We start from the raw sequence: 144179 nt of genomic DNA on the forward strand, positions 1-144179 counted from the left end.
GGTTACTATTTTTTACGTAGTGATCATATCACCTCTTTTTCTTCTGTCTTCTAGTTTTGGCATATTTAATGCCTCTAACCTCTCCTCATAGCTCTTGCCCTTCAGTTCTGGGAGCCACTTAGTAGCATGTCTTTGCACCTTTTCCAGTTTGTTGATGTGCTTCTTAAGATATGGGCACCACACAACCGCTCCATATTCTAGCTTTGGCCTAACAAAAGTCGTGAACAATTTCTTTAGTATATCGCCATCCATGCATTTAAAAGCAATTCTGAAGTTAGAAAGCATGGCATAGGCTCCTCGCACAATGTTCTTTATATGGTCCTCAGGTGATAGTTTTCTATCTAGAACCACCCCTAGATCTCGTTCTTTATCAGAATGCTTTAAAGATTTCTCACATAATATATAGGTTGCGTGGGGTCTATGGTCTCATATTCCACATTCCATAACATGGCATTTATTAACATTAAATTCCATTTGCCAAGTGGTGCTCCATATACTTATTTTGTCCAGGTCGTCTTGAAGGGCATGACAATCATCTAAGTTTCTTATCCTTCCTATTATCTTAGCTGGTCATTTTTGTGATGTTTATTGTCTACATAAATGATCTACCAGTTGGTATACAAAATTATTTGAACATGTTTGCTGATGATGATCAGCAAACATGATCAGATCATGATCAGAACATGATCAGCAAACATGTTCAAATAATTTTGTATACCAACTGGTAGATCATTTATGTAGACAATAAACATCACTGGTGCAAGAACTGAACCCTGTGGTACTCCACTTGTGACATTTCTCCAGTCTGATACATTGCCTCTGATTACTGCCCTCATTTTTCTATCAGTTAGGAAATTTTTCATCCATGTTAGAAGCTTACCTGTCACCCCTCCAATATTTTCCAGTTTCCAGAACAACCTCTTATGTGGAACTCTGATGAAAGCCTTTTTTAGGTTCAGATAGATGCAGTCAACCCAACCATCTCTTTCCTGTAAAATCTCTGTGGCTTGATCATAGAAACTGAGTAAATTCGATACACAGGATCTTCCAGATCGAAATCCATACTGTCTGTCTGATATTATATCATTTCTCTCCAGGTGTTCTACCCATTTAGTTTTTATTAGTTTTTCCAATACTTTCACTATTGCACTAGTCAATAATACAGGTCTATAATTGAGGGGGTCATCCCTGCTGCCACTTCTGTAGATTGGAACTATGTTAGCCTTTTTCCACACGTCTGCTACGACTCCTGTAGACAGGGATGCCTGAAAAATCAGGTTGAAGTGGAATGCTGAGCTCAGATGCACATTCTCTCAGAACCCATGGTGAAACTCCATCTGGGCCAACTGCTTTATTCTTACTTAGCTCCTTTAGCATATTTTCCACTTTATCTCTAGACACCTCTATACGCTCTGTTCTGTGGAATTCTTATTGTGTCTGGTTCTCTGAAGATCTCATTTTGTACAAACACACTTTGGAAATTTTCGTTTAATGTTTCACACATTTCCTTTTCATTTCCTGTGTATCTGTCCCCCATTTTTAACCTCTGAATATTATCCTTTACGTGCAGCTTACTTTTAATGAATTTATAGAAAAGGCCTGGATCTAATTTACATTTGTCTGCTATACCTTTCTCAAAGTTCCTCTCTGCCTTTTTCCTTACTGACTTGTAGTTGTTTCTTGCATCTTTGTATCGCTGGTATTTTGGGGGTTTGGCCTCTTTCTATAATGATTCCATGCTTTTGTCTTTTGATCTCTGGCCCTCTCACAATTTCTGTCGAACCAACCCTGTTTCCCAGGTCTGCATGTCTGTTTTGGTATGAATGTTTGTGAATCTTCATCATATATTGTGCAAAATTTGGCATACATCTCATTTACTTCCTTGCCTAGCAGCAAGTCTGTCCAATTATTCCCAAGAAAAAAATTTCTAAGTTTCCCATAGCGTCCTCTCTTGAAATCGATTTTAACAACTGTTTCACTGTCCCCATTCCCTACTAGATTATATCGCATGGCGTATTTAATGTCCAAGAGGACATGATCACTCTTTCCCAAGGGAGGAAGGTACTGGATGTCAAATACCTCCTCTTCTTTCCTGGTGAATACTAGATCCAGTACTGACGGAACATCCCCTTCCCTCATTCTTGTGGCCTGCTTGACGTGTTGATACATGAATGTCTCCAAGATAAGGTTTACAAATCTGCCTGTCCAAATGTCCTCTGTTCTTGCTTCGTAGGCCTCCCAGTCTATTGCCTTAAAGTTAAAGTCCCCCAGTACCAACTATCGGGATTTATCTTTGTCAGCTCTTACCATAATCTCTCTCATGACCATTATGAGACCCTCTCGTTTGTCATCCAGTTCTTCCTTTGTCCAGGTGTTGCTTGCTGGTGGGCTGTAGGCAGTATTCTTGCTAGTGCTGGGTGCTGGTCCTGTAGGCCTACTGTGAAACCGTACCAAAAACTTTTGAATCATAATTTGTCTCTTTGTTGTGAGCTTCATTATAATATCTTTCATGTCCTTTAGGTGCCGGTAATAATCTGTCAGCTCTTCATTATCAGTTACAACAACCAAATCAAGCAGATCATTAACCTTTTGCAATGATGCAGCATATGGAATAGGTAACATACTATCATCTTCCTCTTCCACATCTTCATCATTATTACCAGTAACAGACTAGATAATCTCATCATCAGTTAATTCACAATAACCTGGATCATCAGCATCATTATCTAACAACGCATTTACATCAGAAAGTTGCAAATCTTCCTCACCTGCATCTCTGAATGTCTCAAAAATCGCATTATCAAAGCCCTCAAAATCATAGTAATCTTTGTCTTCATTCTAACCAGGTACTGGACTGAGAATTTTATTCCATACATTCTTTAACCCTTAAACTGCGCATGGCGTATATATACGCTCTGAGTAACATGTCCCACCGTGCGCATGGCGTATATATACGCCCAAGGGTGCCAGGTCCGATTCAAATGGCCAGCGGCTACACGGGGTTCACATTAGCTTCCTCTGGGCTCTTGTAAACAGACGCCATTTTTTTTTTAAATCGTGGGCAATATTCTCAGGTGTGAGAGGCACAGTACTGTTTGAGCAACCAAGGCTGGCGCATGCAGCATGAGTGAACAGCATTGCTGTTCAGCTTGTGACCACAGCATCGCCGAAAAATGTCAAAATAAATATATAATTGTTATTATTTAGCGATGACAATATTACAGATGACCCCTGACTATGATATAAATAACCAGGGTTGTGATAATAGCAGGATGTTGTAATAATTAGTGCTGTGGGAGGAGTGATGCTGAGAGACAGAGGGAGATAGCATCGTTTCTGACTGTGTAATTACCTAAGTGTAGTTACAGGATGAGAGCTACGCTCGTGGTGTCCCGTCTTCCCAGCACTCTTTGTCATATAACGCTTTGAAACTACTGACGGTCTTGGCCTCCACCACCTTCTCACTTAACTTGTTCCAACCGTCTACCACTCTATTTGCGAAGGTGAATTTTCTTATATTTCTTCGGCATCTGTGTTTAGCTAGTTTAAATCTATGACCTCTTGTTCTTGAAATTCCACGTCTCAGGAAGTCTTCCCTGTCGATTTTATCAATTCCTGTTACTATTTTGTATGTAGTGATCATATCACCTCTTTTTCTTCTGTCTTCTAGTTTTGGCATATTTAATGCTTCTAACCTCTCCTCGTAGCTCTTGCCCTTCAGTTCTGGGAGCCACTTAGTAGCATGTCTTTGCACCTTTTCCAGTTTGTTGATGTGCTTCTTAAGATATGGGCACCACACAACAGCTGCATATTCTAGCTTTGGCCTAACAAAAGTCATGAACAATTTCTTTAGTATATCGCCATCCATGTATTTAAATGCAATTCTGAAGTTAGAAAGCATAGCATAGGCTCCTTGCACAATATTCTTTATGTGGTCCTCAGGTGATAGTTTTCTATCTAGAACCACTCCTAGATCTCTTTCTTTATCAGAATTCTTTAAAGATTTCTCACATAATATATAGGTTGTGTGGGGTCTATGTTCTCCTATTCCACATTCCATAACATGACATTTATTAACATTAAATTCCATTTGCCAAGTGGTGCTCCATATACTTATTTTGTCCAGGTCTTCTTGAAGGGCATGACAGTCATCTAAATTTCTTATCCTTCCTATTATCTTAGCATCATCAGCAAACATGTTCATATAATTCTGTATACCAACTGGTAGATCATTTATGTACACAATAAACATCACTGGTGCAAGAACTGAACCCTGTGGTACTCCACTTGTGACATTTCTCCATTCCGATACATTGCCTCTGATTACTGCCCTCATTTTTCTATCAGTCAGAAAATTTTTCATCCATGATAGAAGCTTACCTGTCACCCCTCCAATATTTTCCAGTTTCCAGAACAACCTCTTATGTGGAACTCTGTCGAAAGCCTTTTTTAGGTCCAGATAGATGCAGTCAACCCAACCATCTTTTTCCTGTAATATCTCTGTGGCTCGATCATAGAAACTGAGTAAATTCGATACACAGGATCTTCCAGATCGAAAACCATACTGTCTGTCTGATATTATATCATTTCTCTCTAGGTGTTCTACCCATTTAGTTTTGATTAGTTTTTCCAATACTTTCACTATTACACTTGTCAATGATACAGGTCTATAATTGAGGGGGTCTTCCCTGCTGCCACTTTTGTAGATTGGAACTATGTTAGCCTGTTTCCACCCGTCTGCTACGATTCCTGTACACAGGGATGCCTGAAAGATCAGGTGAAGTGGAATGCTGAGCTCAGATGCACATTCTCTCAGAACCCATGGTGAAACGCCATCTGGGCCAGCTGCTTTGTTCTTACCGAGCTCCTTGAGCATTTTTTCCACTTCGTCTCTAGACACCTCTATGTGTTCTATGTTCTTCTCTGGAATTCTTATTGTATCTGGTTCCCTAAAGATTTCATTTTGTACAAACACACTTTGGAACTTTTCGTTTAGTGTTTCACACATTTCCTTTTCATCTTCCGTGAATCTATTTCCCATTTTCAACCTCTGAATATTATCCTTTACCTGCAGTTTGTTGTTTATGAATTTATAGAATAGACCTGGTTCTGTTTTACATTTGTCCGCAATCCCTTTTTCAAAATTTCTTTCTGCCTCTCTCCTCACTGCTGTGTAATTGTTTCTCGCATCTTTGTATCGCTGGTATGTTTGGGGGTTCGGCCTCTTCCTGTATTGATTCCATTTTTGTGTCTTTCGGTCTCTAGCCCTCTCGCAATTTCTATTGAACCAATCCTCTTTCCTAGTTCTGCATCTCTGTTTTGATATAAATTTTTTTGTGCCTTTATCATATATTTCACAAAACTTGCCATACATCTCATTCACTTCCTTGCCTAGCATCAAGTCTGTCCAATTATACTCACTAAAAAAATTTCTAAGGTCACCATAATGTCTTCTCCTGAAGTCTGGTTTTTCAACTGCTTCAACCTCCTTATTTTCTTCCAGCTTATAACACATTGCATACTTTATTCCCAAAAAGACATGGTCACTTTTACCCAAGGGAGGAAGGTACTGAATGTCAAATATCTCTTCCTCCTTCCTGGTAAATATCAAATCTAGCATGGAGGGAACGTCCCCTTCCCTCATCCTCGTAGCTTGTTTAACATGTTGATACAAGAATGTTTCCAGGATGAGGTCTACAAATTTACAGGTCCAAAAATCTTCTGTTTTAGCTTCATATGCTTCCCAGTCTATGGATTTCAAGTTGAAGTCACCGACTATCAACAGTCGTGATCTATCGTTATCCGCTCTCGCTATAATCTCTCTCATTATTGTTATAAGACCTTCACGTTTACTATCTAGCTCCTCCTTTGACCATGTGCTGCTTGGCGGTGGACTATATGCATTTATCATCATTAGTTTATCATCCTCATAGCAGATCTCTAGTGCTATTATGTCAACTTCTTGTGGATTGGCAGTCATTATTTCCTTCACCTTTAGGTGTTCTTTTACCAGCACAGCAACGCCACCGCCTTTCCTAATTTTTCTGTCCCGTCTCCAAATTGAGTAGCCCCTTGGGAATATGACCTCATTTAAAATTACATCTTCAAGTTTTGTCTCCGTGAGTGCAACAATGTCTGGTGTCTGCAGCTGTATTACATCACTTAACTCCAGTATCTTCGATCTCACTCTATCTATGTTGGTGTATGCAATCTTCAGGAACTTGTTCCCCCTCTCCTTATTCTTCACTCCCCCTCTCTCTATTGATTTTGTTGGTTTGCCTTTATGTACCACTTTACTGGTTTGCCTACCCCTATCACTTTGTAGAAAAAAGAATTTATTTCTTCTTCATTCCTGCTCTCATTTAAATGTTTTGCCTCGGCGAGGTTCAGTTTCAGCTTCTCTCTACCTTTTGGCCACTTGTGCATAAGTGAGTTGCATATCTTTCTTGCACTGTTCTATTCCCTGTGTAACTTCCTCCATCTGTGCTGACAAAAGCTGTTTCTCCTGTTGAATTTCCTTGCCTAACCTATTATAGTCATTTATGTTTAAATTTACTTTAACTTCTTCCAAAGCTATTTTTAAGAGTTTATTTTCTTCTTCCATGGCTTTGCAATTTGTTTCCAATTGATTCTTATCCTTGCGCAAGTCTTTCACTAAACCCTCAAGACATAAAACTTTGCTATTCAAATGGTCATTACTTTCTTTCAATTTACTAATTATTTCTACATGAGAGTTCACTATAGTATCTAAATTTACCAACTTGTTATGTAGACTACTAATATCAATGCTTTCTTCATTGAATCCCTCAAAATCAAGCTCTGTTTTGTTTTTCCCCTTGCCAGTGGCCATCTTGAATGTTCTTCTCTGCACTGTAAACACTAGGGCAACTCTTTCTCATCCGATTTTTCACTTCCCTTAGCACTTTCCTGTTATCTCACCTATTTTTCAAGAGCACTATACCTTTATGTTCTCTGGGACACCACTCACTACCATCAACCTGTACTACAATACTTAGGAGTGTTGAAATATGCTGGAGCTCCTCTGCTGCAAGTGTTGACCCTAGGGGTGTCACCTTTTTTTAACAGGTGTGGTCACCTGTTATTGTTTGCAGTCACCATACCAGCTCAGTGGTTCTCTATGGTGAACACAAATGTAGATACTTATATATAATGTGTGTATTAGTGTAATAACAGCAAAAGGATTATGCTGGGAGGAGCCATTTGGGTGACGGAGGTGACGTCGTCTCCATGATTTGTCTAGCTGTTTAGAGGGTGGCCACTATGCTCTTTGGGCGCACTACAAGCTTAGGTGTACAGTTACGGTGCATACAACATGTAGATACTTATATATAATATGTGTATATAGGGTAATAACACTGCAAACAGTATTGTTGAGGGAGAAAGTTTAGTGAGTGTGACCTTGAATGAGTGAGGGAGCCGCCAGCTGACTGTGTGTATAGCGACGACTCTTAGTGCCTGAACTAACTATATCAGCTTAGCTGTACAGTTGTGGTGAACAAAATATATACATACTTATATATAGCGTCTGTATATAGTATAATAACACCACAAATGGTATTGTTGGGGGAGAAAGTTTAGTGCGTGTGTTGACGGAGTGGCAGCGAGTGGCTGGCTGGTGTGTGGCGGTAACTCTTCATTGCTTTTCGACTCTCAATACCAACTTAGTGGTTCGTTATGGTGAATAAAATATGCAGATACTTATATATAACCTGTGTATAGAGTGTAATAGCAGCAAAACTATTTGTTTATTGTTTTATGAACATAATTGAATCACTAATATGCACACCATACTTTTGAGTATAGCAATTATTCACCACTTTTATTATATAAAATATTACAATACACACTTGAATAATATTACTGTAAAAAAAATAAGAAAAAATCAGAGACATAGAAATAATTAAGTGATAATATCTTTGTGGCAACTCCCACCTGTCAGCGCGGGTGACGCTGGCTGGCTCTGGCGACCGCTCTGTCAACGCCCACTTTTTGCCAGACTTCCTCGGTCAATTGCGCCCAAAATATGTCACCTACGATTTTTTTTTCCCATGCGCAGGGGACACAAATTAACATCTTTAGAAGATGAGAAAATTTTTTCTTTTTTTTCTTGTGCACAGGGGTGTAAATGTCCTCAGGACCCCTGAGCAGTGGAAGGGTTAATGTGGTGACCTTCAACTCACTCCATTCTTTGGTCTAGTTGTAAATTGCGTCTTTATTTGAATATATCTTGAAGTTTTCTAGTGTTCTACTAACCTTTGTATCCTTATTAGTCACTGTGCTGCTCGGGCTCAAAATATGGCACCTTCTTCCCCCCCCCCCCTTCCCTGTGTGCAGGAAATCAAATCTTGGCCAAAAAATTTTTTCTTCTAATACAGTACAGTACAACCTCGATTTAATGTACCCTAATTCAACGAATCTCTGCCTAGTTCGCACACTTTTCAGGCCGGATTTACTCACCCGGTTCGAAGAACAATGGTTCGCCGAAGTGGGGGATGTTCGGATTTGCTTACGACGTCGAGACAGAGTTCACAAACTGGTGGAAAACTTTCCCATTCTATCACAGATTACAATTATTAATTCCTTCATATGACAAGTTCGATCACACAAGTGGACCACACATGTAGACCGCACAAGCTTACGATGTTGGGACAGAGTTCACAGAGTGGTGGAAAACTTTACCATACCCTCACAGATTACAGTTAATAATTCTTTTATGTGACAAGTTGGATCACACAAGTGGACCACAAGTGGACCACAAGTGGACCACAAACGGTCCACAAGCTTACGATGTTGGGACAGAGTTCACAGAGTGGTGGAAAACTGTCTCATTCTGCCACAGATTACTATTAATAATTCCTTCATAAGACAAGTTGGATCACACAAGTGGACCACACAACAAGTGAACCATATGAACCAAACACCAGCCAAAATGGTCCATACAAGAAGTGACGCATATTAACCAAACACCAGCCAGGGTGGTCCACACAAGTGAACGACTGAGTTTCAATGATTTTCGTTCACCGATTTGTGGCACACGTATCTTTGTAAATTAATTTAAAGGCTGAAGCGCGAATAGCTAGCTAATGTGTTGAAATCTTCTTATATACATTTTCTGTGATGAAACAAGACGAGTGAGGGTGGACAGATAAGGGAATACTGTACAGTAAACCTCACTTTACAGTGAGGTTTCACTCACTTTCGTCTGTGTTGTCTTAGTTCAGTGACTCATGACTTTGAACGTTTCACATTAATAAATCATTTCTAAAACTGGTGTTTTAATAACTCTTTATTATCCTAATTAAACTAAACTAAATAAAACCAAAAATATACTGTAATATGATAGATATCTGCTATTTGAGAAATTATTCAAGTATTGGCGGCACAACTCCAGCACGAGTGGACGGGTCTAATCCCTGTCCATACAACACCATGCTTGTTTTGTTCGATTTCGTCGCAACAGTTCCGTGATCTACGGCTTCGAAATAATAAAATAAATAAATCAGTTCCAAAGTAAGTGTTGTTTTATAACTCTTATTACCGTAATAATGTTGCTAAACTAAACATGTAACCCAAAAATATATAATTTGATGTAAATCGAATATTTGAGAGAAATTTATGTTATGTGGTCGAGTCGAGGTCGAGGGAGGGGGAAGACGTACTGTGCGCCCTCCGTTAAAATCGTGACATTAACCGGGATTCTTAGGACTACTGCCATGGTTTACTGATTACGGACATAACAAAGTGCATAGTGACCCGCTGGAAAATTGAAAATAGTCATTAACAATAGAACTTTGTGTTAAATAGAGAATAAACGGGAGTCACGTGTGAGCCAGTGAACGAGGCTTTGTGTACATGCGTGTATTAGGAAAACAAAATAGTGAACGGTGATTCGTGGAACAGTGATGTGGAACGGGTATCACAACAACGTATAAGTTGGAAGTGAAGGAAAATCGTGCATAGAATATTATAAATATAGAATACTAGAAATATAGAATAGTGGCAAGAGGCGGCATCAGTGGTTATAAATCGAGTAACTGGAAACTGGTGACATCAACCTGGGACAACAAGAGGTCACCTGTATTCACCGGGGACCAGCTTCGCTACCCTACGCTAAGTACCGGCCATAAAGTTTGAACAAAATAACATACATAACATTACTAATATACGGTATACATATAATATTATAAATATTAAACATATAAATATATATACATATAATTTTATAAAGAGTTAAAAGGACTGACATCAACAAGTGATCCATACAGTGACTCTCAAATACAACACAATGCACCAGACAATGGAGAGGTGTGTCGAGTGTTCGGGAGTACAGTACTGGGAAAACGAAATGCAGGCGTAACGTGCTACATCTGTAACATAAGATTTCACCTGGGCTGTACAGAATTAGCTCCAGGATGCATAAAAAGGCAAGGAATTTACTGGGTTTGCAAAGATGACAGATTAATGTTAGAGAACATAACTAAACTGATGAAAAACATTCCCGAGTCACAGAGACTATCATTCACAGACAGGCTACCAGAGATATATGCGGACTGGGAATAGTCAACATTGGATAACGACCAAAACTCAGGAACAGATAGTTTAGAGAACCGCAGCAGTAGTGTGGAGGAGGAGACTATTGTGGTACAAAATAACAGCAATATTGCAGAGCCAGATAATACAAACGATGAGAGCAACAGTGAGACAGAGTGCATAGATGAAGGAATTGGGACGAAAAACGGAGATGGCTCCAATAAAGAGGTAGACAAGACAGTCACAGATATAAATACCTTGAAAAACGCAAAACCGGAACACATTTGCAAATTCTACGCTAAAGGAATATGCAAATATGGAAAATTAGGAGCAAAATGCCATTTTCTGCATCCTCGAAAATGCAGGAACATGTTGGAGAGGAGTACATGCCGTTTTGGAACAGGGTGTAGATACTTCCACCCTAAATTATGTCAATTTTCAATTAGGGACAAAAAATGCTACAATCTTCAGTGTCCGGAATTCCATGTGAGAGGTACAGAGCGTTATAGACGGGAAGATCAATATGACACTACTGGAAATTTTTTAGAGGAAGGCAGAAAGAGAGTAGTAAATATAAGAGAGAGGAACAGTCAGATGGAACCACTACAGGATTACAGAGGGGAACAGAGATACCCACAAGACTGGAATTCAAATTATCAACAAGCACACAGGTACTACACCAGACAACACCCGTCTTACTACCAAAACTGGACGAATCACTTCCAAAACGACACACCCTGGACGCAAACACAGTGGCCTCCTTACCAGAGCCTCAGATATTAACACCAAGTAAGGCTTCCAGCACTTCCACTAACACGATAACATCATTTATATTTGCCAACATCCAGGGTATAAAAACACGCAAAACCAACAAAGTTCAATTTATTGATGGTCTCCTTCATGAGGTAAATGCAGTGTTTGCAGCCCTAACAGAAACCCACACAAAGGACTACCATGATGGTGAAATATGGATCTCAGAGTACAATCTTTTCAGATGTGAAAGGAAACACCGGCTTCAGGGTGGGGTCAGCCTCTACATCAAAGACACACTCATCTGTACTGAGCTGCTAAACACCTCAAATGATATGGTGGAAGTGTTGATAATCAAAATAGAGATTTTAAATGTAGTTATTGTCCTTGTATATAAGTCACCGGAGGCAAACCCTCAGCAGTTTAAAGACCAACTAATGAAAATAGAACACTGCTTGGAAAACCTCACAAATCCAGCTCCGAACATCATCCTGCTTGGGGACTTCAACCTACGGCACCTGAAATGGAAGCACCTGGCTAATACAGTAATATCAGAAAGAATACCAGGAAGTAGCCTAAATGAACAGGCACATGCAAATGACCTGCTACGGATGTGCGATAGGTTTGCCTTAAACCAGCAAATAGTAGAACCAACTAGGAAGGAGAACACGCTGGACCTCATTTTCACTAATAATGATGAATTGATCAGGAACATAATGATTACAAATACCTGTTACTCAGATCACAACTTAATTGAAGTTATGATAACCATGGGGAGTAGACCTTCAAAACCAGTCCAGATTCCCGGTGGAGGAGATTTCAGCAAATTCAACTTCAATAATAAACAGATAAACTGGGAGCAAATAAACCAGGACTTCACAGAAATAAACTGGGAAGAACAGCTAGAAAATGCAAACCTGAACCAGTGCCTGGAAAAAATAAGCTCAGTAGCACTAGAAATATGTTCAAACCGCATACCTCTAAGAAAAAAGAGGAAGAGATGCAGATTGGAACGGGAACGTCGTTCCCTATATAGGCGAAGAAAACGAATCGCGGAACAACTTGAGAGTCGCACCCTATCTCAAGAACGGCGAAGAAGGTTAGGTAGAGAAATAGAAACAATTGAACGGAAGCTACAAGAATCATACAAAACCCAGGAGAGGCAAAGAGAGCAAAAGGCCATCAGTGAAATAGAAAGAAATCCGAAATATTTTTTCTCCTATGCAAAATCAAGATAAAAAACCACATCTAGTATCGGGCCCCTGCGAAAGGGAGATGGAACTTTCACCGATGACAACAAAGAAATGAGTGAGCTACTGAGGACGCAGTACGACTCTGTTTTCAGCGAGCCATTAAACACACTAAAGATTGATAACCCAAATGAATTTTTCATGGATACGATACCAACATCAAATCATATATCAGACGTCACCCTATCCCCACTGGATTTTGAAGAAGCCATAAACAGTTTGCCTATGCACTCTGCACCAGGCCCGGATTCTTGGAACTCCATATTCATAAAGAACTGTAAAAAACCACTATCGCAGGCCCTCCACATTCTGTGGAGACAAAGCCTAGATACTGGCGTTATTCCTGATATTCTAAAAACAGCAGAGATAGCACCACTTCATAAAGGAGGAAATAAGGCAGAGGCAAAAAATTACAGACCGATAGCACTAACATCGCACATCATAAAAATTTTTGAGAGAGTGCTAAGAAGTAAAATCACAAAATACATGGAATCACTGCAACTCCATAACCCCGGACAACATGGTTTCAGAACAGGGTGCTCTTGCCTGTCGCAGTTGCTGGACCACTATGATATGGCATTAGATGCTATGGAAGACAAACATAATGCGGATGCAATTTACACAGATTTCGCAAAAGCTTTTGATAAATGTGACCATGGTGTTATTGCACATAAAATGCGTTCAAAAGGAATTACCGGAAAAATAGGCAGATGGATCTACAATTTCCTGACCAACAGAACCCAATGTGTAATAGTCAACAAAATAAAATCCAGCCTATCAACCGTGAAGAGCTCAGTCCCCCAGGGTACTGTGCTTGCTCCAGTACTTTTTCTCATCCTCATTTCGGACATAGACAAGAACACAACCTATAGCACTGTATCAACCTTTGCAGATGACACTAGGATTTTCATGAGAGTTGGCAACATAGAGGACACGGCAAACCTCCAATCAGATGTAGATCAGGTCTTTCTATGGGCTACAGAAAATAATATGGTGTTTAACGAGGATAAGTTCCAGCTCATGCGCTATGGAAAAATTGAAAATATAAAAACGGAAACCACGTACAAAACTCAGGCAAATCATAACATAGAACGATAAGGCAATGTAAAGGATCTGGGTGTACTCATGTCGGAAGACCTTACCTTTAAAGAACACAATAAAGTAGCCGTCACAACTGCAAGAAAAATGACAGGTTGGATAACAAGAACTTTTCACACTAGAGATGCTATACCGATGATGATACTTTTCAAAACGCTTGTGCTCTTTAGAGTAGAGTACTGCTGCACAATGACAGCACCTTTCAAAGCTGGAGAAATTGCTGACCTGGAGAGTGTGCAGAGATCCTTTACTGCTAGAATCCACTCAGTAAAACATCTAAACTATTGGGACCGACTAAAGAGCCTAAAACTGTACTCCCTTGAGCGCAGGCGGGAGAGGTACATAATAATTTACACGTGGAAAATATTAGAGGGGCTGGTCCCAAACCTGCACACAGAAATAACATCACATGAGACCAGAAGACATGGCAGGATGTGCAGAATACCCCCGTTGAAAAACAGAGGTGCAACTGGCACTCTGAGAGAGAACTCTATCAACATCAGAGGTCCGAGACTGTTCAACACGCTTCCACAACACATAAGGGGCATAACTGGCCGACCCCTCACAGTGTTTAAGAGAGAACTGGATAAGCACCTCCAAAGGATACCTGATCAACCAGGCTGTGACTCATACGTCAGGCTGCGAGCAGCCGCGTCCAACAGCCTGGTTGATCAGTCCGGCAACCAGGAGGCCTGGTCGACGACCGGGCCGCGGGGACGCTAAGCCCCGGAAGCACCTCAAGGTAACCTCAAGGTAGGTAAGGTACTGGAAATCGAACACAACACCAGGCGTGTTTTGTTTGATTTCGTCTCCACAGTTCAGTGACCTATGGCTTCGAAATAATAAAATTAATAAATCAGTTCTAAAATAAGTATTTTTTATAGCTCTTATTACCATAATAATGTTGCTAAACTAAATATATAACCCCAAAATATATTGTGACGGTAAAGTGTTGGAGTGTTGATGTTCGGCAGTCTTCAATGGCAGGGGGCAATGCCTTGTCACATTTACAGAAAAAAAAAGAAACTGCTTGCCTGTTTGTCTGTGGTAAGGTAATGGGAAGACACACAAAACACAAAGTATAAACAATGAAATTTTAATTACTCTAGAAAACAAGATATGAACAAAGACAATCCCTTGGCTTACGTAAAATTCAAAACGAGTCAACAAACAAAACAACATGAATAATTAATGGCTGTAAAATTTACTCTAAAACAAAATAAAGTGCAAGAATAATAATAATATTAATCAGGTGCTGAGAATACTGGCTTAAGCTGCCACCTCCCTTAGTACACGACAGCCAGAGCTTTGTCTACCAGAGAGAGATGTCAACTCCAAAGAGCACAAAGATATTCTGAGGAGTACGGCGTGTGCTGGCCCAGACGTCGACTCAGGTAGTGGGCGTGAGTGCAGGTGCGGCGACACACCAGCCAATCAGGAGCAGGCAGGCGGAGAATGGGTAGTTTGCTCGTTGAAGGCGAGCGGAGGCCGGTGTGTCTGGTGGTGCAAGGTACGCTTTGCTTCCTGGGCAAAAAGTTTGGCGATACTGGTGGACGTATCTTCAATATAGTATCTTGTACTTGAATGACGTGAATTATGTAGGGAAGAGCAGGCTCAATCTCTCTTGAAAGAGATTATCGTCACAACTCTCCCCCGAAGCCTGCGGTTCTGGAAGAAGTTACGTCTTCATGTGGTAGAGTGATAGTTGGAGTTGCCTCTACTTCATAGACTCTGGAGAGGGCGTCGGCTATGATGTTGTCAGAACCCTTGATATAGCAGATCTCCAGGTTGAAATCTTGCAGATATAAAGCCCATCGTAGAAGATGTTGGTTATTGAATTGGGCTTGATGTAAGAAGCGGAGAGGATTGTGGTCTGAGTAGAGGGTGGTAGACCTAGCACCTTGTAGGTATGGAGCAAAGTGCTGTAGATTCAGGACAATGGAGAGTAGCTCCTTCTCGATAGTGCTGTAGTTCCTCTGGTGGGGTTTCAACTTGTAGCTGTAGTAGCTGACAGGTAGAACCTCCTCGCCTTGTTGCTGCATCAGGACACCCCCGATGCCGGTACCACTGGCGTCGACATGGAGGATGAAAGGCTTGGTGATATCTGGCGAGGCGAGAATAGGATTAGAACAGAGCAGGAATTTGAGTTGTTCGAAAGCAACGGTTTGCTGAATGGTCCAATTATACCGTTGCTTGGGACTGGTTAAAGTGATTAATGGGGTTGCTACCGTACTAAAATTCTTCATAAACCTACGGTAGTAGGAGGCAAGACCAAGGAAGCGCAGGAGCTGCTTCCTGGTGGTAGGCTGTGGATAATGCTTGATGGCTTGAGTGTGTATGTTTAACGAAGCTAGGCTGCCACTCCCTATTACATGATCCAGATAACGCACTTTACCTTTGGTAAAGGTGGACTTGCCCAGGTTGATGGTGAGGCCGGCAGTCAGGAGCTTGGCGAACAGTCGTTGCAGCTGGAGCAGATGTTCGCTCCAGGTGTTGGATGCTACAACGATATCATCCAAATAGGCGTAGGTGTTATCCAAGCCCTGGATGACGCAGTTGACAGCTCTCTGAAAGGTGGCCGGGGCATTATATAGTCCAAAGGGAATGCGTTCATTCCTGAAAAGTCCAAAGGGAGTGATAAAGGCAGATATTTCTTTGGCTCGCTCTGTTAAACACACTTGGTAATACCCTTTGAGCAAGTCCACTTGGGACAAGTACCGGGCATTACCAATGGCGTCAAGGATGTCATCTATCCTTGGCAAGGGGTATGCATCCTTGACAGTCACATTATTTAATTTCCGGTAGTCCGTGCACAATCTAACCTTACCTTGGGGTTTTGGCACCAAGATACAGGGTGAGGCCCAGGGGGACTCACAAGGTGTAGCCAGTCCATGATTCAAGAGGTACTGTACCTCAGCATGCATGACTTCCTTCTTGCTAGGGCTGATTCGGTAGAAGGGTTGACGAATCGGCCGGGTGTCAGGGAGCAGTTGGATGTCGTGCTGAGTTACATTACACTCTTGTGGATCATCTCGGAACAACTCCTGATGTGCTTTGAAGATTTTGATGAGAGGTGCACTATTATTGTCCTGAAAATAATTATGAAGATCAGTTAGGATTTCCGAATTGAAAAGCGCCGACTCAGTGTCAGTGCTTTCGGGAGGAGAAGCAGGGAAGGTCTCACTGTGGATGTATGGACCTTTAAAGGAAGAATATGTTAACAATACAGTGGGAGGAGTACCGTTATATAGCTTCAGGAGGTTGACGTGGCACAGCTGGGTCTTCCGCCGCCTATCTGGAGTCTCTAGAACGTAGTTGTGGTTGTTTCTGCACTCCTTGATGCGGTAGGGTCCTGAAAACCTGTTTTGCAAAGGAGAACCTGGGATAGGGAAATAGGCAAGCACGAAGTCTCCCGGTTTAAATTTCCTTACTTTGCTGTTCTGGTTGTAATGAGTCTTCATCCTCTCCTGTGCTTTCAATAGATTATCCTTGGCAAAGTTATGCACCCTCTCTAGAATGTGTTGTAGGTTTTGAAGAAACTGAGGCACATTCTGATGCTCACTGAAGGTGGCATCACGTAGAGAGTCTTTAAAAGCTTTGAGAGGAGTACGGCACTTACGTCCGTAGAGCATCTCATAAGGAGATACTCCTAGAGATTCATTGGGAAGACTTCTAAAGATGCACATTATCAAATCAATTTGCTTATCCCAATCCTTAGAGGTTTCATTGCAAAACTTCTTCAGGAGTGCTTTAATAGTCTGATGACTACACTCAAGAGAACCCTGTGAAGCAGGATGATAGGGGCTGGACAATACCTGTGTGATGTTGAACTCTACCAGTGTCCTCTTGAAGAGATCACTGGTGAAGTTGGTGCCACAGTCGCTCTGAACCTCCCTTGGAAATCCATACAGGGTGAAGATCTTCAATAAGTGTTTCACGACCGTAGCAGCCGTAATGTTCTTTACTGGAACTGCTATGGGGAATCTGGTGGTAGGACACAGGATGGTTAGTATATAGGCATTACCAGAACTGGTCCGAGGTAAAGCACCAACACAGTCTATAATAAGTCTGTGGAAAGGTTCTGCAGGCACCTGTATGGGAGTCAGTGGTGCTCTGGGGATAGAGATGTTCGGTTTACCTGCCATCTGACATGTATGACACTGTTTGACACTATTTACCATACCTGGCCAGTAGTAGTCTTGACGGATTCCATGGTAGGTCTTGTTAAATCCGTAGTGTGAGAGTGCTCCGTGGGCCAGGTGTAGAATAGTGGGCCGCAGGCTGGCAGGACTCACTAGTTGTTCGACGTTGGCCCAATCGTCCTCCTTCAGTTTACTGGGTCTGTATCTGCGGTAGAGCAACTCGCTCTCTAGGAAGAACCCAGGAATACTGTCAGGTTGAGTCTCAGCCTGGAAGAATAATATTGTCAAGGTAAGATCTTCCCTCTGTAACTTACGGAACTCCAACGTGGTCAGATTCGGGGGTAGTTTCTGAGGGTCTTGAGGGACAGCGGTAGCAGTAGAGTCAGCTGGCTGTGGTCGTGCAGCTTGTGCACGGGTGGTCACTAAAACCGGAGGAGAAACTTCATCACTCTCTTGAACCTTTGCTGGAACATACTCAAAGATGGCATTATCCATTACAGAGGTACACACCTGGGGTTTGTCCATGACGATCAGGTTGGTCGGTTGCAGGTCTTCTGCCAAGTCGTTGCCCAGGAGAAGTTGCACTCCAGGCACGGGAAAAGGCTTTTCCCTGATGGCGACTTGGACTTCACTGGTCACGAAGGGACAATCCAGGTGGACTCTGGCGAGAGGATAAAGAGTGGTAGCAGTGAGGTCAGTGATGAAGACCGTTTCTCCGGTGTAGGCGATATTGGGCACAGCTGATTTCAAAATAATTGATTGAAGAGCCGCTGTGTCCCTCAAGATCTTCAGTTTGAAACGTCACTCCGGATCTGAACCGTTGGTAGAGACAGTTCCAGTATACAGGTGTTTACTGAAAAGAGAAAGATCATTAACATGAACACCAACATTCATCACAGGCTTACCGGACTTAGGAGGAGTCTGTTTGGGTTTAGTGGATTCAGTATTACCTTTGTATTGAGACTTACCACATTTATCTATGGTATGTCCATAGAGTCTACAATACTTACAGTACAATTGCGAGCCAGCTTGATCGGTACTCACTTTCTCGTAACTGTACCAAGACTTCTTACTGGAAGGTGGTTCTGGTGTCAGCCGGTGGATGAGGCTGTAAGTGTCAGCTGACTTAGCACACTTTAGGTAGTCGGTTTCTTCTTTATCTGCTAAATATAAACGGACAGGAGGAGGCACACGCCTCAAGAATTCTTCAACTAGCATGAGGTTGACGAGTTCTGCATAGGTAGAGACATGTGCTGCTTCCAGCCATTTCATAAAATATCTCCTTTTGGTATTAGCAAATTCTAGAAAGGTAGTGGTACTTGCCTTTAGGTGGTCACGGAATTTTCTTCGATAGCTTTCGGTGGAGAGAAGGTAGGCGTCCAACACTGCTTGTTTCAGAGTCTGGTAGTCATTCTCAGACGCCAAAGTACTGAGTGTAACTGCAGCTCTACCTGTGAGATGTACTCTGAGAAGGGTTGCCCATTGGTCGGCAGGCCAACTAAGTTGATTAGCAAGGGTCTCAAAGGTGGTGAAAAATACGTCAACTTCTGTCTACGAATGGTGGCATTAACGTACTTGCATGTGAGATATTGAAACTGACAGGAAGACTGGCGGTAGCTTGCTGGCGTTGAGTGAGGTGTGTAGTTTCCAACGCGAGTTCTTGTTGACGACATTCCATAGCCATAGCAGCTTGTTGTTTGTCATGCTCGCGTTGCATCTCCAAGTGGCGTTGTTTTGCTTCAAGCTGTATTCGCTCACGTTCATGGAGTATTGCAATCTCATGTTCTTGTTCTTCTTTCCGTATGGCAGCCGCTTCCCTTTGTTGCTCGAGGGCTTCTTTTTGCTGTTCTCGTTCGATCTTGGCAAGCTCTAGTTTGAGTTTCATCGTTGCCAAATCAGGTTTATCTGCAATAGAGTAAGTTTCGTGAGTTTCAGAGTCAATCTTACCTTCCTCTAAGAGATGATCCAGTAACAGGTTATGCAGTTCATTTTTGTTGGCTCCATGGGGAACATCTAGTTGATACTCATGTACAAGAGTTTGTAATTCGATCCTCTTGGCATGGCTTAAGTTCCCTATTTCACCTGCTGGATCTGCACGGAAAGCTTGGAGACGAAACATGGTGAAATTAGCAAATAAATGTACAACGAATATACTGTTGTGATATGGTGAATGTCAGAAACGGGACAATGTGGCAACTGGTACCTATCCTGTGGAATCGTTAACAATTAATGTTAATTTCAAGATGGTAAATGATTAATAAATCAAGATCGCAGGAAATCTTGTACTCGGTACTCAATGTAAGAGGATAAGGGCAAGAAAATCCTACTAAATAAGCGAAACTGAGTTTCTAAAACAAATGAAACATTTAATTGCCTCAAAAGTGAATTACGTAGTCCAAGAATGTAGGCATACCTTGCCGAGTCTCTGTAGGACATAAGCAAGTTTTTCCCACTGAAATTAAATATGATACTTACAGAATTAGCAAACTTTTGTGCTCTGAAAAAAGAAGGCTAATTCCCTACCTAGGTAAATATCATCATCTCTGACCGACGTGTAGGGGTGCGAGGTGTCAACTGGTGACGAGAACTGCTGCTGAGGTACCAATTCAGCAACTAAAGTTCGTGCGAGAGGAACTATGGCCCTCTTTATCCTCCTACCGTCGGATTGCAGAAGATTAGGTGCTCTTGACCCGGGGACAGACCACAGTACCAGGGTACCAATATGATAATCTGCCGAAAATATGAGAAATATCCTAGGGACAAAAGATGGTAAACACGAGTAATAACACGGAGGGAGAGATGACCAATTAAGAGAATGACTGAGGCCTACAGTCACCACGTAATCCAAAGTTGTCTCACCTTCACCATATACTACTCTCGGAATGCACAATACACACAGCACCATATGAAAATAAATTTGAATACTGTCTCCACTCGATCATCCGGACTATATGGGAACGACCCCCAGCCGGATTATCACATTTTTCGGATAATGGTACTTTTTCACCTACGAGTCCAAAAGTGACAATTTCCAACTACTGTACTTTTATACTACAAACAACATAATTTGAATTGTCTTGCCACATATAATTATTAAATATTGAACTAGAAAGCTCAACTTACCTTATTGGTGTTCGTCTTCTTGATTGATGCCACACATCTTGAAGTTAAGAATTCTTAACAATTTACGTAACCTATACTAACACAACACTAAAATTAACACTTAAAATTACTGTACAGTTCATTAAGCAAAGTTAGTTTTGACTGCCAGCTGCTGAAGCCTCACTGGTTGAAGGCATTTGGGTTGCCTGTGAGGCCTCGCTTGTTGAAGGCGCTTGCATGCGCCTCACTTGTTGAAGCGCTTGCATGTCCTCACTTGTTGAAGGTGCTTGGCTTGCCTGTGACGCCTCACTTGTTAAAGGCGCTTGCTTGCGCCTCACTTGTTGAAGACGCTTGGCTTGCCTGTGAAGCCTCACTTGTTGAAGGCATTTGGCTGCCTGTGATGCCTCACTGGTTGAACAACACATAACTTGTCTTTAATTGCTAGGACAACCTTCTTCCTCTTAACACCTCCAGAACGATTGATGCTGCTACCAGACATAGTCTTGGCCAAAAATGTTCAAAGTTACTATAAAATAAAAAAGTTTTTTAAAAAAATATTTCACTAATGGCGCAGCACTGTGTATAACACGAGGGACGGACGCACATGGGTTGACCAGTGTTGGACGGGTCCACTTGGGGTGGGGCAGCTATAGTGCGTTACGTAGGCCGCCAGGAGGAAAAAAATTCACAATATTTTTGAAGGAAACTTCAGCCTGTGCACATTACTTTTAGGAAACTTATTTATTTGTTATTACATAATTACTAGTACTTATTTCATTTATTTTTGGCTATAATTAAGTGTTCTAAAATTAATGGTAATTCCTGTACCTAGGTGGTCCCTTCCGACGCACCCCTCCCACCCTCCCAACACCAAACACCCCCTCCTCCACCATGCGTCTAGAGCCACAGACAGGATTAATACGGTATGGCCGAATATTCATCCGGCCAAACCAGCTTTTATCCGGTTCCTGTGGCCATTTTGACCAGATATTGTGATAACTTTATCCGATCACAATTTTGGCCGTATAAGGGCGTTTTCCGGATGTTTGATTCCCGGATAATCACGGGGTTACAGTATTGAAAATAGTGCAAAGTTACTGTACCAAAGCCAAGTACGCTTACCACAAATTTACGATCTGGTACTAGTACCTGAGTGAAGCATCCCGGACAGGCCCCCATGAAATGTGACGGTAAAGTGTTGGAGTGTTGATGTTCGGCAGTCTTCAAGGGCAGGGGGACAATGCCTTGTCACATGTACAGGAAAAAAAAAGAAACTGCTTGCCTGTTTGTCTGTGGTAAGGTAATGGGAAGACACACAAAACACAAAGTATAGACAATGAAATTTTAATTACTCTAGAAAACAAGATATGAACAAAGACAATCCCTTGGCTTACGTAAAATTCAAAACAAGTCAACAAACAAAACAACATGAATAATTAATGGCTGTAAAATTTACTCTAAAACAAAATAAAGTGCAAGAATAAGAATAATATTAATCAGGTGCTGAGAATACTGGCTTAAGCTGCCACCTCCCTTAGTACACGACAGCCAGAGCTTTGTCTACCAGAGAGAGATGTCAACTCCAAAGAGCACAAAGATATTCTGAGGAGTACGGCGTGTGCTGGCCCAGACGTCGACTCAGGTAGTGGGCGTGAGTGCAGGTGCGGCGACACACCAGCCAATCAGGAGCAGGCAGGCGGAGAATGGGTAGTTTGCTCGTTGAAGGCGAGCGGAGGCCGGCGTGTCTGATGGTGCAAGGTACGCTTTGCTTCCTGGGCAAAAAGTTTGGCGATACTGGTGGACGTATCTTCAATATAGTATCTTGTACTTGAATGACGTGAATTATGTAGGGAAGAGCAGGCTCAATCTCTCTTGAAAGTGATTATCGTCACAATATAATTTGATGTAAATCGAATATTTAAGAGAGATTTATGTTACTGGATCTGGCTTAAACACCAGCCTACTGAAGGGTGTACGTATAGACTTAGTCTGCGTTCGTACAGTATGTACCCAGTGCCCTTAGCTTTGTCTGCAATTGACGTACAGTATTTATCCGCCGGTGGAAGAATAATTGTGGAATTGACCATTTTTTTACTACAGCTCTTCGGTTATAAAACAAAATGTCTCAGGGGCTTACTAATAGTGCCTTATTAATGCCAAAAACGAAGCAATGTTTTGCAAGAACTAGTAGCAGAAAATCAACCAGCAGGAGTACAGCCGTACCCAGCATGAGAACAGCTGTACCCAACACAAGAACAGCCGTACCAAGCACCAGAACAGCCTTACCCATCACGAGAACAGCCGTACTTAGCAAGAGAACAGCCATACCAAGTACGAGAACAGCCGTACCAAGCACAAGAACAGCTGAACCCAGCAAGAGAACAGCCGTTCCCAGCACGAGAACAGCCGTTCCCAGCACGAGAACAGCCGAACCCAGCACAAGAACAGTCGTACCCAGCACGAGAACAGCCGTACCCAGCACGAGCACAGTTGTGTCCAGCACTGGTACAACAGCAGCCAGCACCAGCTCAGAAGCAGCTGAACCCACAGCAGCAGCGAACACCAGCAAAGCTGATGCAAACATCTAAAAACATCGTGTGCGGCGTGAACAGTTAGAACAAGTGTTAAATTTAAGTGTGTACACAGTGTTAAAATTAATGTTGCAGTAATTTTAGTGTACAATAGTTTTCATAAACTGCATTGTAGTACTCAACATACAGCAGAACTACATTTTATCAACACAGTGCTAACGGCATAATGCACTACAACACGTATTTACTGTAGAGCATTCACAACTTCACGAAACTTCAACATGGACATAACTCCAATAACAAGGTAAATTTATGAATTACAGTATTTTTTAGTAGAGAAGTAATATATAGGTACAGTATGTAATATGATAATGCATTTTTATTGTGTACAAGAAAAAAAAGGCACTGACACAAACGCCTCTTGAAGGTCACCTCTTGCAACGAATCCAACGAACTGGGGTTGGTCCCATATAGTACGTTGAATCGAGGTTGTACTGTATTGTTAAAATAAAGTCTGGTCATGGGCAACTAAAAAATAAATATTGTATATGACATACTTTAGCTGTGATGGAGCAATTTGTGCAAGTGCCCGTAATTTGAGAAAATTATGGGCACTAGGCAATGGAGCGCTCGGGGTTCATCGCTCTGCTCAAAATTATGGGGCTTATATATGTGACATATATATTATATGCTACGATCAATCAAACAGTGTTTTTGCTGTTATTACACAATATTCACACATTGTATATTCCCATCTACATATGTGTTCACCATAACGAACCACTAAGTTGGTATGGTGAGCCCAAAAAAAACAAGATTGAGCTGCCACACCCAGCCAGCCCTCCCTCACTCCTCCAACACCTTACTCGCCAACATTCCTCCTCCCACCATACTGTTATTGTTTTTATTATACTATTTACCCACATTATGTATAAATATCAACATGTTTTATTCACCATAACTATACAACTAAGCTGGTATTGTGTCCAAACAGTACAGTGGCCACCATACACTGCATGACAAGTCACACAGCAGACTGCAATGCTACGAGTACGACGCCACCTCCCTCACCAAAATGGCTCCTCCCAACATACTCCTGTTGCTGTTATTATACTATATACACACACACATTATACAGTGGTACCTCGTATTATGAGCATCCTTGTTTATGAGTTTTTTGGATTACGAGCAGGATTTGTTCGGAAAATTTACATCAGAATACGAGCATTGCTTCAGAATACGAGGGTGTTGATATTTGTACAGGCTGACCTAGCGCGTGGTGGCACTGCGATCGCCCCTCAGTTTACAATGCCTCGTGCCCAGTGACTATCCCGCCTGAATTCTTCACCAGGATTTACAGTGTTCTGTCGGATATTTGGCCATTTGAGCATAAAAGTTGTTATTATATATCTTGCAATGGGTCCCAAGAAAGCCAGTGGTAAGGTTCAACTTAAGAAAATAGTTGTGAGTAGAGGCAGTAGAGGATGTCCCTTCCTCATTAAGAAAATGTGTGAAGTATGGGAAGAACTGCAAAGTTTTGTTGAAAAAACTCAACTAGATAAAGCTGTAGCAGGCTGTTGCATTGACCTTTTAAATGACAATGTGATGTCTTACTACAGACAAGTGTTAAAATGTAGGTTAAAAAAAGTGTCTTTAGACAGATTCTTAGTAAGACAAGCAAGCAGTGAGCCACAAGCAGAGGTCCTAGTGGTATGCAGGCAAAATGGGCCAGAGAGTGCACACCAGAGAAGTCCTCACTGCCTGATGTTATAATGGAAGGGGACTCCTGTTCCAAACAGTAACTCCTCACCTCCTCCCCCCTCCTCACCATCTTCCATACACCAATAGCAGTCATCAGCAAGGGTAAGTAATAACTTGAACATAGTTTTGTAGTGTAGATTTCGATGAATTAGGAATAAAATTTAGTTTGAAGTGAGGTTTTTGGGTAGTCAGGAACGGATTAATTCATTTCCTATTATTTTTTATGGGGAAATTAGCTTTAGTTTATGAGTTTTTGGATTACAAGCTGTCTCCAGGAACGGATTAAACTCTTAAACCGAGGTACCCCTGTATATAAGTATCTACATTTGTTTTCATCATAGTGAACCACTAAGCTAGTATGGTGAGCAAAACAAGAGTGGCTGCCACACACTCACGCTACTTCGATTCCCTCCCTCCCTCACCAAAATTCCACCTCCCACAATACTACGCACAGTGCTAATTATCACCACAATCCTGGTCACTAAATCCTGTAAATGAATAATTGACCACACGTTTATTTTGTAAAGGAACATATGAAGTCGTTTGAAGATTCCTAGATGGACAAAATAATGTTGTGGTGCTGCATCCTGCCTTTACCTCAGCAGGATGAATTCTACACTCTGAATTCTACTTCTGCTGCTTTTTTACTTCTTTACAAAAGTGATTCTGGACCAATCCTCAAAAATAATCTGTGCGAACCAGGCATTTTTTGTGTTGTAGATGACAGGTAGTCTGTTAATGCAGTTTTTCAATGCTTTTGGGTTGGCAGATTTCCCAACAATTGCGTACTTTGTTCGGTGACTGCCATCTGCGTTACAGCACAATAATGCTGAAATTCTTTCCTTCTTTACCTTGCAACCAGGAATACTCTACTCAAGCCTGAAGGCCAAAGTGTTTCTTTGAAGGCAATTTCCAGTTAAAGCCTGTTTCATCTGCATTGTACACTTAAAACTAGCTTAGATTATTAGATATCATGTGCTGAGAAAGTTTATGCTTATATGCATTAGCACTTCCAACATCTTCACTTAATGCCTCGCCACAAATTTTCTTGTTAATGAGTCATACCTCTCTTTAAATCGACATACCCATTCAATGCTAGCCTTGAAATTGTCTATGTTTAACTTTACAGCAAGTCTTTCAGCTGCATTTCTAATAGAATCAACTGAAACAGCAATTCCTTTCGCACCATGCTGTGTAAACCATTTATATAAAGACGAGTCCAAATCCGTATACTGTACTTAGCAGGCTTCAGTGTTTTCCTGTTGCCTATTGCATCAGTTTGAGCAAAGAATTTCTTAATATTATCCTTCTGTTTTTTTATATCACAAACTGTAGCTTTACCGATTTTGAATTCTTGGGCGAGTCGAGTGAGAGAGTATCCACGCTCTGGTTTCTCTTATCAAGTCAACTTTCTGATAAATTGACAAATGTTTTCTCTTGCTTTATACCTTCAATACCATGAATGCTGCTCTGAGACATCTTGTCAGATTAAATGAGTTCAAACAGTAAAAATTGTTCAAATTTATCACGAAAATCCTTCGCGTGCGAGCCCGACATTTTTACCCCAGGAAGAGGAGAAGCACATGGTGCCAGTCATCTCATCCAGGCCCCACGTGTTGATATGACCTGTGCTTATTTTATAGGCATACTCAAAATTTGATGTACATATTGACTGTTATAAATTGTTTTATTTAAAATATTATTATTATAATTAGTGAAATATTGTTAGTTTGAAGTTGTATGCATTTTATACAGTATAGTTCTGTATTAACCCTTAAGCTGTGCATGGCATACATACACAACAGGATCTGATGGCAAAGTTCAATTTCTCAAAATTGCTCTAACGCTTTTCAATTTTTTGTGCATACTAGCAAATCCTGCAACTTTGTCTAAATGATCACAAACGTAACTTGAAAAATAAGAAAATAAAAAATAATTACTGTATAAAATTGAATATTGAATACTTCAGATTTTGAGATCAGCTGCAAAAATATAAACTATCACCAATTGTTCATATGGTGTTGTTATCCTCGGGCCGGGCTTGGGGAGTAGAAGAACTCCCAGAACCCCTTCAACCAGGTATCAGTCAGAAACTGAATTTTTTGAAGCTGACTCAAAGTTTGAGATAATTGAAGTTGAAGTTATCAACAATGAATAAGGTAGTTCTAATTCATTAATTTACTTACATGTATATGTTTTAATAAACATTGTTTGGCATTCGTACTCAAATATGTGAAAGTTGTAGGTCAATATGTATTGAAATGATGTTAAGAAAAAATAACCTCAAAAAACTAAATACAGTCTCCACTCGATCATCCGGACTATATGGGAAAAACCCCTAGCCGGATTATCACGTGTTCCGGATAATGGTACTTTTTTACCTACGAGTCCAAAAGTGACCATTTTCCAACTATTTTTATACCACAAACAACACAATTTGAATTGCCTTGTCACATATAATTATTAAATATTCAACTAGAAACCTCAACCTACCTTGTTGATGTTCGTCTTCTTGATTGATGCCACACATCTTGAAGTTAAGAATTCTTAACAATTTATGTAACCTATACTAACACAACACTTAAATTAACACTTAAAATTACTGTACAGTTCATTAAGCAAAGTTAGTTTTGACTGCCAGCTGCTGAAGCCTCACTGGTTGAAGGCATTTGGGTTGCCTGTGAGGCCTCACTTGTTGAAGGCGCTTGCTTGCGCCTCACTTGTTGAAGGCGCTTGCTTGCGCCTCACTTGTTAAAGGCGCTTGCTTGCGCCTCACTTGTTGAAGGCGCTTGCTTGCGCCTCCCTTGTTGAAGGCGCTTGCTTGCGCCTCACTTGTTGAAGGCGCTTGCTTGCGCCTCACTTGTTGAAGGCGCTTGCTTGCGCCTCACTTGTTGAAGGCGCTTGCTTGCGCCTCACTTGTTGAAGGCGCTTGCTTGCGCCTCACTTGTTGAAGGCGCTTGCTTGCGCCTCACTTGTTGAAGGCGCTTGCTTGCGCCTCACTTGTTGAAGGCATTTGGCTTGCCTGTGACCCCTCACTGGTTGAACAACACGTAACTTGTCTTTAATTGCTAGGACAACTTTCTTCCTCTTAACACCTCCAGAATGATTGATGCTGCTACCAGACATAGTCTTGGCCAAAAAAGTTCAAAGTTACTATGAAAATAAAAAAGTTATTTAAAAAAACATTTCACTAATGGCACAGCACTGTGGTATAACACAAGGGAAGGGAGCACATGGGTTGACCAGTGTTGGACGGGTCCACTTGGGGCAGCTATAGCACGTTACGTAGGCCGCCAGGAGGAAAAAAAACCTCAGAATATTTTTGAAGGAAACTTCAGCCTGTGCACATTGCTTTTAGGAAACTTATATATTTGTTATTACATAATTACTAGTACTTATTTCATTTGTTTTTGGCTATGATTAATTGTTCTAAAATTAATGGTAATTCCTGTACCCAGGTGGTTCCTCCCGACGCTCCCCTCCCACCCTCCTGACACCACCCATTCACCCACCCACTCCTCCACCATGCGTCTAGAGTCACAGGCAGACGGGATTAATACGGTTCGACCAAATTTTTATCCGGCTAAACCAGCTTTTATCCGGCTCCCATGGCCATTTTGGCTGGATATTGAGAACTTTATCCGTTCACGATTTTGGCCGTATAAGGGCATTTTCCGGATGTTCGAATCCTGGATAATCGCATGGTTACAGTATAGGGAAAATTAAAATGATTTAGGGGATAAAAATGTATACTTTATAAAAGTGATAAAGCCCTAATCTGGTCCCTAATCATCAAAACCGCCTAAAGAGACAAAGAAAATAGAATTTGAAATCTGTGAAAAACTTGGTAAAAAAAAATTCAAAGTCCCAAGTTCTGCCAGTTGTGACTGATTTATTTGGTGACCAATTTCATTCTATCTTGACATAGTTAGGGATGGGTATGCACTCTCCAGGATGTAGAGGTTACAACAAAAGGAGATAATAAACAAAGGAGACAAAAAAAAAAAATGGACATTGCAGAAAGTAACATATTAACATTAGTCAATGCATTTTTATGATATATAACAAAATAGAGCATGATAACATACTCATTATTATTGGTATTATTATGTATTACTCAGAAATGCTATACAGACACTAACTGCATATCTACTTTGTGGACACTTCTTGCTACTATTCTTCTTTGTACATCGGACAAGTGCTTGCATCTCTTTATTACTGCATTATCCCTCATTTCCAGTTAACAGGAGCTGTTCTCCTTATCAACAAAATGTTCTCCTTTTTAAAAAAAATTGTCTAAAATACATTTCTGAAATTATTGGAATGAAACTTTCATGATGCTTAAGCCAATAAGTTGGAGATTTGTTTAACATTTAATATTAATTTTCACATAATTCAAATATTTTTTGCCCAGCCCCAGCTTTTACAGCCCAGGCTGTAGCAGCTTTAGGGTTAATGTATGTGGTTTGTATTACGTAGGCTGTTAGAGAGAGGGGGGGAGGCAGCCGAGAACCTGCCCATACCCACTTCCACTTTCCTGCCCACCCTCCTTACTCCTGCCCACCCTCCTTACTCCTGCCCACCCTCCTTACTCCTGCCCACCCTCCTTACTCCTGCCCACCCTCCTTACTCCTGCCCACCCTCCATACTCCTGATCATCCTCCTTACTCCTGCCCACCCTCCTTACTCCTGCCCACCCTCCTTACTCCTGCCCACCCTCCTTACTCCTGCCCACCCTCCTTACTCCTGCCCACCCTCCTTACTCCTGCCCACCCTCCTTACTCCTGCCCACCCTCCTTACTCCTGCCCACCCTCCTTACTCCTGCCCATCCTCCTTACTCCTGCCCACCCTCCTTACTCCTGCCCACCCTCCTTACTCCTGCCCACCCTCCTTACTCCTGGCCACCCTCCTTACTCCTGCCCACCCTCCTTACTCCTGCCCATCCTCCTTACTCCTGCCCACCCTCCTTACTCCTGCCCACCCTCCTTACTCCTGCCCACCCTCCTTACTCCGGCCCACCCTCCTTACTCCGGCCCACCCTCCTTACTCCTGCCCACCCTCCTTACTTTTGCTCAAAGCACAATACCTTAAAAAAATTATTAAATTTTTCAAAAAATTTACTATGTTTTGGTGGGAAAAATTTAGTCATAGAAACCTTAAATTTGTTTTTTTTTTGCCTTAATAGGTAATACTGCTTCCAGTCTCTGCTCGGCTACCCAGGACGATAGCAAACACAACTTCTGCCCATCAATGATGGTAAGGACAATTTTATTCTTACTGTACTACCAGTGTGTGTGTGTGTATCATGATATTGTCATTAACTAGTGATGGTAAGTATATTTATTATGTTGTCATTAACTAGTGATGCTGAGTGTATTAACCCTTTAAGTGCACTATGATGGGTTGAGTGACTTGCAGTAACTTGTGTTCCACATCTTATGATGCATTGGAGTACAACGCAAGATTTGAAAGGCCCGCGGGGTAGTGGGGGCTCCCATACGCTGCTTAGGGGCTATAGTAAACAGACGCCATTTTGTAAAAAAAATCCAGCTGACGCTACCATCGCGTGGGAGGCATCAGTTACCCAGCAGCCACCATGTCGAGCGCACGGCCGAACGCTTCCCGGGCACGCACCACGTAATCACTCGCCCAAGAGCAAATAACCAGTGAATTATTTTCTGATGGTGAGGAAAGTGATTTTGATGACTGACATTGATAAAGACTAAACACACAATTGACCGATGATAGTAGCACGGACAGTGAAAATGAGATACAGCCTCCTCCCATGGCGAGGCCTATACGCTCACCCATACCACCTCACCCAGTGTCTACTTCTAAGGTGTTACTGGGCGAGAATTTGTCGCGTCTGCAGCGTCTCGCCCAGCCAAGCGCCACCGCATGGAACAACATGAGGCACCAAGAGTAGTGTAGTGATGGGGATGTTCTCGGGTAGTGTACTCACCTAGTTGTACTCACCTAGTTGTGCTTGCGGGGGTTGAGCTCTGGCTCTTTGGTCCCGCCTCTCAACTGTCAATCAACAGGTGCACAGGTTCCTGAGCCTATTGGGCTCTATCATATCTACACTTGAAACTGTGTATGGAGTCAACCTCCACCACATCACTTCCTAATGCATTCCATTTGTCAACCACTCTGACACTAAAAATGTTCTTTCTAATATATCTGTGGCTCATTTGGGCACTCAGTGTCCACCTGTGTCCCCTAGTGTGTGTTCCCCTTGTGTTAAATAGCCTGTCTTTATCAACCCTGTCGATTCCCTTGAGAATCTTGAATGTGGTGACCATGTCCCCCCTAACTCTTCTGTCTTCCAACGAAGTGAGGTTTAATTCCCGTAGTCTCTCCTTGTAGCTCATACCTCTCAGCTCGGGTACTAGTCTGGTGGCAAACCTTTAAACCTTTTCCATTTTAGTCTTATGCTTGACTAGATATGGACTCCATGCTGGAGCCGCATACTCCAGGATTGGTCTGACATAAGTGGTATATAATGTAATGAAAGATTCCTTACACAAGTTTCTAAAGGCCATTCTTATGTTAGCCAACCTGGCATATGCTGCTGATGTTATCCTCTTGATATGAGCTTCAGGGGGACAGGTCTGGTGTGATATCAACCCCCAGGTCTTTCTCTCTGACTCTTGAAGTATTTCATCTCCCAAATGGTACCTTGTATCTGGTCTCCTGCTTCCTACCCCTATCTTCATTACATTACATTTGCTTGGGTTAAACTCTAACAGCCATTTGTTTGACCATTCCTGCAGCTTGTCCAGGTCTTCTTGAAGCCTCAAGCTGTCCTCCTCTGTCTTAATTCTTCTCATAATTTTGGCGTCGTCAGCAAACATTGAGAGGAATGAGTCTATACCCTCTGGGAGATCATTTACGTATATCAGAAACAGGATAGGTCCAAGTACAGAGCCCTGTGGGACTCCACTGGTGACTTCACGCCAGTCTGAGGTCTCACCCCTCACTGTAACTCTCTGCTTCCTATTGTTTAGGTACTCCCTTATGCACTGGAGCGCCCTATCAGTTACTCCTGCCTGTTTCTCCAGCTTATGCATCAACCTTTTATGGGGTACTGTGTAGTGTGGTGATGTTCACGTGCTTCCACCTTATGTGCACGTAGCGGCCGTACTGTGCGTAGACGGGCTTCAGCTCCTGGTCCACTGTGTACATCACTTCCTCGCCGTCGTGCCCCTGTTGCGTCATGCAGGACACCAGGTGTACTAGTGTGGAGTGAGGGTGCTGGTTTTATTCCTCGAATTCCTGCCTTTGACAATAAAGATGGGATTACCGAGTTTTTCCCTGATAATGGAGAGGATATGAGTGAATTTTACACTCATATCCTATTTTATTTTACAGCATTCTATGATGAGCCGCTCATGGAATATATTGTACACCAAACGAACCTTCATGCGGCTCATCTCATTAGAAGAGAGATAACAGAATTTTCACGATTGCAACATTGGAAAACCACCAATGTAGGTGAAATGTATGTGTTTTTAGCAATATGTATGTTGATGAAGCACTGTGTCAAACACGCTATCACAGATTACTGGAGCAAAGATCTGACTATTTCAACACCTTTCTTAGGGAAATATATATCCCGAGATAGGTTTCAGATACTCCTCAGGTGTCTGCATTTTGCAAGTAATGAGGACCGGACAGAGGATGATAGACTTTGGCGAGTGATGCACTATATGAATGAAGTGATTGATAAGTTCAGAGATTTTTACGTACCAGCACAGAAGCTGGTGATTGACGAATCCTTTGTGCTTTTCAAAGGATATGTTTCATTCAAGCAGTATATTCCCTCCAAACAAAACAGATTTGGATTGAAATTCTTTGTACTGTGTGACTGTGAAACAGGATACGTGTTACACATGATTCTGTATTCAGCTAGCGATGTAGACATTCCCGGTAACGACGCACATGGTTTCTCCGGTAGTGTGAAGTCACTGATGGCACCATGGATGAACAAGGGCCACATCTTATACACAGATAATTACTATACACGTCCATTGCTAACTAAGTTTTTGGTTGAAAATAGAACTGTATTGGTTGGCACAGTAAAGGCACGAAGGAGAGAAATGCCAGTGTTTGATGGTAGACTTGCAGTTGGTGAGTGCCAGCTACAGAAATGTGATCAAATACTCTCAGTTCGGTGGAAAGACAAGAGAGAAGTGAACATGCTGACAACCGTTCATGAGGGTACAATGGTGAACAGTGGCAAGGTGAACTGTGTAAAAAAGAACTAATATATAAGCCAGATTGTGTTCTTGACTATAATATCAACATGCGTTTGATTGATAAGGCTGACATGATGATTGGCACTATCGAGTGTGTGCGGAAAACATTGAAATGGACGAAAAAAGTGTTTTTCCATCATGTTGACATGAGCATGTTGACCTGCTATAATATGTATCTGGTGAAAACTGGACGTAAACCTAGTTTCCGTGCGTTTACTTTTACACTTGCAACACAGTTATTAGCAAAGTTTGGTAAAGATGTCCCTGGCATGCAAAGACCAATCATGAACTCAGTGTTGCAGCATGCTGCAACACCCAGGCTCGCTCACATGGAGGCCTTTCAGCAACACAGACTAAAACATTTGTCACCAGCTGGAAAGCATGCAATAGGCCAACGTGAATGCCTAGTATGTAAAACAACAAAAAGGAAAGTACAGAAACGTAAAGTGGTGCAAACATGGTGTGAAGCGTGTGCAGTCCCATTGTGTGCTGTCGACTGCTTCAACGACTACCACTCTCTCCAAGAATTCTAAATGTGCAATAATAGTGCAAAAACCTGTACATAGTGTGTGCTTGTGTGTACATATAATAATGAACATTGTGATTACATAATATAATGGCGTAATGGAAAACATTTGTGTGCACATGTGTATACTCGATGTATGTAACATTTATTGACAATGACTGTGATGTAACATTATGTGCAACACAATTAGTGACTAATATTGCTAATAAAATAGGCCTAAACACTGTAAATAATGCAGCGAAAATAAATTCGTGGCAACTCTGGCTGCTTGAAGACCGCGCGCGACGCCTCTGGGACGCACCGTGTATGAGCGATCTTGCAGGGTGTGATGTCATCGCCCATCTTGTCGGCTCAATTACGTTGTCGGTAAGTTCAATTGAATTTTTTTTTCTCGTGGTCAGGGAACACGACTTAACAGGTTAGGAAGAAAAAATAATATATTTTTTTTTTTTTGGTATGCGCCTGTGGGTGACAAATGCTAAATAGCCCGGAGCCACACAAGGGTTAATCTTGGTGTTTTCATTACCCAGTGATTGTGAGTGTATTCATCATATTGGCATTACCCAGTGATGTTGATTGTATTAGTCATGGTATTATTAACCAGTTTTGTTGAGTGTATTAACCCTCTGAAATGCATTAGCGCCTAATTTCGCTCGATCAAGGGGTGCGCATAACACCTTAACCACTGCACTGTGCCAAACGACAAATGCTTTTCGCCAATAACTGTTCCCACCGACAAAAGTTTTTTTTATTCGTACACGGTCAAAACACGCTCGCGGTAGGTTGGATACAAAATGAACTCTTGGGACCTCCAGTGAGAGGCAGCTTTCTTTGAAAATAATTCCCAGAATGTCCTAGGGCTGCTGGCTGGGTTAGTATTGAGTGAGTAACCATGGAGTGGTGCACGTGCCTCTGGCTCCCAAACACCTGTCCGACGCAGTGTTGAAAGATCACTCTCTGTCGGTGAAATTCAGACCTTATAGCTTGAAGAACATAAGGGTCATGATATTGATGAAGCTAGGCGCAATAAGGACCTAACACAAAGGTTGGATGCAAGTGATACCGCACCTATTAGGACGACACAGCGAGCGTATCCAGTTGTAGCTGTGAACGCCACCCATGCCCACCTATGCCATCTCCAATTTATATAGGTGATACATAGATGAATCATTTTCTGCGTTCAGTGATGATGCATCTGATACAAGTAGCATAGATGAACAGTGTTAGCGGTTTCCATGGTGGTGTTTTCCATAGATATTTTCAAGATTAGCTGAATCTCTTCCAGATTGACTGACACTTGCCATAAATGACTGAATCTTCCAGTCAGGGACCTTACAAAGCAGTATTTTCAAGACTACCTTACACATTACAAGCTTGGCTACATACCACTTACAAGTACTAATGCCAAGGGTGTACATGAGTGCGTTATTTGCAAGCACACAGAACAAAGAAACAGCGAAAATCTATCTGTACCTGGTGCAATGAGAGCAAAGTCGCGCTTTGTACCATGGACTACTTCATTGATTATTACTCACTTCCGAAGTACTGTGTAATACAGTGTGTTACTGTGTAGTGTGTGAAACTATACATATTGTAATCTTAGTGAATTTTTAGCAAGTAATATTGCAACAATAAACATTGTGGATACATTACTGACACACAGTATCACAGTTCCATGGAACATTATGAACGTTCTGTTGTATACATATTGTAAATAACAAAAATATGTATCATATACAATAAAAAAAACTAATAAAACCGCATTGGAAATACATAGAACAAATAATTGAAAATATATTTGTGGCAACTCACAATGCTTGAATGGCCTGCACGCTTGTTTCTGGAAGTTTCTGGTACGGGCGACCAGCCATGATGACGTCACAGCGCACCTTGTCCACGTCCCCACAGCCAAAGTAAGTGGAATTTTGTATTTATTTTTACATAGACATGTTCAGGGTTAAAAAAACATTTTTTTGGGAACACTTGATTTCATGCGCACGGGGAATGTCACAATAAACTCGGCGCATCACAGTTGTTAAGGCACTCGTAGGTATATTGTAGGATTCAAAACTTGGGTACAAGATGGATTCCTGAGGTGTTTGTCAGCTTGAAAAAAATTCCCAGCATTCCCCACGGTTGTGGGCAGGCTCATATTCAAGGTAGCAACCATTTTGTATGTATTCATATTGAGCTCCCAGTCTCTAGTTGGCCATGTTTTTGAGAAAACACTCTCTGATGTTTAAATAGAGGCCATATTCCTTGAAGATGAGCATGCCAGTGATTTTGATAACTCAAATCTGGAAAAAGACCTAAGACAGGTGTCTGATACTAGTGATACGGATATTGAAGTGAATGATGTGGAGAGTGTGTACAGTACACAGCTCTCACAGCCCTGCCATACCGGCCTAGGTCATCACCATCAGTGGAACAACACAAATGAATTTTTGTATGTTCTACTGAACATTTAGTGCCAAATGCAATTTGTTCGGATTATCCGGGAATGCTTTAGAGTAGGGTTCGTTAGAGTGAGGATGCACTGTAATTGAATCACTAATATGCTCACAATACTTTTTGAGTATAGCGATGGATCACATTTTATTATATAAATATATCACACTACACACTATTGAATAATATTACTCGAAAAAAACAGAAAAATAATCAAAGACATTGAAATAATTAAGTAATAATATTTTTGTGGCAACTCCCGCCTGACAGCTTGGGTGGAGCTGACTGCCTCCAATGATTACTCTGTCAACGCCTCACCTTTGCCAGACTTCCTCGCCCTATTGTGGTCAAAATATGTCACAAATTATTTTCTATTTTTCCCATGATCAGGAAACACACATGAACACTTTTATAAGACGTGTTGCAAGCTAAAATCGCAAGAGAGCAGCCCAAGGGTTAACAAAAACCAACTAATAATATCAGGGGTTTCGCGGCCTGATGAGGGTATCGACATAATAAAACCAAAACACGCTGAGTCCCTGATGAAGGTAATGCCATCATCAATTAATGCATTTTTATAAATCCCATTTATTGTCCGAATATTATGGGACTGGTTTTAAATGTGCCCCTTTATATTGTGAACAGTTTGATAGCAAAATGAATGACGTAGCATGAAAATTGAGGTTAGAAAGCTGAAAAGAGTACAGTTCCTCACTAACGAACCCCGTTCTAGCGAATTCCCAGAAGATCCTAACAAATTGAATTAGGTACTAAATGTTCAGTGGAACATACAAATGTTTGATTAAGCGAGGATTGTTCATGCAAGCAGTCACCGAGACCGAGCGTCGGAGGTGGCTGTCATCATCTATGATTCGCCAAAGTGTAAACAGTTATACAGTGTTTTATTATGCTTACCCATTGTTTTTTAGGGATAAATGGTTGAAGGATGATAAAATGGTATCAAGGGTCATTGGTGAGAGTTGTTGTCAGGGGGAGCAAGTGGTGTCAGTAGTTAGGGTTTATTGTTAGGGGGGGCAGGTGGTGTAAGTTATTCTCATGGAAGGCAGGTTGTCAGTGGTGTAAGTTGTCAGGGAAGCTGGAGTAATAGTGGTGTCAGGGGAGGCTGGTTGTGTCAGTGGTGGAAGTTGTCAGGGAAGATGGAGTAACAGTGGTGTCAGGGGAGGCAGGTTGTGTCAGTGGAGAGCTCTGGCTCTGTTACGGACCAAGCCCAGCGTTGTAACACGGAGCTGTGACGACCACGCCATCTGTGAGTCGGCTCCCGAAACCCCCTCCAAATGGACGGCGCCATCTAGTGAGGACAGGATATACCGGCCACAGGGGCTGGTTTCCCGTCTTGATCAGCTCATAACATAGCCGCTGCTGACCTCTGGTGAGGTGGCGCTTAGACAGCAACGCCATCTATGGAGTGGATAGGTGGGCGTTTGTGTCTAAGCCTGTAAGTGAGGTGCCCTAGGGTGTCCCTAGTACTGATGACGTGTCTGATTACAGAGTCGACCTGGGACTGCTGGATTGGACGATGGGCAGTCTACCCAAGGCAGCCATAGACTCTCCACGTGTTTGCTGTAGAAGCTGTGAGTCACCCCCCGGACGAACACTGTTGAGTGTTAGCCTGCCTGTAACGTGGCAGTATTAGGAATCGTCGTACCCGGGGCTGGCTGGTGGAGAAGACTCGCCACTGGGGTGTTGAGAGAGGAGAGTGATCAGCGGAATCACACGAGGCTCCTGTCTAGGGTTCGCAACCCTAGTATCGGTCGGGGAGTGGCCTACGCAGCGGAGCTGATTGGAACCTGCCAGCTACAGGCTGGATTTGTGGTTGAAGGCCTCCACAACGGTGCACCCAGTGGGACTGTGATTTGGCTGGCCTGTGGGCAGGGTAGATTCGCCTAAAGAATCGAAGGGTTCATCGTGAGGCCACAAGAAGAGAACCAGGGCTAAGCATCGTTGAGCACCGTGGAGCATCCTGTGTCTTCAGAGGAAGACCATTCTGTACATTATAGTGTTTATACCCCCCGTGTGACAGTTTATATATTTATTTATTGGTACTGGTAATATATATATTTAAATTAGTGCATTTTTATCCCTTCCCCTTTAATTTACTTGCGTTACGGAACACACCCCTTGAAAGCCACTACTAACTTGGGGCCGGATACCCAAACTCTAATAACATCAGAGAAGAACCCCAGTTGCGACCCAATAGGGCCGTAACGGGCTCGAGTTATCATGTAAATGGCAACACGTGGCAGGCGCCTCCATGCTCCACCTCGATAGTTCACTCACTGTCTGCTTTTCACCAAATTAGCTGAGAAAATGTTACCATTTCAGTTGTTTGCAACACAAAGCTCTATCATATTCCATAGTCAAAATGAACAATTTATAATAAATGGTGGTGTCAGTGGTGAGAGGATGTATTAGGGGGGTGGAAAGGCGTCAGAGAAGGAGGGTGAGTAGAGACACCAGCTGACTGCTACAGCACGTGCCTGCCTCGATACTAAGCTCACTTGCTGCTTTTGACAAAATTAGGAGAGAAAATTTTACCATTTCAGTGGCTTGTAATGCATCGCTCTACCATATTCCGTAGTCAAAATGAAGAATTCATAATAAAGTGTGGGGTCAGTGGTGAGGAGATGTATTGGGGGGGGGGGGGAGGGAGGGGTAAGGAGGCAGCTAGCCTCTATGCAGTCAACATTGGGTCGAGTTTCGTCGAGGTCTGGGTTCAAGGCCTGGTCTGAGGTCTGGCCTGAGGCCTGGTCTGAGGCCTGGTCTGAGGCCTGGTCTGAGGCCTGGTCTGAGGCCTGGCCTGAGGCCTGGTCTGGCCCAAGGCCTGTCAATCTGGCTGCCACCCTCCCCCCCTCACTTCTATACCGCCAACATGCTACAACCCCCCCCCCCCTCCCCTCCCTCACCTGACTACCAGCAGCCGGCCCTGACCCTCCTTCCCCTACCACCGGTGGCCCGCCAACCACCCCTCCTCTTCAGTTTGTTGAGAAAATTATGTGATTTTGCTTTTTTGGATTCAATAATGCTCATATATGTAGAATTTTTAATCCAAATTGTTTGTAAGTGATTGTTCTATCAAATGCCATAGTGAAAATGAAGACTTCATAATAAATGAATTGTTTATGAATATTTATATAGACTGATACAGTTGGCTTATGGAAATCCTGGCCATTACATCATATTTGCGGCCACCAATAACAGTCACATAGTTTTGATTTTAATATGGAATTGTTTACAATTGATTGTTCTATCATGTGCCATGTTCAAAATGATAAATACATAGTAAATAGATTTTCTGTGATTTTTTGTTTTGTTGATAGTGGATGTAGGACCTTTGTTATTTTCACATGAAGGGGAGGGACAGCCTGGGGCTGACGGGTAGAACGAATTCCGCAGTGAAACGAATCGGCCTCGCCTCATATAACGCCTACGCCTCATTCGAATGAGGTTACACTGTATAAACATTTGAGTGTGGTTTGTGCGCTCATGGCCAATGCTGAGCCTTTGTTGCAGTGTGTGCCAGGTCGCCTGCCAGGCCAGCAAAAGAGTTAATCTTCCTTGGAGATTTCAATTTACCGAGTCTAAGATGGAGAATGGCAAACACAAATATCATAGCAGGGAATGACCCGGGAAATAACCAACCACAGGTCAGAGAACTTTTGAGATTCTGTGACAAATTTTCGCTCAATCAACAGATTACAGAACCAACTAGGAACGAAAAGACACTAGACTTGTTATTCACAAACAATGATGAACTAATCAGAGTCATCACAATCTCAGATACTTCATACTCAGACCATAAGCTCATTGAAGTGCGAACTAGCATAAATAACGGTAGTAGGTCTAAGAGACCCAACAAGCGAGAAGGAATATTCAATCAATTTAATTTTAACAATAAGAGGATCGACTGGGAAAAAATAAATGTAGACCTTGCAACCATTCAACGGGAGACGGTCTTAAGCGACAAAACTCCCACACAGGGAATAGCTCAACTGACAGCTGAAGCTTACAAGGTCTGCTTGAAGCACGTGCCTGTGAGGAGGGACAGAAAGAGGACCACTCTAGAAAGAGAACGCAGACAACTGTACAGGAGAAGGAAAAAAATAATGGAAATGCTTCAGCAGATACAACTATCACAAGCAAGGAAAATAAGCCTAAGCAGGGAGATCGAAGAAATAGAACAAACGAAGCGATCATATGAGTCTGAGGAAATGGAATTGGAACAGAAAGCTATACAAGAGATAAGGAAAAATCCGAAATATTTTTTCACATACGCAAAATCAAAATCAAAAACCTCTACCAGTATTGGACCGTTAATTACAAATGAAGGTACGTACACAGAGGACAACAAAGAGATTAGTGAAATTCTAAGAAGCCAGTATGAGGCTATGTTTAGCACACCAATAAACAACATGAAAGTTGATGACCCAGACAGCTTCTTTATGAATGACATTCAAGCTGCAGATAATATAACGGATATTACCACAAGCTCGGAAAACTTTGAAAGAGAAATTGACAATATGCCTATGCACTCAGCTCCTGGGCCTGACTCATGGAATTCAATATTCATAAAGAAATGTAAAGTACCAGTAGCGAGAGCACTCAGCGTAATTTGGAGAAAGAGCCTGGATACAGGGGACATACCAGCAGCACTTAAATCTGCAGATATAGCTCCGTTGCACAAGGGGGGAGTAAAGCCTTGGCAAAAAATTATAGGCCACTTGCACTAACATCACACATAATAAAAGTATTTAAAACGTCTGTATATAGGGTAATAACACCACAAACAGTATTGTTGGGGGTGAAACTTTAGTGCGTCTGACCTTGAATGTGTGAAGGAAGCAGCCGCCACCTGACTGTGTGTAGCGACGTCTCTTAGTGCCTGAACTAACTATATCAACTTAGTTGTACAGTTGTGGTGAACAAAACATGTAGATACTTACATATAACATCTGTATATAGTGAATAAAAGCAAAAACAGTATTGTGGGAGGAGAATGTGGGTGAGGGAGGGAGGAAGTAGCAGCCAGAGGCGGGCTGCCACTGGTTGCCACTGCCACTCAGCATGCCAACTTAGTGGTTCGTTATGGTGAACACGAATGTAGATACTTATATGTAACGTCTGTATATAGTGAATAAAAGCAAAAACAGTATGGTGGGAGGAGAATGTGGGCGAGTGAGGTGTTGAGGGAGTGAGTGGCAGCGAGTGACTGGCTGGTGTGTGGCGGTCACTCCTCGTTTCTTTTTGACTCATATTAGCGACTTAATGGTACGTTATGGTGAACAAAACATGCAGATACTTATATATAACCTGTGTATATAGTGTAATAATCGACAAAGTTTTTATTCACTGTTTGATGAACATAATAATTGAATCAACAATATGCACACCATATTTTTGAGTACAGCGATGATTCACTCATTTTATTATATAAATATATCACACTACACACTATTGAATAATATTACAGCAAAAATACTATGAAAAATCAATCAGAGACATTGAAATAATTAGGTAATTATCTCTTTGTGGCCACTCCTGCCTGACAGCTGGCGAGCAACAGACCGCTTGGGACGCACGCTGAGTCAGCGCCTGTTTTTTGCCAGACTTCCCCGCCCCATAGCGGGCAATATATGCCACTTACGATATTTTTTATTATTTTTCCCATGATCAGAGAACACAAATTAACAGGTTTAAAAGAAAAAATAATTTTTTTTTGTATGCGCCTGTGGGTGACAAATGCTAAATAGCCTGGAGCCACACAAGGCGTTAAACATAATACAGGGTACATAACACAATCAAATTTGCCCATAGTAGGTAAGCACCATGTAAAGAATTTGGGAATAATGATGTCTAACGACCTAATGTTTAGGGAGCATAACCAAGCAAATATTGCGTCAGCCAGAAAAATGATGGATTACGAGAACTTTCAAATCCAGGGATCCCATCACAATGGTTGTGCTCTTCAAATCACTTGTGTTGTCGCGTCATGAGTACTGCTCAGTACTCACTTTACCCTTCAGAGCAGGAGAGATTGCAGAAATAGAGGGAGTACAGAGAACATATACGGCATACATAGACCCGATAAAGCACCTAAATTATTGGGATCGTCTCAAAGCCCTCCAAATGTACTCACTAGAAAGACGACGAGAGAGATATCAAATAATATACAGTACATATGGAAAATACTAGAGGGCCAGGTTCCAAATCTACACTGTAAAATAACAACATACTGAAGTGAATGATACGAAAGAAAATGCACAATAAAACCAGTGAAGAGCAGGGGTGCCATAGGCACAGAGAACACTGTATAAACATCAGTGGTCTGCGGTTGTTCAACATTCTCCCGGCAAGCATAAGAAATATTGCTGGGACAACCGTGGACATCTTCAAGAGAAAACTAGATAGGTTTCTCCAAGGAGTGCTGGACCAACCTGGCTGTGGTGGGTATGTGGGCTGCTCCAAGCAACAGCCTGGTGGACCAAACTCTCACAAGTCAGAGTTTGAGGAGTAGAGAGTACTCCTCAAGTACTTCCAGTAGAGTAGAAGTAGGAGTAGAACAACTCCCAGAATCCCATCAAGCAGGTAAACCGGCTCTAGATACAATGAAGATAAGCCTTAGGCTGCACAATGAAACTTCTAAAAGCATCTGTATTGCTGCTGCCTCTAATATCAACTGGGAGTTTGAAATAGGTGACATAGTGAATATCAACCTTGCAGTGCAAACATTTCTTCACAAAACTTTTAGCCTTGCCTTAAGGCTACCTTGAGGTGTTTTCTGGGCTTAGCGTCCCCGCTGCCTGGTCATCGACCAGGCCTCCTCGTTGCTGGATTGGTCAACCAGGCTGTTGAATGCGGCTACTCGCAGCCTGACGTATGAATCACAGCCTGGTTAATCAGGTATCATTTAGAGGTGCTTATTGAGTTCTCTCTTGAACATTGTGAGGGGTCGGCCAGTTATGCCTCTTATATTTAGTGGAAGAGTGTTGAACAGTATCAGGCCTCTGATGTTGACAGAGTTCTCTCAGAGTACCTATTGAACCTCTGCTCTTCAACGGGGGTATTCTGCACATGCTGCCGTACCTTCCGGTCTCAAATGATATTATTTCTGTGTGCAGATTTGGGACCAGCCCCTCTACTATTTTCCACGAGTAAATTACAGTAGTTGCATGTCTCTGCACCTTTTCCAGTTTGTTGATGTGCTGCTTAAGATATGGGCACCATACAACCACTGCATATTCCAGTTTTGGTCTGACAATAGTTGTGAATAATTTCTTTAGTATTTTGCCATCCATGTATTTAAAAGCAATTCTGAAGTTAGAAAGTGTAGCATTGGCTCTTCACACAATGTTCTTTATGTGGTCCTCAGGTGATAGCTTTTTATCTAGAACCACTTCTAGATCTCTTTCTTTATCCGAATTCTTTAAAGATTTCTCACATTTCATAGAGGTGTCTGAATATAAAGTGAAAAAAATGCCAAAGGAGCTAAGTAAGAACAAAGCATTTGGTCCAGATGGAGTTTCACCATGGGTTTTGAGAGAATGTGCACTTGAGCTCAGCATTCCACTTAACAGATTTTTTCAGGCATCCGATATTAGAGGCAGCAGCAATCTACAACAGTGGCAGCAGGGAAGATCCCATCAAATATAGACCTGTACCATTGACAAGTGTTACTGTATAGTGAAAATTTTGGAAAAAACCAGCGTTGAATGTAATGAAACGCCATTTTCTGGGTGAGACCCGGAGGCTCCCCGGAGCTTTACCAGGTTGATATGCTAATGTCAGACTTTGGCATCAGTCATGTGTATGGAGTTCAAGGGCCTACCGGGGACCACGGCCAGAACCTGGCCCCCTCAGAGAGGCATAAGCAACAGGGCTCCATTAAGGAACATATAATCTCTTCCCACAACCAGACCATCACCAGAGAAGTCTTATCAAAAAACACGGAAATCATCGATACATACAGCGATAGCAGGCGGCTTGATATCTGCGAGGCACTACACATTAAGAAGTCGATACCAACAATCAACAGCCAATTAATGCACAACTATATTCTACCCACTTCAAGACTCCGCACCAATATAGAAGCATCAAGAAATATGGGCCAATAGGCCCATTGCAGTTACTTACATTCTTCCTTTTAACTTACAAAATATTATACCCATTGTTTCGTGTTCTGTCTTGTGTTGAAAATTTGTTTTCACCTCATCCAAAACTGTTGTAACATATCACCTCACCCAAATGCAGGTATAAAATCAAAGCTGTTTAACCCTTACACTGCTCAGGGGTCCTGGGGACATTTACACCCCTGTGCGCAAGAAAAAAAAAAAAAATTCAAAATTTTTTTTTCGTCTTCTAGACATGTTAATTTGTGTCCCCTGAGCACGGGAAAAATAAAAAAAAAAGTCGTAGGTGACATATTTTGGGCGCAATTGACCGAGGAAGTCTGGCAAAAAGTGGGCGTTGACAGAGCGGTCGTTAGACCCGGTCAGCGTCACCTGCGCTGACAGATGGGAGTTGCCACAAAGATATTATTACCTAATTGTTTCAATGTCTTCGATTGATTTTTTCTTAGTTTTTTTGCAGTAATATTATTCAGTAGTGTGTATTGTAATATATTTATATAATAAAAGTGGTGAATAATCACTATACTCAAAAGTATGATGTGCATATTAGTGATTCAATTATTATGTTTATAAAACAATAAACAAATAGTTTTGCTGCTATTACACTCTATACACAGGTTATATATAAGTATCTGCATGTTTTGGTCACCATAACGAACCACTAAGTTGGTATTGAGAGTCGAAAAGCAACGAAGAGTTACCACCACACACCAGCCAGCCACTCGCTACCACTCCCTCAACACACGCACTAAACTTTCTCCCCCAACAATACCATTTGTGGTGTTATTACACTATATACAGACATTATATATAAGTATGTATATATTTTGTTCACCACAACTGTACAGCTAAGCTGATATAGTTAGTTCAGGCACTAAGAGTCGTCGCTATACACAGATGGCGGCTGGCGGCTCCCTCACTCATTCAAGGTCACACGCACTAAACTTTCTCCCCCAACAATACTGTTTGCAGTGTTATTACCCTATATACACATATTATATATAAGTATCTACATGTTTTATGCACCGTAACTATACACCTAAGCTTGTAGTGCGCCCAAAGTGCATAGTTGCCACCCTCTAAACAGCTAGGCAAATCGTGGAGACGACGTCACCTACGTCACCCATATGGCTCCTCCCAGCATAATCCTTTTGCTGTTATTACACTAATACACACATTATATATAAGTATCTACATTTGTGTTCACCATAGAGAACCACTGACCTGGTATGGTGAATGCAAACAATAACAGGTGGCCACACAGTCAGTAAACGATGCTGTCTCTCTCCGTCTCAGCATCACTCCTCCCACAGCGCTAATTTTTACAACATTCCTGCTATTATCACAACCCTGGTTATTTATATCACAGTCAGGGGTCATCTGTAATATTGTCATCGCTAAATAATAACAATTATATATTTATTTTGACATTTTTCGGCGATGCTGTGGTCACAAGCTGATGCTGCGTGCGCCAGCCTTGGTTGCTCCAACAGTACTTTGCCTCTTACACCTGAGAATATTGCCCACGATTTAAAAAAAAAATGGTGTCTGTTTACAAGAGCCCTGAGGAAGCTTCTGTGAACCCTGTGTAGCCGCGGGCCATTTGAATCGGGCCTGGCACCCTATGGCGTATATATACTCCATGCACACCGTGGGACATATTACTCAGGGCGTATATATACACCATGCGCAGTTTAAGGGTTAAACTCGGTTTAGTGTTTGCAAGTTATAGTTGTGTGTGTGTGTAAACTAAAGTCTTTGAAAATGTAATAAGTTATTACGAAACGCGTTCAAGTGTCGCGTCAAACTAGAAATAAAAATGAATTTTGGAGAATTGATTTTTCAATTACCATCAACAGTGAAAAGAAATATAAGAAATATTGAGAAAATTCGTGTTAGAATTATTAATCTTACTTTTTCGGTCATATTTAATAATATATGTCTACAGGAAAGAATGCTACCAAAACATACTAATATATATATATATATATATATATATATATATATATATATATATATATATATAAATATATATATATATATATATATATATATATATATATATATATATATATATATATATATATATATATATTTCTACAGGAAAGAATGCTACCAAAATATACTAATATATATATATATATATATATATATATATATATATATATATATATATATATATTAGTATATTTTGGTAGCATTCTTTCCTGTAGACATATATTATTAAATATGACCGAAAAAGTAAGATTAATAATTCTAACACGAATTTTCTCAATATTTCTTATATTTCTTTTCACTGTTGATGGTAATTGAAAAATCAATTCTCCAAAATTCATTTTTATTTCTAGTTTGACGCGACACTTGAACGCGTTTCGTAATAACTTATTACATTTTCAAAGACTTTAGTTTACACACACACAACTATAACCTGCAAACACTAAACAGATTTTTTACTATGCTATAATTCAAATGTTTTTCATTTTATATACCTGCATTTGGGTGAGGTGATATGTTACAACAGTTTTGGATGAGGTGAAAACAAACTTTCAACACAAGATAGAACACGAAATATTGGGTAAAGTTAAAGGGGAAGAATGGGATAGCCCCATAATGGAAAAGACTGTCACAGCAATGATTGACAACGCTGATGCTGAAAACAAAGCCCGCCTCCTAGCGGTAACAGCACCCCACGCTGGGGATTTTTTATTTGCTGTGCCCAATGCAGCCCTGGGAACTCGCCTCAGTCATGACGCTCTCCGCATTGGAGTTGCCCTTCGCCTTGCCGCCCCCATCCTCACCGAACATAGGTGCATCTGCGGAACTGCGATGGCAGACCAATATGGTCGTCATGGTCTGGTATGTCGTAAATCACAGGGTAAAATTGCAAGACATGAAGAAGTCAACGACATCATCAAGAGGAGCCTCGCCACAGCCCGCTGTCCGGCACAAAGAGAACCACACTTATCCAGACCTAACGACCCTCAGAAGCGCCCTGATGGGGTCACCTTGCTACCTTGGAAGGATGGTAAGCAAGTGGTATGGGACTACACGTGCGCTGCCACACTGGCGAGTACCTACCTCCACTACAGCACACGTGAAAGCGGTGGTGCTGCTTCTTTCAGGGAATCGCAGAAAATTATTAAATACAGAGGTCTAGCACACTGCTACAGCTTTGTTCCGATCGGCTTGGAGACCCTCGGTTCGTGGGGAAAATGTGCATTGAAGTTCCTGAAGGAATTGGGGGACAAATTGATCAGCGCTACAAAAGACCAGAGAGCAAAAAGTTTCTTGTTCCAGCGCCTCAGTGTTGCGATTCAGAGGGGAAATGCCTGTTGCGTCTTGGGCACTAGTCCAACTTCAGAGGAATTCGAAGAAGTGTTTGACTTGCAACAATGATCGAACCCGTCTGTGACATTCATCAATGTTTCCCATTGTTGTGTTTTTCAAGAGATCCATAACCTTTAAGCACCTTTTTGCATTATTATTTTTGTATCAACCCATGTATATCTTGTAACCATCAAATGCATAATAAAGCACAAAAAATATTTAAGGAAGGGGGTGGTAGGAGAAAAGCACACAGAAACTGTATTGGAGGGGATCTAAACATTCCCTCTAATGCGTTATGCGTGGTTTCCTCCGAGGCTATGGGTCCCCCTTCTTCCAGCTAGAGGTGGTACTATATATATATATATATATATATATATATATATATATATATATATATATATATATATATATATATATATATATATATTAGGATATATATATATATATTATATTCTTCCAGCTAGAGGTGGTACTCCCTTCTCTATATTTTATATATATATATATACTGTATATATATATTATATATATATATATATATATATATATATATATATATATATATATATATATATATATATATATATATATATATATATATATATATATATATGTCGTACCTAGTAGCCAGAACGCACTTCTCAGCCTACTATGCAAGGCCCGATTTGCCTAATAAGCCAAGTTTTCCTGAATTATTATATTTTCTCTATTTTTTTTCTTATGAAATGATAAAGCTACCCATTTCATTATATATGAGATCAATTTTTTTTATTGGAGTTAAAATTAACGTAGATATATGACCAAACCTAACCAACCCTACCTAACCTAACCTAACCTATCTTTAGGGGTTAGGTTAGGTTAGGTAGCAGAAAAAGTTAGGTTAGGTTAGGTTAGGTAGGTTAGGTAGCCGAAAAACAATTAATTCATGAAAACTTGGCTTATTAGTCAAATCGGGCCTTGCATAGTAGGCTGAGAAGTGCGTTCTGGCTACTAGGTACGACATATATATATATATATATATATATATATATATATATATATATATATATATATATATATATATAATATATATATACAGTATATATATATATATAAAATATAGAGAAGGGAGTACCACCTCTAGCTGGAAGAATATAATATATATATATATATCCTAATATATATATATATATATATATATATATATATATATATATATATATATATATATATATATATATATATATATATATATATATATATATATAGTACCACCTCTAGCTGGAAGAAGGGGGACCCATAGCCTCGGAGGAAACCACGCATAACGCATTAGAGGGAATGTTTAGATCCCCTCCAATACAGTTTCTGTGTGCTTTTCTCCTACCACCCCCTTCCTTAAATATTTTTTGTGCTTTATTATGCATTTGATGGTTACAAGATATACATGGGTTGATACAAAAATAATAATGCAAAAAGGTGCTTAAAGGTTATGGATCTCTTGATAAACACAACAATGGGAAACATTGATGAATGTCACAGACGGGTTCGATCATTGTTGCAAGTCAAACACTTCTTCGAATTCCTCTGAAGTTGGACTAGTGCCCAAGACGCAACAGGCATTTCCCCTCTGAATCGCAACACTGAGGCGCTGGAACAAGAAACTTTTTGCTCTCTGGTCTTTTGTAGCGCTGATCAATTTGTCCCCCAATTCCTTCAGGAACTTCAATGCACATTTTCCCCACGAACCGAGGGTCTCCGAGCCGATCGGAACAAAGCTGTAGCAGTGTGCTAGACCTCTGTATTTAATAATTTTCTGCGATTCCCTGAAAGAAGCAGCACCACCGCTTTCACATGTGCTGTAGTGGAGGTAGGTACTGGCCAGTGTGGCAGTGCACGTGTAGTCCCATACCACTTGCTTACCATCCTTCCAAGGTAGCAAGGTGACCCCATCAGGGCGCTTCTGAGGGTCGTTAGGTCTGGATAAGTGTGGTTCTCTTTGTGCCGGGCAGCGGGCTGTGGCGAGGCTCCTCTTGATGATATCGTTGACTTCTTCATGTCTTGCGATTTTACCCTGTGATTTACGACATACCAGACCATGACGACCATATTGGTCTGCCATCGCAGTTCCGCAGATGCACCTATGTTCGGTGAGGATCGGGGCGGCAAGGCGAAGGGCAACTCCAATGCGGAGAGCGTCATGACTGAGGCGAGTTCCCAGGGCTGCATTGGGCACAGCAAATAAAAAATCCCCGGCGTGGGGTGCTGTTACCGCTAGGAGGCGGGCTTTGTTTTCAGCATCAGCGTTGTCAATCATTGCTGTGACAGTCTTTTCCATTATGGGGCTATCCCAGTGGGCCTGCTTGTGGTCTTTTGGGACTTGTGGTCGGGGTTGAGGGTGTGCAATGGTGTCCCATTGTCTGGCTGCTTCGATGAACGTTTGATCATGAGTTCCCGCTGTCTCTCTCATACGCTCTGGTAGGATCTGCCCTACCAATTCGTTGGCTGCTGTACATGAGGATAAGAATGCTGGAAGTGCTACCTCAGTTGCCTTTCGTATGCCTATCCCTCCAAATCTCACTGGTAGTGTTGCTTGGTCCTACTGACTGTCATCTAAATCTAGGTTGAGCGCCTTCCTGAATATTGACCTGAGGAGCTCATCATATTGATGTAGAAGTGGGTTGCCAAAAGTTGGTGCACACCTTAAGAAGTATGTTAGCCTGGGCAAGGTAAGGCACTTTGTGAGAAGGTAGAGGGCATCGTGGGAGTCCAAGTCCCCAATTCTCTCTTCCATCCTCTTTAGGTCTCTAAACTTTTCGTCAAGGACTGCAGCAATGGCATTGTGGCCCAGAGGTGCTCCGAGTAGTGTGCTGTCGGTAGGTTTAACGACTGAGGCTTCTGGTAGAACTGATTTCACTGCTCTAATGATTACTTCACTAGATGCAATAATATCGCACTTGGAGGGGTTAAGAACGAGACCAATGGACTCCCCCCGTGTCTTCACCAGCTGTAGGTCTTCTAGCAGGGAATCTTGTGTGCCTGCCAGAGTGCCATCATCCAGGAACCAGATGTTGAGCTCGCTGGACAGTCTGGTTGTAATTTCTCGAACCGCTATGCAAAAGAGGAACGGTGCAAGTGGGTCACCCTGTTGAATTCCCTCTGCTGAGGTGACTTCATGTTTGCCAAACAGGAGGGTTGAGTCTTTGCTGTAGCCTGCTGACACAAACGGGAGAATGCTTGGGCAATGTTCCTGGACTGCAGTGAGGATTGCTTCCCTTTTGACCGAGTTGAAAGCGTTTTTAAAATCTAATTTTACTACTGCCTGGTCTTCAGTAAGAGAGCTAATGTAGGCTCGTGCAGCATGAGCCGCTGCTTCACAGCCTTGGGGGACTCCAAACCCCAGCTGGTTGGGTTGCAGCATGGTGGCTGCTTCCGTTCGGATACTTCTGACAGCAGCCCTTGCAACTAGGCGGCGAAGGGTATTACCAACGGCAATGGGTCTGATCCCTCCCCCCTTCTTTTTAAGGGCACATAGGGATGCACCAAAGAAGAATGGTTTGATTTCATCAGGGATTAACCCGGCGAGGCAGTTGTTGACAAACGATGTGATTTCTGTCAGGAGCGCTTCTGCAGCTGGGCCAAGAACAGGGTTCACCATTTCCTTCACATGTTGAGGTCTTACCCCTGTGTAGCCTCCTGAGGAGTCCGGGGAAAATGAAACGATAGCTTTATAAACTTCTGACTCCCGGAGGATGAGAGGTTCCTGGTTAGGGGCGAGCCTGACCTGTGGGGGAGGTCCACCTACGGCCCTGAGGGGGTGTTTTTCTCTCAGTGCTTGGGCTGTGGTTTCATCCCTGGGCAAAATTTTGTCCTCACTTGTGATCAACCTGAGTGCCCCGACTGTATTGCCCTCTTCAATTTTCTTGCTGACTTGGGTACCTAATTTTCTGTTGTCGCTGATTGTCGTACTTGGTCTGCCTCGGCGGTGTTTGGTGTGTTTGGGGAGGCGGACTAGGTTGTCAGCCCTAGGAAAATCCCTAATTGCTTTATTGACGGATGAGGCCAGTGTCTTGCCTCCTCTGTCTGGTACACCTAAGCATGCATTGCCAAAAAGTAACAGATTGTGCCAGGCTTTGATGGTATCAGGTGCATCAAGGTTATTTGACCCTCTGTTGACTTTTGCGATGAGGTCCGTGTATTTCCCTGCAGCAAAAGGGCGAGAGGCCTTTGGGATGTGGGTGAGTGTCCTGGTTGACGTTGCTTTAATTGCCTCTAGCAGGTCGTCTGTTGCAATGTAATCTGTTGCGATTTGTACTGGTGCAACAGGCTCCTGAGTGCTGCCTCCTCCCACGGGAGGCCTCCCTGACCCAGGACCCAGGTATATATATATATATATATATATATATATATAAATATATATATATATATATATATATATATATATATATATATATATATATATATATATAATATACAGTGGCACCTCAACATACGATTGCCCCTACTTGCGATAATTTCGAGTTACGATGTAAATTTCATCGAAAAATGCGACTCGACATCCGATGGTGTCGTCGACTTACGATATTTGTTGGTACACGTTCTGGTCGACCGAGCGATTGGTTCCCAGTCACACGGCCGACCTGCCTCAGTTTACTACAGCTGCTCGCTTAGTGGCGATTGCGCCTATAAAAAATTCCGCTTTTGTGGTGATTTTTTGCATTTTGAACATAAAAGTAATTATTATATACCTTGCCATGAGTCCCAGGAAAGTCAGTGGTAAGGCTCAACATATGAAAACCCATGTAAGGATGAGCATATAGCAGATACAAGAGTACAGAATGTCTCTTCCTCAACAATTAAGAAAATGTGTGCAGCATGGGAAGAATTGCAAACCTTTGCTGAAACGACTCGCCCAAATCAAGCTGCAGTAGGTCGTTGCCTTAACCTATTCAATGACACTGATGCATCATTACAGACAAATGTTAAAATTAAGGGAACAACAAATGCCTCTTGACAAATTTGTAGTGAGACAAACAAGCACTGAATCATAACCAGGTTCTAGTGGTATTCGGGCAAAACGTAGGAAAGAGAAAACCCAGAGAAAACATCACTGCCTGATGTGATAATGGAAGGGGACTCCCCTTCCAAACAGGAACAACTCTCCTCCTCCCCCCTCATCACCATCTTCCATACGCCATCAAGAGCCCTCCATAAAGGTAAGAGACACTTTGGTACTGTATTGTAGTTAGAAAAAAACATTGTATTCAGTATAAAATGTATTTGTATGTTAATATTTTGGAGGGTGGGGAACAGATTAATTCAATTCCCTTTATTTCTTATGGGAAAAATCGCTTCGACTTACGATCCGTCTCTTGGAACGGATTAGCATCGGAAGTCGAGGCCCCATTGTGTATATATATATATATATATATATATATATATATATATATATATATATATATATATATATATATATATATATTTATATATATATACTGTACTTTATAAATCAAATAGATAAGATTTGGTGGTCTTATCACCACCAAATCGACTAAGCCCAGATTTGTGTGAGACCAATAGTCAATTTATCCATCATGGTTATGTTTGGTGAAGAGTATCACTCAATCTCAACAGTCCTGTAACGTAATTGTGTGTTCCCATAGTAAGTGTAAAATAATCCAGAGTTGTTCAATAAAACCCATGTGTTAAGATGTAACCCACAGTGTACTTATTGTCCAACTTAGACTAAGAATACTTGATCCTTCCCCCATTATCACATACGATACATACATTTCCTTCCATTATTCATAATAAAGTAAGGATGGGTTTTGTTAGTCTGTACTCTCAGGTATGGCTTACAAACAGCCCTGCTGCTGCAATATGTTACCAAAATATATTATCCCATACTCCGGGATATGTTTATAAAAAATATTGGCCTTGCTGTGAATGTGTTAATCTGTCAGTAATATTAACCCTGCTCTGAAATAGCTAATGCAAAGAATGTATAAAAATATTATGTAATTTGTATTAGTAAATAAAGTACTGTAATATTAGTTTTAGTTGTAAATACATCTAGCAAACTAAATATTCTTTTCCACAGGATAACAAGCCAGAGGAATGTTCAGTGTGTTTTAACGATTATGCCGAAAATCGGCTACGACCTCGCACACTGCCATGTGGCCACACATTCTGCTCCCAGTGTATTGACAGTGCTATCAAGAATGGTCAGCTGACCTGCCCCAGCTGCCGTGCCGAGCACGCTGCCACAGCCTCTACTCAGTTCCCAATTAACTATGCTGTGGAGGCTTTAGTTAGGAAACTCAAAAATATCCAGCTAACAACTGAGGAAGTAGTCCCAGCAAAACCTTATGAAGGTCCTGCCAAAGGCATCAGTAAGACGTTACGTTCCATGGTGCAGGAGCAGATGAGCAACATCAGCCGCCTCATTATTAGCTGTGAAGAGGTACTGTCCCAGCTGGGGGAGTACCGGGGGCAGCTGGGGGACTGGAAGACTCATCACCTCCAGCTCCAGGACAGACTCTATGCTCTGGTAGAGCAGAATAAGTCAGCAATGAAACTCTTGGAACTGGAGGATACCAGTGTGGTGGATATGACAACACAAGGAGAGGAAGGGAAGACTCAGCTGCAGGCCATGTTGGGGAGCCTCAACACAGTCAACACAGCACAGGAAGTATTCATGACCATCAATGAAGTTGACCAATGCAACATGGAGGTAGAAAATTGGCTCCGGAAGTGCCAGGAACTCTTCCCAGATGTCAAGACTGTCCACACCTCAGTGAAGGTACGCTGCTGAAGGTCACATTGTTCTCACCCAACTGAGTGTAGTATTGCCTCTATATAAACACTTTTGACATGGACACACATCAAGATGAGAGTAGACTTTATATATAGGAAACTTTTTATTCTAACACCTGAAACATTTTTATTAATAAAGTCAACTGTCATCTTGGTGTTTCTCTACACTGTGGTCAGTGTAGAAAAACATTACTTATATTGTCAAATTACTTTACTCAGTCTGATGCTTCATTATAGTCCAGTTACTTTATTCAGTGCCTGATACTTCATTATAGTCCAGTTACTTTACTCAGAGCCTGATGCTTCATTATAGTCCAGTTACTTTACTCAGAGCCTGATGCTTCATTATGGTCCAGGTTCCACCATTAATGTTTGTGTTGGTAATGACAGGTGCAGGAGACCATCAGGGAAGCCCTGGAGATGATGACCACAGAGACAGGTGCCACAGCTGACCCCGTAAACCTGGGAGACTCAGCCTCCACCATTAATGTTTGTGTTGGTAATGACAGGTGCAGGAGACCATCAGGGAGGCCCTGGGGATGACCACAGAGGCAGATGCCACAGCTGACCCTGTACACCTGGGAGACTCAGCCTCCACCATTAATGTTTGTGTTGGTAATGACAGGTGCAGGAGACCATCAGGGAGGCGCTGGAGATGACGACCACAGAGACAGGTGCCACAGCTGACCCCGTACACCTGGGAGACTCAGCCTCCACCATTAATGTTTGTGTTGGTAATGACAGGTGCAGGAGACCATCAGGGAGGCCCTGGAGATGATGACCACAGAGACAGGTACCACAGCTGACCCCGTACACCTGGGAAACTCAGCCTCCAGCATTATGAATAAAGTTCAGGAAATCACTGGACAGATCCACCAGAAGCAATTAACAGTAAGTTTCTGATTTCCTCTCATAGGTCATATCACAAGATATTGAGTTGCGTTTTTGAGGAGAGGAAGCCTGTTCTTAGGTTTATCGAGGTTCCCCAAGGTCAACTACTGACTTTCCTTAACATACAATGCACAATAGTTGCCTAACTCCTGGATAAATATTTACTGGTAGGTGAACAGACCTAACAGGTGAAAGGAAACATGTGAACCATTTCTGTCCTGCATGGTGATTGAACCTGTGATCCTCTATTGAACCCGGGATCCTGGCCCCCCCTCACAGAGGCACAGAGAGCGGGTGACACTCCACCAAGTGGAGTGGTGGAGTGTCACCACTCTCCATCTTACTGGGAAAGCATCCAGGAAGACAGTGAACCAAAACAAACCACTGCTGGGTTCGAAGTGACTGAAGCCTTGAAACTGCCAACAAACTCCCAAACAATGGCAGCACCAACCCCTTGCCAGTAGAGGGGGGGCTGGACCTACAGGTCCAGCACCAACCCTTGTCAGTAGAAGGGCCCTGGAACTACAGGTCCAGCACCAACCCCCTGCCAGTAGAGGGGGGCTGGAGCTACAGGTCCAGCACCAACCCCCTGCCAGTAGAGGGGGGCTGGAGCTACAGGTGTTGGGAAGAAAGCTTACTCTCTATTAATTGATTGATATTGAGTTAATAGATTAATTTGAATTAATCGAAGGACCACCCTATTTCGACTGAATAGGGAAACAGATAAAGTTAAATGATAAGGACTGAAATACCAGTGCCTATGGATAGGAGAGTATTAAAGATTATTCTTCAAACTTCAATGGGCTGTATAATATTAATGTTCGCGAATAAACTTTCTGTCCTTCACAAAATTGGGGGTTAATACCAGAAGTAATCTACTCCCAGTACGCTTCATCGAGGCTGGTTCTTCCTTGAATAAAAATTAGTAATTCTACTAAATACTATTAAGAAACATTAGATAAACTGATTAATGGTAAAAAGATTATATGTTGATTAACCAAGCAATTACTCTCATTTGACTTTTATGAGGCTAACATATTCCATTAGATATCTCAAATCAAATAAACTAAATCTCTTCGACTGATCTTGAATTTTCTCAATTAAAGAAATAATAGAAAAAGGTTTCAGCTGCTTAGCTGTAATAGTGAACAGAGAGGTAGAGGTGCAATGGCGTCGTCTGCTATTTGCTGCAATACGTGAGTTCCAGCATGGCGTGGGAACATGAGTACTATGACCGGTTACAACACAAGCTGAAATTTCAACTGAATATGCTAATTGGTTACACCTACTATCAAATATCCTCACTATGCCATAAAAGGAATAAATTTAATTCCTTATGGACGTACTTATTGTTTGGGGAGGTCGCGTAGCATAACGATGAACAGTGCACAGTACAAGGATATAAAGAGTACTCAATATAAACAATACTAAGGCACTTAACCTGCTGGTTGTCCACCAAAGCAATCCCAGATTGCTACTGGAGCAATTACACGCTCCTAGGCCGATTAAATGCAAGGGCCTAACGTAGTATTGATGGAAATCGATTCTGCTGGGACGCACGATGTGATTGTTGGCGTCTCTAGCGAAGCAGCTTGGCGAATAATGGCGGCGTCTCTCCGCCCTCCCTCAACTCGTCTCCCGCATTCATAACAGAAGTTACTAATCACGGATAATTCTTTTCCCTGTAATTACTGATGTAATGCATTAATGAGAACCGAGTTGCAATTATAGGGAATTAAATAATATCATTCTCGTTAAGTGGTGTTAATCGAGAAATGGAGAGAAATTTTATTTCCTCCCTAGCATTCGCACGTAACAGATAAAACTGCTACTTGATAATAATTTCAGTTAATAAGTCTCGGTTTTGGATTATTGGGAGCTATATTATCCGTAGTGAATTATTGTATGGAATACTAATAATTTTAGAGAACCACATTCAATTCTCTAACATATTGGTAATAAATATGTTTAGATGGACATTATCTGACGCAATCCTGCCTCTCGATGTCGTGAGAAGATTAGCAGTAGGCTCAGATAAAGAAATATTAATTTATGTTAACACTACCGTTAGTGAAATTAATAACTAATGTAATTAGTATACAATAATGATGTATTATAATACAATGATAGTGTGTCAGTGTTGGAAATTTCCAACAACAGGTCCAGCACCAACCCCCTGCCAGTAGAGGGGGGCTGGAGCTACAGGTCCAGCACCAACCACCTGCCAGTAGAGGGGGCTGGAGCTACTGGTCCAGCACCAACCCCCTGCCAGTAGAGGGGGAGGGGCTGGAGCTACAGGTCCAGCACCAACTCCCTGCCAGTAGAGGGAGGCTGGAGCTACAGGTCCAGCACCAACCCCCTCCCAGTAGATGGGGGCTGGAGCTACAGGTCCAGCACCAACCCTTGTCAGTAGAAAGGCCTTGGAACTACAGGTCCAGCACCAACTCCCTGCCAGTAGAGGAGGGCTGGAGCTACAGGTGTAGCAATAACTCCCCTGCCACTAGAAAGGGCTGGAGCTACAGGTTCTGCACCAACCTCCTGCCAGTAGAGGGACGCTGGAGCTACAGGTCCAGGACCAACCCCCTGCCAGTACAGGGGGCTGGAGCTCCAGGTTCAGCACCATCCCCCTGCCAGTAGAGGGTGGGGGCTGGAGCTACAGGTCCAGCACCAACCCCCTGCCAGTAGAGGGGGGAGGCTGGAGCTACAGGTCTGGCACCAACTCCCTGCCAGTAGAGGGGGGGTTGGAGCTACAGGTTCAGCACCATCCCCCGGCCAGTAGAGGGGGCTTAAGCTATAGGTCCAACAACAACAACCCCCCTTCCAGTAGAGGAGGGCTGGATCTACAGGTCCAGCACCAACCTCTTGCCAGTAGAGGGGGGCTGGAGCTACAGGTCCAGCACCAACTCCCTGCCAGTAGAGGGGGGGGGGGCTGGAGCTACAGGTCCAGCATCAACCCCCTGTCAGTAGAGGGAGGCTGGAGTCTTCAGGTCTAGCACCAACCCCCTGCCAGTAGAGGAGGGTTGGAGCTACAGGTCCAGCAACAACCCCCCCTGCCAGTAGAGGGGGCTGGATCTACAGGTCCAGCACCAACCTCCTGCCAGTAGAGGGGGGCTAGAGCTACAGGTCCAGCACCAAACCCCTGCCAGTAGAGGAGGGCTGGAGCTACAGGTCCAGCACCAACCCCCTGCCAGTAGAGGGGGCTGGAGCTCCAGGTTCAGCACCATCCCCCTGCCAGTAGAGGGTGGGGGCTGGAGCTACAGGTCCAGCAACAAACCCCTGCCAGTAGAGGGGGGAGGCTGGAGCTACAGGTCTAGCACCAACCCCCTGCCAGTAGAGGGGGGCTGGAGCTACAGGTTCAGCACCATCCCCCGGCCAGTAGAGAGGGGGCTGGAGCTACAGGTCCAGCACCAACACCCTGCCAGTAGAGGGGGGAGGCTGGAGCTACAGGTCCAGCATCAACCCCCTGTCAGTAGAGGGAGGCTGGAGTCTTCAGGTCTAGCACCAACCCCCTGCCAGTAGAGGAGGGTTGGAGCTACAGGTCCAGCAACAAACCCCCCTGCCAGTAGAGGGGGCTGGATCTACAGGTCCAGCACCAACCTCCTGCCAGTAGAGGGGGGCTAGAGCTACATTTCCAGCACCAACCCCTTGCCAGTAGAGGGCGGCTGGAGTTACAGGTCCAGCATCAACCCCCTGCCAGTAGAAGGGGGCTGGAGCTACAGGTCCAGCACCATCCCCCTGCCAGTAGAGAGGGGCTGTAGCTATAGGTCCAGAACCAACCCCTGCCAGTAGAGGGGGGGCTAGAGCTACAGGTCCAGCACCAACCCCCTGCCAGTAGAGGTGGGCTGGAGCTACAGGTCCAGCACCAACCCCCCTGCCAGTAGAGGGGGGGGGGGCTGGAGCTACAGATCCAGCACCAATCCCCTGCCAGTAGAGGGGGGCTGGAGCTACAGGTCCAGCACCAACCCCCTGCCAGTAGTGGGTGCTGGAGCTACTGGTCCAGCACCAACCCCCTGCCAGTAGAGGGGGGGGGGCTGGAGCTACAGGTCCAGCATCAACCCCCCTGCCAGTAGAGGGGGGGGGGCTGGAGCTACAAGTCCAGCACCAACCCCCTGCTAGTAGAGGGGGGGGGCTGGAGCTACAGGTCCAGCACCAACCCCCCTGCCAGTAGATGGGGGGGCTGGAGCTACAGGTCCAGCACCAACCCCCTGCTAGTAGAGGGGGGTCTAGAGCTACAGGTCCAGCACCAACCCCCCTGCCAGTAGAGGGGGGGGGCTGGAGCTACAGGTCCAGCATCAACCCATGGCCGGTAGAGGGGGCTGGAGCTACAGGTCCAGCACCAACCCCCTGCCAGTAGAGGGGGGCTGGAGCTACAGGTCCAGCACCAACCCCCTGCCAGTAGAGGGGGTTGGAGCTCCAGGTTCAGCACCATCCCCCTGCCAGTAGAGGGGGCTGGAGCTACAGGTCCAGCACCAACACCCTGCCAGTAGAGGGGGGAGGCTGGAGCTACAGGTCCAGCACCAACCCCCTGCCAGTAGAGGGGGGCTGGAGCTACAGGCCCAGCACCAATCCCCTGCCAGTAGAGGGGGCTGGAGCTACTGGTCCAGCACCAACCCCCTCTCAGTAGAGGGGGCTCGAGCTACTGATCCAGCACAAACCCCCTGCCAGTAGAGGGGGCTGGAGCTACTGGTCCAGCACCAACCCCCTCTCAGTAGAGGGGGCTGGAGCTACTGATCCAGCACCAACCCCCTGCCAGTAGAAAAGGGAGGCTGGAGCTACAGGTCCAGCACCAAATCCCTGCTAGTAGAGGGGGGCTGGAGCTACAGGTTCAGCACCATCCCCCGGCAAGTAGAGGGGGCTGGAGCTACAGGTCTAGCACCAAATCCCTGCCAGTAGAGGGAGGGCTGGAGCTACAAGTCCAGAATCAACCCCATGCCAGTAGAGGGCGGCTGGAGTTACAGGTCCAGCACCAACCCCCTGCCAGTAGAAGGGGGCTGGAGCTACAGGTCCAGCACCATCCCCCTGCCAGTAGAGAGGGGCTGTAGCTACAGGTCCAGAACCAACCCCTGCCAGTAGAGGGGGGGGGGCTAGAGCTACAGGTCCAGCACCAACCCCCTGCCAGTAGAGGTGGGCTGGAGCTACAGGTCCAGCACCAACCCCCTGCCAGTAGAGGGGGGCTGGAGCTACAGGTCCAGCACCAAATCCCTGCCAGTAGAGGGAGGGCTGGAGGTACAGGTCCACCACCAACCCCCTGCCAGTAGAGGGGGGCTGGAGCTACAGGTCCAGCACCAACCCCCTGCCAGTAAAGGGGGCTGGAGCTACTGGTCCAGCACCAACCCCCTGCCAGTAGAGGGGGCTGGAGCTACAGGTCCAGCACCAACTCCCTGCCAGTAGAGGGAGGCTGGAGCTACAGGTCCAGCACCATCCCCCTGCCAGTAGAGGGTGGGGGCTGGAGCTACAGGTCCAGCACCAAACCCCTGCCAGTAGAGGGGAGAGGCTGGAGCTACAGGTCTAGCACCAACCCCCTGCCAGTAGAGGGGGGCTGGAGCTACAGGTTCAGCACCATCCCCCGGCCAGTAGAGGGGGGGCTGGAGCTACAGGTCCAGCACCAACCCCCTGTCAGTAGAGGGGGGCTGGAGCTACAGGCCCAGCACCAACCCCCTGCCAGTAGAGGGGGCTGGAGCTACTGGTCCAGCACCAACCACCTCTCAGTAGAGGGGGCTGGAGTTACTGGTCCAGCACCAACCCCCTCTCAGTATAGGGGGGGGTGGAGCTACATTTCCAGCACCAACCCCTTGCCAGTAGAGGGCGGCTGGAGTTACAGGTCCAGCACCAACCCCCTGCCAGTAGAAGGGGGCTGGAGCTACAGGTCCAGCACCATCCCCCTGCCAGTAGAGAGGGGCTGTAGCTATAGGTCCAGAACCAACCCCTGCCAGTAGAGGGGGGGCTAGAGCTACAGGTCCAGCACCAACCCCTTGCCAGTAGAGGTGGGCTGGAGCTACAGGTCCAGCACCAACCCCCCTGCCAGTAGAGGGGGGGGGCTGGAGCTACAGGTCCAGCATCAACCCCCTGCCAGTAGAGGGGGGCTGGAGCTACAGGTCCAGCACCAACCCCTGCCAGTAGAGGGGGGCTGGAGCTACAGGTCCAGCACCAACCCCCTGCCAGTAGAGGGGGGGCTGGAGCTACAGGTCCAGCATCAACCCCCCTGCCAGTAGAGGGGGGGGGCTGGAGCTACAAGTCCAGCACCAACCCCCTGCTAGTAGAGGGGGGGCTGGAGCTACAGGTCCAGCACCAACCCCCCTGCCAGTAGAGGGGGGGGGGGCTGGAGCTACAGGTCCAGCACCAACCCCCTGCTAATAGAGGGGGGTCTGGAGCTACAGGTCCAGCACCAACCCCCCTGCCAGTAGAGGGGGGGGCTGGAGCTACAGGTCCAGCATCAACCCCCTGCCGGTAGAGGGGGCTGGAGCTACAGGTCCAGATTCAACCCCCTGCCGGTAGAGGGGGCTGGAGCTACAGGTCCAGCACCAACCTTTGCCAGTAGAGGGGGGCTGGAGTCTTCAGGTCCAGGACCAACCCCCCTGCCAGTAGAGGAGGGCTGGAGCTACAGGTCCAGCAACAACCCCCCCTGCCAGTAGAGGAAGTCTGGATCTACAGGTCCAGCACCAACCTTCTGCCAGTAGAGTGGGGGGCTGGATCTACAGGTCCAGCACCAACCCCCCTGCCAGTAGAGGGGGGGCTGGAGCTACAGGTCCAGCACCAACCCCCTGCTAGTGGAGGGGGGGCTGGAGCTACAGGTCCAGCACCAACCCCCCTGCCAGTAGAGGGGGGCTGGATCTACAGGTCCAGCACCAGCCTCCTGCCAATAGAGGGGGGCTGGAGCTACAGGTCCAGCACCAACCCCCTGTCAGTAGAGGGGGGCTGGATCTCGAGGTCCAGCACCAACCTCCTGCCAATAGAGGGGGGCTGGAGCTACAGGTCCAGCACCAACCCCCCTGCCAGTAGAGGGGGGCTGGATCTACAGGTCCAGCACCAACCCCCTGCCAGTAGAAGGGGCTGGAGCTCCAGGTCCATCACCAACCCCCTGCCAGTAGAGGGGGGCTGGAGCTCCAGGTCCATCACCAACCCACTGCCAGTAGAGGGGGCTGGAGCTACAGGTCCATCACCAACCCCCTGCCAGTAGAGGGGGGCTGGAGCTACAGGTCCAGCACCAACCCCCTGCCAGTAGAGGGGGGGAGGCTGGAGCTACAGGTCCAGCACCAACCCCCTGCCAGTAGAAGGGCCTGGAGCTCCAGGTCCATCACCAACCCACTGCCAGTAGAGGGGGCTGGAGCTACAGGTCCAGCACCAACCCCCTGCCAGTAGAGGGGGGCTGGAGCTACAGGTCCAGCACCAACCCCCTGCCAGTAGAAGGGCCTGGAGCTACAGGTCCAGCACCAACCCCCTGCCAGTAGAGGGGAGGAGGCTGGAGCTACAGGTCCAGCACCAACCCACTGCCAGTAGAGGGGGGCTGGAGCTACAGGTCCAGCACCAAGTCCCTGCCAGTTTTTTTTTTATTATTATTATTTTCTACCACAGACGTGGCCACACATTTACAATGCTAACCAGCATATATACATTTTCTTCTCTCCTCCATGGACAGGGTTAGAGAAGTGTTAAACATATAGTTCAAGGGTTTATTGAACACTCAACCACAGAAGGTGATTCGGTGCTTTTAAAATGCTAAGCTAACCTTCATACGTTAATACATAGATACACAGATTTACGTATGCCGTACATAAAGTGTTAGATGTGTCTTTTACATAGTGTCATTAATGTACATTCACAAAGATGAAATGTAGTTCTGATCAGCTTCCATATATACTTTATACCCATACATATACATACACACACACACTTATATACATATATACACACACACACATGCATTCACATACATTTGTCTCATTTACACTGACAGGGTGAGGTAACTGATAAAGAAACTAGTGTGCAATTAAGCACTTAATCACTGAAGGTGCTTTTACAAGCTCATGTTATATAGTTACATCATATATATACATTGTATGATTGATATATTACATGGTCAATCTTGGATACATGTCCAATATATCATCAAGTGTTCCAGTACTCATATAGTAACTACAGAGTTCAGCATACCTTAGCCCAGGAGGGCGAAAGTCAGTCAGTATGGGACATTCTACAATATAATGTTCAAGAGAGTGCATGTTTTCTCTTTGACAAAGTTGACACATTGTGTACTCGACATTTGGGTTTAGAGAAAGCTGCCAGATACGTCTATATCCCAGGCATATTCTGGCCACTATAACATCACATTGCCGGGTTCTTGTTCTATTAGTCCCATATGTGAATGTCTCCTCACGATATCTATCATAATATTTAATGCTACAACTTTCAGGTCTTTGAGAATTTGTTAGGTCGGTGAGATTTTCATTAGATATTTATTTAAGTATTCTCTTTGTCACTGCTAATGAAACACCCATATCAATTTCTACCACTGGTTTTCTGCAGGCTGACTTAGCAAGCATATCAACAATGTCATGCCTCGAGATGCCAACATGTGATGGTATCCATAGGAATTTAATCTCAAATCTGTTTTCTTTGGCAGCTAAAACATTCATTCGAATATCACTGACTATTTTCTGGGTGTTACTACTATGTGCGTTCAATGCCAGGAGTGCACTCTGCAAGTCACAGTATATAAGTCCACTGCCTTTGTCTTTTAAAAATTCAGTGGCAAGGTATATGCCTACAAGTTCGGTTTGAGTTGTACTTGCCCAGTCATTGACGCGCTTCATTGCTGTATGTACGAGAGAAGATTGTTCAAATATGTTACATGCACATCCGTACATGCAATCCCTGCCAGTAGAGGGAGGGCTGGAGCTACAGGTCCAGCACCAACCACCTGCCAGTAGAGGGGGGCTGGAGCTACAGGTCCAGCACCAACCACCTGCCAGTAGAGGGGGGCTGGAGCTACAGGTTCAGCAACATCCCCCGGCCAGTAGAGGGGGGCTGGAGCTACAGGTCCAGCACCAACACCCTGCCAGTAGAGGGGGGAGGCTGGAGCTACAGGTCCAGCACCAACCCCCTGTCAGTAGAGAGGGGCTGAAGCTACAGGCCCAGCACCAACCCCCTGCCAGTAGAGGGGGCTGGAGCTACTGGTCCAGCACCAACCACCTCTCAGTAGAGGGGGCTGGAGCTACTGGTCCAGCACGAACCCCCTCTCAGTATAGGGGGGCTGGAGCTACATTTCCAGCACCAACCCCCTGCCAGTAGAGGGCGGCTGGAGTTACAGGTCCAGCACCAACCCCCTGCCAGTAGAAGGGGGCTGGAGCTACTGGTCCAGCACCATCCCCCTGCCAGTAGAGGGGGGCTGGAGCTACAGGTCCAACACCATCCCCCTGCCAGTAGAGAGGGGCTGTAGCTACAGGTCCAGAACCAACCCCTGCCAGTTGAGGGGGGGCTAGAGCTACAGGTCCAGCACCAACCCCCTGCCAGTAGAGGTGGGCTGGAGCTACAGGTCCAGCACCAACCCCCTGCCAGTAGAGGGGGGGGGGGCTGGAGCTACAGGTCCAGCACCAACCCCCTGCCAGTAGAGGGGGGCTGGAGCTACAGGTCCAGCACCAACCCCCTGCCAGTAGAGGGGGCTGGAGCTACTGGTCCAGCACCAACCCCCTGCCAGTAGAGGGGGCTGGAGCTACAGGTCCAGCACCAACCCCCTGCCAGTAGAGGGGGGTGCTGGAGCTACAGGTCCAGCACCTACCCCCTGCCAGTAGAGGGGGGCTGGAGCTACAGGTCCAGCACCAACCCCCTGCCAGTAGTGGGTGCTGGAGCTACTGGTCCAGCACCAACCCCCTGCCAGTAGAGGGGGGGGGGCTGGAGCTACAGGTCCAGCATCAACCCCCTGCCAGTAGAGTGGGGCTTGAGCTATAGGAAGAGCAACAACTCCCCCTGCCAGTAGAGGAGGGCTGGATCTACAGGTCCAGCACCAACCCCCCTGCCAGTAGAGGAGGGGGCTGGAGCTACAAGTCCAGCACCAACCCCCTGCTAGTAGAGGGGGGGGGCTGGAGCTACAGGTCCAGCACCAACCCCCCTGCCAGTAGAGGGGGGGGGGCTGGAGCTACTGGTCCAGCACTAACCCCCTGCTAGTAGAGGGGGGTCTGGAGCTACTGGTCCAGCACCAACCCCCCCTGCCAGTAGAGAGGGGGGGGCTGGAGCTACAGGTCCAGCATCAACCCCCTGCCGGTAGAAGGGGCTGGAGCTACAGGTCCAGCATCAACCCCCTGCCGGTAGAGGGGGCTGGAGCTACAGGTCCAGCACCAACCTTTGCCAGTAGAGGGGGGCTGGAGTCTTCAGGTCCAGGACCAACCCCCTGCCAGTAGAGGAGGGCTGGAGCTACAGGTCCAGCAACAACCCCCCCTGCCAGTAGAGGAAGTCTGGATCTACAGGTCCAGCACCAACCTTCTGCCAGTAGAGGGGGGGGGCTGGATCTACAGGTCCAGCACCAACCCCCCTGCCAGTAGAGGGGGGGGCTGGAGCTACAGGTCCAGCACCAACCCCCTGCTAGTAGAGGGGGGGCTGGAGCTACAGGTCCAGCACCAACCCCCCTGCCAGTAGAGGGGGGCTGGATCTACAGGTCCAGCACCAACCTCCTGCCAGTAGAGGGGGGCTGGAGCTACAGGTCCAGCACTAACCCCCTGCCAGTAGAGGGGGGCTGGAGCTCCAGGTTCAGCACCATCCCCCTGCCAGTAGAGGGGGGGAGGCTGGAGCTACAGGTCCAGCACCAACCTCCTGCCAGTAGAGGGGGGCTGGAGCTACAGGTCCAGCACCAACCCTCTGCCAGTAGAAGGGGCTGGAGCTCCAGGTTCAGCACCATCCCCCTGCCAGTAGAGGGGGGGAGGCTGGAGCTACAGGTCTAGCACCAACCCCCTGCCAGTAGAGGGGGGCTGGAGCTACTGGTCCAGCACCAACCCCCTGCCAGTAGAGGGGGGCTGGAGCTACAGGTTCAGCACCATCCCCCTGCCAGTAGAGGGGGGGAGGCTGGAGCTACAGGTCCAGCACCAACCCCCTGCCAGTAGAGGGGGGCTGGAGCTACAGGTCCAGCACCAAATCCCTGCCAGAAGAGGGGGGCTGGAGCTACAGGTCCAGCACCAAATCCCTGCCAGTTTTTTTTTTTCTTATTATTATTTTCTACCACAGACGTGGCCACACATTTACAATGCTAACCAGCATATATACATTTTCTTCTGTCCTCCATGGACAGGGTTAGAGAAGTGTTAAACATATAGTTCAAGGGTTTATTGAACACTCAACCACAGAAGGTGATTCGGTGCTTTTAAAATGCTAAGCTAACCTTCATACGTAAATACATAGATACACAGGTTTACATATGCCCTACATAAAGTGTTAGATGTGTCTTTTACATAGTGTCATTAATGTACATTCACAAAGATGAAATGTAGTTCTGATCAGCTTCCATATATACTTTATACCCATACATATACATACATACACACACACACTTATATACATATATACACTCACACACATGCATTCACATACATTTGTCTCATTTACACTGACAGGGTGAGGTAACTGATAAAGAAACTAGTGTGCAATTAAGCACTTAATCACTGAAGGTGCTTTTACAAGCTCAGGTTATATAGTTACATCATATATATACATTGTATGATTGATATATTACATGGTCAATCTTGGATACATGTCCAATATATCATCAAGTGTTCCAGTACTCATATAGTAACTACAGAGTTCAGCATACCTTAGCCCAGGAGGGCGAAAGTCAGTCAATATGGGACATTCTACAATATAATGTTCAAGAGAGTGCATGTTTTCTCTTAAACAATGTTGACACATTGTGTACTCGACATTTGGGTTTAGAGAAAGCTGCCAGATACGTCTATATCCCAGGCATATTCTGGCCACTATAACATCACATTGCCGGGTTCTTGTTCTATTAGTCCCATATGTGAATGTCTCCTCACAATATCTATCATAATATTTAATGCTACAACTTTCAGGTCTTTGAGAATTTGTTAGGTCGGAGAGATTTTCATTAGATATTTATTTAAGTATTCTCTTTGTCACTGCTAATGAAACACCCATATCAATTTCTACCACTGGTTTTCTGCAGGCTGACTTAGCAAGCATATCAACAGTGTCATGCCTCGAGATGCCAACATGTGATGGTATCCATAGGAATTTAATCTCAAATCTGTTTTCTTTGGCAGCTAAAACATTCATTCGAATATCACTGACTATTTTCTGGGTGTTACTACTATGTGCGTTCAATGCCAGGAGTGCACTCTGCAAGTCACAGTATATAAGTCCACTGCTTTGTCTTTTAAAAATTCAGTGGCAAGGTATATGCCTGCAAGTTCGGTTTGAGTTGTACTTGCCCAGTCATTGACGCGCTTCATTGCTGTATGTACGAGAGAAGATTGTTCAAATATGTTACATGCACATCCGTACATGCAATCCCTGCCAGTAGAGGGAGGGCTGGAGCTACAGGTCCAGCACCAACCACCTGCCAGTAGAGGGGGTCTGGAGCTACAGGTCAAGCACCAACCCTCTGCCAGTAGAGAGGGGCTGGAGCTACAAGTCCAGAATCAACCCCCCTGCCGTTAGAGGGGGGGCTGGAGCTACAGTTCCAGCACCAACCCCCCTGCCAGTAGAGGGGGGCTGGAGCTATAAGTCCAGCACCAACCCCCTGCCAGTAGAAGGGGGCTGGAGCTACAGGTCCAGTACAATCCCCCTGCCAGTAGAGGGGGGCTGGAGCTACAGGTCCAGCACCATCCCTCTGCCAGTAGAGAGGGGCTGGAGCTACAGGTCCAGAACCAACCCCTGCCAGTAGAGGGGGGCTAGAGCTACTGGTCCAGCACCAACCCCCTGCCAGTAGAAGGGGGCTGGAGCTACAGGTCCAGCACCAAATCCCTGCCAGTAGAGGTGGGCTAGAGCTATAAGTCCAGCACCAAATCCCTGCCAGTAGAGGGGGGGGGGCTGGAGCTACAGGTCTAGCAGCAACCCCCTGCCAGTAGAGGGGGCTGCAGCTACAAATTCAGGGCCAACCCTCTGCCAGTAAAGGGGAGCTTGAGCTACAGGTCTAGCCCCAACCCACTGCTTGTAGAGGGGGGCTGGAGCTACAGGTCTAGCACCAACCCCCTGCCAGTAGAGGAGGGCTGGAGCTACTGGTCCAGGACCAACCCCACCCCTCCAGTAGAGGGGGCTGGAGCTGCAGGTCCAGCACCAACCCCCCCCCCCCCCCCTGCCTGTAGAAGGTGAGCTGGAGCTACAGGTCCAGCACCAACCCCCTGCCAGTAGAGAGGGGCTGGAGCTACAGGTCCAGCACCAACCCCCTGCCTGTAGAAGGGGGCTGGAGCTACAGGTCCAGCACCATCCCCCTGCCAGTAGAGAGGGGCTGGAGCTACAGGTCCAGAACCAACCCCTGCCAGTAGAGGGGGGCTGGAGCTACAGGTCCAGCACCTACCCCCTGCTAGTAGAGGGGGGGGGCTGGAGCTACAGGTCCAGCGCCAACCCTCTGCCAGTAGAGGGGGGGGGGCTGGAGCTACAGGTCCAGCACCAACCCCCTGCCAGTAGAGGGGGGCTGGAGCTACAGGTCCAGCACCAACACCCTGCCAGTAGAGGGGGGGCTGGAGCTACAGGTCCAGCACCAACCCCCCTGCCAGTAGAGGGGGGCTGGAGCTACAGGTCCAGCACCCACCCCTTGCCAGTAGAGGGGGGCTGGAGCTACAAGGCCAACACCAATCCCCTGCCAGTAGAGGGGGGCTGGAGCTACAGGTCCAGCACCAACCCCCTGCCAGTAAGAGGGGGACTGGAGCTACAGGTCCAGCACCAACCCCCTGCCAGTAAGAGGGGGACTGGAGCTACAGGTCCAGCACCAACCCCCCCCCCCCTGCCAGTTGAGGGGGCTGGAGCTACAGGTCCAGCACCAACCCCCTGCCAGTAGAGTGGGGATGGAGCTATAGGTCCAGAACCAACCCCCTGCCAGTAGAGGGGGGCTGGAGCTACAGGTCCAGCACCCACCCCTTGCCAGTAGAGGGGGGCTGGAGCTACAGGTCCAGCACCAACCCCCCCCTGTCAGTAGAGGAGGCTGGAGCTACAGATCCAGCACAAACCTCCCCTGCCAGTAGAGGGGGGATGGAGCTATAGGTCCAGAACCAACCCCCTGCCAGTAGAGGGGGGCTGGAGCTACAGGTCCAGCACCCACCCCCTGCCAGTAGAGGGGGACTGGAGCTACAGGTCCAGCACCAACCCCCCCCCCCTGCCAATGGGGGGGGGGTTTGGAGCCACAGGTCCAGCACCAACCTCCTGCCAGTAGAGGAGGTCTGGAGCTGCAGGTCAAGCACCAACCCCCTGCCAGTACAGGGGGGGCTGGAGCTACAGGTCCAGCACCAACCCCCTGCCAGTAGAGGGGGGCTGGAGCTACAGGTCCAGCACCACCCCGCTGCCAGTAGAGGGGGGCTGGAGCTACAGGTCCAGCACCAACCTCCTGCCAGTAGAGGGGGGCTGGAGCTACAGGTCAAGTACCAACACCCTGCCAGTAGAGGGAGGCTGGATCTAGAGGTCCAGCACCAACCTCCTGCCAGTAGAGGCGGGCTGGAGCTTCAGGTCCAGCACCAACCTCCTGCCAGTAGAGGGGGGCTGGAGCTACAGGTCCAGCACCAACCCCCTGCCAGTAGAGGGGGGCTGGAGCTACAGGTCCAGCACCAACCCCCCCTGCCAGTAGAAGGGGGCTGGAGCTACAGGTCCAGCACGAACCCCCTGCCAGTAGAGGGGGGCTGGAGCTACAGGTCCAGGACCAATCCCCTGCCAGTAGAGGAAGGCTGGAGCTAAAGGTCCAGCACCAACCCCATTCCAGTAGAGGGCGGAGTGGAGCTACAGATTCAGGGCCAACCCCCTGGCTATAGAGGATGGTTGGAGCTACAGGTCCATCACCAACCCCCTGCCAGTGGAGGTGGGGGGGGGGGGGGCCTAGAGCTTCAGGTCTAGCAGGAACCCCCTGCCTGGAGAGGGGCCTGGAGCTACAGGTCCAGCACCAACCCCCTGCCAGTAGAGAGGAGGCTTGAGCTATAGGTCCAGCATCAACCCTCTGCCAGTAGAGGAGGGCTGGAGCTACAGGTCCAGCACCATCCCCCTGCCAGTAGAGGAGGCTGGAGCTGCAGGTCAAGCACCAACCCCCTGCCAGTAGAGGGGGCTGGAGCTAAAGGTTCAGCACCAACCCCCTGCCAGTAGAGGGGGGGGGGGGGCTGGAGCTACAGGTCCAGCACCAACCCCCTGCCAGTAGAGGGGGGGGGGGCTGGATCTACAGGTCCAGCATCAACCCGGTGCCAGGCTGGAGCTACAGGTCCAGCATCAACCCCCTTGCCATTAGAGGTAGCCTGGAGCTACAGGTCCAGCACCAACCCCCTGCCAGTAGAGGGGGCTGGAGCTACAGATTCAGGGCCAACCCCCTGCCAGTAGAGGGGAGCTAGAGCTACAGGTCCAGCACCAACCCCCTGCTAGTAGAGGGGGGCTGGATCTACAGGTCCAGCACCAACCCCCTGCGAGTAGAGGGGGGGAAGGAACTGCAGGTTCAGCACCAACCCCCTGCCAGTAGAAGGGGGCTGGAGTTACAGGTCCAGCACCAACCCCCTGCCAGTAGAAGGGGGCTGGAGCTACAAGTCCAGCACCATTCCCTTGCCAGTAGAGGGGGCTGGAGCTACAGGTCCAGCACCAAGTCCCTGCCAGTAGAGGGGGCTGGAGCTACAGGTCCAGCACCAACCCCCTGCCAGTAGAGAAGGGGCTTGAGCTATAGGTCTCCCTCCTCGCTCAGCTCGTTGTCGCCGTGTGGGGGCTTAGTGGGCGGCTGTCGAAGTGTGATGCTCCTTGGGACAGTCCTCTGTCCTTTTCTAGCCTTGTGCTCCTGCTGCCGTCCTCTCCAATTCTGCTGGGCATCTTTTCCTTTTCCTTCTGTTTCGTTTTTCTCCCCCCTCTTCTCCTATCTGCTTGCCGTTTCCTGCCGACCTTTTGCTCGTTCTGGTTCTTCCCTTGGACTTCTTCTATTTTGACGCCCGGGTGCTTGAGGAGGCATACTCTTGCACCCGTAGAACTGTAGTACCCGACGTCGAGAGCGAGGGGAACCTTTTATTGTCAATCCCCCTTTCGTCACTGAACCCGATCTCGACGGACTGTCGGTTTCTTAAGGTGGCGTTTGTGGGGCGTATACTCACGACGCACCCCTAGGAGGCCCCGGCAAGATCGGCGATAGCTTCTTGTTGGGTGTCCTGCCTCTAATTGTGGCTCCATGGTGGGTGTGGGGGCACATTCGTGAATGAATTCTTCTTTTCGTAATGATGATAACCCCTGTTTCGGCTGCTTCTGGTTTACCTTCTCAGGCTCGTGGAGTGGGCGACCAAGCCCCCGAGTCGGTCCGTATTGGAAGACTGGGCTCTGTAGCCTCCGCTGCATTGGGCCCCGACCTTGCTCCTCCTTTGGCCTCTCTGACTCCTTCCCCTGGCTCCCCTCCCTCCTCTGTGGTTGGGTCGAGCCCCAAGCCCCCAGTGGTGACTCCCTCGTCCCCTGGCGCGGCTCCTTCTCTAGTTGTAACTACTGCGCCTTTTAACCCCTCTCTCTCTGGGGGTTCTCACCGCCGTCCTCGTCACGGCCGCCCTCGCTCGATTCCTTCCAGTTCTGCTACCTATCAAGCCTTGTTTGGTCCCGCTTCGTGGGCCAAATATTTTGATCTCCTCCCTCTTGATTCTGCGCCTCCTGACGATTTCTCCCTCCATCGACATCTCGTTGATTCTGTGGATGCCTCCATTACTTTCAACCCCACTCGTCTTGGTACACGTGTCGTTGCTGCTCCTTCTCAGGATGCTGCTTCCTGCTTGGCTGCCTTATCCTGCCTTGGCGAGACCCCTGTTCGGGTCTCGAAGAACGCTCAGTTGAATGCCAGTGTTGGCACTATTTTGCTCCCGCCCCATGTTGCGACCGGTGTTCGGGACCTGCGCGACTGCCACGACGATATTCGACATATCCTTGCTGCCCAGGGCCATTCTATTCTCCAGGTGGACACGTTTACTCGTCCCCCTCGTGGTAGTCGCCGTCAACCCCTCCGGGTTGTGAAGATTACCTTTGATGGTAGGACCCTTCCACCCTCTGTCATTCTTGCTGGTGCCAGGTGCTCTGTCCAGGAGTACATTCCTTCTCCTCAGCTCTGCAACAAGGGCTGGAGGTTTGGGCATGGTGCCCTCCGCTGTTCTGGGACTGTCTCTCTCTGTCCTTTGTGTGGTGGCGAAGGTCACTCTAAGTCGGAGTGCACTTCTTCCCAGGCTCGTTGCCTCAACTGCGGTGAGACCCATCCTGCCTTCTCCCGTGCGTGTGTCCATTACAAGCTTGAGGCAGCCGTCCTCAACTTGAAGCACCGGGAGCGTTTATCTTTTCCTGAGGCGAGACGCCAGGTTCGCTGGCTCCCGCCTTATGCTCATATCTCTTATGCTCGCGTGTTGCGCTCTTCCTCTCCTCGTCCTTCCCGCCTTCCTCAGACTCACAACCGTTTCCGGGCCTTGGACCCTGATGCGCCCACTGCCCCCTACTCTGTTCCTTTGGGTTCTCTCCCGAAGGATCCTCCTCCTGGTCCTCTGTCTGGGGTTCCCCTTCCTTCTACCCGGTCTGTCGTGTCAACTGTGTCTTCTTCCTCGTCTCCCTCCGTTCCTCCTTCCCATCCTTCCCCTCCGTCTCTTGACTCTCCCCGCCGCCTGTCGGTGCGGGCTGATGTCCATCGCTCTCCTGTTGAGACGCTAGAATCCGTTGCCCAGTACGTGGTTGCTGGAACACCTGTCTCTTTACGTCAGAAGCGTAAACCTGGCTCCTCTCCTTCCTCCTCCCCGGCGGGTAAGAAGGTTTCGCTTTCTTCCTCGGCCCCTACTTCTGCCTCTCTCGCTCCTTCCCCTCCCATTTCGGTGGTTGCGCCCCCTGTTCCTGCTATGGAGGTTTCTTTAGCCCCCGCTTCCCTCTCAGTTGCTGCCCTTGCTGAGATACGCTCCCCTCTTTCTACCCCTCCTCTTCCTGCTGCTGTCCTTGCCTGCTCCTCTCCGTTGTCTCCTCCTCTTCCTCCTCCTCCTCCTCCGGACCCCGCCCGCCCACCTCTGATCTGTTCTCCCGTTTCCTTCCCTCCGTCTTTGCTCAGTTTACCCATGCCCCCTAACCCTGACTTTGCTGACCCTGATCCCGACCCTGATATTCTTTAACGTGCTCTGTTGCTCTGTCGCCTTTGTTTCTTCCTTGTTCTCTGTTTTTGTCCTTTCTCTTCACGTCGTTGTCCATTCTTCAATGGAACGTTCGAGGTTATTACGCTAATTTCCTCGAACTCCAACTTCTGATTTCGCGGTTTTTGCCCCTTTGTGTCTGTCTCCAGGAGCCGATGCTTGGTGCTCGTCCTGGTCGTTTTCGTGGCTATTCCTTTCTCTCCCCCCCCCCCCCAGCTGTTGCTGGGGCTTCTAATTCTTCTGCTCTTTTGATTCGTGCTGATGTTCCCTTTGTGCCTTTACTTTTTCCTTCACCTCTCCATTGTTCTGCTGCTCGTGTCTTTGTGGGGAAATGGTACACTGCTTGTTCCATTTATCTCCCCCCGAGTGTCCCGCTTTCTCTTCCTGATTTGAAACACCTCCTAGACTCCTTGCCGGAGCCTGTGCTCCTGCTGGGTGACTTCAATTGTCGTCATTCTCTTTGGGGTGACGTTCTGACGAATACCCGGTGTCGCCTTCTTGAGCCGTTTCTCCTCTCTTCTTCCCTGTCTTCTGAATTCTGGTGAGCCCACTCATTTGGACTCTCGGACTCGCACCCTTTCTTGTCTTGATCTTTCTCTCTGCTCTTCTTCTCTTTACTTAGATTTCATGTGGCAGGTTCTTGATGACCTCCATGGAAGTGATCATTTCCCCATCCTTGTTTCCTTTTTCTCTTTTCGCCCTTCCCTCTCTTTCCCTAGGTGGCAGTTTGCTAAGGCGGATTGGACCCTATTTTCCCTCAGTGCTACTCTCTCTGACTTCTCCCTTCTGCCTCTCTCTCGCGCTCTCCTCCCTTTTCATGACACTGTCTCCAACGCTGCCCTCCGCTCTATCCCTCGCTCTTCCTCCCGGGGTCCACGGAAGTGCGTTCCCTGGTGGAATGCGGACTGTGCTCGGGCTGTCCGCTGTAAGCGTGCAGCCTGGAAGAAGCACCGCCGTCGGCAGACGACCTTTTCTTTTCTTTTCTTTCGGAAAGCGAGTGCGGTGGCCAGTAGGGCCATCCGTATGGCTAAACGTGAATGTTGGGCATCTTATGTCTCAACAATTACGTCCGAAACCCCTCTGGCCCAGATCTGGAAGCGTATCCGCAAGATAGCGGGTAAGTTCGTTCCCGATGTTTCACCGGTCCTTCACCTCCATGATACTCTTGTGGCGGACCCGTTGCAGGTCGCTTCCGAACTGGGTTCCCACTTTTCTTCTGTTAGCTCTGGTCTTCATCTTCCCCAATCTTTCCTTCTTCGTAAACCTGTCCTTGAGTCTCGTCCTTTAGTTTTCTGCACTCATCTTCAGCTTCCCTATAATGATCCCTTCTCTCTCTCTGAACTTCGTTCTGCCCTGGCCCTCTGCGGTTCTACGGCGGCGGGCTCCGATGGTATTCATTATAAGATGCTTCGCCATCTCCCTCCGAGCACGTCTCAGTATTTACTGAGTCTGTATAATCGGATCTGGGAGTCGTCGTCAGTCCCTGAGGACTGGCTCGATGCCGTTGTCCTCCCTGTTCGCAAACCGGGGTCTCTGGGTACTTCCCCTAAGGACTTTCGCCCTATTGCTCTCACAAGTTGTGTCTGCAAACTCTTTGAACGTATGGTTAACGTTCGTCTGATGTGGTTCCTGGAACACCATCACCTCCTCTCCCCTTCTCAATTTGGTTTCCGCAAGTGCCGCAGCACGACAGATGTCCTGGTGAACTTGGAGGTCTATATTCGTACTGCTTTTGCTGCGAAGACCTCCGTTGTTGCCGTCCTTTTTGACCTGGAAAAGGCTTACGACACCACTTGGCATTATCATATCCTATCTCAACTTCATTCTTTTGGCCTTCGTGGTCATCTCCCTCTCTTTCTCCGCAGCTTCCTCTCTCGTCGTTCCTTTCGGGTGCGCCTTGGTACCGCTCTCTCTCCCTCTTTTCAGCAATACGAAGGTGTGCCCCAGGGTAGTGTTCTGAGCACTACTCTTTTTCTGGTTGCCCTCAATGGTCTTCTTTCCTCTCTTCCTTCTGGTGTCTTCTCCGCTCTCTATGTCGATGATCTTACCCTTTGTTGTCAGGGTGATGATTCGCCTCTCCTTCAACGCCGGCTTCAACTTGCAATTGATGCCGTGTCGTCTTGGGCCACAGATCAAGGCTTCAAGTTCTCTACTTCTAAGACTTGGGCCATGACTTTTACGCGGAAACGGGTTGTTCTTCGTCCCTCTTTGTCCCTTTATGGTCATCCCCTTGAATACAAAGATTCTGCGAAGCTTTTGGGGTTATTCCTTGACACTCGTTTGTCTTGGTCTCCCCATATCTCTTACCTCCGTGTTGAGTGCTCTAAGGCCCTTACCCTCCTTCGGGTCTTGTCCCATACTTCTTGGGGGGCAGATAGGCGCACTCTCCTTGCTTTACATTCCTCTCTCGTCCTGTCTAAGCTCGATTATGGTTGCCCTGCTTACTCGTCTGCTTCTCCTTCTACTCTTCGGTGTCTTGATGCTTTGCACCATACTGGGTTGCGCCTCAGTTCTGGTGCCTTTCGTTCGTCTCCCATCCTTAGCTTTTATGTTGACACTGGTTTCCTGTCTCTCCAGGACCGCCGTGATCGCTACTGTCTTCGCTATCGTGCGCGGTCCTTGCAACATCCTTCCTCTCGCCTCTGTCGTGCTTTAACTTTTACCCCTCCTGCGGTTCCTGTTCCTCTTCACCACCTCCCTCTTTCTGTCCGGTTATCTCGCCTACAGGATTCTCTTTCCGTTCGTATTTCTGATGTTTCTCCTCGTGTTGTTCCTTCTTTGCCCCTGTGGAGGGTCCCTCTTCCGCGGTTTTGTACATCCTTGACCCGTATCACTAAAGCTTTTACCCCTCCTACATTTCTAAAACGCCTTTTCCTCGAGCACTTCTCACTCCCGCTCCGTTCCTGTCTTCACCGATGGGTCTAAGTCAGCGGACGGTGTTGGCTACTCTGTTGTTTTTCCTGATCGCACTTATATGTGTCGCTTGCCTCCGGAGACTAGCATCTTTACAGCGGAACTTTATGCTATTCTCTATGCTCTTCGTCTCCTGCTTTCTCGTTGTCAGTCTTCCTTTGTAGTTGTTGTTGACTCTCGTAGTGCCCTCATGGCTCTTGGGTCCTTTAATCCGGTTCATCCAGTAGTTGTCGAGATCCAGCATTGGCTGTTTCTCGTTCACAGTAAATTTAAGTCGGTTGAGTTTTGTTGGGTTCCCAGCCATATTGGTGTGTCTTTAAATGAGCGTGCGGATGCTGCCGCCAAGGAAGCTGTCCGCTCTTGTCCCATCTCTCATAAAGGCATTCCGTATTCCGACTTTTACCCGGTTATCCATTCCTCAGTCCTTATCCGTTGGCAGGCTTCTTGGTTGTCTGTTACTGGTAACAAGCTACGTACTCTTAAATGTTGTGTTTCCTCGTGGCCGTCCTCCTTCCACCGTAACCGGCGGTGGGAAACAGCTCTGGCGAGGTTGCGTATTGGCCATACTCGCTTAACCCATGGTCACTTGATGGAGCGCCGCCCTGCTCCTTATTGTCCTAGTTGCATTGTCCCTCTTACGGTCGTGCATGTCCTTCTTGAATGACCTGACTTCCAGGACGAGCGTGTGTCTTGCTTTCCGACCGCCCCTCGCGGTCACCTGTCCCTCGATAGAATTCTTGGTGACTCGGATACTTTTGATATCGTTCGCCTTATGCGTTTTTGTTCTCGTATTGGCATCCTTGGTGATATTTAGCGCCCTCTGATTATTTTGCGTATTTGATGGTGCTACATAGCCTTCCCGGTTTGGTGCCTTCTTTTGATAATTACTTACTTACTTGAGCTATAGGTTCAGCAACAACCCCCTGCCAGTAGAGGGGGGCTGGAGCTACAGGTCCAGCACCAACCCCCTGCCAGTAGAGGGGGGCTGGAGCTACAGGTCCAGCACCAACCTCCTGCCAGTAGAGGGGGCCTGGAGCTACAGGTCCAGTACCAACCCCCTGCCAGTAGAGGGGGGGGGCTGGAGCTACAGGTCCAGCTCCAACCCCCTGCCAGTAGAGGGGGGAGGCTGGAGCTACAGGTCCAGCACCAACCCCCTGCCTGTAGAGGGGGAGGCTGGAGCTACAGGTCCAGCTCCAACCCCCCCCTGCCGGTAGAGGTGGGCTGGAGGTACAGGTTCAGCACCAACCCCCTGCCAGTAGAGGGGGAGGCTGGAGCTACAGGTTCAGCACCAACCCCCTGCCAGTAGAGGGGGGAGGCTGGAGCTACAGGTCCAGCACCAACACCCTGCCTGTAGAGGGGGGGGGGGCTGGAGCTACAGGTCCAGGACCAACCCCATGCCAGTAGAAGGGGCTGGAGCTACAGGTCTAGCACCAACCCCCTGCCAGTAGAGGGGGGCTGGAGCTACAGGTCTAGCATCAACCCCCTGCCAGTAGAGGGGGGCTGGAGCTACAGGTCTAGCACCAACCCCCTGCCAGTAGAGGGGGGCTGGAGCTACAGGTCTAGCATCAACCCCCTGCCAGTAGAGGGGGGCTGGAGCTACAAGTCCAGCACCATCCCCTTGCCAGTAGAGGAGGCTGGAGCTGCAGGTCAAGCACCAACCCCCTGCCAGAAGAGGGGGGGGGCTAGAGCTACAGGTCCAGCACCAACCCCCTGCCAGTAGAGGGGGCTGGAGCTACAGGTCCATCATCAACCCCCTGCCATTAGTGGTGAGGGGGACTAGAGCTACAGGTCCAGCAGGAATCCCCTGCCAGGAGAGGGGGCTGGAGCTACAGGTCCAGCACCAACCCCCTGCTAGTAGAGGGGGGCTGGATCTACAGGTCCAGCACCAACCTCCTGCCAGTAGAGGGGGGCTGGAGCTACAGGTCCAGCATCAACCCCCTGCCATTAGAGGTAGCCTGGAGCTACAGGTCCAGCACCAACCCCCTGCCAGTAGAGGAGGGGCTGGAGCTACAGGTACAGCACCAACCCCCTGCCAGTAGAGGGGCTGGAGCTACAGGTCCAGGACCAACCCCCTGCCAGTAGAGGGGGGCTGGAGCTACAGGTCCAGCAACAACCCCCTGCCAGTAGAGGGGCTGGAGCTACAGGTCCAGAAACAACCCCCTGCCAGTAGAGGGGGGCTGAAGCTACAGATCCAACACTAACCCCTTGCCAGTAGGGAGGGGGCTGGAGCTACAGGTCCAGCATAAACCCCCTGAGAGTAGAGGGGGCTGGAGCTACAGGTTCAGCACCAACCCCCCTGCCAGTAGAGGGGGGGCTAAAGTTACAGGTCCAGCACAACCCCCTGCCAGTAGAGGGGGGCTGGAGCTACAGGTCCAGCACAACCCCCCTTCCAGTTGAGGGGGGCTGGAGCTACAGGTCCAGCACCAACCCCCTGCCAGTAGAGGGGGGGTTGGTGCTACAGGTCCAGCACCAACCCCCTGTCAGTAGAGGGGGGGGGGCGAGCTGGAGCTACAGGTCCAGCATAATGGGGCTGTCACTGACCACAGGTGATAATGGGGCTGACACTGACCACAAGTGATAATGGGGCTGACACTGACCACAGGTGATAATGGGGCTGACAGTGACCACAGGTGATAATGGGGCTGAATCTGCCCACTGGTGATAATGGGGCTGACACTGTCCACAGGTGATAATGGGGCTGACACTGACCACGGGTGATAATGGGGCTGACACTGTCCACAGGTAATAATGGGGCTGACACTGACCACAGGTGATAATGGGGCTGACACTGACCACAGGTGATAATGGGGCTGACACTGACCACGGGTGATAATGGTGCTGACACTGACCACAGGTGATAATGGGGCTGACACTGACCACAGGTGATAATGGTGCTGACACTGACCACAGGTGATAATGGGGCTGGCACTGACCACAGGTGATAATGGGGCTGACACTGACCACGGGTGATAATAGGGCTGACACTGACCACAGGTGATAATGGGGCTGACACTGACCACAGGTGATAATGGGGCTGACACTGTCCACAGGTAATAATGGGGCTGACACTGACCACAGGTGATAATGGGGCTGACACTGACCACAGGTGATAATGGGGCTGACACTGACCACAGGTGATAATGGGGCTGACACTGACCACGGGTCATAATGATAATGGGGCTGACACTGACCACGGGTGATAATAGGGCTGACACTGACCACAGGTGATAATGGGGCTGACACTGACCACAGGTGATAATGGGGCTGACACTGTCCACAGGTAATAATGGGGCTGACACTGACCACAGGTGATAATGGGGCTGACACTGACCACAGGTGATAATGGGGCTGACACTGACCACAGGTGATAATGGGGCTGACACTGACCACGGGTCATAATGGGGGTGACACTGACCATAGGTGATAATGGGACTGACACTGACCACAGGTGACAATGGGACTGACACTGACCACAGGTGATAATGGGGCTGACACTGACCACAGGTGATAATGGGGCTGACATTGACCACAGGTGATAATGGGGCTGACACTGACCACAGTTGATAATGGGGCTGACACTATCCACAGGTTGAGGACCTCCGCAGGATGAGGGAGCCCGTCAAGAGGCTGGTGGAGGCTGGCCGGGTGTTGGCTGTCCAGGAAGACCAAGATGGCCGCCGCTCCGCCAGGATAACTCTACAAGACGGACAGCTGTACCTCCACCCACTCCTGCGTCAGCCCACGCCCGCCCACGCTCACACCCTCCAGGTTACATTATTACACCCACTAGTCTTCCTGACATTACTGATTTACTGAGTTATCATAACTAATATGATAACATTTTGTTGTACAGTTATCAGCATGATTTATTTCATTTTCTGCAGGAGAGTGAGGTTGTGGGCGTGCTGGACCTCTCCTGCACCCTGGCGTTCCTTGACCTCGGGTGGGCGGGGTCAACAAGAGGGCGGGTCACCATCCGGCTGACCCCTGACACTCCGCTGGCCAGACAGTTTGTGTTGTTGTGTACGGGCCAGCGGGGCCACACCTACTGCAACACTAAACTGTTGGAGGTGTGGAACAAGGGTAAGCCGGAGGAGTGGGTGGAGGGCGGAGACTACGAGAGTAATGATGGTGAGGGAGGAGCCCCACTGCTGCCTCACCTCCGGGGGCAGTACCGGGGGTCAGGCCGGGCAGGAGCTGTGTGCGCCACGAGTGGGCCGGGGGGTCCCAGGTGTGCCCTGTTCGGCATCACCACCAGGGACCTCCAGGATGGTGGCCAGTGGCTATATGTCTTCGGTGATGTGGTGAGCGGCCTGGATATGGTGAGGGCAGCAGTCAACCACAATGACATTACGGAGGTGAATGTGGTGGACTGTGGTGTTGTGCTGCCACTCTAGTTCACTGTACCATCACCATCACTACTGTGGTGTTGTACTGCCACTCTAGTTCACTGTACCATCACTACTGTGGTGTTGTGCTGCCACGCTAGTTCACTGTACCATCACCATCACTACTGTGGTGTTGTACTGCCACTCTAGTTCACTGTACCATCACCATCACTACTGTGGTGTTGTGCTGCCACTCTAGTTCACTGTACCATCACTACTGTGGTGTTGTGCTGCCACTCTAGTTCACTGTACCATCACTACTGTGGTGTTGTGCTGCCACTCTAGTTCACTGTACCACCACCATCACTACTGTGGTGTTGTGCTGCCACTCTAGTTCACTGTACCATCACCATTACTACTGTGGTTGTGCTGCCACTCTAGTTCACTGTACCATCACCATCACTACTGTGGTGTTGTGCTGCCACTCTAGTTCACTGTACCACCACCATCACTACTGTGGTGTTGGGCTGCCACTCTAGTTCACTGTACCATCACCACTACTGTGGTGTTGTGCTGCCACTCTAGTTCACTGTACCATCACTATCACTACTGTGGTGTTGTGCTGCAACTCTACTTCACTGTACCACCATCATCACCATCACTCCTGCATCACCATGGACTGCGTATTTTGATGCAAATGTAATTTAAGGACATACCTTTATCACTGTATCATCATAACTTCACTATCTTTGGTATTTAATACTTTGGTATCATATACCTGACAATCACGGCTGTATCACCATCAATGCTATATCTTCTCAATACTGCAACCTATCATTGCTGTATCACTATAGCTTCACTATCACCTCTATATATCACCATCACCTCAGGTCCCACACTTGGGGTCATATACTGACCATGTTGAGTAACAAATTGTTGGTGTCACTATATGACAGCTGTTGTCACTGTTATATCACCAGCAGCTCACTATCACATATCACTATTGCTGCTACACCAATATCATTTCATTTTTACCACATTATCTCCTCAGTCTGATACATTTCCTCTTTACATTCTCTGATATATCACTATCACTGCTACAGTACCACTACCTCACCATCACTGCTATATCACCATCACCTCAATATCACTGCTTTATCACTACTATACTATCACTGCTATATCACCTCACTATTACAGCTATATTACCATCACCTCCCTATCACTGTCATGTCACCACCTCAGTATCACTATCACAATATCACTATTATATTACCATCACTGCTATATCACCATCACCTCACAATCACTCAGGTGTGTTGTGATATTACCATACTGGTCCATGGTGTGTTGTGATATTACCATACTGGACCATGGTGTGTTGTGATATTACCATACTGGACCATGGTGTGTTGTGATATTACCATACTGGTCCATGGTGTGTTGTGATATTACCATACTGGACCATGATGTGTTGTGATATTACCATTCTGGTCCATGGTGTGTTGTGATATTACCATACTGGACCATGGTGTGTTGTGATATTACCATACTGGACCATGGTGTGTTGTGATATTACCATTCTGGTCCATGGTGTGTTGTGATATTACCATACTGGTCCATGGTGTGTTGTGATATTAACATACTGGTCCATGGTGTGTTGTGATATTACCATACTGGACCATGGTGTGTTGTGATATTACCATACTGGACCATGGTGTGTTGTGATATTACCATACTGGACCATGGTGTGTTGTGATATTACCATACTGGTCCATGGTGTGTTGTGATATTACCATACTGGTCCATGGTGTGTTGTGATATTACCATACTGGTCCATGGTGTGTTGTGATATTACCATACTGGACCATGGTGTGTTGTGATATTACCATACTGGACCATGGTGTGTTGTGATATTACCATACTGGACCATGGTGTGTTGTGATATTACCATACTGGACCATGGTGTGTTGTGATATTACCATACTGGTCCATGGTGTGTTGTGATATTACCATACTGGTCCATGGTGTGTTGTGATATTACCATACTGGACCATGATGTGATATTACCATACTGGTCCATGGTGTGTTGTGATATTACCATACTGGACCATGGTGTGTTGTGATATTACCATATGGGTGTGAGGTGGTGTTATGACCACACATACACCAGTATGATCATACTGTAGCTGGTGTATGATGTGCTCAAACTGTATAGTGATGTCTTGGCTGATTAGCCTAGTATCACGAATATTAATTTATGTAGTTATTCTTTTTTCGACAACACACTAGTATTAAATGTGTATTGCCAATATAAGCCACATATATCTATGTATATTATATATCTGTACCATAAGTCCTTGCCATGTATTTGTGGATATATATTAGAAGTCTAGTGAATAGCAGTAGCCTAATGTCATGTAGCTTGAAAAACATCCGTATATGCTTATATTATGGAATGCTACATAATGCTGTATAGGAAATATTATGTGAACTATGATGGAGAATGTATAAATTAAGGTCTCGGATGTATTACTGTCATGTATACTGTGTAATTTCCCTTTCAATATTGTTCATTACATTGTCCTCTAACATTAAATTATATTTTAGCACTGGGAGATGTATACCACATAAACATGGTTTTGATACACATGTTTTATATATATACACTTTATATTGTATTCATGTATACTTATGTATAATGGCTGGCTGGCAGACGTCTTGAAATCCTCCCTTAACCCCTCCTCCCCTCTCTTGCCAGTGTTACCATGTCTTGCCAATATGAATTCTTTGTTCACATATTTTTATATCATTATATAATCTTTAATGTACTGAATTATTATTGATATGCATTATTATGTAAGGTTGTGTATTATGGTCTTTGTTTTGTTGATATATGAATTACAAGTTCTTGATGGAGATATGTCTGTATATGAGCTTGAGATATTTGAAAGAGTGGAGTCAGCTGACTCATAGAGGTGGATACAGTGTCGCTCCCGACCAGCATGGCTCTGGGCGGTCACTCTTTGATTTTCTCAGTCGATTATTATTATTAATATCTTTATTGACAAAAATAATTACAATTTTGTCTAATCTGAGGATTTTGATAAAGTCTTATTAAAGTGAGGATAATGCTGGTATTCACTGTCACGCAGGACAGAGGGTCATACATAAGACAATAGGTCTAAACTGTAGGCTGAAGCACATATATATCATGGTTACAATCAATGTTTTAATGTATGGATATGTGAAAACAACTTTCTATTGTGCACTGCCACACAAGGGCAGGGATGGGTTCATAAGTGATGCAGATTAGAAGTAATACAAATAAAAATTGTTCTTCATTCTTTAAAATGTACAAGCAAATTTTGAATAAATTGTTAGGATGTCGTCCAGAACACCTGAGTCAATTAAATAGTTACACAGTTGGTGGTACAAGAGGCCAGGAGTTCTAAAGTCCTTTACGGTTTCACATTCAACAATATAGTGTTCTAGTGAATGCATTAAAGGTTTATCACAGAGTTTACAATCTGAGTATTCTGGTAGTGGCTCAGCCTCACTAACCTGCCAGATGTGTCTATAGCCAAGGCGAATTCGCGCAATGACTACATCACATTGCCTGGTCCGGTTACTGTGCTGACCATACAAATACCTATTATTACAAAACTTGTCATAACTTTTAATACTGCAGCTTTCAGGTCACTGCTCATTTCTTAGTTCTTCTAAATCTGAATTAATTTCTTTAATTTGTATGTTTCTAATAACTGCATTAGATAGTCCAAAGTCATAATCAATGTTTTCTTTCCTGCAAGCCTCATTGGCCAATTGATCTACAAAGTCATGTTTTCCAACTCCAATATGGGATGGGATCCACACAAATTTTATACAAGAGTTATTATCATTGGCAAAAATTATATTCCATTCAATATTACAAGCTACTTCCGACATACATTGTGATGGGTTATTTAAGGACTGCAGAGCACTTTTAGAGTCACAGAAAATAACTCCACCACCATTGAGCTTAAGGTATTCAGTGGCTGGATAAATGCCCAATAGCTCGGTCTGTGTCGTGTTTGCCCAGTTGTTCAATCTCTGTGTACTAGTCATGATCATTTCATTCCCTTTATACACTGCACATGCACAACCTGTTCTACCAGTGCCTAACTGCACAGAACCATCAGTAAAGGCATAGGATTCAGTCGGTTTGAGAATTTGAAGATGACTGTCAATAGTTTCTAATGTTATACATCTCAAAATGTCAGTGTTATACATTTGTTTTACACTGATGGGGGTATAATGCCAAGAGACCTCCACATCTTTCCAAGGGGGAATATAGTGAACAGTTTTATCAGGGTTAAGAGACACATTCAGTTTCTGAAGATTATAGGCACAACAACTGAGCCACACACTGTAGGGAGCTTTTTGCGGCGGATTGACGGAACAGTCAGAATTGTTTAGAATGTATCTCAATTTAATTTGAATAGAGCTGGGGGGACCATTATTTTTCAAAGTTTTGGCGCAAAACATAGTACTAAGTAGAACTATTCTTTCGTAAATGGAAGGTAAGTTTATTTCCTTTCTCATGTTAACAATTCTGACAGTTCTAGGACAACCCAGGATGATGCGCATGGCATCATTCTGTACTACATCTAGGCCTTGTAATTGTTTAGGAGAAAATTTAAGAAGATGCAAGGCATAATAATCAACAACAGATCGTATAAAGGCAATATAAAAACTACGAGCATATTTTATGTTAATGCCAAATCCTTTGCCAACAAGAGTTCTGAGAGGTTTAAGACGCTCAACTAGTTTTTTACGCAGGTTGCTGACGAGATTTGTATCATTAACCTCGACTCCAAGATATTTATAAGACTCGCAAGTCTCCACGGGCACTCCATTAATAGTATAGTTAACATGAAGAGAATGGGGAATAAGAACCCTTGTTTTATCAACAGAGATTATGAGGCCACATTCTACTACTTTCTTGGAGAATGCATCAAGTAACACTTATAGCCTTGGTTTACTATGTGCCATAATACAAATATCATCAGCATAACATATAACAGTTTCCGTAGGTTGTACAGGTATGTCATGGATAAGTTTTTGCATAAGTATATTGAAGAGCATAGGGCTTAGGACACCATCTTGAGGTGTGCCTAGTTCGAATGCATCTGTTCTTGTACTTTTAACTCCTTTAAATAGGATACTAGCACGCCTGTTGGATAGGTAGCTCTTTATCCAACTCAGAAGATTACCTTTGATTACAAATTCAGCAAGTTGCTCTAATATTATTTCGCCATTCGCTACATCGAAAGCTGACTTTAGGTCCATAAAGGCTGCCTGTGTCCCATCCAGTTTACAAAATATTCAGCAAAGCATGTTTGTGTGCTACACTTGGGCATGAACCCATGTAGGTTTGGGGCCAGTTTTTCTTTGACCTAAAACATGACACGACTGAGAACAATTTTCTCCAAGACTTTACACATGCAAGATGTAAGGGAAATGGGCCTGAATTTTTGAGAGTTAAGTTTAGGAACTGGTATTATGAGACTTTGTGTCCATTTCTTTGGCAAGATACCTTGTGAGAGACTCATTTGATAGAGGTCAAGCAGAGGGTGGGTAGAGACATCATTCAGTAAGCTCAAGGTATTATAAGCTATACCATCCTCACCAGGGGCAATTTGTTTAGGCTTTCCTAATGCTGATGTTAATTCAAAGGGGGTTATAGCAAACTGATCTGTTAAATCTGGTGAGGAGCGTGCTATTTCAATATTAAAGTTTCTGTTAATGTTGGTATGTCTTAAATGCTGCTATATATCTGGGGGTAAGGAAGAAATTTGTGAGACACTAGACCATTGAGCTAGGAGCATGTCAGCATATTCTGCAGGAGTATGATGAAGCTGAACTGGGGCTGAAGGTTTGGTAATGTTTTTAATTTTGTTCCACATTTCTGATAATGTTGTAGTTCTATTGATACCTTGTAGGAATTGTTCCCAATATGTGTTCTTAACTTGACCCTTAAGCTCGCGAAAATCTCTGTTGGCATTAAGGAATGCAAGTAAATTGTCGGCTGTTTTGTATCGTTTATAAGAATCAGCAGCTGAAGCACTTTAGCTCTGCAATAATAATAGGATCCTCTGTCCATGAGGAAGAACGAGTGTTCTTTTTTTCCTTGATTTAACCCAGGTATCATAATAACTGGTAATGATACTGACAAGATCATTGTAAAAGTGGTCCACTGAGACAGGTGTATACCCAGTGTACCACTTATGTACATAAGCCTTAAAGTGCTGTTTAAGATTGTCTGGAATGTTAATTTTAACTCTAGAATGAGGATTGGACCTAATATCCGCCACATTGTATTCACAATATATTGCAAAATGATCACTTACTAGTTCTGGGATGAGCTTAACGTTAACGTTGCTATCTACTAGGCTGTATCCAATCACATAATCCAGTCTACCCCCCAATAAATGGGTCTGTTTATCAGTATCATACACAGTAATATTATGATCAGTAAGGTATTTCAAGAAGACCCTTCCATTATTGTTACACTGAATATCACCAAGAAAAGTGTGACGAGCATTAAAGTCACCCATACATAACATAGCTGTGTTACCTGTAGGTGTCGGTAGCAGGTCTGCTTTAAGTACACTACATCGTCCATATATGTTATACAGTAGGAAATGGCTATTTGCAGTTTGTAATTTGGATTTTTGATAATGTATACTATCACTCCTGTGATCTTTAATTAGTTTACAGATTAATCCACTCTTAATATACGTGAGTAGACCAGTTCCAATATCGCTGTTGTATGCTATATACCCAGGTATCCTGGGTGGGACCTTCTTGATAGTTGTGGACGTATATGGTTCCTGTAAACAAATCACATCTACGTCTCTCATGTTAGCATACAAGATTACGTCATTTATCCGAAGATAAACACTTCGAATATTCCAAAAAAGAAACTTAATTGTTTTTGTTTGATGAGCCATGGTTAAGTGTCAAGGGAATTAAGGTAACATTTAAGCTCGTTAAACGCTTGGACAACATAAGCAACTTTGTCCCGTGTGTCCTGGAGTAATATTACTTTTGCCAAGGATGCGTTTAACCATAGAAGGAGTTAGTGCTTTCTTAAACTCTTTACCTGTAACCAAGTTAAGGGTTTCATTATGATCTAGTTGGGGTGCCAGTGAGGGATCAATGACTACTCTAACACCATTCCCCATGGGGATTTGACACTCACGTTCCGTAGAGATGGGTGAAGTAGCCTCAGCAGCTGCAACATTACCACTCACATCACTGCTGGTGCTGGGAGAATTTACTTGATCACTATCGCTAGCATGATTCACTACACCACTATCATCGGGCAGATTCGTCTCTAATGTTTGTATTTTAATTTCCAATTCAGTAATTTTCTTTTTTAACCAGTCAATTTTTTCTGTATCTTTGCTTGTTTGCTTTAGTCCGACGATGGTTGGAAACTGCTCACCAGAGGTGACATCAGGAGCTTCCTGCTGGGTGCCTCCTGCAGCTGGACCAGACGCCACTGGCTTCCTGCTCGTGTTAGAGAGGGCGGGGCGTTGAGGGCAGCCACGATGCCGAACATCTACACCTTGACGCAAACACCTGGGACACTTCCGGACCAGAGAAGAGGCTTCCTCCCCGTCCTCAAGGGCAGGGGGGTCCCTGTGAGGGGGAATACCCAAGGTTTTATAGGACTTGATGTGATGAAATGTCCAAAGAAGGTGTAATGTTCAGGGGGAGGGTCACTGCCATTCCAAACATTGATGATGCTGTTGAGAGGTTGACCATCCTAATGTATCCGTCTTGCCTTGTAGACTCCTTCAAGGTTATAAGCTCTCTCAAGAGGATACTCTTTGGGAAAACTGGTAACAAGATATTCCTTAATTTTTTTAGGGCGATTGATGCTGTCTTCTCTGGCGAAAGCAATATTACTAATCTCACCTTTAACCAGTTGAGTGATGATATCTTCTTGCTTACGTGACACAAAGATGTAAGGGGATGTTGGTCTAGGTCAGACTATATCGAGGAATGTTTTGGAGAACCTAGTAAAAAGTTGTTCGAACCATTTAAATTTATCGTTGGTGGATGTTCCAGGTGGGAATGCCAGGCGCACATAGTCAGCGCGGGAAGCAATAGGAGGCTTGGGTTGGCGGGCCCCTGGCTGGGTGGGCCCACCACCGCCCACCTCCACTGTCTTCACACGGGTTCCGGTGTTCCTGTCATCATTGCCAATGATCTCGCCATCAGCAGAGTCTGCACGTTTAGAATTTCTTCTCGCATTCCGTGATTGTTGCACCTGCCACTCATTTCCGTTATCCAAATTAGCATAGAGTTCCATGTCATTGGGTGACTGCAACCCACTTCGAGCATCAACATATTCCTCGGCGATGGGCTCAGGATCCATTGCTTGGAGATCACTTGGATTAACAAGCAGGGCAAGGCGATACCCTGTGGTCATCGCCACAAGGGAGCACCTTAGAAGGTGTCCCGAGCGGAAAGGTAGACCAAACAGCTCAGTTAGGTGTTAGGTATCCCTGATTCCACCTGGAGGAATCATTTTACGACCTCCGTTGGAGGGAAATAAATTTTTCCAGACCTAGGAGTGTCTCAGGCATTAGGTAGGGCAGTGAATCGATCCTCACTTTGTGGAGACGTCATGGAGAAGTCAAAGAGAAAGAGGCAATGGAGGCAGCTTTCAGACGAGGAGGGACAGTGGCCGAGGTGCAGCAGGCACCGAAGAAAACTGCTATCGAGGCTTCACCACGTGCCTCTACCAGCAAGACACCAGACATAGAGGAGAGCAACTGTCACACACCAGCCAGTTTCAGACAATGCTTCTCTGTCCACAACCAGCAATTAGACGAGAGTATGAGACAGGAGAGGACACCACCAGTCTCACACCAGACATCGCCAGACTCTGCACATCATCCATAATTCAAGATAATGTAGACAGACCACTTTCCTACACCATATGGAGTAGTAGCGGCAATGGAAAAGGAACAACCAGAGCTCAAACTTTCCATCACAGTCAACCTGAAAGGAGAAATAAAAATGACACCACAAGACCAACAGACTGCAAATTATTTAGAAAAAGTAAGAGTCCTGCAAGGGAAACCTGTATGCTTGGAAAAGCTGGACCCATCAGAAAGACGCACACGAGTCGTGCATTTGGGATACCCAATCGACTTTCCACTGGATCCAGTACTAGAACACAAGCAAATCCTGAATGCGGAACGATGCCGCACAAAAGTAGACAAGGCAGCGACACGTCAGGTTCTGGTGACCGTCATGGGACATGTGCCTGAAACATTCAGTCTTGGAAATTGGGGAACATACCGACAGAGACCATACGTCCAGGAACCTCTGCGCTGCTTCAGGTGTCAGAAATACGGCCACCATCAATCACGCTGCACCGGACAGGAGAGATGCGGAGTGTGCAGCCTGAGACATCCAACCAAAGACTGCATAGCCAAGCACAAGGCAAACCAGGCCACAACAGCCAAATGTCCAAATTCTAGAGGCAAACATTATGCCTGGAACACAACCTCACCATCTCACTCTCCCAACACACTCTCCCCCCCCACCACCACTCCCACTCTCCCAAAACACTCCCCCCCCCCCCCCACCACCACTCCCACTCTCCCAAAACACTCCCCCCCCCCACCCCACCACACCCACTCACACTAGGACTATTCTTGCTCTCTCTCTCTTGACAAGGGCAACATGGCAGGTGGACGTAACAGGGACACAGGGAACAGCCAAATTGATCAAACGAGGGACATGTTAACCCAAGTTCTGGAGGGATTCAGGAAGGAGATGCAGGAAATGAGGATTACAATTAACAACCTGCAAAGTGAGCTGACATCAGCAAGAGAGATCAAATCCCTCACAGAAAAAAATAAAAAGACCGAGCATCAGATTATCATCCAAAGGGAAGGTGGGAATGTTACATTGGAAGGAAATGCCTCTGTATCTGAAACATTTGCAGACATACTGAAAAAGAGCTCAGAAGCAATGGACACAGTGAGGGAGGTAGTGATGCAAGCAGCCACCTCACAGGAAGCAGCAAGATGCACCACTCAGCTGCTGGAGAGAAAAAGATCAATGGTAGTTGTAGGCATAAAAGAACAGGAAGGATCCAACAGGCAAGAATGGAATAGCAAGGATAGAGAGGCAGTACATGGGCTACTGAAGGGGTTACAGATGGAAGGGGCTGAACGAAACATTAAGAAGATTTTCAGGTTGGGCTAGTACAACAAGGACAGAAACCGACTTGTAAAGGTGGTGTTTACAAACGAAACCACGAAGGAGGATATTCTCGAAAGGAAGAGTCGACTGCAGCACGTGGAGGGATACAAGAAAGTATTCCTGCAGAGGGACAGGACGAAGGAGGAGAGAGCCAGGGCAGCAGAGGCAAGGAGGAAGCGCAGGGAGGGAGAAGCAAACCAGGAAATCACAGCCCCCAACACAACAGTCCTAGAGACAACAGGCGAACCCAAAACCAGCATCCCAGCAACACCAGAGGGGAGGGCAACCCCACCACCCCCCTCTGCATAGAAACCCTCCCTTCCCCTCACCCTACCTGCCCCCACCCAACCCTCCCTCCCCCCCACCCCATTCTTACCCTGTTATCCCTTCCCCATTCCCATCATGTCACCCCTCCCACCTTTCCCCCCTGTCCCCCCTCCCCCTTCATCCCATACCCTCCCTATCCCTCCTCCCCCCCCCTCACCCCGTATCCTCCATGTCCCCCCTATCTCCTTAACCCACACCCTACCTGTCCCCCCTTCCATGAAACCCCCACCCCTCACCCCAAACTCCCCTGAAACCCTGCAAACCACCTCACAGATCATCTCACCCACTGAAAAGCTTCCCACACCAGCAGAATGCCCGCCAAGAAAGGGACAAGAAAATGAACTGAAGAAAGTGAGCTTCAAGGCAATGTACACTAACATAGATGGAATTACTAATAAAACAAGTGAACTCGGAGAATGGGCACTAGAAGAAAACCCAGACATAATAGCACTCACAGAAACAAAGCTAACAAACACCATAACAAACGCAGTGTTTCCACAGGGCTACTATGTAGTGAGGAAAGAGAGAGAAGGGAGAGGAGGAGGTGGTGTAGCTTTGCTACTAAGAGAAGGTTGGAGTTTCGAAGAGATGGTAATTCAGAACTGTGAAGGTTTCAGTGACTACATATCAGGCACCATAGCAACTGGAGGACAGAAAATTATAGTAGTAGTCATATATAACCCCCCACCGAATGTCAGAAGACCCAGACAGGAATATGATAGAAACAACTTGGCCACCATCAATATAATAGAGACAGCAGCTTCTGTGGCTAGCAGGAACGGATCCAGGCTACTAATCATGGGAGACTTCAACCATGGAAAGATAGACTGGGGGAACAGAGACCCACATGGAGGCCCAGACACAAGGGGAGCTAAGCTGCTGGATGTGGCAACAAGAAACTTTCTAAGTCAACACGTCAAGGGACCGACAAGAACGAGAGGAGGGGATGAACCAGCCTTGCTTGATCTGATATTTACCCTAAATGAGTCGGATATAAGGGAAGTTAAGTTGGAAGCCCCCTTGGGAATGAGTGATCATAGTGTATTGAGCTTTGAGTACCTGGTTGAGCTAGGAATTATCACCCCCAAAAAAGAACTGGGAAACAAAGGGCTGGCGTACCGAAAGCGAAACTATGAGGAGATGAATAAATTCCTATGGGATATACATTGGGACACAGAACTCGGAACCAAGTCTGTACAAGACATGATGGACTATGTCACCCAAAAATATCAGGAGGCTGTAAGCAGGTTTGTCCCAGCCCAACAGGAAAAAACAGAGAAGCAAAGGAAGAATCCGTGGTTTAATAGGGAATGTATGAGAGCAAAGGAGCTGAACAAAAGGGCATGGAGGAACTTCCGTAATAACAGAACACCAGAAAGTAGAGAGAGATACCAGAGAACCAGGAACGAGTATGTTAGTGTGAGAAGAGCAGCTGAGAAAAGGTATGAAAATGATATAGCTAATAAAGCCAAGACCGAACCAAAGCTACTACACAGTCACATCAGGAGGAAGACAACAGTGAAGGAACAGGTGATGAAACTTAGGGTGGGCGAGGACAGGTACACAGAGAATGACAAAGAGGTGTGTGAAGAACTCAACAAAAGGTTCCAGGAGGTCTTTACAATAGAACAGGGAGAAGTCACGGCGCTAGGAGAGGTGGCAGCAAACCAGGTGACCTTGGAAAGGTTCGAAATTACAAGAGATGAGGTCAAGAAGCACCTATGGGAGCTGGATGTGAGAAAAGCTGTTGGGCCGGATGGAATCTCACCATGGGTATTGAAAGAGTGTGCAGGAGCACTTTGCTTGCCACTCTCCATAGTGTATAGTAGGTCACTGGAAACGGGAGACCTACCAGAAGTATGGAAGACTGCTAATGTAGTACCAATATTTCAAAAGGGTGACAGACAAGAGGCACTGAACTTCAGGCCAGTGTCCTTAACTTGTATACCATGCAAGGTGATGGAGAAGATTGTGAGAAAAAACCTAGTAACACATCTGGAGAGAAGAGACTTCGTGACAACCCATCAACATGGGTTCAGGGAGGGTAAATCTTGCCTTACAGGCTTGATAGAATTCTATGATCAGGTGACAAAGATTAAGCGAGAAAGAGAAGGATGGGCGGACTGCATTTTTTTGGACTGTCGGAAAGCCTTTGACACAGTACCCCATAAAAGGTTGATGCATAAGCTGGAGAAACAGGCAGGAGTAACTGGTAGGGCGCTCCAGTGGATAAGGGAGTACCTAAGCAATAGGAAGCAGAGAGTTATAGTGAGGGGAGAGACCTCAGAATGGCGGGAATTCACCAGTGGAGTCCCACAGGGCTCTGTGCTTGGACCTATCCTGTTTCTGATATACGTAAATGATCTCCCAGAGGGTATAGACTCATTCCTCTCAATGTTTGCTGACGACGCCAAAATTATGAGAAGGATTAAGACAAGAGAAGGACAGCTTGAGGCTTCAAGAAGACCTGGACAAGCTGCAGGAATGGTCGAACAAATGGATGTTAGAGTTTAACCCAAGCAAATGTAATGTAATGAAGATAGGAGTAGGAAGCAGGAGACCAGATACAAGGTATCACTTGGGAGATGAAATACTTCAAGAGTCAGAGAGAGAGAAAGACCTGGGGGTTGATATCACGCCAGACCTGTCCCCTGAAGCTCATATCAAGAGGATAACATCAGCAGCATATGCCAGGTTGGCTAACATAAGAACGGCCTTTAGAAACTTGTGTAAGGAATCTTTCAGAACATTATATACCACATATGTCAGACCAATCCTGGAGTATGCGGCTCCAGCATGGAGTCCATATCTAGTCAAGCATAAGACTAAACTGGAAAAGGTTCAAAGGTTTGCCACCAGACTAGTACCTGAGCTGAGAGGTATGAGCTACGAGGAGAGACTACGGGAATTGAACCTCACTTCGTTGGAAGACAGAAGAGTTAGGGGGGACATGATCACCACATTCAAGATTCTCAAGGGAATCGACAGGGTTGATAAAGATAGTCTATTTAACACAAGGGGCACACGCACTAGGGGACACAGGTGGAAACTGAGTGCCCAAATGAGCCACAGAGATATTAGGAAGAACTTTTTTAGTGTCAGAGTGGTTGACAAATGGAATGCATTAGGACACAATGTGGTGGAGGCTGACTCCATACACAGTTTCAAGTGTAGATATGATAGAGCCCAATAGGCTCAGGAACCTGTACACCTGTTGATTGACGGTTGAGAGGCGGGACCAAAGAGCCAGAGCTCAACCCCCGCAAGCACAACTAGGTGAGTACAACCTGCTCTGCACGGAAAGAAAAAGTGCAGACAGCTCAGGTCAGGATAAACACACAGACCAGCACTACATACACCAACACCAACGTCTGGAACACACGTGCACAGCCACAACAGACACACTCTCACAGAGCAAAATTTCCCGAATCTATCAACTCCAAATCAGAAAATACACAAAAGTGCTGCGGAAATACAACAAAAGCAAATAAGCGAAAAACAATTCTTTCAGACTCAACACAACAAATTTACAGTTGTACCGAGGTCCAGCTGAAAAACATCGTGAAGATCATGGCAGAGACCATTATCAATTGCCTACAGATGACGCAGAACGCCTCACAGCAACAGACTCAATACATCACTTGTGTGATACTGGACAAGATCGTGCAGCAGACCACAGTTACACAAGACATAGACAGTCTGAGACAAGACGGAGCACAAGAGGACAAACAACGCAACATGGACATACAGACTACCAACAACAGTCGGGTAGTCAAGACACCAGAACATCAACATTTACAACAGCAACTGCAAGAAGCAGTGACCACCCAAGATCAACAGAATCTTACAACACAAGAGACAGACAACAACAGCCAAGGCAGTCTGATATGCAACAACACCAACAAAGACGTATTGAACAGCAGAGATGCACAGGTTCCGACAACACAAGAAAGAGCCACGAGCAATCAATGCAGTCCGACATACAGCAATACCAACAACATAGCGATGGACCACAGTTATGCACAGATTCCAACAATGCCGGGGATGACCACGAACAATCAATGCAGTCCGATTTGCAGCGACACGACTTGCGAGGCGGAGGATATAGAGGTCGATTCCGAAGAGGAGTTCTAGTAGAACAAGCGACACCAACCGAACCCGTCGTCTGGCCATTACGAATACTGCAGTGGAACATACAAGGTCTTGGAAATAAAAACCACACACTTCAGGAGGCTGCAATCAGCACGAAAGCAGATATAATCGTTTTGGAAGAAACTCTTTTCCCAGCCACGAAATCCTTCAGATTAGCTGGATATCAGCACTATGTTATACCGTATGAACAGGGGAGACAAAGAGGATTAATGACCCTAGTCAGGAACACCTTACCCAGCAAGACAATAGACTCAGTTTCATGTGGGGATGGAGTAGAGGTATTAGCAGTAACAGTGAATATGGCTAATATTGAGCTCCTCATATACAACGTCTACAAGCCCCCTAGACGTAAACTAGAAGCAGAGGCAGTGCTTGCCTTGGCCACGCAGGAAAATGTAATTATTGCTGGGGATTTTAATGCTCATCATCAAGAGTTAGGTGCAACTGGGCCAGCCAATGCAGATGGGCGCCATTTAGCTGCAGCTCTGCGTGAAGTACCTGAGATTACACTTCTCAACACTGGGGAACCCACTCACATTCTAGGAGGTTCCCTTGATCTTACATTCATCTCAACAGCACTCAAGCATCAGGCGAAGTGGGAAGTAGACCCGGTGATCACCAGTGACCACTATGCTACTGTCACAACACTAAACATAGAACGACCTCCTACACCACCTGCACAGCCTAGGTGGAATTTAGGAAAGGCCAATTGGAATATATACCAAGAAGAACTTGAAAAATGGTATGCAACGTACATGCCATTTGAGGATTTGAACATACTCGAGACCAATCTGCAGGAAGCCATTGCAGCTGCTGCAAACAAAGCTATTCCAATCATTATCACAGGAAACACAAAACGAAAGAACTATTGGTTCTATAGTAATGAAGTTAAAGAACAGAACCACAGAGTCAACATCTTCAGAAAACATCTAAAGAGAAACCCCACACCAGAAGGAAGAACTCTGCTAAGAGCGGTGATATCTGAAGCAAGACGAGTTTCTAGAGAAGTAAAGGAGGCAAGATGGTTTGAGTGGTGTCAAACTCTAAATGAACATAGTAGTCTTGGCAAGATATGGGGTCAGATTAAAACTATATCAGGTCGACCAGCCCGACCACAGACATGTATTCAACCATTGCAGGAGGCTGAGAGACTTGCTTTCCAATTTGCAGAAAGAACAGCTTCATATCAGCTTCCTGCAATGGTCCAAAGGCAGCAAGAACAATTAAAACAAGAGAGGTTGACAGTCATTCATGAGAGCATAGCTATAAATGACGAATGTGACTGTCCCTTCACCACACAAGAACTAATCAGGGCCAAAAAAGGTGGTAAGGACACTCCACCAGGTGCTGATAACATTACATACTCAATGGTCGCACATGCAGGTCCTGCTGGAGAACAAGGAATATTGGACGTCATCAATGCATCTTGGCAGCAAGGCAAACTACCAACCTCTTGGAAGAAAGCAGACATCATACCGATTCCTAAGCCGAAAGAACCTGGCAATTACAGACCCATTTCATTAACATCATGCATTAGTAAAACTGCAGAACGGATGGTCTTAAATAGACTACTGTGGAAGACTGGAGACCTTCATAAACACATATTTGGCTTCACTAGAGGAGTAGGTACTGCAAACTGCATAGCAACATTACTAGGAACAGTTAACTCGGGTCCAGCTATAATGATCTTCCTTGATCTAGAAAAAGCATTTGAACTTGCAAGCCCGCAAGCAATATTACACACCTTAGTTAAAAAGGTGTAAAGGGAAAAAAGCTGGCATGGATTCAAGATTACCTAAGTCACAGGTATGCCAGAGTAAAGTTGCAAGGACAAGTGTCGGACTACCACTTGCACGAGAATGGGACTCCACAAGGAGGAGTCCTCAGTCCTAGTCTTTTTAACATCCTTATGGAAAGCCTTGTTACCATGACATTTACAGAAGGGGTTAAATTGCTAAGCTATGCTGATGATATAGCATTAGTCATTACAGGTCCTTCACTTCTAAATAAAGCACAAGGTGCATTAGATAAAGTAACATCTGTATGCAGTGTTTTAGGGCTAAAAGTATCTGCACAGAAGTCTAAGGCAATGAGACTATGTGGCAACACTCCAGACAGGCACTTACGCATTCAAGACATTAACCTTCAGTGGGTTACACAATATCAATATCTCGGAGTGTGGATAGATTTTAAAATGACATTCAATAAGCAAATTCAATATCTAAAGGAGAAAGCAAAATAACGACTAAATATAATGAGAGCAATCACAGGGCCCCGTCTAGGAGCGGGACACAAAGTGTTAAGAATGTTTTATATACACGCCGTTCGTTCCCTAGTTGATTATGCAGCGCCTGCCTTACTCACTCTTTCTCCTGGCCAGTGGGCAAACGTTGAGGTTCTTCAAAACGATGCATTGCGAATCATAACAGGAGCTCCCAGATGAACTAAAATACTGAACCTAAGACTAGAAACAAAGCTAACGTCGATTGAAATAAGGGTAAAAGGGATTGCTGCGTGCATGCTGACCAAGATATTGACTAGACCTAGAATCAGTTCACTTAAAGATATAATCACTGGAGCACTAACTCTGGACAGAAGAGCCTCCAATAGCAACAGGTGGACCCATTGTGCGATAAACACCATCAAAACATTCGATATAACAAACACAGTCACTGAGAGGGGTGTCGACGAAATACATGCAGACTTTGTTATGCAAACCCCTTGGGAATCTCCGCCAGCAGACTTTAAGATTATGGCTCTTGAAGGAAAGAAGAACCAGACAAATCCTCATCTGCTACGTAACATTGCACAGATGCATATAGAAGCAAACATGGCATCCGGCAGCTTCACTTACTTCACAGATGGATCAGTAGACCAGTAGGGACAAGAAACCGGAGCTGCAGTTAAAGCAGGAAACTCTGTAAATAGTTGGCAGCTCTCAAATGGGTGTTCAACTTTACAAACAGAGATGCTAGCCATTCAAAAGGCTTTGGAACATGCTCTTGCTGAACACCGACAACATGTTATCATACATACAGATTCGAGAACCGCCATTGAAACCTTGCAACAAGAACACATATGTGATAACATCCATCTGATCACAAATGTCATATCATTCATGCAAACACTCAAACGACAAGGCCGACGGGTACTTATCAACTGGGTGCCAAGTCATGTGAGAATAATAGGAAATGACATTGCAGACGAAGCTGCAAAACTTGCTACTACGAGGAGAAATGTAGACATTTACATACCACAGAGTCTATCACAGATTAAGAAAGTAATTAGAAACAGAGCAATGCAAAAGATGTACAGTGACCACAATTAACACAGCAGTTGCAACATCAGGATCTGCGGGTTGGTACAAGAATTCAACCAACTACGAACCATTTAGTTTGATGAAAGGGAGCAGTAGAGCAACAGAAGTGCATTTACATCGCATCAGGCTTGGGTACCCATGTGCATGGGAAATAGGCTTACAGGTTCCGGAAGATGAGAGGAAATGTCAACACTGTGGAGAAATGCCCGACAGACCACTGGAACATTATCTAACACAGTGCACAGTTACAAACCCATTAAGATTTCAACTTAGATTCAACAGAGCAGAAGAAGTTGTTAATCACATATGACAAAATCTTACTGAAGCGACCATACGAGTCATAAATACTCATACTCCGCCCAAGTAAAACAGAAACAAGCAACACTTAGTGGGCCAGCCAGAGGCTTAGGGCCCGCACAGGAATATCCCTGCAAAAAAAAAAAAAAAAAAAAATATTTTGGTCATGTTCCAATATCATAAATCGATCCCAGTGTTATGTAGTAGAGAAAAATGACTTATATCCAGTTTACGTAAAGCTACGAGTGGTCGAAACCACACTTAAATCCCAGAATGAACTTACGAAGGTTTTTCCACTTAGGGGAGTTAATTGAATACGGACGTAGCCGCCACAAAGGCGCTAAGAGGGAAAACGTCCTTAGCTAAGACGAAAAACCTTCGTAAGTACCTTCCTGAATCCGGCCCCAGGTCTTGCATTTATCGACATTAAAGAGCATTTGCCAGTCATCTGACCACTTAATCTCAGCACACTTGACTCTGAAAGTGGCGAAGATGTACTCCCCACAGCAGTCTCTAGTTCTAATTATTTTTAAGCATGTTAGTTCTTGGTGGTAGTAAAGATCAGTACCACCACCTCTCTGAATTTGACGACAGTTGTGAATTGCCGAGTAGTTAGGCATGTTAACTAACATAGTTAGTTACATAACATAACGGCATAACATAACATATTAATACTAACATAGCTTCTTTCTCAGACAACCTAAGGAATCTTATTATAAACAACAATCTCAACAAACACCACTTCATTCTGGGAGGAGACTTTAATATTGACCTGGGTCAACAAAATTGCTCTCAAGTTGACTATTTCCTTAACAGCATGAACTCCTGTATGCTAATCCCCACTATCACCAAACCTACCCGAGTCACTCAAACATCAGCCACTACCTTGGACCACATATGGACAAACATAACAGCTCCCCTTGTATCTGGTATAATCTACGACAGAACAACTGACCACTATCCTACCTTTCTCATAGCGAACATGGACATAACACCACCAAAAAGCAAGAAACTTTCATTTAGGCTACACAGTGAATCAGCTTTAGACAATCTTACAGAGGCACTTCACAATATTAACTGGGATTCTGAATTCAATAATACCCATGATATAAATTCATTAGCTAACCTCTTCCTCTCCAAAACTCTAAGCCTCTACAACCTTCATTGTCCCCTTCTTACAAAGCAACTGACAAAAGATTAAACAATCCATGGCTCACAAGTGGCATTCTCAACTCAATCAACAAGAAACATGAATATGAAAAGAAAGTTAGGATTGGCCTAGTTTCAAAGGAAGTAGCTAAAAGGTACTCATCAATGCTTACCAGTATCATAAGAAAGGCAAAACTTGCATATTATGTGAATAGATTCAATGAAGCAAAAGGCAACATGAAAAACACTTGGAAAACTATCTCTAGTATCCTAGGAACTAAGCAACACTCACATAACCAAATAAAACTCTACAAGGATGGGGATATACCGTCAACTGATTTAGAAATGGCAAATGAATTTAATAGTTTCTTTTCATCGGCTGGTGCTAATCTTGCCAGTAAAATCCCACAGACTCAGACACATATTAACACATATCTCTCAGGCAGCTATCCAAACTCTCTTCTCCTTTCACCAATCAGCCCGGCAGATGTTGTGTCCATCATACACTCTCTAAAAACCAAGGCAGGGAACTCCAGTGAAATTCCGTCCATTGTGTACAAGAGAGCCTCCCATGCCCTTGCCCCACCCATAGCACTACTGTTCAACAAATCTATAGAGTGTCACACCTTCCCTGATATCCTCAAAAAAGCAAGAGTAACGCCAGTCCATAAAGGAGGCAATCCGGCGGACATAAACAATTATAGACCAATATCAAATCTACCCATTCTATCAAAAATATTTGAAAAAATTATTTACAAACAGCTCTATTCCTACCTCGTAAAATTCGACATACTCAGCCCCTGCCAGTTTGGCTTTCGGTCCCAAAAGAGCACCAACGATGCAATCATTAGTCTCCTTGACGTTATCTACTCAGCCCTTGACAAAAATGAGTTTCCGATTGGACTCTTCATTGACCTAAGAAAAGCCTTTGATACTGTTAATCACAACTACCTCTTACTTAAACTCCAGCATTATGGAATCCGAGGCCTTGCCCTTGACTACATCCGATCCTATCTTAGTGACAGACACCAATATGTAACCATCAATGATACATCTTCGTCCACTCTACCAATTACCGTTGGAGTGCCACAGGGCAGCATCTTAGGACCTCTTCTATTTCTTATATATATAAACGATCTGCCTAATGTCTCTAATATTCTCAAACCTATACTGTTTGCTGACGATACTACTCTTATCTATTCAAACCTCAACCCACATACACTAAATAATGTTGTGAATAATGAATTAAAAAAAGTCCACTTATGGATGTCAACGAACAAACTAACATTAAACATCGAAAAGACTTACTACATCTTATTTGGAAGCAAATCATCAAATGCAATTCAGCTACAGATAGACAACATTAACATCAGTAATAAAGATGATGGCAAGTTTCTTGGCCTATTCCTAGACAAGAGACTCAACTTCAGCACCCACATTCAACACATAACTAAGAAAGTCTCTAAGACAGTTGGTATACTCTCCAAAATCAGATATTATGTTCCTAACTCTGCTCTCCTCTCACTATATTATGCACTAATTTACCCCTATCTTAATTATGGTATCTGTGCATGGGGGTCTACCACTGCAAACCACCTTAAGCCCATCATCACACAGCAAAAATCTGCTATCAGAATGATAACTAACTCAGCTTTCAGATAACACTCAGCTCCCTTGTTTAAATCCCTAAACTTGCTAAATATTAACTCCCTCCACACATTCTCTTGTGTCAACTACATTTACAAAACCCTGTTCTTAAATGCAAACCATGCTCTGAAACTCTCCCTGGACAGATGTAATAGGACCCATTATCACCACACCAGAAATAAATATCTCTTTGATATCCCCAGGGTCAAACTTAATCTGTGTAAACACTCTATGCAAATTAAGGGACCTAGTTTATGGAACTCACTCCCTAGTGAATTGAAAAACTGTAAAACTTTTGCCTTATTTAAAAGCAAAACCAAAAAGTACCTAACTTCATCTTCTTAGTTTTCCTACACTGAGCTTTAAATTTGCTCTGTACCTAGTGTTACCCAATCTCCTAATTTTTATGTAATTTCAAACAACCTTATCATTGTGTTCATTGCTGTCTTCTTTTATGTGCTAGCCATATGCTGTATTGTGACTACCAATTTTTGTCAACTACCATTCAAGCTGTCATTGCAACCAATCTTATATTGTTTCTGCTGTATTATGCCTACCAATTTTTTTTGTCAACTACCATTCAAGCTGTCATTGCAATCAATCTTAGCTACCTATGTGCTTTAATATACTGTACCTACAATTTTCTCTCATCTTTTTTTTCATTTCATGTAATCTGTTATCATTTTTTGTCTATAATTTTGCAAGTATTTACCTCCTTAAAATTTTCTTAGATTAAGGACCTGCCCGAAACGCTGCGCGTGCTAGTGGCTTTACAAGACTGTAATTACCATATTTGTATCCTCGCATTCCTTATGTACATTCTTGTATATGCATAAATAAATAAATAAATAAATAAATAAATAAATAAATAAATAAATGTTAAAGAGTTGAGTAGTATCCTCTTTCAACCACGTTTCAGTAAGTGTAATAAAAGAGAATTTGTTGTCAATAGTTTCAATCAAGGCACTAACATCATCGAAGTGTTTTCCTAGGGATCTAACGTTCAAGTTGATTACAGAGATATTGTGATTATCTGTTAATACATTGTTTACATCATGTGCTGTAAAATATCTGCAATTTTGATCATTGAAGTGATGATTGTCATAGATAGTGGATAAGAGGTTTAGTTCTGGGTCTATACTTGTCTGCATAAAAAGGCTGTTTGCAGGAAATAAACAAGGCAAGAATGGCAAATTACAAAATAGAAAACAAAGAAAAAAGTAGAATAAAAATTCTAAAGTAATATAAACTTAATGGTAAATTTAAGTATAAAAAAACTTAATGGGAACTAGAAATGTAAAAAATGAACTAGAATAATTAATAACAATAGATGACCAAAAAAGTCAAAAAGCAATTATGAAATCTATAAGATGAAAAGCTTGCTTACTATACTATTATAAGTACACTATAGTTGAATACTAAAGTTACACTAAAACAAACTGAGGTAGTTTAGAGATACACTCAGGAACACTGGATAATGAAGTTAATACTAGAGGACACAGGCAAAGCCAGTGTACTATGGAACATGGGAGTAAAAAGAAAGAAGACAATAATAAAGATGACAATATTATTATTTTTTTTAACTAAAGTTAAAACCTTTTGAAAGGAAAGACAGAGCTAAAGTACACAAAGGTAGTTAAATGAGATTATAATTTGAATTCAGGCTATACAGCAGTTATCCCACAGTCACTGAGGAAAGAATTAAGATGAGCTTCTTATTCTTGTGCTAGTGTACTGGTGGATCAGCCTGGCATTCCATATTCTCTCCTGATTCCGTGTATGACTGGCCTTCCTGTGAGGCGGGGAGGTTAGATGAACTTGTGGCTAGTTTTTGATCTACACTTTGTAATCCATCATATAGAATAGCGAAGCAGCATATTGCTGTGTAGACCTAAGCTTATTAATACAAGATTTTCTGAATTTTAATTTCAGTGGGAGACACAGTTCATCTGCCAGTTCTTTTATAACTTGTGATTTAATTTCGTTTACACCTGGGACTTTTGAGTCGTTGACCCAATGTACCTTCTTGTATATATAAAATAAATAAATAAATAAATTTACGATGCTTACTGTCTGAGACATTTATTTTTGCTCTATTTTGAATATGACAAGTGAAATTCAGTTCCTTGTCAATGTGAACACTAAAAATAATTTTCCAACTACTCTGCTGTCAATTTGGGTATTGTTAATTGTTAGTTTAATATGATCCATAGCAAGTCATTGAGTGCTCCTCGTACAACAGGTGTCAAGGTCACTAACCAGCAGAGTCACCCCATAAATGTATCTCGTTTTCTGTCAAACAAGAATCACAGAGAATGTTGAAATTTGTCAATTACATAAACTGTGTAACTTCAGAGATATCTAAGTCAATATGTGGATTTATTCCATGATAGCGTGACAATTATAGACCAAGTAACATAAATAAGTTAAAATACAAGCCTAAGGGACATGTGGGAGCACTGGATAAAACTGGGTTAAAATGTTTATCATAAAAATCATAGCTTCCGGTCCCTCGCCGGATTTCCCTAACTGGACCGAGAATCAGTGGTTTGTAGCGAGTAAACCTATACTCGCTTCATTATCTCATCATCTTAATGGCATAACTAATTACACAAGCTATAATCCTATCCCTATTTACAGGTAACGGTTTTTCCACCCTCCTATCTTACTGTGAGGTGTAGTAACCGTATATAAGCCAGCGATAGCAGAATGGGAAACACACATCATTCCTGGCATCGGTAGCAGCAGCACGTCGCGCTCACAGTGAGATCTAGGCGATACGCTGTTTGAGCGCCCCCGCACCTGCACCCACCTGCCTCTGCATTATTGCAGCTACATGGGACCACCGTTTTGAGGCATCTGATATCACAACCACCACAGTGATCCAAGTTAGTTAGTTTAGTTCATTTATTATGCACCCCATACCCATCTTGTGGGCGGTAGTGGAAAGGGTTACAGAGGCACATAATGGGCTCAGGGACTGAACCCCACAATTCATTTAGATAAGCAAGTTACAATCTTGATGAGCTAGTTACAAAATTCAATATAAGTCGTCACATCAACAATGGATTCGAGATCGACCTCAAGTACAGGTTCTAAATTAAGACACTGACATATGTGGAGAGCTAGTGTCACAATTGATATGTTTGTCCTGCACACCGCCCCCCATCCAGTGGGCAGCGGTGGATAGGTTACAATCACTTAGTTACTACCTACAGTTAGCAAACTGGGGATATTTGGCTAAAATTTCTGATAGCAGATCATTTTGAATGAAATATTGACACATCGCTGGAACATTGGTTATAGAATTGTCTCTAAATTCACGTATCTTTTCGCACTCCATCACATAGTGACGGAGGGTGTGCGAATAATTTTGTTGACACAGTTTACATTTGGTCACGTCTACATCAGCAGATAATGAGAATTCCCAGAGATACTTGTAACCGAGTCTAAGCCGAGCAGTAGTAACATCTAGAAGTCTGCTGATTTTATTGGATGATCCATAGATGTGTGGCTCCTCTTGCATGATAATATGATGATAGATGGAATTACTGGTGTCAATTTCACTTTGCCTCAGATCTACAAGATCTTGTTGAAGTTCTCGGTGTACTGCTGCTCTCAGATTGCTCATTGACAATCCAAGGTTACACTCAACGGCTCCTTTAAAGGCAGATTCTTTGGCTAACTTATCAGCTCTATCATGCATTCGGAGGCCAACATGAGATGGAGACCACATGGCTAACATAAGAACAGCAGCCTTTAGAAACTTGTGTAAGGAATCTTTCAGAACATTATATACCACATATGTCAGACCAATCCCGGAGTATGCGGCTCCAGCATGGAGTCCATATCTAGTCAAGCATAAGACTAAACTGGAAAAGGTTCAAAGGTTTGCCACCAGACTAGTACCCGAGCTGAGAGGTATGAGCTACGAGGAGAGACTACGAGAATTGAACCTCACTTCGTTGGAAGACAGAAGAGTTAGAGGGGGACATGATCACCACATTCAAGATTCTCAAGGGAATCGACAGGGTTGATAAAGACAGGCTATTTAACACATGGGACACACGCACTAGGGGACACAGGTGGAAACTGAGTGCCCAAATGAGCCACAGAGATATTAGAAAGAACTTTTTTAGTGTCAGAGTGGTTGACAAATGGTTGACATTAGGAAGTGATGTGGTGGAGGCTGACTCCATACACAGTTTCAAGTGTAGATATGATAGAGCCCAATAGGCTCAGGAACCTGTACACCTGTTGATTGACGGTTGAGAGGCGGGACCAAAGAGCCAGAGCTCAACCCCTGCAAGCACAACTAGGTGAGTACATGAAATGGACTATGTTACCATCCTTAACAATTTTGTTGTATTTGTGTCTAGCTTCGGACACGAGCATGTTACATTTATGTCTTATAGTGTTGAGAGCATTTAAGGATGATAAAGAGTCACTTACAATTAATGTATCAAGTTTGGAGACTTGTACACATTTCAGTGCAAGGATCAAGGCAAATAGTTCAGTCTGAAGGGTAGAGGCCCAGTTGTTTATACGGACTCCCCACTCAAAGTATAGGCCATCGCCCATTGTCAGGACAACTGCACTTCCAGCTGCACCCGTGGTGCGGTGTAGGGAACCATCAGTGTATATAATTTGAGAGAGAGAATGCTCTGTGGACAGAGCATCAATATGGCTTAAGGCGTTGAGCTTTGCCTCAAGACGAAGCTTGGGCTCATCTCTAATTTGCTTCTTGGGTGGAAAGGGAGGGATTAAAACTGGAAAGGGTGTAACCTCCCACGGTGCAGGAAAGTGCCGTTGTTGTTTCTCTTGGTACAAATCATGAACCTGATACATTCTGAGTTGAGTTCCAGTTTTTGTTATCCATTTGGAACAATGCTCTTTCTTCAATAAAGAAATTCTGGAGGGCTTCTGTGCAAGGATTAGGATGAGTTAGCCTAAGCATTTTTATACCAATTTGACAGTTAATTTCAGTAACACGATCAACAACGCTCAGAATATTAAGTTCCTTTCTCATATTAAGTATCTTTGTGGTACGAGGGCAACCAAGGATTATCCTCAAGGCTTCGTTCTGCAATTTTTCAAGCCCTCCAAGCTTTCTTTCAGGCATCAAAACAAGCAGAGGTGCAGCATAATCCACTAAAGATCTGATGTATGCAAGGTACATCATTTTGACAATCCTAACATTGGCACCATAGCCTGAGTGATAACCTGCAACAGCCTTGAGAGCTCGGAGCCTCTCTTTATACTGACGACAGAGTCTGAATACAACAGGACCATACAGTGGCACCTCAAGGCCAAGGTATTTGAATCTGTTTACATAGTCAAGCTGGGAGCCATCAGACAGTTGCATCTTGCGAACAGCTTCTCCCTGCCTGGGTGGGCGCCGATTGTGTATCTTTGTTTTCTCTGCTGAGTTAATTAAACCTAGGTCCTGACATGAGTCTAATACAGAGTTAAGAGTGTTCTGTGTGTTAGCATACGCAGTGGTGTGTATCATTATATCATCAGCATACCCAGTGGTGTGTATCATTATATCATCAGCATAGCTAATGATGTGGACGTTGGGTTTGCTCGGTATAGAGTTTAACAGCGTGTTTAGTAAGATATTAAATAAGGTAGGACTGAGGACACCACCCTGCGGGGTACCTAGTTCAAAGTCTCTTGTTACACTCCAATGCCCCTGGAAAAATACAAATGACTTCCTGTTGGATAAGTAACCCCTGATTCAACAAAGAAGCCAACCACCAATATTCATTCTTGCGAGCTCACTCAAGATAACATGTCTATTTGCAATATCAAAGGCAGACTTAAGATGTAGGAAGGTGGTATATGACTTTTCAGTGTGCAGGGTAAGAAAGGTGGTGATGCAATGATGCACACTCCTTCCATGCATGAAGCCATATATCTGGGGGGATAGCATGGTTCTTATTCTATGGAGGAGACGGTTTAGAACCATTCTCTCGAATGTTTTGCAAATGCAGCTAGTAAGGGAAATTGGGCGGAAAGCATTCTCTTGATTTGGCTTGTGAATTGGAATGATTATACTGTTGGTCCAAGAGTTAGGAAGTTCCCCAGTAACATAGCTCATATTATACAGCTCAAGCAGGGGATTCCCTGGTACTAAAGGGAGTAGACGCAATATGTCATAAGTGATACCATCTTCACCGGGGGATGTGGCTTTGCCTTTGTTTAGGGCCGCGAGTAATTCAAACTCAGTAAATGGCACGTTGCATTCATCGTCCTTGTGGAGCGTGAAGTCAACAAGCCTTTCTCGATCTCCGTAACCAGCATTTAATCTGAACTGTATGTCTGAGGGAAGATTATTGAAGCTAGAGGTGGTTGCCCAAGCACCGACTAACTCGTTTGCTCTGTGTAGAGGGTGAGGGTGTGCTACTTGGCCGATCTTATCGCCTTTAATTCTTTTAATATCCTTCCATGCCTGGCTGAGGGGGGGGGGGTGTGAGAGTTGAGACTGTTAACAAAAAAACTATCTTTTTATATTTAAAGAAGCTTAAGTAAGTAATTATTTAAGGAAAGCATCAAGTCGGGGAGACTATATATAACTGAAGCTTAAGTACACAGTACTGTAGTTGCTTCTATTATATTTTACTAATTACAGAGTATAGATCAAAGACAAAGTTCAACTAACGTCCCCCATCTCACCGGAGGGTTGGTTACACGTATGGGATAATAATTTATTTATTTATATATATACAAGAAGGTACATTGGGTTTATGAGAGAACTTAGCACTGATGTTTTACATTCTTGTAAAGCCACTAACACACATAGCGTTTCAGGCAGGTCCTCAATTTAACAAATAATTTTAAGTTGGTAATATCTAGCAAAATTTTAAAACAATGTTAGCAGGTACATTGTAAGACAATTTGACAAAGATTGGTAGGTACATTAATGTAAAATTTAAAGGTTATCAACAGGTACATTATGGCATAATTTGTGGATTATTTCAAGGTATAATGCGGTAAGATATGTGTTCAATATAACAACCATGATATAAGGTGATAGCAATGATTACAATAGTAAAGTTGTATGGCTTAGGTATATATATTGGGGGATTGGGTAGCACTAGATACAGTGACCAATAGTAGCTATTGTCCTGGACCTGAGGGGGTTGGGGCTTATGGAGCTTAAACCTCCAAAGAGAACTCTGGTTGCTGCACCAAACTGTTACTCGCGTTCAGGTGGACAACGTCCCCCAACCACTCTCTGCCGGAACAGACAACGTCCCAACCACTCTCTGCCGGAACAGACAACGTCCCAACCACTCTCTGCCGGAACAGACAACGTCCCAACCACTCTCTGCCGGAACAGACAACGTCCCCCAACCACTCTCTGCCGGAACAGACAACGTCCCCCAACCACTCTCTGCCGGAACAGACAACGTCCCCCAACCACTCTCTGCCGGAACAGACAACGTCCCCCAACCACTCTCTGCCGGAACAGATAACGTCCCAACCACTCTCTGCCGGAACAGACAACGTCCCAACCACTCTCTGCCGGAACAGACGACGTCCCAACCACTCTCTGCCGGAACAGACGACGTCCCAACCACTCTCTGCCGGAACAGACGACCGACCTTGGCAGCCACACTCCCGCTATCGTCGGTCGACCATCAATGAACTCTAAAGTGCTTGACGTTTTCTCAGATCACCCTGTACGCCTCTTGATCTTGGAGAGGGGTTCAGAGTCACATACCTTGGGGGTGCGGCTCCAACACTGGCCTTGTTGTCCTGTGCACACACACCCTACTTGAGTCGCCGTGACTCCCCACTCTCTCCTTATTTGAAATGATCTCAATTTCCCTTTTTGTAAATTAGTATTTTCTGTCACCCTGTCTGCAGCTATGATTTTCTCTCTCACTCTCTTTCTCTCTCTCTCTCTCTCCCTTTCTCACTCTCTTCTTTCTGGGAAGCCTGACCAGGACGAATACAAAAACCAGTTAACAGTACACCTTTAATAAACAAAAGAACATATACAATACACAAAAATAAGAACAATAAAACATTAGCATACAACATTCTAAGCTACTACAACCTGGTAGCAATCCAATACCATATCCTGGCTTCACCAGTTGTCCATGTCAAGTGGTTGCTCAACTCTTGGCGCGCCACTTATTACTCCCTCACCAAGTGGGATTAAATATCGTCGAAATAATATTGTACAATCAGCTCTAATATATATATATATATATATATATATATATATATATATATATATATATATATATATATATATATATATATATATATATATGTCGTACCTAGTAGCCAGAACGCACTTTTATGCCTACTATGCAAGGCCCGATTTGCCTAATAAGCCAAGTTTTCCTGAATTAATTGTTTTTCGACAACCTAACCTACCTAACCTAACCTAACCTAACTTTTTCGGCTACCTCACCTAACCTAACCTCTAAAGATAGGTTAGGTTAGGTTAGGTAGGGTTGGTTAGGTTTGGTCATATATCTACGTTAATTTTAACTCCAATAAAAAAAATTGACCTCATACATAATGAAATGGGTAGCTTTATCATTTCATAAGAAAAAAAATAGAGAAAATATATTAATTCAGGAAAACTTGGCTTATTAGGCAAATCGGGCCTTGCATAGTAGGCATAAAAGTGCGTTCTGGCTACTAGGTACGACATATATATATGTCGTACCTAGTAGCCAGAACGCACTTCTCAGCCTACTATGCAAGGCCCGATTTGCCTAATAAGCCAAGTTTTCCTGAATTAATATATTTTCTCTAATTTTTTTCTTATGAAATGATAAAGCTACCCATTTCATTATGTATGAGGTCAATTTTTTTTAATTGGAGTTAAAATTAACGTAGATATATGACCGAACCTAACCAACCCTACCTAACCTAACCTATCCTATCTTTATTGGTTAAGTTAGATAAGGTAGCCGAAAAAGTTAGGTTAGGTTAGGTAGTCGAAAAACAATTAATTCATGAAAACTTGGCTTATTAGGCAAATCGGGCCTTGCATAGTAGGCTGAGAAGTGCGTTCTGGCTACTAGGTACGATATATATATATATATATATATATATATATATATATATATATATATATATATATATGCGAACAAGCCTGAAAGGTCCCCAGGACAATATGCAACTGAAAACTCACACCCCAGAAGTGACTCGAACCCATACTCACAGGAGCAACGCAACTGGTATGTACAAGACGCCTTAATCCACTTGACCATCACGACCGGACAAAATGAGGTGATAGCCGAGGCTATTTGAACCACCCCACCCCATGCCCAAGATTACTATCCGAGTGCCGGCGGTGGGGTGGTTCAAATAGCCTCGGCTATCACCTCATTTTGTCCGGTCGTGATGGTCAAGTGGATTAAGGCGTCTTGTACATACCAGTTGCGTTGCTCCTGGGAGTATGGGTTCGAGTCACTTCTGGGGTGTGAGTTTTCAGTTATATATATATATATATATATATATATATATATATATATATATATGTGTGTATATCACGAAAATAAACACGTGATTAAGAATGTGACAATGTCAGACCACGGAGGAAAAATGAAACAGGAAATTTCCTTAAGTACTTTCGTATATTAAATACATCTTCAGAAGGTCTGAAGATGTTTGCATTTGAACACAAATGCATTTGTGTTCCTCACGTGTGCCCCAAAGAATGAGGTGATTTGATAAAATGCTATGCCCAAGATTACCATCCGAGTGCCGGCGGGGAAGTGGTTCATATAGCCTCGGCTATCACTTCCTTATGTCCGGTCGTGATGGTCAAGCGGATTAAGGCGTCCCTGTACATACCAGTTGTGGGAGTATGGGTTCGAGTCACTTCTGGGGTGTGAGTTTTCAGTTATATATATATATATATATATATATATATATATATATATATATATATATATATATATATATATATATATATATATATATATATATATATATGTGTGTGTGTGTGTGTATATCACGAAAATAAACACGTGATTAATATATATATATATATATATATATATATATATATATATATATATATATTTATATATATATATATATATATATATATATATATATATATATATATATATATATATATATATATTATTATATATGACCGAAAAAGTAAGATTAATAATTCTAACACGAATTTTCTCAATCTTTCTTGTATTTCTTTCACTGTTGATGGTAACTTAAAAATCAATTCTCCAAAATTCGTTTTTTATATCTAGTCTGAAGCGACACTTGAACGCGTTTCGTAAAACTTATTACATTTTCAAAGACTTCAGCTTACACACACACAACTATTACTGAACAGAGTTTAAACAGCTTCGATTTTATACCTACATTTGGGTGAGGTGATATGTTACAACAGTTTTGGATGAGGTGAAAACAAACTTTCAACACAAGATTTTGTAAGTTAAAGGGAAGAATGGAAGTAACTGCAAAGGGCCTATTGGCCCATATTTCTTGATGCTTCTATATTCCCAATATATACTAATATATATATATATATAATATTATTCAGGTAAAGTACATACATACAAGGTGAGATACAAGAAGTTGATGTATTTATAGATAGAGGTAGTACATACAATGCCTAAAGCCACTATTACGCAACTCAGCCTGTGGCTGAAACACCAGAAACATCTGCATAAATATTGCCCAACACAGAGAGTAAATCCATCTTTCACCTTCCAGTGCGCTTCACACGCCAATAAGCATTCAAGCACTCCTGTTATACGAGTATGTGTGATCACCATGAACCTCTGTTCTGCTCCTAGAGGCTCACTACTACCATCCTGTTATACGAGTATGTGTGATCACCATGAACCTCTGTTCTCCTCCTGGAGGCTCACTACTACCATCTATAACTCTGGCTTCTTCCAAAATTGTCAACAATGTTTTCTGCAGTCCTCCCAAACTGTTACACAATGAAGCTCTCATCAAACACCAGTGATGCTTCACCACTGATCCCACAGACACGTGAAACTTCTCTTTCCTGCTCCTCCACACTGCTTGAGGTCAGCTCCTCCACACTGCTTGAGGTCAGCTCCTCCACACTGCTTGAGGTCAGCTCCTCCACACTGCTTGAGGTCAGCTCCTCCACACTGCTTGAGGTCAGCTCCTCACCACGTGGCTCTGCTCTACCACAGAGTTCAGCCTTCACTTCTCCAGCCTCGAAGTTTACTCCATTAACTTCTTCCCAGCCCTCGAACTTCCATCAATTTCTTCCCCCCAAACAAACTACAGAATTATCTAATGCGGGGCGCTCAGGTCTCGATCCTCGACAGTGGCGATCACCCGTCGCACACAAAATCGCTATAAAATTGCCTCACCAGGCTTCTCTTAGTCCTGACTCGAGCGCTTTAAGTCGTCCTCAGGCTCCATACATAACGCCTGACTGGTTCTCTCCTCTTGACGGAACATATAACTAGGAGTTCCTCCTTTAGTGCCAGGAACATAAACACACTACAACCTGCTCTCACGACCGCTGCTGCTCGAGTGAGGTCAAGACATACACAGCGAGCCTCACAGTTTGTCAGCCAAAATATCGACATAACATGCCATGTCCTTATTTACATGTTCATCCTCTGCCCATGCTTTTAAACTATTCATTAACACTTGTCATGTATTTAATATACATTCACATACCTATATTTCCTTTGACCTCTCAATTGGGGCGAGTTTGTTGAATAACTCTCATAGAGATAGACTAGTTTTTCCAGGCTACCTGGGGTCATAACACTATACGGTCTTATAACTTCACCAATGGTAGCTGTACAGTCCTATACAGGTAGGAACTAGGTAAGAAAATAGAAACTAGGCACTAGGTATTATATTATGAAGATAAAATTAGGTGCTTTGTGGTGTTATTTTTTAATAAGGCAGAAGTTGGACAGCTTTTCAATTCGTTAGGGAGTGAGTTCCATAGACCAGGTCTCTTTATTTGCATAGAGTTTTTACACAGATTAAGTTTGACTCTGGGATATCAAAGAGATATTTATGTCTGGTGTGGTGATAATGGGTCCTATTACAGCTGTCCAGGAAGAGTTTCAGAACAGGGTTTACACTTAAGAACAGGGGGTTTTCTAAATGTAAATGGCATAAGAGAATGTGTGGAGTGAGCTTATGTTTAGCATGTTTAGGGAGTTAAACAAAGGGGCTGAGTGTTGTCTGAAAGCAGAGTTTGTTATTATCACTCATCATCACTCAGATTTTTGCTGAGTGATGATGGACTTGAGGTGATTTGCAGTGGTTGAACCCCATGCACAGATACCATAATTAAGATAGGGATAGATTATTGCATAGTAGTGAGAGGAGAGCAGAGTTTGGAATATAATATCTTATTTTAGAGAGTATACTAACTGTTTTTTAAACTTTTTTGACAATGTGTTGTATGTGGGTACTTATGTTAAGTGTCTTGCCTAAGTATAGACCAAGGAACTTTCCATCATTTTTATTGCTGATGTTAACATTGTCTATCTGAAGCTGAATTGCATTTATTGATTTGCTTCCAAATAAGATTTAGTTGGTCTGTTATATACATAGAACTTATGTTTAGTGTGAGTTTGTTGGTTGACATCCATAAGTGGACTTTTTTAATTCGTTATTTACAACATTATTTAGTGAGTGTGGGTTGGGGTCTGAATAGATGAAGGTAGTATCGTCAGCAAATAATATAGGTTTAAGAATATTAGAGACATTAGGAAGATCATTGATGTATATAAGAAATAGGAGAGGTCCCAAGATGCTGCCCTGTAGAACCCCTACGGTTAATGGTAGAGTGGGAGAGGTTATATCATTGATGGCTACATATTGGTGTCTGTCACTAAGATAGGATCGGATATAGTCCAAGGCGTTAAGGCCTCGGATTCCATAATGCTGGAGTTTAAGTAAGAGGTAGTTATGGTTAACAGTATCAAAGGCCTTTCTCAGGTCAATGAAGAGTTCAAACGGAAACTCATTTTTGTCAAAGACTGAGTAGATGATATCAAGGAGATTGCATCATTGGTACTCGTTTGGGACTGGAAGCCAAAATGACAGGGACTTAGTATATTGAATTTTACGAGATAAGAGTAGAGCTGTTTGTAAATAATTTTTTCAAATATTTTTGATAATATAGGTGGATATGATATTGGTCTGTAATTATTTGTGTCTGCCATGTTACCTCCTTTATGAACTGGCGTTACTCTTGCTTTTTAAGGGGGCATCTCCCCGGAATTATGAAAGTTGTTGTAGGGTATTCATAATTTATTATCCTGATACATGTGAAAGGTGCTGCACCTAGGCCAAGTTTCAGCATCTCAGCCTAAATAGAGAAGGAGAAAAAAAAATAAAAAATAAAATTTTGTTCACCAATGTTCAATTGCTTTCACAGCCCACAATTGTGAACCAAAATCATTTCTACGACACTCGCTATGACCTTACTATATAATAAAGATTGTCTAGTATGATCTTTATCCCAGATGTATTTAGTGCAATAATACAGATTTTTAAAAGTTTCCCAAAAACGTATGCAACAAAATGAAGTGTATCATTATTTATAAAATCAATAAATCTACGTAGATAAGAAAATCCACCCCAGTTTTTAGAGACATAAACTCTACATATAATGTGCAAGTTTCATGTAAATTGAATAATAAAGGCTGTGAAGGCAGATCTAGTTGTAAAAGTTGGAGTTGCGTAGCGCGCGCGACAAGTTACTCTACTTGCGGTCACTCGTGACTGGTGATTTACGCATTGCGGCCAGCTCGTATGGAGAGCTCGCATGCATCTAGCTGTCAATGCTTTTCTCTTGTTCGTTTGGTAAGTCATATTGCAGTACAAATAGCAAAAATAGCATGTTCTGGGAGATATTGTGAGAGCGCGTCAGCATACATCCTCTCTCCATGACAGACACACAGTCACTGAGGGGGCAGCACCCTCTCACTCACACGATACTGTTGCCATTTGTGTGAGTTCATATTCATTTTATGCATAACATGTTATTTTCAACGCTATTACGAAAAATAAGACATCTACAACGTAAGATACAATACCCCGCGGCGCACTCACGCCGCGAAGACCAGATTCACGAAAGTTGCAGCGGGAAATTTGACTCTAATTACGTTATTTTTCAAGATATCATTAAACGGTTTGGACCACAGTGTTGCCAGAACGTTGTAGTATTTTTCGTAATTTTTCGTAAATATTCCATTTTTCATCGGATTTTCGGGTGCCATGGCCCCTTAAAGGATATCAGGGAAGGTATGACACTCTAGATATTTGTTGAACAGCAGAGCTATAGGTGGCGCAAGGGCATGGGAGGCACTCTTGTATACCATGGAAGGTATTTCACTGGTGTTCCCAGCTTTGGTTTTTAGTGAGTGAATGATGGAGACACCATCTGTAGGGTTCACTGGTGAGAGGAGAAGAGAGTTTGGGTAGCTGCCTGAGAGGTATGTGGTAACATGTGTCTGAGTCTGTGGGAATAGGAATGCATCACATGATTGTCATGAATGACTGTCATGCAAGCATCACATGACTCATGCAGGATGGTGCAACTGCTTTAGCACCATCCGCGCCGGTAATTGATTGTTGTTTAGTCTAGTGTAAGTATTATGTGGGCGTACACACGCTCTGTGAGCATCGTGGGCGTACACACGCCCTGTGAGCATCGTGGGCGTACACACGCCCTGTGAGCATCGTGGGCGTACACACGCCCTGTGAGCATCGTGGGCGTACACACGCCCTGTGGGCGGTACGGGCGTACACACGCCCTGTGGGCGGTACGGGCGTACACACGCCCTGTGGGCGGTACGGGCGTACACACGCCCTGTGGGCGGTACGGGCGTACACACGCCCTGTGAGCGGCGTGGGCGTACACACGCCCTGTGAGCGGTACGGGCGTACACACGCCCTGTGGGCGGTACGGGCGTACACACGCCCTGTGAGCGGCATGGGCGTACACACGCCCTGTGAGCGTCGTGGGCGTACACACATGCCCTGTGAGCATCGTGGGCGTACACACATGCCCTGTGAGCATCGTGGGCGTACACATGTGGGTTTAGATAGACGATCCCTATCTTAATTATGGTATCTGTGCATGGGGTCTCTCTGCAAACCACCTTAAGCCCATCATCACCCAGCAAAAATCTGCTATCAGAACAATAACAAACTCTGCTTTCAGACAACACTCAGCTCCCCTTGTTTAAATCCCTCAACATGCTAAACATAAATTCATAAACTCCACACTTTCTCCTGTGTCAATTACATTTGTAAAACCCTGTTCTGAAACTCTCCCTGGACAGATGTAATAGAACCCATTATCACCACACCAGACATAAATATCTCTTTGATATCCCCCAGAGTCAAACTTAATCTGTATAAACACACTATGCAATTAAAGGGACCCAGTCTATGGAACTCACTCCCTAATGAATTGAAAAGCTGTCAAACTTTTGCCTTATTCAAAAATAAAACCAAAAATTACCTTATTTTATCTTCATAGTTTTCTACCTGGTGGTTTATCTGGCATTGTATTTAGTGCTACCAAATCCCCCAATATTTGTGCCTAAGCCATGTTGCTTTACCATTGTAATCTTAGATATCATCTGATATCATGGTTGTTGTATTGAGTACATATCCTGCTGCATTATTCCTTGTATAATGATCCTCATACTGTGCTTCAGTGAACCAATGTATAACCCTAAAATGTTATCCTAATGTACCTAGTAATCCTTTCATTGTTGTGTATTGTTATTATTGTGTATTGTTCTAATCTGCTTTTGAGTCAAAAGTTCTTGCAATGTTCATGTAAACATTTTTGACGATTTACTGTAATTATTCAACTTAAAATTATCTGTACCTGTATAGTAAAGCTGTAAAGTACCTGTAAACATTTTTATGTCAATTTTGCTGTGAATAGTCTAAAATTTTCTGTTAGTTTAAGGATTTGCCCGAAACGCTATGAGTGCTAGTGGCTTTACAAGAATGTAAAATCAACTCAATTTCTATGTTCTCTGTTAATCCCCAATGTACCTTCTTGTATATAAATAAATAAATATATAAATATGCAGGCAATGTATATACTGTATAATAAATAAATAATAAATAAATAAATGATATAATCGATAATTTTATACATTTCATGATAAACATTTTAACCCAGTTTTATCCAGTGCTCCCACATGTCCCTTAGGCTTGTATTTTAACTTATTTATGTTACTTGGTCTATAATTGTCACGCTATCACGGAATAAATCCACATATTGACTTAGATATCTCTGAAATTGAAATTGAAATTGAAATTGAAATAAGTTTATTGAGGTAAAATACACACAAAGGGATGAGGTAGCTCAAGCTATTCTCACCCCGTTCAGTACAACGTGTTAGTACATACATAGACACACATCACAAACAATAAACCTGTTACCAAACATTCTGAGAGATAAACATGTACATTTCCTCCTTCACAAGTGGTATGGTATCAGACGTACACAAATACTTTTATGACCTAGTTATACGGATAATTCAACAAAATATTACAGTCTTGGTGCAAAATTCTTTTATCTCTCAAGAATATCATCAACCTTTCCTTTGTGACACATCCAGGCTATTTGCTCAGGAACAGTCCTTATCTCAGTGTTTCTATATACATTAATCAACGGACAATCAAGAACATAATGGGCAAGGGTGTGAGACCTTAACATACCACATAGTTTACACTTCGTGTCATTATCATGAACGCCTATCCCATATTCCCAGTAATATTTGTACCCAAGCCTGAGCCGCATGTACACAGAGTCACTCCAAGCATTTCTCCTTTTACCATAAGTGAAAAGGGTGTTTTGACTCACATACATGTAGTGTTGCATGGTTAGACTTCTCTCATACATTATCCCTCTCCTCTCCACTCCTGCCTGTGCCTGAATATTTCTGATTTTGCTTCTTATTTGTCTCATTGTGAATTCACATTCAATGTCAATTTGTGGTTTTGATGTGGCACGTTTGGCCAAGTCATCCGCCACCTCGTTGAGCACTATTCCAACATGAGATGGAATCCACATGAATTTCACACTATGACCTTTCAGCTGTATCTCAGCTATTCTTCTCTTACAATCCTCAACTATAGACATGAAGACTGGGTTTCGACTGTTTAAGGACTCCAGTGCTCCTCGGCTATCGACAAATACAAAAACATTTTTGTCGTCATGACGTACTTCCTCCAAACACGCCAGAATGGCCTGCAGTTCAGCTTGTGTGGATGATATATAATTACTAAGCCGGAGTTCAATTTTCCTGTCCACAGTCCCAAACTCCGTATAATCCCTTATTAGGACACCACACCCTGCCCTGCCATCCTCCGCCACCGACCCGTCGCAATATACATGTAAACTGTTGCCTCTTGGTAACCGGGATATCATGCTTCCATACATACACCGTAATTGTCCCGGTTCATGATGAATCTTTTTCACATTGAGGGGTACAATTTCGACATCTATTTTCTGTACTTTCCAGGGAGCAGACATATTACCCTGTCGAGAGGGTTTACAGCAGTCAAGTACATCGTATTCCCTGAGGTCATGAGCTAATCCCCTCGTGTAGCGTGTCTCCCTCAGTTTCCTGGAAGTGTGTACGTCACTCAAGCAGGTCTGAACGCTCTCAAACAGCTTATCCCCTCCTTTTCTCCGCATGAAACGAATAGCTACTCTAGTGTTAATGTCACGGACTCTATCACACACACTCTGTAAATTTAATTCCATTCTCATTATTTCAGTCATTGCATTTCTTTGACATCCAAGAATAATCCTCATAGCCTCGTTCTGTATCAGCTCTATTTTTTGAATTCTGCCTTGGCCTGTGTAAGACAAAACGGGTGCTGCGTAGTCTATCAGGGACCGAACAGTGCTTATGTATAACATCCGTAAGATAGGTACCCCAACACCTTTACCAGAAAAAGCCAGTGCTTTTAGAGGATGCAGACGGGCTTTACATAAGGTGCTGATATGATTTATTTCAGCATTTTTACTCTCACATGTGTATCCAACATACATGCCCAGATACTTGTACTTCTGAACACGGCTCAGTTCCACACCATTTAGAGTAAGTGTTATATTTCTTCGTTTCCTATACTCATATTTGGTTTTATCTGCATTTATAACTAAGCCTAACTTGTGACAGGTTGTACCAAGTATGTTAAGAGCAGTTTGAATTTTGTTCCCGGAAGTGCCTTGTATAAGAATGTCATCAGCATATATGATCGTCGTGACCCCTGGAGGATACATTTCTGATGCTAATCTGTTCATTAATACATTGAATAAGGTGGGACTTAATACTCCCCCTTGTGGGGTACCTAACTGAAACCTCCGTTCCTCAGACATGCATCCCTGATAATACACCTGACCTTTTCTGCCTTGTAGATAATCCCTTATCCAGTGTAACAATCTCCCTGTTATTCCCAGATTGGCTAATTCGTATAAGATTACTTCCCCATTGGCTTTATCAAATGCTCCTTGTAGATCAACAAAAACTCTACAATTGTCATCCATATTAGACAAACACTTTAAGAGACAATCCGCAGTACTTTTGCCTTTGATAAAACCAAAGAGATTACTGGACATGTTATCACCTACAAGGTAGAGTAGCCTATTTAACAAAATCCTTTCCATCATTTTACAAAAGCAGGATATTAAGGAGACAGGTCTGTAGCCACCGTTTGACTTAGGGATAGGAATGATGACTGCCTCTTTCCATTTTCTTGGTAACTTTCCCTCTCTATAGCTCATATTAAACAAATCAAGTAAGGGACTAGGTTTCATACCGGCTAAATAATTAAGAATGTCATACGTTACTCCATCTTTCCCAGGAGCAGTAGAGCTGCCACTTTTTATAGCATCCAGTAGCTCATCGTGAGTTATCTCAGTGCACGCTATAGATCTTGTATTTAAGGCACATAAAGTTACTCCATTTCTAATATTTTCCCATGACTCAATGGTGATTCTCGTGTCTGCAGGTAAGGACTCCATACCAGCAGCACTAGCCCATTTATCTACTAACTCATTAGCAACCTTCCCTGGATCTGAGTGAGCAATGAATTTGGTCTTACAACCCCTGACTTTATTTACTGCTCTCCGTATGTCTTTAAGGTTCTTAGTATTACCAATGGACTGAGCAAAGTCTTGCCAGTATCTGTCCCGCGCCTCCTTCCTCACCTGACTGCATTCCCTAGCCACTTCCAACATTGTATTTTTCTCTTCATCCCTCATTCTATTTTTTATCCATTCTTTATGTGCACTCCGTAGCATTCTCTCCCACCCCTTGACTTGCTGATCATTGGAATATTTAAATTTCTTAGGTCCATGCGTATTGCTTCCCCTGCCCCCGTTATTTTCCCTCTGTACTAATTTCTCTATGTTCTCGACCATATCCTCGTAAAAACTATCAACGCAGAGCGGCGTGTATTGTTGATACCAATCTCCCATATTTTGAATAAAATAATTTTTCATATCTTTATTAATATTTAGCCTTTTCCTTTGAAAGTGGACTTGTTTTTTCCCCAGTGGTAATTCAACGTTCAAGGCAAAGTGGTCACTAAGTAGTTCCCGAACAACCCGAGCCTCCCCCATAATCCCCTGAGAGTTTAAAATGCAGGCATAGTCAAGCCGTCCTCCCCTGATGTGAGTTGGTTCATTGTTTCCCAATAGACAGGTATCTGGATGATCTTGTAGAAACTGTAACCACTTGACCCCATTAGTACTAATGCTACCCACTGTCCCAAGGCTTGTGTGCCGAGCATTAAGGTCCCCAATGACCAGTGAAGGATCAGTATAAATGCAGTCAGGTAGATAGTTGGCGTCGAAGCAGTTCCTGGATACATACAAATTAACTACAATAAATTCCCCTTCCCTTAATGATAATTTAACACAGACACACACTATACCTTGCGTTTTTGATGGCGGTTCTACTAACTCTGCTGGTATGGAGTTCTTAACATAAATTGACGTGCCTCTGATGTTATTTGCGGCGAAGAGGTGAAACCCTTTATAACCATTTAATTTCAATAAGCCTTCATTCCTATCCCCTGTCTCCTGGAGAGCTACAACATCAATATCATTTCCCATCACATAACAATGAACATCTGTAACCCTGTTTCTTAAACCATTAACATTCCATGACAAAACTTTCAGTCTAGGGTGATCCATTATTAATCAATTCCCTGCCTAAGTCATCCCCTATAAATTCACTAAATGATAGCCATACCTGGCATAACATCTCCCACCTCCTCCCAAGTTCACCAGTAAAAGCGACATTGCGATTCTCAAGAGATTTTTTCAGCCCAGAGACGTCCATTATTGGCCCAAATGATTCCTTCATTTTATGTGTAATTATAGGGTTCTTCCTTTCACTACGACTATCATCATTCACACACACTTCACTTTCTTTCATTTCAGCACTCAATATTTCATTATTGCCCTCAACCATTATATCCTGATTTTCTTTCACAGTTTTGTGAATTTCCTTGACCTCCTGAACGTTTAATTTCGCCTCGATGGACTCGATTCTCTGCCCAAGATTTTGGAGTAACTCACCAACTTTTCTTAGTTCAGCCCACACCTCCTTGGCCATATTATTATGACCCTCTTTCTGAGCCACAGTAGCCACTTCACTCACCGTTACATTGTCACTGCCGGAGTCCTGAGTGGTGGCGTGGCTGCTTGTTGCTTGAGCCTGACGAAGTAAAGGAGACTCCTTTACCCACGCATTCGTCCGGTTCACTGGTGCTGTTTGGAGCAGACTGTTTTGCTGTGCTCCCGGTGTCTGGGTAAGAGCTCTTGCTTGCTCTGTAACATTCACCAGGCGGATAACACCCATACTCGGCCTCTTGCTACACACAGCCGAGCTGGCATTGTGAACGCCTCCACAGTTGCAGCATCTGGGAACTATTTTCTCACCCAGATTAAGTCTGTTTCTACACACATTAGAGAGGTGAGACTTTCCGCAGAAACGACATCGTGGATCATTTTGACAGCTCCAGGATTTATGCCCCCATCTGCAGCATTTCAGGCATATTATGGGCTCTTCTACATACTTTGCTACATGCCTGTAGCCAGCCCCGGTGATGAACACTTTCTCGGGAACTTCACCTCTCACTAAAGCCACCACCTGACTCCTAGCTTCACCTTTAATAAGGTGACGCTTGGCCCACACAAATCGTTGGTCGTCGAGGATGAATTCGGGGTCCAGAATCTGAGGGTATTTATAGATAATTACCTTCGTCAGCTTCTCGTTCCCCTCCGGTATTTCCATAACAATTCCATCGTATCCTTGCTGGGTAAGATACTCCACTGCCTCCATAGAACCTACCGTTAAGTAAGGTCTGTTTACACCTTCCTTCAGCAGGGGCTCGAACTTGCGGTGTTCTCTTCCAAGTTTGACTGTCCACAGCAGCTTCTGATGATAGGCCAGCGTGCATGAGGCAGGGAAGAGAAGCCTCCTCCGCTGACCCTCACCTTCCTCACATCGTTCCGTCCGTTTGTCGACATCAGTCTCGGCGTCGTTCTTCATTCTCTTGTCGTTTCCGTTAAGTGTACCATTACTGTCAACACTACGCCTTGCATCCTGTCTTCTCCGTTTCTTCTGTTGCCTTGTTAGAACGTCTTGATACTCACCCTCCTCGACTGACTGGCTGCTTTCTGAGTCCATGTTAATATTGCCGTGGGAAGTAGCCAGTTCTTCTGGTGACTGAGTCTCCATCGGTGGTGGGGAGGCCTGTGGTTGTGCTGGCCTCCACCCCTCACACACACACACACTAAATATATGAATCAGCAAAATTATAAATTAAATATGCAATCTGGTATGCACCTGACTTGAAACTGGAGTTATGTAAATTAATTGGATCAGGTAAAGAATAGTAAATTTTATCATAAAACTGAGAAATATCACACACACACAAAATATAAAATATATAAATCAGCAAAATTGTAAATTAAAATCTGGTATGCACATGACTTGAAACTGGAGTTATGTAAATTAATTGGATCAGGTAAAGCATAGTAAATTTTTTTCCTGAAACTGAGAGATGTAAATTTCATGAAAATAATTACACAAGTATACAACACTCAACATGTAGTACAATATGATACTTAATAATGGATAAAATGTAGAAAATTTACACAAAAGAATTAACATGTAATGCAGAACATGTAGCAATAAGGCATCAAGAATTTAAAACAAATTAACTTTCTGTAAATGTGTAAATAATAATAATAATAATAATAATAATCACTGTGGAAAGAATACAAGAATATTCTGCAATGTTATAGCAACTGCTGTAATTAGCTTATAATAAAGTTATAGAGTACAGTACTATAAACACATACTGTAACATTTAATATAAAATGCTAAAGGAAACTTCAGATTAAGGTCTGGGGAAAACATAAAATTTGTCTATAATGCACTTCAACTGCTGAAAAAAAAACAATATTATTTATACTTAATACACTGCACCAGAATGTACTTGGAATCACTTAACATAACATTACTAATGAACAATGGAACTTGTAGCTCCAAACACCACAAAAAGGAATTGAGTGAGGAATGGGCAGCTAATTCCTCTTATCAAGTCACTGGAGGAAAGAATATTTGATATACAGGGTTATTTCCTTATTAAATCGCAATTATTGTATAGCACAGTGTGTACCAGCTATAGTTTACTTAGCTTCGGGCTGTGGTATCTTCAGAACAACTTTGGCTATCGTGGAAAACAATACACGAGGAGTCGTGTGGGGAGAGGTGAGTGGCGGCGTTGTTTACATCCGGAGGCGATCCTGGCGTCGGTTTCCTGAACCTGGGCTGACGTCATGGACTGGCGTGACGTCATGGGCTGCCGTGACGTCATGGGAAGACGAGGGCGAGATTACAGAAACGAAGAGTACAGATGAATGTTGCATTGTAGAAAATACTCCATCCAGTGAGCAGTACACTTCACTTCAAAAGGCGCTGGAGTTGACACTCGGCGGTGTTAACAGTAGCTAGGGAGCACCAACTAAAATCTGGGCGGGTAGATATCTCTGAAGTTACACAGTTTATGTAATTGACAAATTTCAACATTCTCTGTGATTCTTGTATGACAGAAAACGAGATACATTTATGGGGTGACTCTGCTGGTTAGTGACCTTGACACCTGTTGTACGAGGAGCACTCAATGACTTGCTATGGATCATATTAAACTAACAATTAACAATACCCAAATTGAAAGCAGAATAGTTGGAAAATTATTTTTAGTGTTCACATTGACAAGGAACTGAATTTCACTTGTCATATACGAAATATAGCAAAAATAAATGTCTCAAACAGTAAGCATCGTAAATTTATAATAATAATAATAATAATAATAATAATTTTTATTTAGGTAAGGTACATACATAAAGAGATTTTACAAAGTTTGTTGGCTTTATAGATAGAGCTAGTACATACAATGCCTAAAGCCACTATTACGCAAAGCGTTTCGGGCAGTATTTATGTATTTATTTATTTTATATATACAAGAAGGTACATTGGGTCAACGACTCAAAAGTCCCAGGTGTAAACGAAATTAAACCCAAAGTTATAAAAGAACTGGCAGATGAACTGTGTCTTCCACTGAAATTAATGTAAAGAATTACTTGTTATTGCTATCTAAGATAATTAGACGAGCCAAAACTAAATACAACGAAGATAAATTTACACAAATAAAGAGCAACATTAAAAAAACTTTGGAGCACAATTTCACAAATATTGGGATCAAAGAAGATTTTAAATAACAAACCAACACTCCTGTCCAATAACGATGGTCAGCTTTCAGCCTCTGATTCTGCTATTGAGTTCAATAGGTTCTTCTCTTCCATTGGTTCATCCCTTGCTAATGATATTCCATCTTCCAGTACTGACGTTAAGGACTATCTTACAGGTAACTATCCACAGTCTCTGTACCTAACGCCTATTAATTCCACTGACGTCAATGAGATAATCCTTTCCCTTAAAACCAAGTCTAGTGCCCTTGAGGAGATACCAACTTTAATTTACAAAAAAGCCTCCAGATCTTTAGCCCCTGCTATTGCATTGCTCTTCAACAAGTCACTTGAACTCCAAACCTTTCCAGATATTCTGAAAAAAGCGAGAGTGACGCCTGTCGACAAATGTGGTGATCTCACAGATGTTAACAACTACAGACCTATATCAATCCTGCCAAACTTGTCAAAAATTTTTGAAAAACTAATCTATAAGCAGCTTTACTCGTATCTAGCCAAACACAATATACTTAGCCCTTGCCAATATGGCTTCAGACCCAAAAAAAGCACTAACGATGCACTTATTAGTATGCTTAACTCGATTCATACAGCTCTTGATAAAAATGAGTTCCCTGTTGGGTTATTTGTGGACCTGCGTAAAGCTTTTGACACTGTCAACCACCAAAACCTTCTTCTTAAATTACATCATTATGGAGTCAGAGGACACTCCCTGCAATACCTCAAATCCTACCTTACTGACAGGCTCCAGTATGTTTTTGTGAATAATTCAATTTCTCCCACCCTACCCATCAACATTGGTGTTCCTCAGGGCAGCATACTTGGCCCTCTCCTCTTTCTCATCTACATTAATGACCTTCCAAATGCCTCCCAACACCTCAAACCAATTCTATTTACTGACGACACAACCTTCATTTACTCCAGTCCTGACCCCCTTGCTCTAAATGCCACAGTAAATACTGAGCTAAATAAAGTCCAGCTTTGGCTAACTGCCAACAAACTCACCCTTAACATTGACAAAACTTTCTATATTCTGTTTGGCAATAAATCCTCTAATCAAATAAATCTCAAAATAAACAATTAATACCCAAATTTGTAACAAATTAGATGGCAAATTCCTTGGCATTCTCATTGACCACAAGCTGAATTTCCAGGGACACATTCTAAATATATCAAAAAAAGTTTCAAAAACTGTTGGCATTCTTTCTAAGATCAGATATTATGTACCCCGCCCTGCCCTGGTGACTCTCTATTACTCCCTTATCTATCCATATCTCAACTATGGTATTTGTGCTTGGGGCTCTACTACCAAAAATCATTTACGTCCTCTAATTACTCAACACAAAGCTGCTATTAGGACAATATCCAACTCTGGCCCCAGACATCACTCGGTACCCCTACTCAAATCTCTGAATATGTTAGACATTAAGTCACTGCACATTCTCTCATGTGTATTATACATATATAAAACGCTGAACTGTAATGCCAATCCTGACCTCAAAAGCTTCATAGAATGTTGTAACAGAACCCATGAGCACCACACCAGAAATAAATACAGTTTTGATATTCCTTGAGTACGACTTAATCAAACTAGAAATGCTCTACAAATCAAAGGGCCCAGATTGTGGAATGACCTTCCCAACCATGTTAAAGACTGTACCTCTCTCAACCAGTTTAAGATAAAGACGAAGCTATACCTAATAAATTCCCTAGCTGTAACCTACCTTACCCCTCTATTGTCAACCAATGTCTGTTTTTTTTTTTTTAAAGAGCGCTGTTTGTCGACAGAATTGTATTTGTGCTGCTTTTTCAGCTATGTTTTCATTTCATGTTTTCATTTTACTCTTTATGCTCAATTAGTATTAAGCTTTAGTCATTTAATTTTTTTATGCCCGAAACGCTTTGCGTAATAGTGGCTTTAGGCATTGTATGTACTAGCTCTATCTATAAATCCATCAACTTTGTATCTTACCTTGTATGTATGTACCTTACCTGAATAAAAATTTATTTATTTATTTATTTATTTATTTATTTATTTATATATATACAAGAAGGTACATTGGGTTTGTGAGAATACATTGGATAGTACAGTATTTACATTCTTGTAAAGCCACTAGTACGCACAGCGTTTCGGGCAGGTCCTTAATCTAGCAGATAATTATAAGTAGGTAATTTCAATCAGAATTGATAAATGATAAAGATACATTACAAGAGAAAAATAAGATGAGAGAGATAAGTAGGTATATTAAAGCACATTGTTATATTAAAGCTCTGATTGATTACATTGACAGCTTGATTAGTAATTTAAACAAGGTTAATAGACACCATACAGCAGATTGACAGCACATATAAGACAGCAATGATCACAATGGTAAAATGTTCAGATTGGGTACATAAAGATTGGGAAACTGGGTAGCAAAAGATACAGATAAACAAGATTTATAAACACCATACAACAGATTGGCAGCACATATAAGAAAACAGCAATGATCACAATGGTAAAGATGTATAAATTGGGAACATAAAGATTGGGAGATTGGGTAGCAATTGATACAGTGCAATTTTAAGGCAAAAAGTGAAAAACTATGAAGATGAAATTAGGTACTTTTTAGTATTGATTTTGAATGATGTAAAAGTTGGACAGCTTTTCAATTCAGTAGGGAGTGAGTTCCATAAACTGGGTCTCTTTATTTGCATAGAGTGTTTACACAGATTAAGTTTAACTCTGGGGATATCAAAGAGATATTTATTTCTGGTGTGGTGATAATGGGTCCTATTACATCTGTCCAAGAAGAGTTTCAGACAAGGATTTGCATTTAAGAACAGGGTTTTGTAAATGTAGTTGACACAAGAGAATTTGTGGAGTGAGATTATGTTTAGCATGTTTAGGGAGTTAAACAAGGGGGCTGTGTGTTGTCTGAAAGCAGAATTTGATATTATTCTGATAGCAGATTTTTGCTGGGTGATGATGGACTTGAGGTGGTTTGCAGTGGTTGAACCCCATGCACAGATACCATAGTTGAGATAGGGATAGATTAGTGCATAATATAGAGAGATGAGAGCAGAGTTAGGAACATAATATCTGATTTTGGAGAGTATACCAACTGTTTTAGAGACTTTCTTAGTTATGTACAATACAATACAATACAATACAATACAATACAATACAATTTTATTTAGGTAAGGTACATACATACAATAAATTTTTACAAGGATTGGTTGACTTATAGGTAGAGCTAGTACATACAATGCCTAAAGCCACTATTACGCAAAGCGTTTCGGGCATGATAAACTTAAATGACAAGCTTAATACTAATTGAGCATAATGAGTAGAATGAAAACAAGAAATGAAAACATAGATGAAAAAGCAGCACAAATACAATTATGTCGACAAACAGCGCTCTTTTAAGAAAAACAGACATTGGTTGACAATAGAAAGGTAAGGTAGGTTACAGGGAATTTATTAGGTATAGCTTCGTTTTTAACTTAAACTGGTTGAGAGAGGTACAGTCTTTAACATGGTTGGGAAGGTCATTCCACATTCTGGGCCCCTTGATTTGTAGAGCATTTCTAGTTTGATTAAGTCGTACTCTATGAATATCACAACTGTATTTATTTCTGGTGCGGTGCTCATGGGTTCTGTTACAACCTTCTATGAAGCTTTTGAGATCAGTATTGGCATTATAGTTTAGCGTTTTATATATGTATAATACACATGAGAGAATGTGCAGTGACTTAATATGTCTAACATATTCAGAGATTTGAGTAGGGGTACCGAGTGATGTCTGGGGCCAGAATTGGATATTGTCCTAATAGCAGCTTTGTGTTGAGTAATTAGAGGACGTAAGTGATTTTGGGTAGTAGAGCCCCAAGCACAAATACCATAGTTGAGATATGGATAGATAAGGGAGTAATAGAGAGTCACTAGGGCAGGGCGTGGTACATAATATCTGATCTTAGAAAGAATGCCCACAGTTTTTGAAACTTTTTTTGATATGTTTAGAATGTGTCCCTGGAAATTCAGCTTGTGGTCAATGAGAATGCCAAGGAATTTGCCATCTAATTTGTTACAAATTTGGGTATTGTTTATTTTGAGATTTATTTGATTAGAGGATTTATTGCCAAACAGAATATAGAAAGTTTTGTCAATGTTAAGGGTGAGTTTGTTGGCAGTTAGCCACAGATGGACTTTATTTAGCTCAGTATTTACTGTGGCATTTAGAGCAAGGGGATCAGGACTGGAGTAAATGAAGGTTGTGTCGTCAGCAAATAGAATTGGTTTGAGGTGTTGGGAGGCATTTGGAAGGTCATTAATGTAGATGAGAAAGAGGAGAGGGCCAAGTATGCTGCCCTGGGGAACACCAATGTTGATGGGTAGGGTAGGATGTGTTGTATGTGGGTACTGAAGTTGAGTCTCTTGTCTAGGAATATGCCAAGAAACTTTCCATCATTTTTGTTGCTAATGTTTACATTGTCAATCTGAAGCTGAATTGCATTTGTAGATTTGCTTCCGAATAGGATGTAGTAGGTCTTTTCTATGTTAAGTGTTAGTTTGTTGGTTGAAATCCATAAGTGGACTTTTTTTAGTTCATTATTAACAACACCATTTAGTGTATGTGGGTTGGGGTTGGAGTAGATGAGGGTAGTATCATCAGCAAACAAAATAGGTTTCAGAATGTTAGAGACATTAGGCAGATCATTAATGTATATAAGAAAAAGAAGAGGTCCCAAGATGCTGCCCTGTGGCACTCCAACAGTTATTGGTAGAATGGGAGAGATTATATTATTGATGGCTACACATTGGTGTCTATCACTAAGATAGGATTGGATATAGTCCAGTGCATGGCCTCGGATTCCATAATGATGGAGTTTACTTAAGAGGTAATCGTGATTAACAGTATCAAAGGCCTTTCTCAGGTCAATGAAGAGTCCAATTGGAAACTCATTTTTGTCAAGAGCTGAGTAAATTATATCAAGGAGACTAATAATTGCATCGTTGGTACTCTTTTGAGAGCGGAATCCAAACTGACAGGGGCTAAGAATGTCGAATTTTACGAGATAGGAGTAGAGCTGTTTGTAGATAATTTTTTCAAATATTTTTGATAGTATGGGTAGGTTCGATATTGGTCTATAGTTGTTAATGTCTGACGGATTACCTCCTTTATGAACTGGCGTTACTCTTGCTTTTTTAAGGATATCAGGGAAGGTATGACACTCAAGGGATTTGTTGAACAGCAGAGCTATAGGTGGTGCAAGGGCATGGGAGGCGCTCTTGTATACAATGGATGGGATTTCACTGATGTTCCCAGCTTTGGTTTTTAGTGAGTGTATGATGGACACAACATCTGACGGGCTGACTGGTGAGAGGAGAAGAGAGTTTGGATAGCTGCCTGAGAGATATGTGTTGATATGTGTCTGAGTCTGTGGAATTTTACTTGCAAGGTTAGCACCAATCGATGAAAAGAAGCTATTAAATTCATTCGCCATTTCTAAGTCAGATGACAGTGTAAGGCCATCCTTAGAGAGTGTTATCTGATTGTGGGAGTGTTGTTTAGTTCCCAGGATGTTAGAGATGGTATTCCATGTGCTTTTCATGTTGCCTTTTGCTTCTTTGAATCTAGTCTCATAATATGAAAGTTTTGCTTTTCTTATGATACTGGTAAGCACTGACGAGTACCTTTTAACTACTTCCATTGAAACTAGGCCGCTCCTAAATTTCTTTTCGTATTCATGTATTTTGTTGATTGATTTAATTATGCCACTTGTGAGCCATGGGTTATTTTTTCTTTTATCAGTTACTTGTTTGGTAAGGAGGGGTAAAGGAGGAGGGGTTTGGTAATTTATTTATTTATTTATTTATTTATTTATTTATTTATTGATTAAGGACCTGCCCAAAACGCTTTGCTTCTAGTGGCTTCACAAGAATGTAAACAGTTTCCGTGGTGTAGTGGTAAGACACTCGCCTGGCGTTCCGCGAGCGCTATGTCATGGGTTCGTATCCTGGCCGGGAGGATTTACTGGGCGCAATTCCTTAACTGTAGCCTCTGTTTAACGCAACAGTAAAATGTGTACTTGGATGAAAAAACGATTCTTCGCGGCAGGGGATCGTATTCCAGGGACCTGCCCGAAACGCTGCGCGTACTAGTGGCTGTACAAGAATGTAACAACTCTTGTATATATCTCAAAAAAAAAAAAAAAATAAAAAAAATAAACACAATGCTATGTACTCCCAAAAACCCAATGTACCTTCTTGAATATAAATAAATAAATAAATAAATAAATAAATAAATAAATAAATAAATAAATAATAAATAAATAAATAAATAAATAAATAAATAAATAAATAAATAAATAAATAAATAAAGAAATAAATAAGTAAAAGTGAATATGAAACTCTTGCGGGTCAACTCTGCGCATGTAGTGCATCCACTAAGGGAGAGATGTTTCCTTGAAAAAGTATAATCGTGTGGCTTTATGTTTAAAGAAATACTTCCAAGCACATTCTTTGATTCAAAAACATGAATATAAATACAAGTGTTAATTGTAAATGAACAGTTATAGAGAAAATAAGAAGTGGGATAAATGATATGTGGAACCAGACCAAAACATTGGAACGCTTAGGTGATGAGAGGGTAAACAACCGCCGCCATTTTAGCAGCACCCGCCGGTGATGTCCAGCACGAGCATTAAGGGAAAACCTTGACACAAACTGCACCTATCATAAAGAAGAAGCACCACCATTGAGCGCCAAGTGCTCACATCAAGTCTAACTCTAAGAAACAACGCTCAAGCCTTGACGCTTCTCCCAACATCCGGAGGAGAAAACCTTCACACAAACTGCACCTGTCATAAAAAGATGAAGACTCACCAGTGTCCACAGTGTCCGAAGGTATTCACCAGTCATGGAAATATGAAGCGTCACATGCTAGTGCATTCAGGTGACAAACCTCATGAGTGTCCAGAATGTGGAAAGAGATTCAGTCAGCGTGGAAGTATGAAGACTCACATGTTAGTGCATTCAGGAGACAAAGCTCATGAGTGTCCAGAGTGTGGGAAGAGATTCAGTCAGCGTAGATATATGAAGAGGCACAGGATGGTGCATGCGGATGAGAGACCTTTTCAATGTGCCGAGTGTGGCAAAAAATTTAGAGAACGTACAAATATAATAAGGCATATGTTATTGCATTCAGGAGACAAACCTCATGAATGTCCAGAGTGTGGGAAGAGATTCAGTCAGCGTAGATATATGAAGACTCACAGGATGGTGCATGCGGATGAGAGACCTTTTCAATGTGCCGAGTGTGGCAAAAAATTTAGAGAACGTGGAAATATAATAAGGCACATGTTAGTACATTCAGGAGACAAACCTCATGAATGTCCAGTGTGTGGAAAGAGGTTTAGTCAGAGTGGAAGTATGAAGCGTCACATGTTAGTGTTTGAGAAATGCACTTCACCATGAAAGGTAAATATCTGAAGATATTTTATTATGTGTTTTTTTTATGAAAATTAGATGACCAACCAAGAACTAGAGAAGCTGTCACTGCAGGAAAACTTAAAATTGCTTATAAGTATAGAAATATCTCTTTAGTTTAGCAAAGATAAAACAAAGCTTTAAATGTTTTTCTTCATATTTATGTAAATAATGATGTGGCTTTTGTTCTCTGTGGAAATTTATTTAAAATGTAATATACTCTGTAGCAAAGTTATGGACATTTTTGTTGTAATATTATTTACCATTAAAGATGGTGAAGACAGTCTGAGACATAGTTAAGATGAGACTATTTGATTGGTTGGGAAATAAATTAATCATGTAATTTTCTCATCAGATTCATATGCAAACTGATGTGCATTTTTTATTTTTTGTTGAGGACCATTTATGAGTTCTACTCTTGATTATAAATATTTCACCACAGTTTATAGAAGGCTGACTGGTATTTATAACCGTCAGTCAAGTGAATATGTAATTTAAATTTATATTACTCTTGAAATATATAACACTCTAAATTTACCAGAAATTTATATTACTGTTGCCTAACTTTATCAGTTATGCTGTAATTGTCTGGAAATAATATTTTACCCGACTTACCAGAGGGCCATTAACTTTAGTGGCCTCGATGAGAACAGGAAGCTGGCGGCTTGTTGAAGGTTCCCTGCATCCCTCATTTGCTTTGATGATCTTCTCAGGTATATTTTCAAATTCAGCACAGTTTTGGCTGGTATGGCTTCGGCGGGTTGGCAGTTCAATCGATCAATAACCCTGATAACCCTATGGGTGAAAAAGCTTGATTCAAAGTTATATAAGCCTGATTGGCAATTATATTAGCCTAACTGGCATAATCCTCTGTATCTATTATATATAATAATAATTTATAATAATAATAATAATAATAATAATTTTATTTAGGTAAGGTACATACATACAATAAATTTTTACAAAGATTGGTTGACTTATAGGTAGAGCTAGTACATACAATGCCTAAAGCCACTATTACGCAAAGCATTTCGGGCATGATAAACTTAAATGACGAGCTTAATACTAATTGAGCATAATGAGTAGAATGAAAACAAGAAATGAAAGCATAGATGAAAAAGCAGCACAAATACAATTATGTCAACAAACAGCGCTCTTAAAAAAAACAGACATTGGTTGACAATAGAAGGGTAAGGTAGGTTACAGGGAATTTATTAGGTATAGCTTCGTTTTTGACTTAAACTGGTTGAGAGGTACAGTCTTTAACATGGTTGGGAAGGTCATTCCACATTCTGGGCCCCTTGATTTGTAGAGCATTTCTAGTTTGATTAAGTCGCACTCTAGGAATATCAAAACTGTATTTATTTCTGGTGTGGTGCTCATGGGTTCTGTTACATCCTTCTATGAAGCTTTTGAGATCAGGATTGGCATTTTTCTGATAACGGAGGAATGAGACAACGACAGCATTGGGAACTATTTTATTTAATTTTTTAGTAGAAACAAATAAATAAATTTTTCAGACCATGTTAATGAACAGGTAACTTGTTTAAGTTTACAACAACATAAATACATGTATAACTTGACTACAATGACTTAATAACATTAATACATATGCTTATATCCGGTAACTAAATAGAACATGGTCTGCAGAACGCGGAATCCTTATTAACTATTGGTGCAAGTAAGGCAAACGTTTACATAATTTTCAAGTAGAATCAGGGCTTATAGAGTATCATATAGTGGCCTAACACATGACAGAAATAATGCGCCAATCCCAGACATAATGTGAAATGGTAAATTACTAGTAGCTGTAGAATACACCTATAGGACAAATTTAACAATACTCTTACAAGTGAGAGTAAGTAGCTGCGGACAGCGTAATACTTAGGGGCCGGCGCTGCACCCCCACTCGCAGAGCCAGCTGGCCGGACCCCCCCCCCCCCCTCCCGAAGGGCGAGTGCCCGCGGAATTGGTTTGGATTGATGTCCAAAGAGCTTGGAAAGGATGATGTGAGGAAAAAAGATGGGGCGATGAAATTCTTGGAAGAGGATTTGGATGTGGAGAGAGGAGGCTTGAAATTTCGGTGGCCCGTCCACCTTGGATTGGAGATGTTTTTTCCAGCAAAGCCTGTAGCTTAAGTTCTTCTTGGGCGGCAGGAGGCTAGTGGTGGGGCAGGGTGATGTCCTGGTTCACTTGAGGTGGTCTGTCTGGCTTGAAGGAGGCGTCTTCCTTATTGAGGTGGTGAGAGGAAAGTTCACTGTTGCTTGTTGTTATCTTGACCACGAGGTATTCGCATGTACTTCCCAAATGACATCAGCGTTATTGGTGTTCCTGTCGGGTCTTCATCTTCTTCCAGGAAGGTCACTTGCTCCCTCTTGAAGTCGTATTTAGGGTCGACGTATTCACTCTCCAGAGCGCAGAGGTCAACATAATGTTCCACGGTCTCGTGGTGGACAAACACAGGGTAAGGAAAGCAGGTCTTGAGCTGGTTGATGATCCTGTTGCATTCTAAGGCAATGACCATTCTTGTGCTTCGATTGCTGTTGAAAGTGCCATCGTGAATGAGGTAAATCCATAGTAGGGCTTTTTCTTGCTTGGGTTTAGGTCGAAGTCTGGGGCCTCATATGTGACGGTCTCAGCCGAGGTAGATGGAAACAATGGTGATTCTAGGAACTTGGTTGGTTAGCTTGGTGTGAACATCTGTGTAGCAGGAGCAGAAGCGTTGGGAAGCACTGGAAATAATGTAGTTTGGATATCGAAGCTTGCCGGCTGATTGGTTGTTGGGTTGGCAGTCACTGTTTATTTATTTCATCTAGTCGTACTTGGCAGTCCATGGAGACGGCGATGTGATCTCCTCCGCAATTGAGGCACAGTTTGTTGGGTGGCCTTGACTGTAGCAGCAGTCAGAGCCGTGTTTTCTGGTGTTGATGGTACCAGGGTCCTGGGTGGCGGTGTAGACACTCGTGTGGCTGACGAATATGGTTCGTTCAGCCAAGTAGCGACGGTTAGGAGTGATGATCAGGTTGGAGTTTCGTAGGGTGTCCTGGTGTTCTGGTGCAAACAGTTGCTCCAGAGCTTGCTCGCTTGAATAGAGAAGTACAGCACCGCAGCATCGTCACGGATGTCCAACGGGGCTGCATTCGTGATGTCGACGATTTTCCTTAGTAATTGGGGTCCGGTGTAGTATGTTTCGTCACGAAACCGGACCTTTATGCGGTAAATCATGGCTCTAATCGTTGCTGCCCAATGTTTACCCACCCGGCAGTGCTGGGTGCAGAGAGCCTGATCTAGGGTTTCGGTCGTCTGCTTTATTTTGTTTATTTTCATGCCTTTTATCTGGCCGCTGAATGTTTTCAATGTGGAAGCGTGATGACATCTTGCCTGACATATGAGTGAAAAGTCACGCCTCCATCGTCCGACGGCCTTAATTGTTTCCTGCACATGCCCGTTAATGTGACAGCTGCGTGGCCCGTCCAATCCGTAAAGAATGTGGGGCGTAGTCATTGTGAGGGCGCAGGCCGCGTAAGGGGCATCAGCGTGTAGGGCGTTGACTTCTCATCTGACGTTGGGGGCCGTGCCACCAGGAATGGCGTAGCCGAAAGTTCTGCGTCGCGGGGTATCATGGAGTTTTTCCTTGTCTGCGTCCACTTCCGTGCCCGTACACCTGTTACCTCTGCCATTAAAAAAACAGTCAGGAATTTCCAGTACTGAAAAAAGGTACAGAGTCAGGCGTACATGGCTGGTAAATGCTGCTAGGTAAGCAGCATTCTGGAAGTGACCAATGGAGCCCCGTCTGGTGCATGTGTATACAATGCGGGCTTCTTGATGTCTGCGTGTTGTGGACGTATTACCTCGTGCGTGCCTCGCGTGCTATGCCCCGCGACGCCAGGACATCCTCGTGTCGCCGTTATCGCTGTGTCCCGCCATTGCAGAGACTAGCCCAGTGAGGTTGACCCCAGGGCGGGTGAGTAGGACCTGCGTGTGCCAATCCGTGCCGTCCGTCGGGAGTGTTCATCGTGCATGATCCTATGTTCTCCGTCCATGAGGTGTTCTCCGATGGTCTGTAGTTGTTCTAATGCGTGCTACGCGTGCTGTGCACTGCCACGCCGGGTCGTCCTCGTGGGCGTCGTCGTCGCTGTAGCCCGCCCTCGCGGAGGCTAGCCCCAACGCAGCTGAGTAGTTCCTTCATGCGCCCATCCGTGCAGTCCATCGAAAGTGTTCTTCGGGCGCAAAACCAATGTTCCCCGTCCATGTGTTGTTCCCCGATGGTCTGTAGTCGTTCTGGAAATATTACGGCAGTAAGGGTTGGCAGGGGTGAGCATGTGGCATAAGTAGGACAGTGTGGTAAAGCAGTGGGGGAATTAAACGCTCCGAAACCCGAACGAACAGGGCTCCTTGCTCCAAGCTGAAGACAACATTGTACAGACCATATACACTGACGGAACACGCAAAGTATGTTAAATAGTAATTACGTAAAGAAATGAAGCACGGATGTGGCAGTTAATCACAAATGGTAAATATCACAGTTGTGGGACCGACCTTCACCTGAAGGCCACTGTTGGCGGGTTAGTCTGAAAAACAACGTATGGAAGTGAAAAAGTGTGTACTTCTATTATGATTAAGGCTAGAGTAATAATACTGGATAGAGTATAGTCAGCTCCACAGGTCCAATGGATGCCGTCTTTCTAGGAGAGGACTAAGGGCGTGCTATCATGCTCACCCTTGGCGGCAGGAACTGAAGTCAAGAAGTGTGTGGGCTACCTTGAACCGACAGCACCGGGGACGTAGACTGCAACGCTGAATTGATCTTGAACAGATATTGGGAAAAAGAACACTCTAGGGATAATTTAAGTGATGACAGACGGGTAACACTCCCCAGTCTAGGAGACCACGGGTAAGGCAGATTGCGACTAACGCAAGTTGTGGGTAAATGCCTATTATTACATATTAATGGTAAGCTCGATGTTAGGCAGGGTACTGAAGCATGAACCTAGGGAAAAAAAAACAAATTCGTAGGATGGATGGGCAGCGGACCGCTGAATCAGATTGCGTCAGGTGGGAGCAGGCCGTTCCACGCCGCTCTGCTCGTCCCGAGGGGTGTGTGTTGACCCCTCCGCGATGATTCTGTGGACTGAGGGAATTCTGCGAAGAGAGGGAACTTGGAATTGCAATTAGTAAGATGGTTAAAACCAAAGGAGCAATGCATGCTCGGTCTTAATTGAGGCGAATAGGACACTGGGCAATATTAATAAAGGATTAGTAACTTGACGCCTGGAGTTGTTCTTCCGTTAATCTTGCAATGAAATTTGTGCCTTAGTTATAATAAGCAGAACTGTATTTTGCGTCATACTATAGACATAAATAAATTCCCTTGAACGTGTACAGCGTAGTAAATGAAAAAAAAAACTTGGGTAAATACTGGTTCGATAACATGGTTGGTAAAATTGTAGACCAATTACCACGAACGTAGTGGAGTATGGGACCTTCCAATGTTCCAAGCATGGGAAGACATGTACTGTTGGATATTTCCAACACCGAATACAACACTGTTGTATTCTCATTACTTATTACTAACTCTATTAATTATTGTAGTAAGTAAAATTAACAACATGTAGAATTCTCATGTACTAATAATTTCATCTGTGCAGTAGGCTAGAATTCTCACGTCACCCGACGCCAGTATTGCGTCAGATTTCATTACAATAAACACATTATATCCAATGTATGTGAGAATTAAATTCGATTCTCTATAACTAAGGCATTCTGTATGATAACTAATTACTGATGAATTGACCTCCAACTAAGAGCCGAATAGAGCGTTGGAGTCATAGCGATTATCTAGTAATAAAAGTTAACGTCACCAGTGAATGCCATGGGGAGACATTAATTCCTCTCCCTTATATATTTACTATTCTTAAATTGGCAAATAATAATATTTCCCTCCTCTAAATAATAAACCCATCCAGTCTTCAACATTTCAAGCGTAAATGCGAGAAATATTAATGTTCGTGACAATAATTTGTTTGATGAATGCGGGACGCGGCGTGGGTTGAGGAAGTTTGCCAGTACACGTGGAGAGCCGCTCTGAGGCAGACCTGCTCATAACGTACTCACGAGGAGACGCCATTGCCCAGCCATTAGGGTAGACGTTATCCATCCTCAGATGAAAGTCGCCACTGTGAGGCGTGAATAACCTTGCAGATAATATCTTCAACTGGTGCTGGTGTCAAATAAGGAACCTCTCTAACCTGGTTCTTGACTACACGTGACCGGCCAGTGAAGCGCGCCACTATCCAGCATAGGCCTAGCTGGAGCCTGGGGACGCGATTTTCGGCAATCTTAAAACTTATACAGTGCCCTTATTAGCTAAGTATATTCCCTTTATTGGATGCATCTTTTAAAGTGTTTTGTAGTAGCTGGGTGATTGACCGTTATGACGCATGATAACATCTAATAACAGGTTATTAAATTTTGTCACCTGTAACTCTCAATTTCTTGAATATAGAGATTCAGTAGTTAATTAGTTGTTACTGTAAATATTTGTCTTGCAGCACGTGAGAAGAATTCTCCCTGCCGCCTTCTCCCATGTTAATCCATCCCATTCGTCAGCCAGCCGAGTCCAGAGAATTAGAGGAAACGCCGTGGCTTACATAAAGGAATCGTCTTTAAGCTAAGATTCTTTATATTCATTCATGAACTTATTGCAATTACTTACATGCAGAATTTCTTAGGATTAACATGTGTTTATTGTTACTCTCATTACTATACTCATAATCTATGTTCCCATTTATGGTAATGACATTAGTTTCACTATAATTTATAGGATTAGATTATTAATATTTGGATTAGTGAACGAATCACACTAGTTCCTGGACGTACTTACCTCCAGTAATAACCCCCCAATGTAGGTGTTTGAGGGTTTGATTCATTTAATTATACAGCCCATTAATTATTTCTATGATCATATTCTCTAGTATTTTATCCATAGTTACTGGTTTATCTAGGAATTATCTAATGATCAGAAATTCTCAGTTTCCCTCTTTACTATAAAAGCGGGTGGTCCTTCGTAATTTAATTTACTACATTAATATTTAAATAATCAGATTCAAGCCCCAAATGTCCCACATTATGGTCCTTATCGAACCGGATAGGCATTAAATTTATAATTAAAATATTAATCATTAATAACTGATCCTTGTGTGATAGAAGCTAGACTAACTATTTAAGTAATTGTGTCAACTAACAGTGTAACACATCAGTTAGTCTAGATCACACTAATATATTGCTACTTTCACCTCATGTATAAGGTAGCTTTAGTGGGTCATAGCCAATTACCCACAATACTTAGACCTATACCTCACACCGAGGTGAGAATCTTTAGGTCACCAGGAGCAACAGCTCATAACTTTTATAATAACCCCACCCTAACACCTGCGTTAGAGTGGCCTCACCATCTAACCATTATATACTTAGGTGGTAATGACATCCACCCCACTAGTCATCCAGCTGAGGTGATCAAACACCTCAAAGCCATAATTTCTTCTTTCAAGCTCATCAGTAGTATTCCCATTAGTGGAACCTCGCCAACCAAGTCAAAATAATCGTTGGGGAGTAACCCCAGAATACTATCTGAGAGTTGCTAAGTACACAAATTTCAGGCTGAAAAAGCGAGTGAGATTGGATGCCACATATATCCAATTTACAGGTGTAAATGTAAAGGTGTAATGTAATGTAATGTGTAATGTAAAAATGTAAAGGTGTAAACCTTACAGACAGAACCTGACCAGAGATGGTGTACACTTGTCAGGGGAATCTAGGTTGCATGTGGTTGACAAGTTAATTAACACCATCAACCATCACAAACGGCTGTGGCTAGCAAGCCAAACTTAACTGTATATAATTGTTCACCTGTGTGTGCAAGAGCACTCTTATAAAACAAAAAACCCAAAAATACAGCACAACTATATTCACCTTACTGCACCACAATAATCTTTACCCATGTTATTAGGTAGAATTTAGGCTGAGATTGTGCTGAATTTGGTACAAGCCCAGACTAAATAACTTTATAGTTCTTAGTTAGGAATTATTACGACTAGATCTAAGCTAGTCAGTGTTGTATGTATTATATTATTTGTGCTGACCCTATACAGGGTGGGATTAAATTTTGAGATAACTCTGATTGGAGTGTCTCCATAATATTTCTCTTGTATGCATTATTTTGTGTATCTATTTTGTGTATTGCTGGATAATCTCCATTAACTCTGATGGTGATATAGAAGAGCTAACCGGACGAGAACTAGTGGTGAAGTTCAGACAGTGCACAAAATATCTAGCTATTTGTTGTTAGGTAGGTAGGTACATTCAACCTCAAGTGAGGTAAAATATAAAGTAGCCACCTTAAATTACGCTACAATTAATGTTACTTATTCACTAATGAACAAGTACCCAAGCTTCATTAGTAATACATATACTAACACTGTGAAGTTTGAACCTAAGCCCAACATGGCGACTCCTGAACAATTGAGGAGAACCTACATTGGCCTTAAAGGTCATTTGACCAGATTAATTAATAAGGCTGAGGGCTTAACTAAAGATACTCCCATTGACTCTTATCACTTAGAGGCATCAGTTAGATTGGCTGATCTGAAATTTGATCAAGTCAGATCTGCAGGTCAATCTTACCTTGATCTGCTAAATACTGTAGAAACTGATCCTGATGAAGCAAGTCAAATTGTGGACGACATCTCCCATTATGAAGATGAGACTCAAGATAGAATAATCAGGAATTATAATGAATTATTATCATTATCTAAATTAGCCAAACAATCTGGATCCAATACCAGTAACACTGGGTCTCACTTCAATAATCACTTACCCGAGGTTCGTTTACCTACTCTAGACTTGCCTACATTTTCAGGATTAGATACAGAAAATTGGGACAATTTTTGGACTTCCTTTGAAGTTCACATCCATAAGAAACAGTCTCTAGACAAGGTTTCTAAATTTTCATACCTACTTAGTCTTTTTAGCCTCTCACAGGAGAGGCTAAAAAGGTCATACATAACCTTACTCTTGATGAGAGGTATTATGAGGAAGCTATAAAACTCCTGAAGTTGAACTATTGCAACAAAGAGTTAAGTATAGCTACCCTCTATTATCAATTGCTAGATCTGAATGCACCAAACAGTAGACCAGAGTCACTTCCAAGCTTCAGACTAGAAGTAGAGTCTCTAGTAAAGGCCTTAGGTACTAAAGTTAATATACCTGCTTCTGAATGGTCTATCAAGCTATTATTACAGAGGAAATTACCTCGAAATGTCTTGACAGAGCTCTGCTCACATTATAATACTGAGTTTCTTACTCTCGATCAAATTTTCGAGGGGTTGAGGATCACAGTTAACAGGTTAAAGACTCATGATAAAATTAAACCTGAGTCTAAGCCAACTAATGCTGACATTTCAGTCAAACCTAAACAGACTCAGAGTAAGTCTAATAAACATAAATCCAAACCTGCTCCTTCCACTAGGAAAGGAAGTGGAAATGTAGGTACATATTCAGTATCTCCTTCAGAGATAACCAATGACTTGTCTACTAAAGAGACTAAGTCTATTAACCAGAGAAAGTGTCTGTTCTGCCATCAGGAACACACCACTTATCAATGCTCTGTTTACCCTACTTATAATGTTAGAGTTAAAAGGTTACAAGAACTGCACAAGTGCACCAAGTGCATGGGCTCTCATGATCCCAAGAAATGTGCAATGCAACTACGTACCTGTAACCGTTGTAACCAAGGTGTACACCACTACGCCTTATGTAGAAAATCTTCTACACCAACCATGACCACTGGAGAGAATTCTACTAATTCTACTGCAGTGCAATATTGTAAAGTGCATCACGAAGTGAATGTACTTGCTACTGAGTCAGGCAATAATACTACTTTGCCTACAGCTCAACTTAAACTAATAAACCGAAGATCTAGAATTAACACTAGGGGTCTCTTTGACCAAGGTTCACAGAAAACCTTCATTACACAACAGTTGGTAGATGAGTTAAATTTAAAACCTGCCAAAAGTGTGAGGTTAAATATTTCTGGTTTCCTGTCAAATAGTAGACCTCGTGACTACAAGGTAGTTAAAGTATTAGTAAGACTAGGATCTACTAGCCCAATCCAAGCGGTAGTAGTGGATAAGATTCCTATGAACCTGCAGGTCACAGGATTAGCTCGCACTGCGAGACACCTTAAACGAAACCGCATGAGGCTAGCAGATTATAAAATAAATTCTGACTGCCTCACAGATATTGGAATACTAATAGGCGCGGATCATTATTACAAATTTATAACTGGATGCACTAGGCAACATGGTATGAATTTGTTGTCGTCCTCAGGAGGCAAAGTGCTCACAGGACCAGTGCTTTTCAGACAAGGTCCAGCGTCCACAAACCAACAATCCAATAATGTAATTGTGGCGTGACTAGGCTTAGAACAGTCACCACTACGCTTCAGGGAAATATCTGAGGATATTGAGTCTGACCCACCAATACATCGTTTGTGGGATTTAGACACCTTAGGCATCATCCCTGAGCAACCAAGTCCTGATGATACGTCGACTTACCAGCAATACCTGGATACAGTTGTCTACTCAAA

The 144179-nt window shown here is 43.8% G+C and overlaps 1 protein-coding gene across 1 annotated transcript; it reads left to right on the forward strand.

The window, feature by feature from the left end:
• Positions 1 to 30783: 30783 nt before the first annotated feature.
• Positions 30784 to 82554, forward strand: LOC138372063 (tripartite motif-containing protein 5-like). The gene is made up of 5 exons (XM_069337247.1): positions 30784 to 34336; positions 53963 to 54664; positions 55423 to 55569; positions 80370 to 80549; positions 80666 to 82554. Exons 1-5 carry the CDS (start codon positions 34103 to 34105, stop codon positions 81176 to 81178), a joined length of 1776 nt encoding a protein of 591 aa, XP_069193348.1. The 5' UTR covers positions 30784 to 34102; the 3' UTR covers positions 81179 to 82554.
• The last annotated feature ends 61625 nt before the right edge of the window (positions 82555 to 144179 follow it).

Source organism: Procambarus clarkii, chromosome 37, assembly GCF_040958095.1.
Source record: "Procambarus clarkii isolate CNS0578487 chromosome 37, FALCON_Pclarkii_2.0, whole genome shotgun sequence".
In the NCBI taxonomy this organism is placed as follows: domain Eukaryota; kingdom Metazoa; phylum Arthropoda; class Malacostraca; order Decapoda; family Cambaridae; genus Procambarus; species Procambarus clarkii.

What these genes read in the sequence shown, in the direction of transcription:
- LOC138372063 (XM_069337247.1), top strand. Translation starts at nt 34,103, where the DNA reads ATGTATGTAACATTTATTGACAATGACTGTGATGTAACATTATGTGCA. An exon ending in CTGTCCACACCTCAGTGAAG is followed by an intron (nt 54,665 to 55,422) that starts GTACGCTGCTGA and finishes TGGTAATGACAG; the next exon opens with GTGCAGGAGACCATCAGGGA. An exon ending in CCCACGCTCACACCCTCCAG is followed by an intron (nt 80,550 to 80,665) that starts GTTACATTATTA and finishes CATTTTCTGCAG; the next exon opens with GAGAGTGAGGTTGTGGGCGT.